This window comes from Ptychodera flava (genome assembly GCF_041260155.1).
Source record: "Ptychodera flava strain L36383 chromosome 3 unlocalized genomic scaffold, AS_Pfla_20210202 Scaffold_27__1_contigs__length_13241970_pilon, whole genome shotgun sequence".
In the NCBI taxonomy this organism is placed as follows: domain Eukaryota; kingdom Metazoa; phylum Hemichordata; class Enteropneusta; family Ptychoderidae; genus Ptychodera; species Ptychodera flava.
The window spans coordinates 2,307,266-2,451,444 of NW_027248281.1; the positions used below are offsets into that span (position 1 = coordinate 2,307,266).

Below are 144,179 nucleotides of genomic sequence, written 5' to 3' on the forward strand. Positions count from 1 at the left end.
TGGTTTATGTTGGTTGTCTCTTGGGAATGGTTTTATGAACGACTGGACCGAGGTTAAAGAGTCCATTCTGCTCAGTTTATAAATCAAGATATTCTGAACATTTTCTGGAGAGAAATACGCTTATTAAGTGTCATGGCAAACACCATAACGGCTGCCACAAGACAGAAACTCAGTCACTAGTCAGCAATTTTGTGATTTCTATATATTGTGTGGTCAAACGTCCATTTTCAGGAGAAAATATTCAGAGTTACCACTTTATTTGAGCAGTATGCTGTATGTATTTTTTAGAGATACACTCTTGTTGCTCCATTCAGTTTAAATTCCCACCATTATGAAAAGTCTCGCAAAATCTCGCCCTTTCATACGGGAGTTCTGCGTATATCACAGATGTTTCTGCCAATGGTACAAGGAAATAAAATGATTATCAGCCAGTGCCAATTGTTGTAATGCTTCAAAGTAATAAAATGACCGACACATTTTGTATTGCTCATTGCACAGTACGTCACTATTGACAAAAACTCAATAGTAAAAACATGACTCATATGATACGCGGTGTTTTAAGATTTTGGCCGTCCCACTTTGGTTAGCATTTTAACCCTCGATATGTTGCAATGTTGCTTTATTTGGACAATCTGACTTCCCATCGAAATATGTAGAACAATTTCAGAAGACTGCAATCGTGATTGTAATGTTATTTATTTGTGGAACTTCTGAAGCCATGTTTAAAGATTTTGAATAAACGAGTGAATTTGAGCTTTTAATTTTTCAGAATAGATCGCTTTGGTAAACTGCTGTCGACAAGTGACAGATGAGAGAGAGAGAGAGAGAGAGAGAGAGAGAGAGAGAGAGAGAGAGAGAGAGAGAGAGAGAGTCTATAATGGTACGCTGATTCATGGATTCTTGAAATGAGTATTTCGTAAAACCACGGTCATTTTGTTGTGATAAAAGAGGTCGCACATTAAATTCCAAATACAACAGTTCGTGAACGAGCCTATCATGTTGGTGGGCCCTTTGTTTTCCCTCATGCTGTCCCCAGACCAATTTCAGAGAGCGGAGTTCCTCTTTTTCGGAGTAACGTGATCAGACAGTTCAGTTGAAGCTTTCAGGGAGCGTCGTCTGCGGATAGTGAGTGGCACAGTCTGTGAATCTGTCGACATGACTGTTGATCTGTTCCGAGATATGTCACAAATATGGACCCTACCCGTGTTCTAATGATGGAACGGAGTTATCTAAGGAGCTTAGTTTTTATAAGTGAGTACAACTGCTGGCTTTTCTGTTGCCTTTGTTTAATTACAGTCGGTAAAGCATGCTTGATATTTTCATGAGCATGCATTGATTAGGCTGCATGGATCCGGTTCTGTATGAAGTTCAGAAATTCTCATTGTTTGTATTTTGTTACAATAGTTTGACTTGTTCAAAAACACTCTCGCAAGTGCTAGAGATTCTGTAAACATCAACTAATATCCGTAAAATGATACTTCAAACAACAGACTGTGTGTATTTAAGATGACCTTAATTTTACTAATCAATGCTGATTGAAGCAGTTCGTTGAGACAGCTTTATTATGTAGTTGGAAATGTAGACTGATACAAAATAGTGTTTGTTGTATGACATTTTGCATGCACGTTGTTTTAATATGACTAGTTTTTACAATAAATCTACCATACTCAATTCTTTTCCTACATTTTCCCGTTTTCCTGTAATATGATGTCTGCAAAGTCGCCAATCCGGGACCAAAGGTCACTTTTTTGTTTGCATTTAAAGTCGTGATGCATCAACATTGGCTTACGGAACAGCTGCCAGTAAATTTTCCGACACAAAACCTACTCTTTAATGGTCGTTAGAGTCATAACTGGAAAGCAGACATACTTAGGTATACCATGTAATGATGCACTCCGAATCGAGCTCAGTGCCGTGCACGTCTTTTGCATTATACTCGGAAATCCTGTTAAAACCTACCTCACACACGCGTACATTCCATGTACTGAGAGTAATGCGTTGATAGAGTTGACCACCGTGTGATTGCGATTTACGAGCTGGACAATAAAATATTTCAATTAAAGCGATGAAATCTATTGCTGCACAGTTGAAGTGTGAACAAGTGATTTTCTTCATGAACCTTAATGAAGACATCATTGCCACACTACATGTTGAGTGCTTCATTAAACACGAACGTGCCTGGTTAGAGGATAAAATGAAGTTCCTGTTAAAAGAAGGGTGATATGCTGGCAGTATTCTCTGAATTTCAATGCACATTTCACTTATGTAGACTGAAACCTCAAAGTGTTTGTGAATGTATTCATCGTAAGGTCACATTCAGAGAAAGAATTGCGTTTCGTGGAAACCAGGCACAACTACTACGAAAATAGCAAACCATGCATAAACAATGCATGCGCGTTGTATCCGTTTAAATGCCTTTGAAAGCTCTGTTCCGCGTCGGCACATTAGTGTGAACTTTACATACGAAAAACACCGATCAAATGCGTATTGAAATATCTAGATAATGTCAGCGAAAAAGAGTAAGAGGGAATAAAGATACATGAAATGTATCTGTGCAACACGCAATGTCATGTAATGCAATGAAATACAATGCATTGCAATGCAGTGTACTTAAATGCAATGCAATGCAGTGCAGTGTACTTAAATGCCATGCAATGCAGTGAAGTATGTCCTTGCAGTGTAGTCTACATGCACCCGTATGAGGAAGCAACTATGCATGCTTGCATGCACGTGTCGTGTATCCCGAGTGACCACGTGACTCGATTTACACGATTAACAACCTTGATTGTAGAAAAACCAGAACTATGTCGACACGGAAGTTTATTAACAAACCTCAACAGCGCAGAAGAGACATTCAGAAAAAAGTTCAGCTTTTTTCAAGTCGATGCTTCTAATCGAATCACTAACAAGAATTTTAAGTACGGAATTTACTCTAAGTTATGTCGAGTAGACACGACCGTAAGTCGTTCGAATTCCACAAATACTCGAAAGCTTTAGAAATCTGAATTGCATTCTATTTTAATCGACCCTCAAAGTGCTGTTATAGCCAAACCGAGATCCAAAAATCTGCTTCCAGTCCATTGTCGTTACAGACTGTTTTAAATGTATGATAATTAACTACTTGCACGGTTTATCAACATATTGAAGAGAAAAGCAGCATCAAATTAATTTTACCTTCGTGATTTACAATGACTTTCGCATAAAATTATCTTCTCTTGAGTTGATTATTAGCAATCTCGAGGACTTTGTGGAGCATGTTTGAGAAATGAATCCAAATTAAAATTTTATGTCATTCATTTATTTATTTATCCATCCATCCATCCATCCATTCATTAACACTTTTAATGAGTGGCTTAGTTACTCGCGAGAGCCATTTTCATCGGGGCTCAAACAGACAACAACTTCAGAGGAAATCACAAATGAGGTGGGAGGCCGTGTAACGCCGGTAACACACAGCCCTGCCATGCAGAGCTAAAATGAATACAAAAGTTAATTTCAATGCACAGTCATGATAATCTATACTTTGATTCTATTAATTTTATCTTTCATACTGTAAGTGTTGTTCGGTTATCTTCAAAGACTTCAGAGTTGACGGATTTTTAAGATATCGTGCCTTTTCCGGATAAAAGACTTCCTTATTAGAAAACCGCATGATGGGTAGCGTCAAGCTGTTGATGGCGTGCAACATGGCGGATGGATGAAAACCAGCATACGTATCTGTTATGATCAGCGGAAGACACGTTCAAGACTCCTTCTCGCTCCTTAATAAAAACCCAAAAGTATTGAGAATTAGTGTCTCAGTGTAGGAGTCAGATTACTGTAATTGTTTAGGTGGATGGATTCAACCACACTTTATCATTTCGACCAATGTCGTGATGATAAAACTAGTAACGGCAGAGTTTCATAATCTCAGTTATTGATAGAACCATAAAAATGATACACTGCTGTAGGAGAAGTGAATGAAAGACTATGAAAGAAGCAAACGATAGACGAAAGACAGAACTTTTTCGTTTCAAACCTTCAGGTCAGATTAAACATTGTGTTATTTAACGCAAACACAGTCACATGTGAACCGATACAAGACGGCCGCTTTGTGTTATTCCTAATTTTCTTGCACACCACACACAGCGGCTATCGTGTATCAAACTGTACGATCTCAAGTTGGAACCTCGCTTTCAGATTAATTGCCGAACATCTTGGACGACCGAGTAAAAACATTTTCAAACTGTAGAATCGTATGTCATAGTATATCTACAATGTTTACATACAATCTCCTAAGGGGCAATTTATCGTTCCTAGGTCAACAGAAAACACCCTGTAGACTACTCGTGATAAATAAGGATGGCACTCACTAATTTGAAATCGTTGATCTTCAAGCAAACCTTCTTTTGTGTCAACGTTGGAGGTACGTGCAAAATACAGACGACGGTTTGTGTACGAATGCAAAATACAGACGCTTTCTAACTGAAAACAAAATGCAGACAGGTTGTGTAAGATATGTTACTAAAGATACTACTCTGTCCACTCAATATTATAACTTACCGATCCGGCAGATGAGCTAACTTAAGTCTTCATTCTTCATCTGTATCACAAATGTAACTCGGAGGTATATGGTTTTTATATCTCTACAGTTGCCATGGTATATTGTTTACATGTTAGTCATGCTGATGTCGAACATCGTGACTTCGTGACTTTACCCTGTCACTACGAAGAACCAAATAGGCGTATCTCTACGACGTTCATTGACTGGAAAAAAATTACAGTTCAAGGATTCGGGGACACGCTGTTGTTATGTAAAGCAGACCCTACACCAGAGTCATCTGTTGGTGACTGTATTCAGACAGGCAAGGGGTCTAATCGATATGCTAACACACCAAAAGGAAATTTGATCATCTACAACGTTACGGAAGAAGACGCGGGAACTTATTTGTGCAACGTTCAATTCAAACTGACCAATCAATACAAGACGCAAAATTCTCTCTGTGAATTAGTCATAGGTAAATTTATGTATATTTTAAGAACAATTTATAATTGGCACTGATAGAATAGTAATGTTGGATTTGTTTAGGCATTGGTAAATTTCTTTGCATGCATTTTTTCTTTATTTTAAGGAGATTAAGCTCTCTGGTGGGTGCTTTGTCATCGATCTTTCGAGTTTTTGGCTAATTGGATACAACCTAGATATTGCTTACTTGTATCGCGGTCGGATACAGTTTGTCTCCACGTTTAGATGACCTTGTGGGGTATTTGTGACTTTATAAGTGGCTGTACCTTCAGTCGTCTCAATATGGAACGATCTCTTTAAGTGGCTGTGCCTACAGTCGTCTCAATATGGAACGATCTCTATAAGTGGCTGTGCCTACAGTCGTCTCAATATGGAACGATCTTTAAGCGTTTCTTTCCATCTAGTCTGCTTTTGTCAGGCCATCGACAGGAACTGCGCATGCCTGATAGCCAAACTAAAAGATACACGTTGTTGTTGTAGCGTTACAATGTTAGAAATCAACGAAAGATCGACATGTGTTCAAATGATAGGTTTTGGCAATCAAGAAAAATGTATCTAATTCGATTTAGAAACAGTACTAAGCTACACATATTGTGCTTTTAATTTGCGTGGACGATTTTGATTTCAAACTATGATCGAAAATGTTTTCAGAATGGATTATTCTAACGGCATTTAGGTGTCGTTAATGGAAATTCGAACACTTTTTTTTAAAACCCAAAGAAGATGTCTCTTTCAGTGGATAGTGTAATGCAGTAGTACTTTTACTTCTAGCAGATCACATTATTTAACCATTATAAATTATCTCAGTGTCAGCATGACTGACCTCGATGACCTGACAGTAACCATTGGGGAATTCATTAACTTTCTCTTTCGATATTCCATGATCAAAGCTTCAATACTCGCATCTATAATTTTGCCTCTTAGTTTGTTGGTTAGTAAAGATGGGTTACTTTGACATGGTGTTGTGTCTTTTTTACTGGAATGTACAGAAAGGTTTCATTTTCTGTGAATTTTTTGGTCAAGAACCCACGCTTCATTTTTGCTCGTAGCCAAAAATCATTTTCACGTATGAGTGGAATACCTATTATTTGCTCATCGGTAATTGATAATGATAACATTCGTTTGAAATGTGAACGAAAATACGCTATTATCACTGACAGATATTTTAGTCAGAGATTTGATTTTGTATTCGCTTTACTATGAAGATATAATGTTATCTGTTTCCGTAAATATAATTACGTTCATAAGAATGTTGTGTACACTCATGTGTCCAGTTGTCTTTGTTAACTAATTTCATTTCAACATTGATTTCAGTGCCACGTGGCAAAGTTGCTCAATTAGCAAATTCAAGTACTGCTGAAATTATCGTCAAGGAAATTAGCAATGATAATAACACTTATTTTATACACATCAAGGAATTACTGATCTTTGCTACAGTTGTCGTCGTTGGTATTGCCTTGATTGTTGTTATTCACTTTTTACTGAGAAGAAAGAGATCCAATCTACCGTAAGTAAAACTTATTTACATTATCTACCCTGTGTCATCAGTAAAGTATTGAAGTGTACTGTTTTGCTCGTGCCTTTTTCGCCTAAGGGAGCGTTCAGTTATTATGACCGGTGTTGGGCCGGCAAAATCCAGGGGGGGGGGGGTGGTTCATCTCAAATTTGAAAACTGAAAAGGGGGTGGGGGTCATGTGTTTTTCAAACAGCTCAGAGGGGGGGGGGGGGTCACTTAATTTTCATAAGTATCCGTCCCGTCCAAAAACAGTTTCAGTGTTCATAAATATTCTGGGAGATGTAAATGATTCGTTGCATGATTTCATTCTCTGAAGTTATTCACCTGTAAATCTGAACAAAAGTATAATTATCTGTCACATGAACATCTTGACTTGACAACTCTGAGGCTTGTCTTATTGTAAATCAAGCTCACTGAACTGAGGGCAATGAACAATTCCTATTACTTACATATTAGAGATATAGCAAGTTTTGTAAGGGAAATTATTTAACAGTTACCTGTACTGAGACTACTAGTACCATGAAAAGTTAAATAATACTTTTAGGTGAAATTCCAATATCATAATTGTTGTCCACATCTGAACTTTTAAATACCCTATTTTAATCAAGTACATTTGTATCAATTATCAAACACCTATAAAAGCACAAATTAATTTAGTTTAGCATTGTAAAAAAAATTATTCATAGTTTTTCTCATAGACTCCAATGTGTAGTGAATCAACATTTCGGTGAAATTCCAAAATCCAATTTCTTGCACACATATCGACCTTTAACCATCCTAGTCTAACTAAGTACTTTAAAATGAATTATCAAATGTCTCTAAATACACAGATTTTGATAGTTTTGTATTGGAAAAAAATAATTCATATTTTCCTCATAGACTCCTATGTACAGTGTGAATCTACATTTTGGTATAATTCCAAAATCCAATTTCTGGCAAACACATCCATTGTTATTACCCCCTAATCTAATCTAGTACATTTATATCAATAATCGAGAGTACATAAATACATCGGTTTACCTATTTTTGTATTGGAAAAAAATTATTCATACTTTCCTCATAGACTCCCATGTATAGTGGATGAAAATTTTCAGTGAAATTCCATAATCAGATTTCTTGTACACATAATATGCACATTTAACCATCATATTCTAATCAAGTACAATTATGTTAATTATTGAACGTCTGTATATGCACAAGTATACCAGGTTTTTCATGGGAAAAAAATTATTCACAATTTTATCATTGACTCCCATATACAGTGGATGAACTTTTTGTCCACATGCCAGTTGTAACAACCCTATTTCATTTAAGTACATTTATGTAAATTATCAAATATCTATAAATGCATAGATATAGTTTTGCATTGAAAAAGTACTACATAGATTTCTCATACATGTATGAGAAAATATATGTATACCATGTATAGTGAATAAACATTATCAGCAGCTGATTTTTAATTAAATCCAAATATCAAAATTTTGTACACACATGCTCGCGCAAAAATATTGCGTTCCATCAGTAACTTCTGCCCAACCCCTTTGAGGGGTCATTTCAAAATTATAAGCAAGTCAGAAGGGGAAATCTGAGCATCAACACCTTTTGAGTTTGTAAGGAAGGTCATTTGAAAAAATCTAAGCTCTTTTTGGGGGGATTCTATCGCTCCATACCCCGAGGTGTTTGTGTGTGCAACTTTACTCAAGCAATGTGGGGGGGGGGGGGGTGGGGGGGGTCATGAAATTTTTGTCATCTTGAAAGGGGGGGGGTCATCAATTTTTTGGTACAATGGGTAGCGGGGTTCACTTATTTTGACTGATGCGCAGGAAGAATTTGCCGGCCCACCCCGGCCATAATAACTGAACGCTCCCTAAAGTACTGACATAGCCAGTGCCATCGCCTAAAGTACTGACATATCCAGTGCCAGCGAGACGTTGGAGTAGCTCTAAGTTCTCACTGTTAGATCAGCAAAGCAAAGGCCACAACAGCACAAGTAGCTGTGGAAACGCAGCTACCTGTTGGCGGGGTAGCGTGGGTCGTTATGCGAGTCAAAGGTCAACTCCGCGTTGACCTTTGACTCGCATAACGACGCACGCTACCCCGCCAACAGATAGCTGCGTTTCCACAGCTACAGCACAAGCAGCTATCGACGGTCTGGGGTTTCAGTAACACTGTTCTCTTGCTGTTTCTAGTTTACATTTCATTAAGGGTAAAGATGGTCAAGATTTCATAAGTCATGCTGTACTTTCTACTAGCAGTCACGACATTGATTAAATCCAATAATATACTTGTTCATAGGGAAGTAAATATAGGCGTTTTCAACATTTTAAAGAGTTGACACAAGATTAGGGAACTGACTATTTGGTGAAACATGTGAACTGAATTCTTTCTCTCGGTCATTCACACTGGTAGCAAGTTGGAGACTTCCGCCCTTGTATTGCCTGCCACAGGCGCTTGGCACATTGCTGGGATAATAATCGTATTTAATATGTAGAATGTCTATATACGACTTGATTATTCAATAAAAGAATCACCATGCGTGATATTAGTGTAGGCCTACAGGCCTACATGTTGACTGGGGCGAATGGCTATGGCTGCCTGGCTCGGGCCCTGCGAACGCACTGCATAATCATCAATGTGTAGAATGTCTACATGACTTGATTATTTAATAAAGAATAACGGTACGTGATATTACTGTACATTGGCGGCTGTAGAGCTTTGCAGGGCTTGGACCCGGCTTGGGCCCGTTGTCCACTGCTGCACAGACAGAATGGAAAGGTAAGAAAGCTTTTCACCGCCCGATTTCATAAATCAGCGAAATTCACGAACTCTGAGCGTTTCCGGTGATAAAAACTGGTCAACGGTCAGATGGTTGCATAAACAATCGATCGACTGGCCTCTTTTGCCTAAAATCATACCTTACCCTATGCTACTGGTGAGAAATCGTCCTGAAATTGGCTGGGCACACCAACCCAGCGCCGGCCATTTTGAATCAGCTGTATACAATGATACAATGACGTTACTGCATACAACCCTTCGCAAATGACGTATTGTCTTTCAATATTGCTCATTGGACGCGTACATTGCATGCAGCTGATTCAAAATGGCCGGCGCTGGGTTGGTGTGCCCAGCCGATTTCAGGACGATTTCTCGCCAGTAGCATAGGGTAAGGTATGATTTTAGGCAAAAGAGGCCAGTCGATCGATTGTTTATGCAACCATCTGACCGTTGACCAGTTTTTATCACCGGAAACGCTCAGAGTTCGTGAATTTCGCTGATTTATGAAATCGGGCGCTGAAAAGCTTTCTTACCTTTCCATCCTGTCTGTGCAGCAGTGGACAACGGGCCCAAGCCCTGCAGAGCTCTACAGCCGCTCGGTTAAGCTAGCTCACATGTACAGTAATATCACGTACCGTTATTCTTTATTAAATAATCAAGTCATGTAGACATTCTACACATTGATAATTATGCAGTTATGCAGTGCGTTCGCCGGGCCGAGCCAGGCAGCCATAGCTCCATTCGCCCCAGTCAACATGTAGGCCTGTAGGCCTACACTAATATCACGTATGGTGATTCTTTTATTGAATAATCAAGTCGTATATAGACATTCTACATATTAAATACGATTATTATCCCAGCAATGTGCCAAGCGCCTGTGTTGCCTGCCGGGAGATCAGAGGCAACGCTTAAGGGACGGACCATTAGATCTTGGGAGGGGGTGGTCAAAAACAGAAAAAAAAAATTTTCAGAGCAGAAAGTTAGAAAAAAAAATCTTCAAACTAGTTTGCAAAATAAAAAAAAAATGAATAAGAAGACAAATGCGTAAAAAAAAAAATCTGCAAAAGTCTTTAAATTTTGAATTTTTTTTTGATTCTACCGACAGAAAGCAACTTTCTGTATTTTTTAGTACATCCTCCGGAACATTTTTAATTTTAATTTATACATTTAGAGTGACTGTATCCCTTATACTGGAAGTTGTGATTATCTTATCTTTTCAGGACTTTTGTATTCTGATCACTTGAAAATTATGAAATTATAGAACCTGTTTTCTACTTGTTTCCTGCGTACAAACCAAGCAGGTACACTAGGTAAAACATAGACTTGGTTCAAGTCGGTGAATTTTAAAAAAATAAAATCATTTATAATAGTTTCTCTTGTGTCTCTCCTATTTCGTACAAACCTATCCGGAATTTGGCAGCTCACGCCAGGTTTTCCCAGCGATTGAATGCGTCACGTTTGAGTCTGCGCAGTAGTGAGTTAGTTTCTGCCGGATTCACGACTTGGACTTCTTGCAAAGTACAGGTGGTGAGATGGACTGTGTACACAGTGACGTAGAGCAAATACAAAATGATTGACAGCCCCCGCCGTTATTCTGGCCAATAAGAAGAACGCTTGCTAATAAACCTCTGCATGCATTAAAAAGTTTGTTGTCATCTCCGTGCAAAGCTAGACATCGAGTACGTTTTATATCTGGGAGAATAATAGCATCAAGTTCGTACATCCACCGCGTTTTACAACTGATCGGTCAACCACCGCTAATCATGCGAGATTACCAAAGAAAGCTTGTTGAGAGTTACATTGAGGGAAAAGATGTGTTCGTCTGCACACCAACCGGCAGCGGAAAATCACTGACATACGAAGTCGCTCCACATTGTTTTGATTTCCATCGCTTCGGGCACGTAACGTAAGAGAACAGGCTCCAACTGTAAGGATGGTATCTTTTTCCATCCTTGAATAACCGGCCACGATTTTCGCATTTTGTAACATGGGCCCCACAAACAACACATATTTTCACGCGTTTTCGGTGATAGAACAGAGGTCGTGCTGACTTTTGTGGGAGTGATCGCACTCAACATTTTGTCAACAACGCCATGTGAGTTTTATGCACGTCTCGTTTGGGTCAATTGATAACTCCTCCCAATGTGTAAAATTTAGTGATGTCATCTTATGATAATATATGAGTAAAGAAAACGTCATCTCATGAATAATTTATAGCAACGCAAACCCTGCAAGAAAGCTAAGTCTGTGATTCCGGGTGAAACTCCGCTGTATAGCGTTCACCCTACTCATTGCGTCCACTCACGCGCGCGTTTCACATGAAAGCAAAATACAAATCATTACGTTCACTCCTCTCAAACATTCACAAATCACAGACTTGAACCAAGTCTAGGTAAAACATTGAAACTATGGTATGGTTGTCAAGACAGAAAGTTGTATTTGCCTTTTAAGATCAAGGTAAACAGATGCAGGCCACATCAGTTTCATTTTTTTCACAGCATTTTATTGCAATGATGAATGCAAGAATGGGTGAACAAGTAGAAACACGTCAATAATGATAAAACAACATATCAACTCATTATGTATTATTTTGCTTTTAAAAAGGCATTTTCAATTCTTTTTTCTCAAAAAACAGCCTAAAAAACAACAGCAACACATGTTTTAACATTCAACAATACACTACGTAGAATGCCATCTATCCAACAAATCCCAACACAAAAACACACAAAAGGGGTTGAACTTTGAAAGTTTCTCGATAGCAAATACTGAATAAATCTGCATGAATAATCGTTTTTGTGTAGCAAATTTCAAAGAAATTGGACAAGCCCTTTCAGAGAATACAGTTTTTTTGACCATGAATGGCATAAATTGCCCTAAAAAGACAAATATTGAAATCTCAACACATCTATACACATCCAATCAATTTGGACATGCTGCTACAGAGAAATAGATGTTTTGATCAAAAAAGGGCAACAATTGCTCTAAAAACACAAATATGCAAATTTAACTATATTATTTAGCTTATTTTAGCTTCTCAGCTTGTCAAAATCAATTGTAAATCATGAGATATGCATGATGTTTGGTGGGGTGAATGAAGCCATTTCACCACGCAGTAGGAAGGGAAGCCAGGAAACCAAAATAGTCAATTTTCAAACTATAGGAAGCTACTGAGGAGCAAGAAGACCATGTTTCAGAGGAAGATGTGTAATCCGAAAAAAAATGCTCCCAAAGTGCCACCAAATAACACCATTTTAATCTCTATTTCCAAAAGCTCCAATTGCAGGAGGGGTACACCCCTCCTGACCACCCCCCGCAAAAATACTCCCCAAGTGCCACCAAATAACACCATTTTAATCTCTATTTTTCAAAAGCTCCAACGGCAGGAGGGGGACACCCCTCTCCTGACCTCCCCCCGTGACCGCTTGCATGGCCGCTTGTGGTGTGCTTGGCACCACATCTTTGCCCTCTTTATCTTCAGACAGCGACGAACTAAAAAAAATTATAAATCTGAAAATTTACTCTGAAAAAAAAAATTTGCACAGCTAATCTCAATTGGAAAACAAAAATTTCAGAAATTTACAATCGTAAAAAATTTTCACAATTTCATTGTGACCACCCCCCCCTCCCAAGGTCTAATGGTCCATCCCTAAGCAAAACTCAGGTCACTGCCCGAAGTAGCTGTGGAAACGCAGCTATCTGTTGGCGGGGTAGCGGGAATCGCTAAGCGGGTCAAAGGTCAACCCCGCCACGGATATCCGTGGCGGGGTTGACCTTTGACCCGTATAGCGATCCCCGCTACCCGCCAACAGATAGCTGCGTTTCCACAGCTATGCCCGAAGCTGTCACGTGTATCATTTTCATTAAGAAATCTCATCCATGTCAGGCACAAGGTAAAAAGATATAAGGGTTGGTATCAGTGATAGAATTTATTTATTCAGTTTTTGTGCTTTTCCATGTGTGTGAAATGTGCATGGACTAAAGTTGAGTCAAGACGTCAGTCAATTTTGTCAATCAGTCCATATAAAGACGTCTTATCAGCGAGTGTCAATATTAGTCTTATGAAATGCAATGTTGGTGTATGTAATACATTTGAATGTTTGAATATATGCATTGTCTCTGTCTTTGTTCAGCTAAAGGACGAAGAAAGAAAAATAACAATGAGTACATCTAGTGCATCAACAGGAGAAACCGATGCAAGTCTACCGGACCAATCTGAGGTACGGTTGTCAATGACCATTCTCTATGATTATAGCTCCACTTTGCATGTTCATCGTCTATTTCTGATCAATTTATCAAAGACAAACGGAACACATTTCAATTTATTTTGACAGAACAGGCTTTTCTTCCTCGGTCAGATATAAATCATTGGTCAGATATAAATCATTGGTCAGATATAAACCATTGGCCAGCTTCTACTCAGAAATTTAATATTAATTTATTTGAAAACATCACAACAAGGTAAATCGTCAAATTTTCACAGTGACGTTTGATGATATCTTTCGTATTTTTAGTTCCCTTATTTACTTATTTATATCTTTATTCATTCATTTCAGAGACGGTCGAGTGAACTCTCGGATGAAGTTTTCCTTCCCGATAGTGCGCCGTCCCCGGCACCCATCAGTACACCCATTTCGATGGCATACTTCAACGAAAGGATGCGATCAGTGTCAACGACATTGTGTGCAGACAGAGCAGCTGGCGGTAGTGTTACCTTGAATGATGGACATGGCATTGCTGATGGAATGGCGACGTCTCCTCTACAACTTGCTGATCTCATTAATCTTGACTCGAGGTCCAGCTTGGGGTCACAACTGTCAGAAGATCTGAGTACTACAGGTGGCAGTTATCGTACACGATTCTCAAGTAGTTACGTACGGCATAGACCGGCCTGTTCCTTTGAAATTTCACGAAAAAACATCACTCTTTGTGGAAAAATTGGTACCGGACATTTTGGTGAGGTGCATCAGGCCATACTGCTAAATTCAGGGCAGAATCAGAGCGTTGCGGTCAAAACATTACGAGGTATAATATATCAAACCATATGATTCGTACTATTGTTAGTATTTATTGTTGATGACAACTTTTGTCTTTAAATCTTTCTTCAACAATTCATTCTTCTCCAAAGGGTTTTTCTCCCAGACATCATTCTCTTCCTGTTTTTTCTCTCTGTGATTTTTTTGCGTCTAAAATTGATTTTACTGAACGACGATGTCATTCATTATCTTATCTACCACGCAGCATCAATGAACTTGTTTTCCCTTAATACGACCATTGAAAATAATATCTGTAACATGGCAGAGATGACGACGAGTAATTGATTCAATTTTTCTCTTAGATTGGAAGATACGTTGCTCCGATGGACATTTCCGTCCTCCAGCAAGTGAGATGTACATCCAAGTTTATGTGCTAAATTGACCAAACAGAAGAAAATATATTTTAAAACTTTTTAAAGACTCTAAAACCTTAAAGCATGTCGGCATCAATATTTTGTTCTCGAACTTATCTCAGGGTTATAAACCGTAGTTTTGTTTTACCATCCACTTTACAGCGCCATCCACTCACGCTGAAAAACTCAACTTGGTTCGAGAGATGGAGATAATGAAGATGCTGGAGTCTCATCCGTTTGTGATTAAATTTATTGGCTGTTGTACACAACCCGGCCTCGGTATGAATATCAATTCATCAAAAACTTATCAGATCATATAATTGTTGGCCCCGGTTGCCAATTACGTTGTGCTTTTCTTTAGTTTTCTTAACACTTGGGAGATAATTAACGTCCACAGCTTGTAGAGTCTGCGAAAATTGTCAATTTCGTGATTTCAGGACGCGAATCGATTCGCCGATGGTTACAGAATAGTCATAAACAACTTTTTAAATCTCATTTAAAGACAAATATTTTGAACAAATAATTATAGAGCAGACGTAGAAATCATTTTGTAGATTATTTTGCAGATTTGGAGATGTTGCATTTCTGATGTTGCCTTTGCTAAAAGGTCATTTGTATTTACACTTGTAAACACGATTATACTAGTCTACTGTATCTATTTCACACATACAGATTCCCCTGTTTATCTGGTAATGGAACTCGCAACACATGGTAACCTCAGGGACTTACTCCGTACATACCGCCGCCATCATGAACAAGGAAGGGTTACGCACGATATCACAAAGATCTACCGAAACCTTATTCAGTTTGCATGGCAAATCGCAAATGGCATGGAATTTCTGCACAGGTCAAAGGTCAGAGTGGAGCAAAGTCAATATTTTTTATGATATAAATCTTGGAAAGTTGAAGCGCACTATTGACATGTGTTGTCGTGGTTGATTAGTTCCATGGCTTTATTGCTCTTCTCAACGTTTGTACTTCTTTCAATTCTTGAGACAGAAGATTTTTTTCCACAAATTCTTCTGCTGAAGTGTCACATACATCCATGTCAGCGATGACATCACAGAGTCCGACCAGCCTTTTAAATAATCGAGTCAAAAGTGTGTGTTTGCGGTAATCCGGCCTTCTCTCGATTTAGCCTGTAAACTCCAGACATTTTATTCATATAAATTCAAGCAAACACGGTGAGGTAGCATAGGAAATGTAGGGTGATTTTCAATTACATCGAATAATTGCTAAATCAAGCAATAAGTTTCATACTTTATCTATACACAAACAAACCTTGTTAGATGACATAAAAAAAGTTTCGTCTAATTTTTCAACAACTTTCCTTTCGTCGATTGAATTTATAAAATGATATCCAGTGTAATACTTCCCGATCAACTTATTCTGTCTCACAAAGGATACACACTATTTTAGGGACTTGTCTGAAATCAAACTATTCTCTCCTTATTGTACCAACAGTTCATTCATCGCGATTTAGCGGCTCGTAATATTCTAGTGTCTGCCGACATGACATGTCGCATCGCTGATTTCGGACTTGCTAAAGCTATTAATGAAGATGAGGTATATGAGAAGAAATCTGAGGTAAGCATCTGATGCCATGTTATTTAAGTATTCCACGATTTCAAGTACAAAGTATATGTTGGAAGTATAACAGCTATATTCTCGGGCATCTTGTCAAATGTATTGGAAAATGCTAGATAAGACTTATCTCTGGCAAACTCGTAATCTTTGACTGTCGGCACATTTTATTATGTGCTTTGAGGCAATCCTTAGGCAGCATTTGTCTTTATGTTTTCCTTTATTTCTAACTTTTTGTGTTAGACATTAAGAAAAACACGGCACTCGAACTGACCTACAATGTTCATTTTTGTTAAAATTTAACTCATTTCCGAGTATGTTATGGTTTCAAACTTATCGTCCACTCAAAGGCCATATTAGACAGATTCAAAATTTACCATAAGACAAAAAATGACCAAAATCACTCAAGGAAGGTGGGTCTACCCTTAAGCTTTCTGTATTGATTGGTTCACCGAAGGTATGACGTCACTTGAAACAAAACGTCAAATGTTACTTCAATGAACAAGCTTGATTATTTATCTTACAGGATCCATTACCAGTGAGATGGATGGCCCCAGAATCATTGGCCAGAAACGTCTACACATTCGCAAGTGATGTATGGTCCTACGGAATTCTGGTCTATGAGATAGTGACCTTGGGATCAACTCCATATCCACAATACTCTATGTCTGAAGTAAGGAACATGGTGCAAAATGGACAAGTGATGTCCAAGCCCAGGCACTGTACCCATGATATGTAAGTATGTCATTTGTATCAATTTAATCCATCTGGATCTGTCCCTTTGATGTATTCAGTCTAATCATCCAAAAAATGAAACGAACTTCATTCTTGCCGGTGTTCTGCTTATGACAAATTTCAAAATCTGGAGTTTGTGACACTCCCCTTATTAACGTTTTGGCCCACCGTTTAAAAGGTAGATAAGTTTACATAGAGTCAAGGTCATGATGAATGCTGCAAATAGATTTGCCGTAGTAGAATCAAAATCAATCAATAAACATTGCACACTTCAACGAGATGGTATTTACCCGTGGGCAAGTACACAACAAACTTCAAAGTCTGCAAAGACTGCTAGGTCTGAGTAAAATATTAAATTGAATCGATTTCATCAGAAAACTGATTCTTAATTATTATGTCAAGTGTTCAAAGGTAGTCCTGTACATGTGACGTCATTCAGACTGTACATCATACTCTGAAGCACAAACGTCACTCGTACACTTACTGTACAACTTGTGAAGTTTGACGTGGAATTTGTCTCCCAGAAAGCATGGAAGCCAGACCATCGAAAAGTTCAAGTGGATTTTGTAATTTTTCAGATATTCTGTAATGAAAAGATGCTGGCAAAAAGAAGCTGGAAAACGGCCTAGATTCTCTGACATTGCGATTCAATTGCAACGTATGACAACCAATCAAAAGGTAATTCTATCATCGTTGTGTTCAATCTATCGAGCTGCTTCATCATCACATTTGCTTCGCATATTACGTCGTATTGGACATTTAAATTTATAATATGTCACTAAACGCTTTATTCTCTGAAGTAACAGTGGAAAGAATGCTAAATCTCAAGAAGCTTAGTAAAATTTGCTGTAACGACACAGAAAAGGAACAATAGCGATGCAATTGTAAATGTGTGCAACAAAATAATAATTTTATTCATATAAATCCCTGGCAACACAATGGAAAGTAAACATTATTGCGACAATTATTGTTATTTATCAAGTGTGATCAGCTTGGTATGTTTCTTCGATATCTTTCAGCAATACATCAGGATATCAGAACTTGATCGGTCCTTTTATGTCAACTTAGACGACAACCAAAACCAAGGGGAACGATTATGAGCATGCGCACTCTGACTGTGACCAGTAGATGTGAGCTTTCGATTGTAAGCTGACAATGTCATCATCATAGACTATGATATGACATGTGACCAGTAGATGTGAACTTTCGATTGTAAGCTGACAATGTCACCATCATAGACTATGATATGACATCATACACCCTTGAGATCACATCGATTTATACAAATTTGAAAATTCTCAAGCATCGTTGTGAACCATCACAGACATGACTAGTTGACCTTAACATTGTTCTGAGAACTTGAACAATTAGGGATTAGTTTAAAAAATGAAGGTTACAAATGACGTTGAGAACTTCAACTACATCAGAATCTTTTTGCTACTCAGGAAGTGTAGTTTGACAACGTCACATCCAATGCAAGAATTCAGAAATGTTGACGCGTGTATAAATTGTGTTAGGATAAAATATTTTGTTCAGGCTACTTACTGCAGACGTTCGTCTGTTCCAAATTTCGATTTGATTAAGGTAAATAAACACTTTTGAGCGTCCATTACCAACAAGTATCATCATTGGCACAGTAGTAGACAATATCAAATCCCAACCACAATGCAATATGCAAGACTGTGCATGCCATAATGCGATGAGACTGGATTGAAAAGTTGCCATAGAAGCGAGTTACACTGCCAATAACCGAGTTACACTGCCACAAAGCGAGTTCCACTGCCGACAACTGTGTATTTCTAATGCTATACTTTTATATTTTTATACCCATATTCGGATATATTTTCTGCTGCTTGATTGTGTTTTTGTACTTAAATAGTACAATCTGATTAAAATCAGATGTAGAGTACGGCGACGTCTACTTACGCGTACGCGGTATTCTCTGAGAGACGACATCAAGAGAATACCGCGTAAGTACAGACGTCGCCGTACTCTATATCTGATTTTAATCAGATTGTTAAGTATTGTAAACAAGAAATGAATAATAAATCACAATAATATTACATAATTTTACGTCGTAAAACTAGCATTACTATTCTGCAATGACACTGTATAAAACGTATTTGATTTTGCTACAAGAATACTTGTGAAGAAGACAACATTGTACTAAGTTATCATTTTCGTACAAAGTTTAACAGACTTCCGAAATGACACAAAAAATAAATGTTGAGAACATTTCCGATTCATTCATCTTCAATCCAAATGGAATTATCCCAAGATAGTTTCAAGAGTACTAGTGTCATTCACCAATCATCCAAATAAAGTTGAGAAATCGTCGATTGTGTTGGACTGAAGGCGGAAAATCTATAGTGCAGAAAAATTATGATTTTTTCTGTGATCCTAAATTTGGCAAGGTAGCACTAGGGTTGTAATTTGACTGATCCATATCACAACAATCACTTGGTTGTTCTTCCAATGATACAGTACATGTCTACAGCTTTGATAAAGCACAGAAAAACTGTGTCGGCCCCGTGAAGAGGCACGTATAATTGGCATTTTGGATTCCTTTGAAAAACCCTCATCGTCCCTGAAACAACCCTCATCGTCTTTTGTAAAGCCCTTACCGTCCCCATTCCCCCTGAAACCTGCTTGAATAGGAAGTATCTGAAGCGAAGTGTGATATGTCTACAATATCTCTATCCTATTGACTGCTGTCTAAAAATAACTTTGAGTGACAATTATGCTATTTTGCTACTGCTTAGTAGTTTTTTTATATAAGACTATTTACATATTCAAAGATTAGCCAAAAAACGCGCGCAATGTGTTGAACATATGGCCGAATTCAAGGGTAAGTCTCTCATAAATTCAAACTTAATTTTGCTAGAAGTGTGCAATGCTAGATTTATTTGCCATCCCTAATCTATTGAATAAAAACATGGCCCCGAGGAAATAAAGCTTGGAATTATTACAAAAAATGTTATTCTTTGAGGGATTATGAAGTTGGCTGGCGTTCGCTTTTTTCGCATTTCGCACTCTGGCCACAGGAAATGACATAATTCCTGGAGCACAAAAGCTAAGGATCTGCATTGAAACGCACTGCTTCACGCTGGTGGAAAGATGTGTTGTCGATAGTTATGAAGTAGTACAAGCGATGGTTGTTTTAGTATGCATTGTTTTTGTATCATATATGTATGATAATAAGGTAAAGTGTGTCCATGTGTGATTAATAGAATCTCACACCCCCAAGGACCTGGGATCAGATTTCTCACACGAGTTGGGGATATTTTGTCTCACACGAGCCACAGGCGAGTGTGAGAAAAAATATCCCCAACGAGTGTGAGAAATCTAATCCAAGGTCCTTGGTGTGTGAGATTCTTTTTCTCACATGACCACAAAATGCGTTAAATTCACATTGGACATGTACAACATGTTCCAAAATCGTGACAAGTCTGTCATCTGCCACTGTACTTTGACCTGATTACTTTGTAGTTCTGGTCTGTGTGTTACTCGTCGTGCCATTGGATAACATTTTGCGCGTGGAACAAAACAGACTGTTTATCATCCAATCAGAGCTCGTGTAATATTTACTACAGAGTGTGGGACGGTTTCTGAAAGTGTGGGATCGATTTTTCCCACACTGTCGATCCCGCACTCCCAGCGGCCAGGAATGTGAGAAACTATTGTTCCATGAGATATATGTAGATCATCGTACCCCCGGGCATCGTACCCTGCACTGATAATTGATTCTTTCAGTCTTCCGGGAAAACAACTTGGCGCGACGTTTTAAATACTTAAGCCTTAAGGTAGAAGGCGCGTCGGGATAGAAATTCAGTCTTTGGGGGGGGGGGGCTTATAGATTGGGTCATGTCCGTCCGTGCGTCCGTCCGTGCGTCCGTGCGTGCGTCCGTTCACGCAGATATCTCAGACATGCCCTGGTCAATTTCTTTCAAACTTTGCACAAGGGATAGTACCCTACCCCATACAGATGCACGTCGATTTTCTTTCACAATGCGATCAAATTTGGCCGTGTTATAGAGTACTTTTTAGTTTACACCTCCACAGACTCCCATGTATAAGACAGTTCTCCATAGACTCCCATGTATAAGTCAGTGCTGCATAGAATCCGATGTATAAGACCAAGTAAAATAAAAATTTAGTTTCTAATCGTACTCATATTGCAAAAAGGATGCAGTGACACGGTTTTTAGCCCCACGGATGAAGTCCAGGGGGCTTACAGATTGGGTCATGTCCCTCCGTTCACGCAGATATCTAAGATATTTTGACAAAATGTCACGTGACCTCGGTGACCTTTGACTTCAAATATACATATTTGTCCATAACTCAGTAACCACAAGTGCTACACCCTTCATATTTGATATGATGGGACACCTTATGACGCCACATATTGTACCTCATTAATTATGCGCATATCTAATTTTGAGCGGGCCAATAGAGCTAGAGGTCTGATTTTTGGTATATAGGGATAACTTAGCAATACAATTTTTGACAAAATGTCACGTAACCTCGGTGACCTTTGACCTCAAATATACATATTTGTCCATAACTCAGTAACCACAAGTGCTACACCCTTCATGTATAGTAATATTATATAGGGCTCAGCCCTTGGTGTCGCGCCATGGGTTAAGATTGGCAATGTTATTTGTATTGATTCATGATGAAATGTAATTAATTGTTACTTCATAAACGTTTATATGACAACTATTCCCAGTTTCCCTCTGATGAAAGCAGTTCACGTACGTACACGACGTCAAACCCTGCAGCAGTGCAGGTATAGATTTTCTGTAACGTGTAAAAATTTTGGACAAAATTGGCAATTTTGACAATGATAACAGCCTATTGCATTGAAAAAGGGACGTATTATGCAATCATTATCATTGCAATGGTAACCGCACTGCCCACCTTCCACTTGCAAGCTGAAAACTATAGCGTTCCGTCTAAAAACTGGCAATTTTTGAATCTAATTATTGACGACAGTTTTCTCCCTTTATCTACATTAACGATATTTTGTATCAGCGACAAGGTGCATAATAACATTTACTGTCTAATAAAAGAGGTATATTTTATAAATGGCATGTTATATAATAGTAATTTGCACGTTTCGTGTTTGTTTATTTACAAATACTAAAAAAAAGAACATGGCGACGCCCATGAAAGTGCAGGCGGCAGAAGTTGCAACTGAAAAATGACCTTAGGGCAGCGCTGCCCTTAGGGCAGTTCAGAGCGGAGTAGACATATGCACAACATCCAATGACGTCACTGAGGAACCATATGTCTGCCCTGAGGGCAGCTCAGATATTGCTGCCCTCAGGGCAGATTGGCAGATAGGATATGAAATGTATGTCTGCCCTAAGGGCAGCTCAAATAAATTGCTGCCCTCAGGGCAGATCGGTAGATATGCATAATACTTTAAGGATACCAAATGTGTGTCTGCCCTAAGGGCAGCTCTAATATATATTGCTGCTCTTGGGGCAGATCGGTAGATATACACTATGCAAAACTTATTGCTGCTCTAAGTCCAGATTGGTAGATTACACTATGCAATACTTTAAGGATAGGATATATAAATATGTCTGCCCTGAGGGCAGCAATATGTCTGAGCTGCCCTCAGGGCAGACATACATTTCCTATGCTCACACATCATTGCATAATTGTATATCTATCAATCTGCCCTGAGGGCAGACATACATTTCCTATACTATCTACCAATCTGCCCCGAGGGCAGCAATATATCTGAGCTGCCCTCAGGGCAGACACACATTTGCTATGCTCACACATCATTGCATAATTGTATATCTATTAATCTGCCCTGAGGGCAGCAATATATCAGAGCTGCCCTCAGGGCAGATATACATTTGCTATGCTCACACACATCATTGCATAATTGTATATCTATTAATCTGCCCTGAGGGCAGCAATATATCAGAGCTGCCCTCAGGGCAGACATACATTTCCTATCCCATCTACCAATCTGCCCTGAGGGCAGCAACATATCTGAGCTGTCCTCAGGCAGACATACATTTCCTATCCTATCTGCCAATCTGCCCTGAGGGCAGCAATATATCTGAGCTGCCCTCAGGGCAGATATACTGTTCATCAATGACGTCATCGAATGTTGTGTACATGTTTCCTCCACTCTGAGCTGCCCTTGAGGCAGCACTGCCCTCAGGTCATTTTTCAGTTGCAACTTCTGCCGCCTGCCCATCGCAGTAGGGTACACTTCCGGTTACTCGCTTAGTATATTATGAATATGCGCATGCGTAGTCAGTAAGCCACTGGCGCGACTATGATGGGACACCTTTTGACGCCACATATTGTACCTCATTAATTATGTATATATCTAATTTTGAGCGAGCCAATAGAGATAGAGGTCTGATTTTTAGTATATAGGGATTACTTAGCAATACAATTTTTTTGAGAAAACGTCACGTGACCTCAATGACCTTTGACCTGAAATATACATATTTGTCCATAACTCAGTAACCACAAGTGGTACACCCTTCATATTTGGTATGATGGAATACCTTATGACACCACACACTGTATCTCATTAATTATGCGCATATCTAATTCTGAACAAGCCAATAGAGCTGGATGTCTGATTTTTGGTATATAGGGATAATTGTAGGATAGAAATTTTGTGACCAAATGTCATGTGACCTCGATGACCTTTTACCTAAAATATACGTTTATGTCAATAAATAAGTAACCACAAGTGCTATGTCCTTTATATTTAGTAGGATGGGAGACCTTATGACAACACACGCTTTACCTCATAGTTTATACACATGTCTAATTCTGGGCAAGCGAATAGAGCTAGAGGTCTGATTTTGGCATATAGGGATTAATTAGCAATACAATTTTTTTTTCAAAATGTCACGTAACCTCGATGACCTTTGACCTTGATTATACATATATATGCATAACTCAGTAACCACAAGTTCTATACCCTCCAATTTTGATAGGATATTAGACCTTAAGATGTCACATCTTGTACCTAATTTATTATGCGCATATGTATTTCTTGGCTGGCCAATACAGCTAGAGGTCTGATCTTTTTTCCCGATTAAGAACCATAACTTACACATGCCTCATGTGTTTCAAATTGGGAACAACGACATAGACCTATGTGCCCATAGATCTCAACATATACACTCCAGTGATACTTGTTAATGACCACATTTCCCTGCCCCATCAAGACTAATACTCCCATTACAAGTGGGGACTATGTCATTGTCAATGACTTGTTATTCTTGTTTTGGTAAGAGAATGGTCGAAAGTTTCATTGAGGAAAGTTTGAGCAAAAGTTTGTCTTTCATTTCGGACGCAAAATACCTTAATGTGATTGTGACTTGTGGCAAGTTTTTAAGTATTCTGCTTCTGTATATCAACTACCGTGTCTGACCCTAATCCGTTTGTCATGCTGAAATTTCGAGTATTCTTTTTTGTCAATTCAGCTTATATGTGTGTAGTGATAATTGTTTATTGTTTACAAATAAATTCTAGTCCGGACTTTAGTACAATTTTCAACAATTACAATGGAGATTATACTCATATAGGTTGTGTTGATATGCTAAATACTTGGCATTAAGTTACAGTTTAGGGATTAAATGCAGAAAATATAGGGAAACCACAGACAAAAGTTCTGAAAAAATAGCCAAAAGATACAGCTTATGGAGCTGTAAGAAAACCTTGTCGAATGTTGAGTAACTCTATTTCGACTGACCTATCCACCTCACATACGCTTGATGTGAGTCTCCCTCCAAAAACAAACTCAGGATGTTTGGGTTAATTTGCCACGGAATACTGAGGGAATTGTTGTCATAGATATACAAGCGACAAAACTCGATTGCGATGGCTACATGAGTGAAAAAAGTCTTGTAACGTCCGCTTTGGCCAAATCATTAAAATGAATGACGTCAAATGGTACAACTGGATAGTGCTTTTGACGCCTGTCTTGCTATATTGATAACGACGTTCACTGTTTTCTGGTGTGCAATAAAAACTCCAGCTAGTGGTTTAATGTAACGCGTGGATTTGTTTCATTAACTAAGATTATAACATACATGAATAGTCTTTTGGCATAAAATGTCTTTTAACTTTTATTAATATTTTCTTAACAATGGTGATGGTCACATTAGATACTTACCCCACATATCATTCTTTGTATCATTATAAATATTTAGTGGATTTCAAGTAATATTTACAGCCTTGTTGAGTATTTAATATTAAACATTCCTATCCATTCCATCAAATTGAACTAATTGTTCTATATTGTTATACTTGTTATACTTGTCCAGACTATTTGTTTCGCAGCTTTGTCGTTGTATATTTGCACAATCACTAGTAATTGCAAGGAAGTCTCAGATATCAAGATTACAAACAGTGAGCAACAAAATGATAGGCACTCCTCTTTGTGATTATTATCAGCGAGGAAGAAGAATACTGATGAAAGTTTTATTCATAAAAGTAATCCTTGTTGATTTTTGTCGAATAGTATGAGTTGTATCATCCACATAACCTGTGCTTGAAAGGCAATCTTAATTCCACTGACCAGTGCCGTTTGCTTGAACAAATTTAATTCTTCAAATTCCTCTCCAAACTTCGTGTCTCAAAGTGAAAAGTGTTCCATAACCCTAGATCACCGTTCGGACGACCAAAGGACACATGCAGCTATTGAGTAAATTATGGTCTCATGAGTTTTAGTCATCTTCATCACCCAGGCGGCGAAGCACAGACTAATAGCCGGTGCATTTCATCCTCGTCCGGGACGATTTAATCGTAGATATAGCCATCGTGATATGACTTAGTTAGTTCTGCCTCGTCGGTTGTATTTGTATCATAAATGTGATTCACAAAGTTAAACCTTGCCCCCGTATTTCAGCACAATTTCTGGGTTACAAGTCCGTCCTCTTCCGAAGCATGTAATCATAATTGCGATTCGTCAAGTTCATCCTCGTCCGTCGTGTCGCCTTTTTCTGTTCCTGTAACAGGATCATATTTTAAGACCACACGATCTCTTAAGGATAAAGTTTTATCTCCTCGCTTACGTTGTTTTTTCTGCCATATGACCAATCGACCCTGACGTCTCCTGTTAAAAGGAAAAGAATAACATTTACAATCCTTGTAGTAAATCAAATTGAACCCTACAAAAGATGGCTAGTGGTTTTATCGATTCCGGTTGTTAATAATTTTGTGTCTTGTCCCATACATTTTTCAAGCGAATATCCGATAAAAAGATCCATTACTCCAGAAGAAGAATCTCGTTTGCATAAAAGAAATGATACAATTGTAGCTTAAAAGTTAAAAGTTCAAGCCATCACTGCGACCAATATTATCAAGGATCGAATCGTAATAACAATTGATTCCCATTCATTTCCTCTTTAGATTTGAGACCTTGTGGATCGAAAACCTTAGAATTTAAAGAAACACTACACGTATAAAAGCCATCAAGAAGGCCTTCCTAACATATTACAGATGCCATAAATATTTTGTCACAAACCTTCACCACCTAACGGAAAACCGGCATTACAATTACAGAAAGCTTAACACTTAAATGAATTCTTACCAACATCGACACATGACGATCGCCACAACGATGATAAGAATTAACAAAGGGATTGATATAAATGTTAACAGGAATGGTATTTCTCCAAATATCTCTCGGTTTTTAACTTTCTCATTGGAATCTGAAAAAGAATGCAATCGTAAAGTGTTAAACTGAGGCCAAGAAAAATAAAGTTTGGTCCTGACATATATCAAACGTGATGTGGTGAAGCTATTTTCTATTTATTCTAAGCGCATTGATATAAAACCGTTACAGCGACGATTATAAATTATTTCCACGGTTTAAAATACTGTGTCTTCCCGTTGAGCACTGTGAAGGGACGACAGATTAAATTGCAAATAGAATCTCTCATCCATTGATGATATGGTCGTAGGAGTTGTGTCTCAGACAAGACATGTATATTTGGGGACGCTATTATGTTGAACAGCCTACGAAAGAAAACGTCATAAAAAGTAGGCTTCGAAATGATGCGAGACGACTTGAAATAAATTTTGTGATTTTCGCTAGAGGCAATAATCAATTGAATCATCGATGAATTTTGGTTGGTTCACTTGAACGATGTCTCATTATGACATGAATAGTATGATTCTTAATGATGATAATGACCTCTGGGGCAGGGCTGACATCGATGACATCAGCTTCTGTAATCTTGACAATAATATAATGACCCTCAAAGACATTACCTGATATATTGTTATTGGCGATGGTACTCAGATAAGGCGCTGCTGTGGTGATTTCTGTTAAATGTAGAACACAAAGTTCAAAATGAAAGGACATGTATTTACATGATACACGCTATCAGAAAGTACGTCCCCGATGATGATTGGGAGCGTTGTATCTATAGCAATCATTCCACAACCTACAAATAACTACTGCATTCAGCCACTGTTCGTTACTTTAAATTCCTTAAACTTTGATAATAAAAATAATCAACACTCATTTCACTGGAATAAATCCCCAGACAAAGCTGTAGCACTGAACTGTGACGCATTCTAGTTATCCTTGGCACATACCTTTTTTAAGCCAGACAATAATATTAATTTTTAGCAACAAAACTACCCTTAACGTTATTTAAACAAACGAGTATTGTAGTGAAGGTCAATTGCCAAACGTAGTAATATTATATAAGAATGACGTTTTCAGTATGATCACACTTACTGATACATTCATCGATGTTAGTTGCTCCCCCACCCTCTGTTGTGAGTTCATCCGGACACGGTATGCATACAAGTTGTCCCTCTTTGGCCTGATAATGACCTCTGGGGCATGGCTGACATTGACCTTGATAGTAGTAAGTACCTATCGCACATTTCACTGTTGAGAAAAGTAAAGGTTGTATTCTTTAAGAACATCAACATTGACAATTTAGATTGTCTCTTGACGACTTACATCTAACATCTGTCGGTATTAATCCACCATTTTTATCTCTGTCCCTTGATTTCCAGACTTTAAACCAAAATATTACATTATTATTTTAAGTATATTCAGAATTTTGTTGACTAACATAAACCATCAGGAGTAAAATGACACAAAGTCATACAGGACCATGCAAATTGTATAATATCTGACAAGTGGACTGAGATGAACTTATCAGCTAAATGGTAGGATAAGGATAAGCAATGACAAGGCAAGGCTACAAATAACGTGTGCAGTTGCGTCATTCATTTCACGTCTTCTGATGGTCTTTGTTTCTCAGTATACATAAGTATAGACTTTACAGCAATTGTAAAATCACAATAGCAATTGTTTTATGTGTTCAATAGTTTGAATGCCCAAGACATGTCATAAGTCGTCTCATGCACCTACCGCAGAAAACTTGGTTCCTGACCATACCACTTCGACACGTGACGAGTCCTTCGGGCTCTGATTGGTTGGAATCAACCGACATTATTCGTCCGTCGATGATGACATCAAAAGATTTGTCAAATGTTTTGTTGCGAATAGTTGCTGCTGCATTCTCTAATTCTACAATTGCAGATTTCAGGGAAAGTAGGTTTTGGTAGGCAATTTCTGAAACAAAGAGAATATTAGTGTTACAAATAAGTTTATTTAGGTTAGATACAGATTGAGCTTGCTTTCCCATTCCATCCAAATGGTAAAAATAAATTGAGTCAATGTTAAACTTAACACTGTCTTTATTACATCCCCAATCTAGAAACATGAAAAAACCCATATAAATACACATTTATGAACTTTCCTTCAGCCATCCCCAATAAATCAGGCTTTCCACATGTTTACAAGTTAACGTTGATCCTAAAGTCTAAAACCGATTATTCTCTTACAGAAGCAAGACTTTTGCCATGATATATATATATATATATATATAATATATATAATATATATATATATATATATATATATATAAAATGGTTGCTGGAGAATTGATTTTACAATTTCATCTCTACAACGTTGTTTCGTGAGTCGCGCGAGACTCACTCATCAGGAGACTAGACTGGAGTGAATCTACATGGGCTAAACATCGCTGGTTACGCAGGTGGTGGAATTTTGGTTGAGATTGACAGTTGTTGCATTACAATATATTACTGCTGCTATGAATATTCATGTTTACGGAGAGGACTGATTTACTTCGTTGGATATACCGGGAGTTACTAGTTATTGCATAACAATGTCTTGCTTCTGTGACGGCATGATGACACAAGTTCATTTCTTTTATTGAGTGTGGAACATTCTGGATGGCGGATGATAATAAATTTTTCTGTTCAAAGGTTGCACCGCTTGTTAGTACTGTCATATGGCTTGGCTTTGGCTAGGACCTTCCATGAGATAGTGTGCGTGATATTATTGTCCTTTAGCGTCCAAATGTGTTTACTGAGTTCGGTGGAGTTTCTGGAGCGTACATGTCGGAATGATGTAATGTGGTTTCTGTATCTTGTCTGGAAGTCGTTCAGTCGTTATATACATATATTGGTATTTTCTTTGCCCATTATTCTCTCAATCAGTTGGTTTATATAAGTTTATATTATCTTCCAAACACTGCATTTTCCCGAGATATTTTTCTAAAATTAGCGCTGAGAAACAATGTAACCGATTAGGTCTAGGTTCGTGAACTGCTAGTAAAAACTCATGAAACTCTTTCTGGAGCCGTGAAAGTAATTGGCTAGTTTCACGCAGAAATCTATGCCGACATGTCGCGCGCGGATTTTTAGAGTAGTGTGGTTACTCTTTCAGCATGGATACTAGGTTGATATCATCAGTCTTCTTGGAAGAAAGAAATTTGCTGGCTGTGTGGTGAGTGGTGGCTGTGTGAGGAGTGATGACTGCTGGCTGTGTGAGGAGTGGTGGCTGTGTGAGGAGTGATGACTGCTGGCTGTGTGAGGAGTGGTGGCTGTGTGAGAACTGCTGGCTGTGTGATAATCGGAAGTTTGGATCCATTATTCTCCATCCCTCTGTTAAATTCAATTGTTATTCCACAAATACTTGTTCAGTAGTCTGCAGCAGTCACAGTTTTCATCAAGAACCTAGAGTTTTACCACAGACTCTAACACACTAAGTTTTGGTCCGGTAGTTTTGGTTCCTGAACTTGAAACACTTAGATCTTACCTTGACAGGCTGACATATACAACAAACCAAAACACAGCGAGGCAATTCTAAAAAATTACACTCATATGGCACAATGAAGCCTTACCTGTTTTATTCTGATCTTCATTTGGTATAACTTTAATATCTTTTGAAATTTGAATGTCAACAACAATCTCATTGTTGTCATCGGTGTCTCTCTTTTGTCGACAGTTACCGATGTTCACGTTCATTAGTTTACATTCACTCTGCTGAACACATTTTATGTCGTTCACATTTTCCATGACAACGTTGTCAATAGTTTGCCATGTATCTGAATCCTCGTTTATACTTCCACAATCAACATCCGGGTACTTCAGCTGATAGTTAACGACCAACTCGTCAGGAATCTCTACTTCTGTAAAAATAAATCATTGCAATAGATCAATTAAATATATCGAAAATAGTAAATCTGAGAATAGAAATTGATTCCTTTGTAAAATATAAATAATGCGAAGGATTGTTGAAACACTCGCAACGTTACCACTTTTTTGCCAGTTGAGTTCTATTTAAATTTGTCACAGTATTTTCCGTTCATTGTATATCGTTATCAAACCAAGACGTTCACGTCATCCTTAACTCTTCCTTTGTTGTCAGTTTAAATCAATCTTCATATCGTTTACATTGCCCAGGTCTTACTTGTCTTCAGCAACTTTAGTTGTGTTCATACTAACAATACTATATCCCCGACTTTCAATCTAGTCGACTTAGTCTGGATTGGTTTTGGCTTACTACTTGACCTTGCCCCCACCCCGATTGCGCTCTTCGTAAACAACGGACAGGGTCACATGGTTGCAGTCCCTCGGCCATAGATAGCGGGTAAAACAGTTGATTGGCCCATTATGTAGTGTTTGCATTTGTGACTCTACGATTGGTCACCGTCACTTTTGCAAACGTTGTAACGTGCTACTGTGTCAGCAAAATAACAGCAAATGTACGTTTAACGTGTTTACACATTATGTGACATGATCAAGTTAATTCATCGACACTTACCTGTCGGCAGAATACATTCAAAGATTAAAACCAAATTTTATCTTTGCCTGACATTGCCATACTTCTGATCACTAGACAATATGACTACATAAACTGACAAACCTTGGCATGCTGGGAATGTGGCTCTCGGGTTCAAAGGTCCTTCATGACTCCATCGATATCCAGTGTTCGGTCCACAGAAATATTGCCTAGCAACAGGCGTACTGAATCTGTACCCTTCTCGACATGTTATGTTGCAATTGTATTCTTCGTTGTTGAGAGTTTCACAATTCAAAAAGCCTCGTAGAGGGCGACGTGGTGTCTTACAGGCTGAACGAAAAAAAAGTAGCTCAGTGAGTGAAAATTATGACAATAAATAAATTTGATTCGCTTAACAGACAGCTATGATTAGCAATCAATATTGATATTACAATCTGTCATGTGGACTTGGGTACGCCTTTGCCGCGTGGTCTGAAATGTTACCGAGTAAACTGTCAGACTCATCATATACAATAACTGATACCAGGCATTCCAACTGTCTTAAAGTTCTTTGAAAAAACATCTGAAGATATCAACATTTAAGTCAACAAATAGATTAATTTAATTAGAGCTGGAATGGTATACTATTTCTAATTATGGTTCTCCTCTCTTCAATTTTTCACTTTTCCACTCATATGCAATTAAAACAAACAGTGGATATTTAAATTTCATTCCTTCATCATATTTATCGGAAGATTTCTGCTAATATACCGGAAAGAATTTTCGCGTCAGTACTAATGTCAATGATGGCCAGTCCCATCATGAGTACATCAATCTGGTCCCGTTTTTCAAAGCCATTCACACTTCATTGGTTGAATGTCGTTTGATTCCCAGTTAGTAGAGCAGGAAAACTTATCATGATAAAATTGTTTCTTGCCTGGACATTCAAGCTCTCCACAATTAGCGAATGACACAATATCACCACTGCAGGGTTTCCCTTCCGGGTCAGGAGGAGGATTGTCACACAGGCGCCATCTTGATTTTTCACCATGTCCGCAAGTACGAGTACACGATGACCAAGCTGACCACTCACTCCACTGACCATCCTCTAATGTGAAAATTCGATTTATAATTGTATACAACAATACTGTCACTTACCACAGTTCTTGCAGGTACTTGTCTGAGAGAGGAAGGAGACTCTCACTAAATTTATTAGTTTCATAGTTTACGCAGGCTCCCTGTTGTTAGAGTAGTACATACCTTTGACACAATTAATCTTTCGGATGATTGACATTTGTTTAATTCAATTCGCGTCTCATATCAAAAGAAATAATGATTTGACTTACTGATTTGAATTTCACAAAGACTGCCTTTGAAGCCCCCTCGACACTGACATGTGTAATTGGCAATTCCGTCAACACAGGTGGCGCCATTTTGACATGCATTGTCCAAACAATCATCTATGTTGATTTCACATCGTCTTCCAGTAAGGCCTACTTTGCATTCACATTCAAAACCACCAATTCTATCAATACAGGTACTATCAAAAGCACAGGGTGAACTTTCACATTCATTGATATCTGTCAATCAAACAAAATTGCAATCATCAATGTCCACTCTTAATACTTCGTCTTGTCCATGGACTGTTGGCTGACTCATATCTCAAGGTAGTATACGCCTCAATAGTGAAAGACTTAAAACTTTTATTCAAACTTTCCTCAACGAAACTTCAACCATTTACCAAATTGAGAATAAAACTCAGGATTCAAGACGCAAAGTTTGGTACTAGAGAAACAAATGACCTAACTTTATCGATATTTGAAATTCAAAGCGGTAAAGGCTATTTTTGCACCAATTCTTTTCTCAGTGTTAATGTCAAGTTTCAAGTGTTAGAATCAAGATATTTAGTTCAAATTTTCAGGATAACTCCCTTAGTTAATACTTTCTCCAAATAATATAAAATTGTATATTTGTAGCCAAGATTTTGAATATGACACCAATCAATATTAAAATTTAATTTTTCATATTTTTTTTTACATATTTGAATTTAATAATAATTGGATAGTATTAATATTACCAAATTATTTATAAATATGTTGACACTATTAATTGTAAGATTTGTACGGCAGGATTTGTAAATAAAATTTGTTTTTATGATTTTACATGGGTTTACATATCAAAAAATTATTAACAATTCTTTCAAATTTCAAAATGTGATTTTTCAAAAAGTACTTCAAATACAGGAAAATTGTGCCGTACAAATCTTATCTGTAACCTTGTTAATAGGCTGTAAAAATTCCATGTCCATATCTCATTTCAAAGGTTGGATTAAATTGGTATAAAATTATGTAGGAAAACTGTTATTCTGTCAAAAATGTTGAAAACAAGCCATATTTGCACCCCTCTTTTGAAGTCACAGAGCAGTCTTTTTGGTTAATCTCACTTTTGACACCTCTTTGACACTCAAAGAATCTAAAAATGCATTTAACATAGCAGTCACGCATTCTGAATGCAAGCACTGCCTTGTCAAACTTTCCTGAAAAACAGTAAAAATGACTTTCCCTTTTCAAACATTTTTTTAAAAGCTAGGGGACCTCTACCATAGTTAATACACTAAGGACTCCCCAACTTCCCCTTATTTGGTCAGTTTTTCAGAAGTTTCAACGGGCTATAACTCTGCAATGCCTATGACCCCAGATGTCTAGTTTTTTTTATTCCACAGAGAATGTTGACTACTTTTATGTTTTAATAGTTTTATTGAAGTTTATAACTGACGCTCTAGCCTTTACCGCCACCTTAAGTCTATGGGAAAAACAAAATTTTCGATTTTCGGAAAACTAACACGGTGAAAACTGTTCTTACTCCAAGAGCTTTAGCGGCGGTAGATCGAAAAAGAATGATAAAACACTGAGAGCTCGAATATCTGTCCCCTAGGCGCATGCACAAGTTACTTTCAGTGAATTCAGAGTTTTCACTGTGTGAATCAGTGGAGTGATAGCATTGACAATGGTTCCGTTGAGGTGATAACGACTGATTGAGTCGACAATGGTGGACCATGGTGAGATGCAAGGTACATACGATATAGATAACGGCTGATTGAGTTGACAATGGTGGACCATGGTGAGATGCAAGGTACATACGATATAGAATTCAGTATTATTCCAAAAAGCGGTTCGTACACTTTGGTACAGAAACGACTGATATCAGTACGTGATCTACAGTAAAAAAAATATTGGCACTTGTATTACCCCTATTTGTAACAATCAACCCTATTTGTAACAAAATTTAATTTTCAAAAAAACTTTGCCGTATATGTTGAAATATTAATAAAATATGCATATTTGTATGTTTGAGGGCAATTTCTTTTTTTTTCCTTGTCAAAACTCATTTTTCCGAAACTGCTTTTGTTACAAATTGGGTTGATTGTTACAAATAGGGGTGACATGTGTCACCCTATTTGTAACAATCAACCCTATTTGTAAGAAAACCTAAATTTCAAAGAAACTTGGCCGTATTTGATGAAATCTTGATGAAATATACATATTAAGTATGTTCGGGGGCAATTTTCTTTGTTTTCCTTGTTGAAACTCATTTTTCCGAAAATGCTCGTGAGATTAAATTTCGTTGTGCAGGTTCCTAGGGATAAGAGCCCTACTCGTAAGATGTAATCAAGTCGTGCAGATACATGCCAAAGGTTTGTTTTGGGGCAATTTTCACCATTTTCGGTCAAAAATGTTAAAAATCTTGTTTTCTGACCGAAATCATACTAAACCTATATGGGGTTAACTTTTGTTACAAATTGGGTTGATTGTTACAAATAGGGTTGACGTGTCAACCCTATTTGTAACAATCAACCCTATTTGTAACAAAATTTAACCAACTTGAAACAAAACCTAATTTTCAAAAAAACTTGGCCGTATTTGATGAAATCTTGATGACATATACATATTAGTATGTTTTGGGCAATTTTTATGTTTTCCTCGTCGAAACTCATTTTTTCCGAAATGCTCGTTAGATTAACTTTCGTTGTGCAGGTTGCCTAGTATAAGAGGCCTACTCGTAAGATATAATCGAGTTGTGCAGATAGGTTTGTTTCGGGGCAATTTTCCCCAATTTCGGTCGAAAATGTTAAAAATCTTATTTTCTGACCGAAATCATACTAAACCTATATGGGGTTAACTTTTGTTACAAATTGGGTTGATTGTTACAAATAGGGTTGACGTGTCAACCCTATTTGTAACAATCAACCCTATTTGTAACAATCAACCCTATTTGTAACAAAATTTAACCAACTTGAAACAAAACCTAATTTTCAAAAAAACTTGGCCGTATTTGATGAAATCTTGATGAAATATACATATTAGTATGTTCGGGGGCAATTTTCCTTGTTTTTTTTTCCTTGTCGAAACTCATTTTTTTAAAACTACTCATTAGATAAAATTTCGGCGTGCAGGTTTCTAGGGATAAAAGGCCTCCATCTAAGAGGTAATCATGTTTTTCAGATACATGCCAAAATTTGGTGGGGGCATCAGTCACCAATTTTGGTCTAAAATGCAAAACAAACCTTCTTTTCTGACAGAAGTCATACTAACCCTATTTGTATCAAAAGTTAACGCTATTTGTAACACTTAAAACATAAATTTTGCTCTTCCAATAACATGGTTTCAAATAGGGCAGTTAGGTCGGCTGGTTTTCTTTCCCCAATATTTTTTTTTAAATATGCACTTTTCAGGGGTTCAGGGCGATCTAACACTTACCACAACATTTCCAGAAAAAGCGTATCATACATATTAAAGGACTAATTACATAAAAGACGTCGACGTCCCAAGCAAAAATCAAATATCAGGTGACGAACACGTGATTTTACGGGGGTTTTATGTCTTTTTGTTTCTTCCGTGTTTACGTTGCTAAAAAGTTTAGGGTCGCAGTCTAAAAAATAGGGTAGGTCGGGTTATCGGAACAGGACAACTTATTTCTTTTGCCTATCCTATCCATCTGCAGGCCACCGAGACTTTGGTCGGCCTCTGTAAAGGATGCTTCATAGTAACTTAAATCATCATCAAACTTTAAATTTTAAAAACTTTCAATAACGTCGCCCTCGAGTTCTATATTTTTTTCCTCCTTCAGTCGTATTTTTCTCTGTATTACTCCACTAATAATGCCGTACAGCAATGACAATGCCGTAAAATCGATAATTTTATCAAGCTTCAGCAGCCGAAAACCATATGGAATTAAGGCAGAAAGGACCCATCATGTAGTTACTCATAACCCAAGCCAGGCACAGATAGGTGAGACACTACACATATGGTGTCCAAAGTTAGAGAGTGGAGTCGTTTATGTTCCAGATACCTTCGATCTGGTATTTGACCTTATAGTATCGGTCACCCAAATAACCGAGTAGTTCAGAATATCATAAAAATATAATCAAGTGCATTGTTTTAGAATTCGAGGGACAGATACTTCTCGATCTTAGTAATCATAATGTTATTGAATGTTATCGTGATCCCTATGAACATAAAAAGTAGAGATGAAACGTGATTCGGAAGAGTATTCAGAATGAAAATCTCCGAATCTAAGAAGTGGTGCGGCCGATGCAGATAATAACATCGTTTATGATAGTCTACCTCTTGAGGTTTATGATACGAAATATGCCATGCACTTGACTCATCCCTTCATCAAAGGTCATAGGGTTACTTATCCATCAGCGCTCGGCAGCAACATCGAGTGGGAAATTACCCTTGTGTCTCTGTCTCCTAGTTAATTGTCAGTGAAAATCTCCCTTCAGCAGGTTATACAAACTGACGAATATTCAATTTGAATATTAAAATGGTTGTAGACTTCATGACACTACTGACACTGGAAATGCATTCAACATTTGAATTTACAGTTGAGAAATACCTAAAAAAACAACATTTTCCGACGTTGAAATATTTCAGGGCTAAAAGCAAACTAAGAAATCATTCTTGATATTAAAACAATTGCAAACCAACTGGAACGTTCCAATGCCTGCTCAGAGGATCAACCAAAACCAACCTTTAAGGGACCCATCAAAGGCAAAATTCTTAGATACTCGCCTACATGCAATACCCAATCGATTTCAAGAAAAAATGTAGCATTCTTCACAAGCAAATTAATAGACAGAGAATGCACGGCAACATAAACCAAACAGAAACCATACTCAAAACCGTAAATAGAAAAAACAAACAAACAAACATTCACAACATAAAATGACTTGATCTTCACAACAACATTTAGGCTCAACACATATCAAAACAAAGGATAAAAAGAAAGCCCGTCAAAATATTTGGAAGAACTTGATAAGTGGGAAGCAATAAAAACCCTTTTGCCGAAACAACCAACAAGAGCCTACAATAAACAACAAGTGTATAATTAAAGCAGCGGCATTGAGGGTTCAATGAATCCAAACAAATGCCAAGGCCGTATCTGTGATGAATTATCTGAAAATTAGGTAAAACGTCACCACAAGGAACCTTCATACAAAATGTCAAAGCAATAGGACGAGTAGATTCTAAGAAGAAGATTTTTGACCTGTTTTTTTTTAGCAAAAATGGCGAAATTGCCAAAAAAGAGTCGTGCATAGATCAGCACAATTCAACACGTCTTGGAGGAATTATCTCCAGAAACCTGTATACCAAATTTCAAAACAAACCACCTCGCAATTTTAGAAAACATATTTTTTTGAAAACGACATATTTCCCCAAAATATAGACCTAAATACGCATATTTCATCAAGATTTCATCAAATACGGCCAAGTTTTTTGAAAATTAGGTTTTTTTTACAAAATTATTAAATTTTGTTACAAATAGGGTTGACTTTTGTTACAAATTGGGTTGATTGTTACAAATAGGTTGACACTTCAACCCTATTTGTAACAATCAACCCAATTTGTAACAAAGTTAACCCCGTATAGGTTTAGTGTGATTTTGGTCAGAAAACAAGATTTTTAACATTTTTGACCGAAATGGTGAAAATTGCCCCGAAACAAACCTTTGGCATGTATCTGCACAACTCGATTATATCTTACGAGTAAGCCTCTTATACTAGGCAACCTGCACAACGAAAGTTAATCAAACGAGCATTTTCGGAAAAATAAGTTTCGACAAGTAAAAAATAAAAATTGCCACTAAAAATACTAATATGTATATTTCATCAAGATTTCATCAAATACGGCCAAGTTTTTTTGAAAATTAGGTTTTTGTTTCAAGTTGGTTAATTTTGTTACAAATAGGCTTGATTGTTACAAATAGGGTTGATTGTTACAAATAGGGTTGACCCTATTTGTGTCAACCCAATTTGTAACAAAAGTTAACCCCATATAGGTTTAGTATGATTTCGGTCAGAAAACAAGATTTTTAACATTTTTGACCGAAATTGGTGAAAATTGCCCCGAAACAAACCTATCTGCACAACTCGATTATATCTTACGAGTAGGCCTCTTATACTAGGCAACCTGCACAACGAAAGTTAATCTAAGGAGCATTTTCGGAAAAAATAAGTTTCGACAAGGAAAAATAAAAATTGCCCAAAACATACTAATATGTACATTTCATCAAGATTTCATCAAATACGGCCAAGTTTTTTTGAAAATTAGGTTTAGTTTCAAGTTGGTTAAATTTTGTTACAAATAGGGTTGATTGTTACAAATAGGGTTGACACGTCAACCCTATTTGTAACAATCAACCCAATTTGTAACAAAAGTTAACCCCATATAGGTTTAGTATGATTTCGGTCACAAAACAAGATTTTTAACATTTTTGACCGAAAATGGTGAAAATTGCCCCGAAACAAACCTTTGGCATGTATCTGCACGACTTGATTATATCTTACGAGTAGGGCTCTTATCCCTAGGAACCTGCACAACGAAATTAAATCTCACGAGCATTTTCGGAAAAATGAGTTTCAACAAGGAAAACAAAGAAAATTGCCCCCGAACATACTAATATGTATATTTCATCAAGATTTCATCAAATACGGCCAAGTTTCTTTGAAATTTAGGTTTTGTTACAAATAGGGTTGTTTGTTACAAATAGGGTTGACACATGTCACCCCTATTTGTAACAATCAACCCAATTTGTAACAAAAGCAGTTTCGGAAAAATGAATTTTGACAAGGAAAAAAAAGAAATTGCCCTCAAACATACAAATATGCATATTTTATTAATATTTCAACATATACGGCAAAGTTTTTTTGAAAATTAAATTTTGTTACAAATAGGGTTGATTGTTACAAATAGGGGTAATACAGCGCTGAGCGACTAGTTTGCTCGTCTGTGAAGACTTTTACATATACTTTTGATAATGCACATATAATGAAGAAATTGTATCAATCTTAGTCTTCTTTAGATTCGCATGAATAAATATCATCATATCTCTGTGGCAATATTAGACGACATGGAATGTTATCATCCACAAATGGAATCACATTGCAATACATACCGTCACACATAGATGGCGCTCTAACAGCTGCCTCTTCTTCGACAGTCCGTACAAAATCTGACCAAACTACGGACGGTGGGGGCAGGTCTGCGTTAAAACCACAACTTCCTGAAAGTTGCCATATTTCTGCCGGCGTGACTAGCATATCCCAAATATACAGGTTTGTGACGTCACCAACAAAAGATGGTCCACCTAAAGCCACGGATCTGCTTGAGTACATTCCTGCAATAAAACACACCCTACAATGGTTTACTGGTGACATATAGCATTGGCTGAAATGTTCGACATATCAAGCGTAATTCGCTAACATTTTAGAAAGCCGATGTACGTTCACGCTATTGTGAAAGAGAAGGTGATCTGTGATTCAGAACCCATCAGCTAGTATTTATCAGACCCCGTGCGATTATGTAAAGCGTTCTGCCTTCCGCTTTGAGAGATGCAAAGCGTCGTAGTAGCTCTTTAATTCGTTATATCTGGTCTTTGCTGTCCCTCGTTCGTGCCGAAGTAGCAGACATGTCTGCCGTGACACACACCAACCAAGTAACCCACAGTACCACATGATATACCCAGTCACGCCAAAATCAATGACATTACGCAAAGCATAATTGCATACACTGACGTACACTTGGTTCATGTCGGTGTTTTTTTAAATAACATCAATGCAACAGTTTCTCTTATGTCTCGTCTATTTCATACAAACCTACTTGATATTTCGCAGCCCAGGCCAGGTTTTCCTTTGAGTCTGCGTAGTGAGTAGTGAGTAACTTTCTGCCGGATTAGGTTGAAACTCCCCGTATCGCGCTCACCCCACTGACACATTTCATATCACAGGGAACTTAGTAATCTTGTTGTTGTTGTTGTTGTTGTTGTTGTTGTTGTGTTGTTGTTGTTGATGGTGGTGATGATGATGATGATATGACGATAATAAAAAATATTAAAAAACAATGTATCATTCCTCGCTGTTGTTTGTCGATGTTGTAGATAATTGTAAAAGAAAACCGTAATCGTGACCAAAAAACGACGTAGGTCGCCCAACGTCACTCCTGTCCTACTATATAGTAGGACAGGAGTGACGTTGGGCGACCTACGTCGTTTTTTGGTCACGATTACGGTTTTCTTTTACAATTATCTACAACATCGACAAACAACAGCGAGGAATGACACATTGTTTTTTAATATTTTTTATTATCGTCATCATCATCATCATCATCATCACCACCATCAACAACAACAACAACAACAACAACAACAACAACAAGATTACTAAGTTCCCTGTGGGCAGACTTCATTCAACTCTCGCTCAGTGCGACCCAACTGTGGCCACCTTCATTCGGCTCTCGCTCGATGCGATTCAACTCTCGCTCAGTGCGACCCAACTGTGGCCGACTTCATTCAACTCTCGCTCAGTGCGACCCAACTGTGGCCACCTTCATTCAACTCTCGCTCAGTGCGACCCAACTGTGGCCACCTTCATTCGGCTCTCGCTCAGTGCGACCAACTGTGGCCACCTTCATTCGGCTCTCGCTCAGTGCGACCCAACTCTGGCCGACTTCATTCGGCTCTCGCTTAATGCGACCTAACTCTGGCCGACTTCATTCGGCTCTCGCCGAATCGGCAAATAGGGCCCTTGGTGCAGTTATGTCGAAATTAAGATTTTTAAGTAATATGGGATTTAATACGTACACAAAAATATATAATGTCTGTGTGGTGCCGATCTTAGACTATTGCTCAGGAGCTTGGGGTTACAATACGTATAAAGTGTGTGAAACGGTGCAGAACAGGGCTTTGAGATTTTTCCTAGGGGTTAATAAATTTGCACCAATATTAGCAGTAAATGGCGACACAGGTTGGAATACATGTATCACAAGGCACTGGGTAAACAAAGCCCGGTTATGGAATCGTCTGTGCTGCTTAGATGAAAGTAGATTGACAAAGAAAATTTTTTTGTGGGACCACTCATTGAATATTAATAATTGGTCATCTGAAATGTACAATATATTTGAGTTCTTGGACATAGATGATATTTTCCCTTGCAACATTCACAATATAGAATTAAAAAAACAAACAGACTGTACTAAAAATTGGTCTGACTTTGTAAAAAACAAGCCAAAATTGCGTACATATGCCAAATTTAAGTTTAATTTTGGAACAGAAAAATATTTATTATTAGATTTATCAAGAGCCGAAAGATCTTTACTTGCTCAATTACGGTTCGGTATTCTTCCACTCCGTATCGAAACTGGCCGATATAGAGGCGAATGTGTAGAAAGACGTACCTGTCAGCTGTGTTCTTCAAATGAAATTGAAGATGAAATACATTTTATGTTTCACTGTTCCTTGTACAATGACCTTCGTGACCACTTATATAGTACATAAGACTTTCAAACCAAGATTTTGTTTTATATGACGACACTCGAAAACGTGCATTCCTAATGGAAAATAATACTAGAATTACAGCGAAGTATATAGTCAAGGCATTTCATAGGCGACGTAGCACTTTATTTCAGAAATGATATTAAATAGATTTTTGTTGTACTTTTATTTGAGTGCCAAATGTATTTCAATGGTTCCAATACTATAGTGACTTATAGCCCGTTGGGCTGGGTGACCACTCACTCTATAGATGTATATGATTTTAGTGATGTCACATGTCACTTTAATAAATAATACTACTACTACTACTACTACACAACCATAGACTTGTAACCACTGTAGTCTGATCAAGAAAATTAATATCAATAATCAAGAGTACAGAAATGCAAAGATTTACCTATTTTTGTATTGGAAAAAACTATTCATAATTTCATCATAAACACCATGGATAGTGAACCAACTTTTTAGATGAAATTCAGAAATCAATTTCTTGTACACAAATGTTCATTTTACTTCCCTATTCAAGCAAAGTACATTTAAATACATTATCAAACATGTATAAAATACAGATATAGCATGTTTTGTGGGGGCAAATTGTCAATAATTTGCCTGATAGACTCCATGTATTATGATTTGATATTTTTGGATGAAGCACTAAATCAGCTACATCTTGCCTTCTTATAGTTGCACAAAATATGGTGACCCTCCCTAAACTGTATGAAATACCATATCTCTTGAAAAATTCTTGCGTGATAAATTGCGACTGTCCCTCCAAAAACACCAGCCCTCCCCTCTGTAATTTGTCCCTAACATAACAATTGAACCAATTGTTATGTAAATTAGCTGATACTGTTTTATTTATTCCCGGGGAGAATACCGCAGTGGTTGGGGGGGGGGAGGGTCAAGTTTTAGAATGTCGGACAAGGGGGAGGGTCACATTTTAGACAGGAGGAGTGGGGGGAGGGTCACATTTTACGGTACAGGTGTTCGCGAAATTCCCCCGGCCACCCCCCTGTAATTACTGAAGGCTCCCTTACTGTGTCATGGGTATGCTGTGTCGTACTGACAGTCGAATCTGTACCGTATAAATTAATGGAGATCGACAAGTTTTGAAATTTAGCGTATTTGCCATACCCTCTTTTGCTAAAAAATACGATAGCAATAAATCTTCGTATTTTGTATATAGATAATCACCACGATGCTTCGTTGCAACAAGTACGCTCCAGCAGTAGCTAGCTCCCCATAGCAATGCATAGCACGGCCGCAAAGGTCAGACAAGGAGTAAAGGGAAAGTCCCTAAAGTTCCGCTGGCTGTGATTGGTCAATTCACGCAATAGGTCAAAGGTGTCAGTGCATGAGGTCAGAGTAAAATTCTGTTCAGCACATGCATACAGTGTGGTGCACCACAGTTGCGAGTGTAGTGATACGTACCGGCCGCCGCGTATAAAGTGTTGAAGCATCGGCGGGCTGGCCGAGACGAAAGATTGCTACGCCAATATGCTTACAATTTGATGAATTGAATTTTTGGCAATAAAACTTTGAAGTTTTTTTTTATTTGTATCGATGAACGAAATGTCTCTTGATGTGGAATTCAGTCATCTATGATCATCTGTTCGGAATGGTACGAACATGCACGTTTTTGAAGTTGGGTATTTTCCCTCGCAAGACTTTCGAAAGCATGCATAATCTTGAAAATTTGTTACACTATCGCCCACTCATTGCCGGGACTAGTTCAGGAAAAGGACACACTCAAGCAAGACATGCCGTTCAAACAATAAATACATTTATAACATGAGAAAAAAATGTACAAAATTGATAAAACATAAAGAAAGAAATTCAAAGTATTTTCAGTTCATGCGCGGAAGAAACTTCGGATGTCGCGTTTGTCAATACAATTGCCCTCTTCATCGAAGTCAAACCCATCGAAGTCTATATCGTCATCTTCCCCCTCGTCATCAAACACGAGTCCCAGGGCTTCATTTGATAAGTCGTCATCGAGTACCGGAATCTCCTCGGAAATCATGTTGTCTTCAGTTCCGTCGAGCGCATTCGCGATACCCGTGGAAAGGAACGATTTTTTCACCACGTGAAATGAGCAAATCGTACTTGATCGACACGTTCAAAAACCCGACTATCGTAATGTTCATGTTATGGTAGCCAAATGGCATCGAAATATTCGATTCGTACTTGATCAAGATGTTCAAAAATCTGCATATTTTGACGTTAGCAAAATGACAGTGACGAAAAGACTAGAATCGAGACGCTCAAAAATCCAACTCTTTTAATGTTCATTTACGTAGCGAAATCCAAGTGGAATTGTATCACCAGGAACGATAGAACCGTTCCCGATTGACATGTTCCAACACCAAACGATAGTGTGCTTGTTTGAGGTTTGATACTTCACTTTAGCACTTGTTTGTGACTTTGATTAGCGACGTAGGTGTCGCAGATATCCTTTTCTCATTACATGACAAGTTGAGTGACGTGTTCATCACAGAAACAAAATGCATTTAACTGTGACAACAACCATGGAGGTAGAGAGAAATTGTTCGAATTGTAAATCCGCAACAGACTTTCGGTTAAATTTTTGGATCCCCCAGGACAATGACAGAAAACACCTGAATATATTAATGACGTCATGTGACGTCGCTATGATGCGCTGTGACGTCTTCGTGTTGTATGGCAAAGTTGGTCACTTTAATGATGGGTTGGCTACCATGAACCACATTCTGGCACGGTCAATTGGAAGTAAAATCAGAGTCGATAACATAACATAGAATCAGCTTCACATAAGTAAAGTAAATGCAATGGACTCTAAATCACGTGTGGTATGTTTCAACTCAAAAGTGTCTTCATTTGAATCGGATGCTGCATGCTGTGGGCCCATTTCAAAAATGGTTCGCCCCAACCAAGCCCCCCAAAACACGGAATATCCCCCGACACGAATGCGTTCAGCTCAAAAAGCAAGACGAATGCAGAGTCATCAAATGAGTTGAGCTTCAAAGGTAATCTAGGGAGCATGATTCAAACGAGTCGCGGCGCAAAGCGAATGCATTTCACAAGTCGCATTGAGTTTCATGAAAGTTGGATAGGTTGGCGACAATATTGGATGGAATTTGGCGAGAGCCGAATGAAGTCGGCCAGAGTTGGGTCGCATTGGGCGAGAGCCGAATGAAGTCGGCCAGAGTTGAGTCGCATTAAGCGAGAGCCGAATGAAGTCGGCCAGAGTTGGGTCGCATTGAGCGAGAGCCGAATGAAGTCGGCCAGAGTTGAGTCGCATTGAGCGAGAGTCGAATGAAGTCGGCCAGAGTTGGGTCGCATTAAGCGAGAGTCGAATGAAGTCGGCCAGAGTTGGGTCGCATTGAGCGAGAGCCGAATGAAGTCGGCCAGAGTTGGGTCGCATTGAGCGAGAGCCGAATGAAGTCGGCCAGAGTTGGGGTCGCATCGAGCGAGAGCCGAATGAAGTTTGGCTCAAAATGTAAGGTGTTAATTTTGGCATGGATCACGCGCCATATTTCACCAGTTGCATTGAGTTTCGTGAGAGTTGCATGCAGGTTCGCGAGTTGCATGTAGCTTCGTGAGTTGCATGCAAGTTCGTGAGTTGCATGCACGTTCGTTAGAGTTGCATGTAGCTTGGTTAGTTGCATGCACGTTCGTGAGAGTTGCATGTAGCTTGGTGAGTCGCATGCAGCTTCGTGAGAGTTGCATGTATGTTGGCTCAAATGCAAGTTCGTGAGTTGCATGCACGTTCGCGAGAGTTGCGTGTAGCTTTGTGAATCGCATGCAGTTTCGTGAGAGTTGCATGTACCTTCGTGAGAGTTGCATGTAGGTTGGCTCAAAATGTAAGGTGTTAATTTTGGCATGGATTACACGCCATAGTGTATGCGTGCGTGAGTGCTTCACGAACTCAACAACGTGTTGAGCGGTCTCAGTCAGAAAAATGTAACAACTTAGCCGGCTATTGAACCACTCTTTTTTGGGAGTGGAGATTTAGCCGAGTGGTTCTGTCTGTGGCCTATCAGCTAGGCGACTGATGCCGTATGTTGTGGGTTCGAATCCGATTGAAAACTATCCGTATATTTTACAACAGATTCATTAATAGTAGTACGCTTCACTGAACAATGAGAGATATGTTATGACTATATGTAGCAGGGTTTTTTTAAACTTCGCACAGTACTCTCAGAGTTTAATCACTAATAACAAAACTTTATTTAAAGGGAAACCTAAGTCCAGCGACATTGACCGTTTATCCCTTCCAAAATCACCCTTGAATTAAATGCAGCTCAAATTTGCAACATAATTGCACGCGCCGACGACTACGGAGCGACGAAAAGAGACGTTGAAGTAGACGACATTTATGGAAATGAGCTCGGAATCCCGTGGGCGCGAAAGGGCTCATGGGAGAAGCGTGCGTGACGTCATCGGTGATACAAATGAGCTGTCAATTAACTTGACACTGCTCAGTGCTTTATGGGACAATGAGATATCCATCAGATCAACATTTGTAGCACGTTTTATTTAATTTAATGCTGTAATTTTAGAGTAATGTCACTTATTACAAAATTCATTAAATATGCAAATAAACCCTACATTAACTTGATACTGTTCAATGATTCATAGCACAATTAAATATTTATCAAGTCAATATCTGTAGCACGTTTCACCAAATTTTAGTGCCGAAATTTCAGAGTTATATACCTAATTACAAAGTTTATTAAATATGCAAATGAACCCTTAATTAACTTTATACTACTAAATGCTTTACAACACAGTTAGATATCTGTCGTATCAGTATGTGCAGCAGTGTTCATCACATTTGATGTAGTTATGTCAGAGTTTTATGACTAATTATAAGAGTTCATGGAATATGCAAATGAGCTAATTATTAACTTGACACTGCTCAATGCTTCTCAGTACAATTGGATATTTATCAGATCAACATCTGTAGCAAGTTTCATCAAATTTAATGCTTTAATTTTGGAGTAAAATCACTAATTACAAAGTTCATTAAATATGCAAATGAACCCTTAATTAACTTCACACAACTAAATGCTCTACACCACAATTAGATATCTGTCGGATCAGTATCTTCAGCAGATTTCAGCACATTTGGTGCAGTTATTTTGGAGTTATATCACTAATTACTAAACTTCATAAAATATGCAAATGACCTATTTGTTAACTTGACACTGCCAAATGCTTCTCAGTACAATTAGATATTTATCAAAACAATATCTGTACCCAATTTCACTGACTTTGGTGCTGTAATTTCAGAGTTATATACCTAATTACAAAGTTCATTAAATATGCAAATGAACCCTTAATTAATTTCACACTACTAAATGCTTTACACTACAGTTAGATATCAGTCGGATCAGTATCTGCAGCAGATTTCATCAGATTTGGTGAAGTTATATAGGAGTTATATGACTAATTACAAACCTTCATAAAATATGCAAATAAGCTATTTATTAACGTGACACTGCCTAATGCTTCTAACTGTAATTAGATATATATTAGATCAATATTTGTTGCAAGTATCATCAAGTTTGGTGCAGGAATTTCAGAGTTATCTCACTAATAACAAAAGTTCATTAAATATGCAAATGAGAAGATAATTGACATGACACTCACAGTATCATCATAATGTTCTTAGATTGTCATCTGTGAAAAGTTTCATGAAATTTTGTGCAGTATTTCTTGATATATGTCTACACTGTCATTACCGTCTCCATAGGGAAACCATTGTATGGAAAAAAACGATATTGCATAACTTCATTAATATGCAAGCCACACTAACCAAAATCTAATCAGTTCTTGCAAGTAACACATGGTACCTGTGTACCAAATCTGACTTGAATCCGTTCGGGCGTTTTTGAGTTATCGTGTAAACAGACAGACAGACACACACACACACACACACACACACACACTAACACACACACACACACACACACGGACAGACAGACAGACATCGCTATGACAATAGCCCACGTGTTTACACACGTGAGCTAAAAACAGAACACAAATCATCGCGTTAACCCCACTTCACACCTTCACAATTCACAGGCTTGAACCAATTATAATACTGACGGCGCTGAGCTGTTCTAATGTTGTCTATACCAAACTGTCCGAAGCTGACATTGAGTCTTAACCAGCGTCGAGCTGTTTCAGATTATGTCCTGATATTGACCAAAAATTAATACAAGGCTTACCATTCACGCTGTCGCTGTATGTTCTGCCAATCAAATAAAAGTCATTCCCTGCTGACCTTGCATGAGTTGATGACGTTCCATCACTTGAAGGAGGAAGAAAATTGCTGGTAACAAGGATTCCATCTTTATAGATCCACCATTTGCCAATCACGCCATCCCATAATATCATCATATGATGCCATTGTCGATACTCCAATAGGATGTTCGTTAGAATGGTGTACCTGTTGATACGTTTATTCTATTTATTCGCCGGTCAGTAAATTTCTGAGAAGTCATGATGAAATGAGTGAGCTCATTCCGCTACATTAAAAAATCTGATTGCAAGACCGGATTACTGAGTGAGTACACTTAAAATAATCTGGGTTTGAGAATCTTTGTGTTTTCCTGTACAAAAATGCGGGACTAGTATAGACAAGATATGTATAAGTACTATAGTATCGCTATTTGATAATGGTGACTAGAAATTACGAATACCTATTTCTATGAACTTCATTTGTGAAAATGGAGAATATTTATATATATATAGGTCCATGGTCAGGACTGAGTGTCCAAGTAGTGAGTGACAAGAACAGAAGATGCACAGACATCTTTGAACTTTTCAAAGAACTATGAGTTGCATATAATATTCCGTAGTTTTCTAGTCTTCGAGATTAATGTTACTAAATATTTACTTTATACCTTTTCTCGAAGCGACAGACAATCTGAAGAGATCATTAATCTTACATGAACGATGACTTACTTTCCTGTCTTTATCTCCAAGTTGATAGGATTTCGAAATAAAAGCAATGCACTGTCTGTACCATTCCTTATGTCATGGACACTGGCTATAACCACAGTGTTTTCACTAGCGTTAACGACTTGCATCCAGAATGACATGCTGAACTGTATGAGGCGTATGTCACCGCTGAGGGCGTCCGTTAGCAGAGGGAACGTCTCAGCGTCGGTTGCAGAAAAAGATAGATCAAAACCTACAAGAAATGGTCAATGACTTTCAAATATTTGACATGATAAAAATCTTAGAGTTTAGTACCTTATGCAAGGAGAAATATTTGATGTCAGAGTTTTAGTAAATGATGAGTATAAAGCATAAAATGAATCAATTTTATGATAATCTACGTATAAACAATAATCTAAACATAATGTTGAAGGGTATTGCTTACCCGTGCATGCGACTTGTGACGTCATTCCCATCTGAAGTGTGGTTTTATCATAAGGACAGGATTCACAGCTACGTTGGCCTTTGCGACTTTGATAAAAACCTCTGTCACACATTGAACATGGTTCAAGGCCATTGGTAGAATAGTAGCCGGCTTTACACATAGCTGATTTAAAACAGAAAGAGAAACTGGCCAACTTTTACATCTAAACATTTTGTTCAACGTTTTATATATTTGATGACATGCATACCAATAGCTGTGATCTTCAAAATAGTATAGATATCAGCAGTGATATGTAATAGGAATAAGAATTATCTGGAAATGATTGTACATCTAGACGAACACGATTCTTTGTTAATGTCGACATTTGTAAGAATGTCATTGACCGAAACATGATGCATTTACTATGAAACGACCAATTACACTCATGGTCTCACAAACCTAATCTAGTTTCATATGCATAATTGCTTTTGAATAAATTTACCAATTTTGATGTCTTTTCAGAATAAATCTAAGATAACTGAATTAAGCGGTATTTCGAGTCAATCTTTTGAAGTGGTCGGCTGTACAAGTGCTGAGCGATGAAATACAAGTCAATTCCCAATTTCCATATTTTGTCGATAGCTGCCGGGGGCAATCTGATACCATAATTGACTCTCTAGACATTTCGCTCTAATAAAAACATGAACATTTAGGTCGAGCGATTCTGAAATCGATACTAACCCTGACAATGTGAAGCATTCTTTGATCCGTGACTGGTCGTTGAGGTGCCAGCTGGACACGCTGTACAGCTAAAACGACCTGCCTTGTCTTGATAATATCCGACGGGACATCGAACGCACGTGTCCAGAGTAGCGTTAAAATAGGAACCAGTACCACACGACGCTAAAAGAAGATTAGAAACATTGTAAATTCAAATACCTTACTCGGAAAATAAATTTTCAGTCTGGCATATGCCTTACCTTACTCGGTGTCAAACTGCAAGTTAGGAGAGCAGTATACAAGTCTTATATACATGTATCATTCAATATTGTGTATATACATGTATCATTCATATTGGTGTACATACATCAATTCCATTCTCAACAATTCTTTACATTTGCATTCAACTGAATACATTCCATCTATTTAAGAGGTAAAATTAAATTTTGATGAAAAGATTCTAACGTTGACACTGTAGATAGTACGATCAGCTTTATGTGCGATGTAAATCGCAAAGAAGATTTCTTTCAAATGTAAAGTAAAGAGAACTAACCACAGGAATAACTTCCAGAACGAGGCAAAAGTCCTTGGTCACATGATATCTGCGTATTGCCATATGTAAATGATTCCTTCTCTAATTCTGTCGTCACACCTCTCCATATTGGCAAGGTTAAATTTCCCGCCATTACCAAACCTTCTACCACCTTTGCCACTTGGTGTAAAGTGTCGTCCAGAACACCACCGATCGTTACATCCGGCGTCTGTGTGTCGTCTGACGGTGGTTCGGCTTTGATATTGAATTCAATCACCAATAGATTCCAGTAAGTATCGTCCATCGCTACCATCCTGACGTTTTGTAACGGAGAGGGTAACAATCCACGTTTATTTGACCTTAGATTCATGAAACGACGAATTAACCTACTGACATGTCTTAAAGGCTCACATTTAATTTGAACATCTTCGAAGTAACAATCCACTTTATCCTCACAAACGCTAGACTTTAATGACGTCATATCTAGTTTGCTGATAAACAGATCTCCAACTTCTCTCTGGAAATTTGGATCCGAACAGTTTCTGGAGTAGTAATAGAGTTCACTTGGCAGAGAACCTGACCTTGGTTCTTTACTTTCTGTGAATAAATACAAAGACGCGCGTTAACAGTGTTTTGTCGAGACATGCATGCCGGTAAAGTCACCTTGGTGCCCTAACTATTGAACTGTGGTTGACCTTTCTATATCAGGTCAGGTGCATTTGTATTAGGAGAGAAGAGAAATGTTATCGATTTTTTTAATGTTTTGACCATGTTTCCTTATTATTGCAGAAAAGCCTAAAATAGCCTAATGAAAGTGATCTATAATTTAGTTTATGTGCAAAATGTGTTTTTTCTCAGTAGTAATTTATATGAGACATTACTTTTCACAACGTGTCCTTCCATCACGTGAGAGAGGGGATGTGTTGTCATTTTAAGGTTAATTTTATCATCACTCTACTCTCTGGTAATCGGATATAATTAATCAAAAATGTATTCAGTTTTATTCTCTGTGTATTCCTGAGTGTGCTAATGAACAATGACCATGATTGCTAGGCATACCTATGCAGTCTGGTACGTCTGCGTTTGGCGTCCATTTCCCAGCCGGGGAACATACGAACTGCATGACGGGATAGTCATAGTCACGTGGTACTTGGTAACCTTCGTCACAATCAACTCTGCAAAGTCTCTTGTGACCCCAAAGGTCACAGAGGAGTCTACCGTTCATTGGCGATCGTAACTGTGGACATAATATGGCTTGTAATGTGAAAACAATAAATGTATAAGAATAAGGTACATGAAGTCTTGCTTACAAACGAATATTCAATATTTTCCAAAGCATTCATTTTAAACCCGTCATTGCATTGTTAACGAAAGAGTTCACGCTGGGAATAAATTTTACTTTGGAATGAATTGTCCTTGCCAGGTAAATAAATATAAACCACGTCATGATTGGACATTTTCTAGAAGATTGCCACCACAATCTTCTACCTTGCACAGGTAATGAGTAAAAAGGACTCCTTGCATGGCAAGCTATCTTGCAAAACACGTCTGTAGATTTTAACAAGTGACTTTCGCAATCCAGGACGTTATTTTTGGTAGAAAAGCAATGAAATAACATAAAAGAGATTGGTGTGCTACCCCTTATACAAATGATTTCTGACTCAGAAAGGAGCTTTTCGTTACTAATGCAGACTACATACTTCAAAATGTTTTAACTCAATCTTCATACCTGCTTTATTACGGGCTCATAAAATGTCAATTCAATGATAGAAATAGTGTGCGGATAGAGGTTTGATACAAAAGTCTCCAAAATTGAGCAGATTACCGAATATGAAACTATTGAAGGCAGTGGAAACAAGAGTTGCAGTGACTGACACAGCCATTCAAAGCTAAGTTATCTTTGGATTCAAAGATGAGTCATTTACATCGAGAAAATTGGTAGAGGACGTGCCAATCCATGGCGTATTTGGCAAATTTTATCGTTGACAGACGGAACGTACTTTTCAAGAGTTTCATACTTGTTGCAATTTGCAGTCATGTAAGTATTGTGTTTTCATTTTAATATAAACAGCGTTGTTCAATGATTTTCGCTACCCTGCAGATCTCCTTCCCTTTGACCCCTGCTTAGGTCCATTCCACACTTTTGCAAGTGTCAGTATGACGTCATCGGAAATGATACAAAAGGAAAAGGGCGTTCATTAATGACACAGAAACAAGGCCAAGTTCAATAGGGTTAGAATGATACATACGGGTACATGGTGGTTGTTCCCCATGCCAATCCCAGAATCCATTGACTGTGTTTTGCTCTTTCTCACATTTCACCGTCGAGCGACCTTCTAATTTGTAACCATAACGACAACCGAGCGTACATATTGCACCCGCTCGATATCCATTTGGACAGTCAACTCGTTGCTGTGACAACGGTTTGATGGGCGGGCATGTGGACTCTGCTAAAAGCGTTAGAATACTAGTATAAATAAACAGGCAACATTCCTCGATAAATGACCGACGGGTGTTTTCTCCTCGTTATGATCATCACTGAATAAAAGGACAATCCCTTGCGAACTGTCTTGTTGTTTTTTGATTTGTTGTTATTGTTATTGCTATCAAACTTATTTGTTTACTTAGATAGTTGACATACAATTATCGCTACCATAAATAGCTTTTCCCTGTGCTTAGGTGCAAAGCTGCTCAATGTTGAAATGCACTGTGGGTAAAAAAGTCGACTTCTCGCCTTAGCAAGAGTTTTAGAAAGTGGTCTGATGAATAAGGGACTGGACGTAATTAGCAGGGGGAGGGCCGGGGGGATTTCGCAAGACAGCGGCCAAAAAATCATGACCCTCCCCCAAAATTTAGTCCAAAAATTTATGACCCTCCCCCAAAGCAAGGCTGAAAAATTTGTGACCCTCCCCCAGTTTCAAAAAAATATAATTTTACAAATTGATCGAATCTTCGACGTTAATTGAGGTGGGGATTTACGACACTGGGCAATATAGATGGACACCAGCAAAGGATGCCTGCAAAAGTTTTATTTGCTTCTGCTTGTGACAAGAACAAGTCTAGATATGGATGTCAGCCTTACCCAAGAATACTTTCACTGACTCTGTGTCAGTCACATTTGACCAGCATGGGTAAAACTATTAAATCTATTAAACAAAATTCTGGATATTCTACTGGTATGCTACAGATTTTTCAGTACTTTTAATAGAAGGGAACCCCCTGATTTCTCTGCCTACATAATATGCATTTCAATTGTTATGATAATGGTTTTAATATACTGTTTAAACTTAGTAAACCAATCACCAGATAAAGGAGTCTGGTATTCTTGTTTCCAGTGTGGTATGGGTGGATTGTTCTGGGGAACACCATAGGATAAACTCTATGATTAAATTCATTCATTGTTTGATTTTATGCACAAGTTTGATGAAATGCTCAATTTTCCATTTTGTCAGCACACTTGTAAATTTGGAACAAACCACAAAAAACAGTTTTAAGACTTCACTGGACACAAAAAATGACACCACTGCTCAAGTGTTATCAGGCTTATATGCTGACAAACTGAATCAATACTGAGCATATCATGCTAAAATACAGCAGCTAATACTGAACAATTCTGAAAATAATATTCAGCTCCTGTCCTCTTTTACTGCATATAACTTCCTCGCCAGGTCTTTTGCAGTCCCTTTAACAAACTTGTGGTACACGCACATTTGTTTCAGCAAACTCAGACAATTGCAAGGTCAGAGTTGTGACAGCAAGTCTGAACACATTTAGAGTACTCTACAGTGTTGGGTCTGATATCCTTGTTAAATAATACATCTCAATTAATTTTACCTTTTTATAAATTTTCAATAGTAAAAATAAAACCTTGTGAATTCTGAAATCTTATGAATTTATGTAACTCTGACTTGCAGAGTAAACAATAACAAAACTAACAACACCTTGTCCATACACTATTGTTTCAAATTACAGTGACTGACAGGCAAAAATAACAAAACAGCAAACATGGAATTTAGCCATTTTCATTGGCCATTAAAGGGACAAAGTCACTCATTTTTGACAAAATTTTGGTCATTTTAATTTCTGTTGAATATATGCTTTTCTGCTGCTCACTGAAATGGACTCAATTGCAATCTCTGGTTGTCACAGCTCAACTCATGTGCATGCATGGATATAACATGTGATCACTTAAGCTTAATAATTTAATTTAAGGTATGTACCAAGCATTGTAACATAGTAAATTTCACATGTTAATGTGTCTTATAAAAGGGTGAGAATTGAATTGCAATTGCAATAACCAGAGAGTGAGCATATTTCAGTGAGAATGATCTATCAAAAGAAATATAAATGGCAAAATATTGTCAAAAATGAGCAACTTTGTCCCTTAATAACTTGGTACATATCTAGTACAGATTCTTTCAAGTGTCACTGTGTCAAGCAGCATGACCATTGCACTGTTGAAGTATTAAAATGGTGGCAATGAATACTTTTATAATTGGTGCATTGACAAGATAGTACTGTAAAATGTTGACAAAAGTAGCTTTGTTCAAATTATCATAATATTAACCATTTCTGAAAAGGATGTAAGATTACATCACCATGTGAACTCACAAATATTTCCAATATGAAAGTGCAGTCCTCTGCAGAGTGCCGAATCATGTATGTTGTACACCACGGAAGTATAGACACCAAAGCATAGCATCATGTGAAAAAGTTAAACTCTTCGTACTAGATGACCGCTGACCGCTTAACAAGTTCGGCCGTCCGCTTGTTTCAAAGGTACTTAAAAACTTTCTTCTGGGCCTATTTCATATCATATTTGACCCCCTGGACTCGACCTGCAAGCTTGGTACGTACATTGTACATTATTGTATTCGACTGGAAAATGACAGTGACTTTAACGTCATTTTAAGTTAAAGATTCGTCATATTAGTCCAATTTCACTCAATTATTTCTGTCCGTTTTCCTGACTGTCAAAATTGATTGAGGTCTAAGTATTGAAAGTACTTAATTGAATGATGATTTTCATAAATATGTTTCACTTACAACTGAACTAAATTGTCACTACTTCCAAGTGTGACTGTGAACACCATTCTAAAAATATTCAAATAACTTGCACGCATTCAACGTTCACCATGAAGTTCTCTGGACGTACACTGTACATTTTAGCCTATCGTTTTCAGGAAATAAAGGTCTGTATGTTTAAATGATTGACTTATTGGTCTATGAAAATATGTTAAGGATCAGAAGGATGTTGATATTACAATTCACAAGTCTCGGTGTTGTTTTCCCAAGCGGGAGTGTATCAGTATCACCATGGAGTTACCTAGCCCTGCGTACAGGTCTGTGTGTTCCCGGCGTTATACGGCCTCCACCACAGGCCGTATAACGCCGGGAACACACAGACCTGTACGCAGAGCTAAGGAGCTGCCACACTCTTTTGGTAGTTCCATGGTATCACTCCTTGGTTTATGTAGCTGCAGTTCTGAAGCTGAAGGTTTTGCCTTTTTAGAGTTTTAATTAGCTTCAAGTTGACGTCCTACCTAAACACCAGTACAGAAATTGAGGTACAACGGCAATATTGCCCTACTCTACGCTAGGAGGATATATGTACCACTGTCGCTATGCGAAGGCCTACTGTATGCACCCGTTAGAGAGAGCTCTTCCGGGTGCATAGGCCTTCGCGTAGCGATCGACTGTGGTTGCACCTGTGTGTGAAGAGTATGCCATTGTTGGAGGCAATCAGAGCAGCCAATAGCTGAATACTCTAACCATGCTCGTAGGGCTTAGACTGCTACACCAAGTCAATGGCATATATCATGTAAAGTAGGCAGTAAATATGTACCCTTTCACTTTGGCTTTGAACTGCACATGTGGAATGTTATGATTCAACAGGCTGTCCAATAATTCCAATAATGAATGCCCAAATTGGCTTATAATGGACTAGAGCACACTTATACTCCATTAAGAGTGATTGTAATAAATAATGCTCTTCAAATGTTTTTTTTTATATTAATGCACATGTGCCTGCCATTTTTTCTTAGGAATTATAATTTAACATTTATCAAAATATCAGTGAAATTCATAATTTTGGAATGTATCACATACTGGAAACACATGTGACAATGATCTCCATAACAATGTTATATGGTCATGTACAATGTATTGAGCGGTTCAATCTCTACATGGGGAGGAAATGTGGGAAAGTATGTTTTAAATGTGTTCCTTGTACAGAATAGAACTACATGTGTGTGCATGACCCCTATTCACTGAATTTTACAATATTCCCGATAGACTTGTGTAGTTAGAGAACTGAAAATACCTGTATATGTGCTCACTGCACTCATAGCAAATCCAGTTTTACAAAATGTACTACGGTGTGTGTTCCAGTAGACAATGAGAAGTTTTGGTCGTTGCCCTGTTTTGGAGGAAAGGTTGCCTATTCGATCAATAATTTAAGCAAACAATTCAAAGTGCGGTCATAGATTGAATGCTATAGTGTGAAATTATGGTGTTTTAACATTGACAGTACTTTGTAAATTTGCAGAGGGGATATGTTTCTTTGCATTTTGAACATATCACAGAAAGCAGCCTAGATAATAGGGAATAGACTGATCCTGATTTGACACAGAAGTGGCAAACACTATTTCAATCAAGTCTTCATATTCTGAAATGATATTGGGTAGGGTATATTGCTTTTTAGTACATAACGTTGCATCAAGATTCTCAGAAAAGAGATTTCATATTTAATCAAGTTCAATTTGAATATGTGATCAATATGGCTAATGCAAGAATTTTCAATTTTACTTGGTTTTTCAGACTGGATATTATCTTTGGAATGGATGTGGCATATTTTTTTAAGTTTGTGTCGTGAAATTATGACCTAAAGATTTTATTTGTCTAGTTTATGCACAGATTATACCAAAAAAGACAATAATTTGTAAGACTTTAAAAATTTTTCAATACTTTTGTTAATTCACTGTATAAATTACCCACATTAAATTTCAACAAATGTTATATATTCTGCCATCACAACACAAATGAACGCTATCCATTCCAAAGATAGTACCCACGTGGTAAAGCCAATGTAAACTTGAAAAATGACTGTACAGAAATATTTCAGTATACTAAAATCACTTTTCTGGAATCAAAATTATTAATTATCACACCAAAGCTAGCTCTTAATTTCAAACAATAGTACATGTATCTCTAAAAACTAAAATTCATGACCCTAAAAAGGGACTGATGCAGGGTGTAGCTTATAGCCTTAAACTTTAAAGGAAGTGGCTTATGTAAGAGAGGGAACTTTTGTTCATCAACAAGAAGTGGAATGAGAAATAATATCGTCAAATGATTAGGTTTCAACATTGACTACATCAGTAGAACAATGTAAGATATTGTGGTAATATCCAGCAGTGTTTTTGTTAAGGGCGGTACCTAGGTAAATGTTACCAGGGTTCCCCGGTCATTTTACCAGGGTTAGCCTTGGTATATCAGTGCAGTCATACTAGCGGACAACAGAAATTTTACCAGGTTCCCAATGTTCCCCAACCTTAGCAAAAACACTGTCCAGTGTTTATTAACCACGAGTCATTCCCTTTAATATGTTGGGTTAGCTGAGAAACAATAGATTGGATTGGCTATAAACTTAAGGCGATAAGAATAGCGACAAGAGAGACAATCCTGTTTAAGATAATGGTGGGGAAGAGATACACAGAGAGTTGGAATGAGCGTTTAATAGAAAGTAAGAGGCGTGTGTGCGAGTGATGCATGCGATGTCATGTGAGCATATTGTCTTACAAACAATTTGTTTTCTACTTTTAGTGCACCAACAACAAGCCCAAAAATTTGTTACCCTCCCCTTAGCGGAGCTCAAAAATTGTGACCCTCCCCAAACAGAGGCTCCAAAATTTGTCACCCTCCCCCAAATCCCCCCGCCCCCCCCCTGCTAATTTACGTCCGTCCCTAATTTGTCCCTATTTTCACGCAATGCAATCGTTTTAATGGCAAAAAGTTATATGTGTTTATTAAACTAGCTAAACTCATGTATCTTTTCATCTATTTAGGTATTTCTGCTGTGAAATTCCTGTATAACCTAAAATTTTTTTTTGCTCCTACAGTCGTTTGTGTTTTACCTGTAGAAATCAGCCATGTTGAAAATATGGTCGACCGTCTGAGACTTTTATGACATGGCAACATCGTATCTAAGGTACCGTGATTTCTATTAATAGAAAATACCACCCCTTTAAAAGTCGGATCTACCTTGAATATTCACAGTAGACCACCTTTAAAATAATTAGGTTTGCCGTCCTATCGTCTATCGTCTGTTGAGAACTGGAAGCTCACTCAGAAAGTTTCAAGATTTTTTTGCGACATCGATAGTGGAAGGTACAGGCGGTTTATTCTTGTTATCGCTGTACCCATTCATGTACACTGTTATCGCCGTACTCTTTCATGTACCCTGTTATCTGTTGAATGGATTATCAAACCACTACAAGTGCATTAACATTCAAATTGCGGTGACATCTTAAATATTCCGTCATATCAACAACTTCTGCGTTTTAGCAGACTATTAATATTTCAATATTAATTTTTAAGATTACTTTTGGGGTCATACTTAATTAATTTTTTTCTTTTCAATTTAACATCATCAATTGAGAGAAATTAAAAGCTGATTAAATTTGTGACAAAGTCATCACCTTGAGAGCAGTTCGAAGGTTTTTCAGGAAATGTGGGTCATTTAATTATAAGAGTGTAGAGGCAATCGCGTTATTACATTTTGTCAAACGAGACGACCACGTGATATACTTACCGATGATTCGGACTGTGAATTGACAGTAAGCGCTATTGGCAGCGCTATCAGTGGCTTGATACTTGATCACGTGATGTCCGACTTCGAATAGGGAGTCAGATCCTTTTCCTTGTATGATGCGTGCCTTGATGACGTCATGAGAATTGTCGCTCACTAATAAATTTTCCCATTGTACTCTACTAGCTGTCGTTCCTTCAGCCACCAATGTTGTGACGTCATTGGGACAATTCTCAAAAGAAGGGGGCATGACATCTGCAACGTAAAGTTATGGCAAGTATGATCCGGTGTCTTGAATAAACACTCTACTGCGTTAAAAAATCAATCATCTTTCTTCAAATTTTAAACTATCCTCTTAAAAGGATACAGTCGTCGGAACTGCGCTCAAAGATCGTATGGGACCCATACGACCAATGTAAACACTGTATCCAAGGTACGATGGTGATTGATGAAAGTTAAAACATGTCTGTCATAATGTACATCGTATAATTTAAATGTTGCAGCTATGATGATGAGGTGCATCTAGATATCCTGCACGAAATACATTGTTTGTAAACAAGAAACTCGCACAGGCGCAGTTCCGACGACTGTTTCCCTTTAACGAACATTTAAGGGAGCATGCGCCTCGGGGACAGATATTCGGACTCTCAAACTTTTACAATTCTTTTCTTATCTATCCCTTGGGGGGAGCTCAGTTTATAGCTCTTGGTGTAAGAAAAATTTTCACAGTCTTGCGTTTTCGAAAATCGAAAATGTATTTTTCCCCATAGAGTTAACACATAGATGGCGGCCATTTTGAATTTCAAATATCGGTAAATCTTTAAGTAATTTGCTTCTCTATTACCAAAATTTGCACGGTGACCCCCGATTTTTATTCTTGATTTTGAAAAAGAAATGTTGAAGAGTTCCTTGAGAAGAGTTTGAGCAAAAGCGTAAGTCTTTCACTTTCGAGGCGTATACTACATCAAGGGTGGTTTTATATTTTGAAAGCTTCGATACCCTGATATCCCGTCAGACCTAGCCAGCAGGGATATCCTGTCGGGACGAAATATTTGTAATGGCGACACATATCCACAATATACTGATGAGATATGCAAATGCTGATTTTCATTGTGTTGAAATCGAATTCCTCTCAACAACTGTATAAGACAACACATGCATTGGTATCAATTTACGGCGATACCATTGAACTTTAGATTCGCTTCAATTGAGTATTGAGAATAATGACAGTCTGAGAATGATTGCAAATGATATCTTTCCAGTGAAATTGTACATCCTCTGTATTTATCCTAGACTGAAAGATTCCGTCGCGTGCGGGCGCTCCGGCGCACTGCGACCTACGACCCTTTACCACGACTGAAGGCACACTGTTGAAATCCTGTTCTCCAACAAAATTTGTTGGAACCAATCGTATTACAGAAACGAGTTAATTGACAGTATGTAGGGTAACAAGACCGCCACATCGCTCACTACAGCGTGTTCATTATGCCCGTAAACAGCCCACGTGAGCAATATTCAAATTACACAACCATGATTTACATATTTGAAAAGTCTATGAAGTCAGTTGTGGGCGGTACTTTTTTCTCTCTGAGTTTGCCGCGGCCAAGTACAGTGTGCCTTCAGTCGTGGTAAAGGGTCGTAGGTCGCAGTGCGCCGGAGCGCCCGCACGCGACGGAATCTTTCAGTCTATATTTATCCAAAGGGTGTCGATTATGGCATATATTTTACATCTTGATATTAGTCACAGCATAGGAGACCAGTCATATCATAGTGTGACGTCACAATCGTCTATCCTTTTTATTACAGTGTGGGTTCTCTATCATCATTGTCATTGATGAGTAGTAAAGACCATTTTCTATTCCAAACCACAGAATAATGAATGATGTAACTTTCGATGACATCATAGAAATATCACAAAGCTGTTTCTTTTATTTTTTCAAGAACACTGTTATCGTCGACAACGTTTCCGTTTAAAGTTAACGCTGTTAAATGTCAGTGTTTCTCTGCTTTTGTGTCTTTTATATCAAAAGGTCTGCAGCAATAATTCATAACGCCACGCTACATTAACTACTTGAAATACTTCGTTTGCTTGTAAAAAAGCGCTACAATGCCGCCTCTTGAAATATATTATGTATCATTGAGAAATCGGAAGTTACAGACTGATAAATTCTCTTCAAAGTTGAACGAATCCTACAGGAAGTACAATCGTTTATTTTGTTGTTATAGTAACAGTTGCTGTAACTTAATGCATACCGACGCAGTAAGGAGTTCCTCCATCCCATTGGCCGTTCTCTTTACATAACACCACACGATTATAACCCGATGGTACATCAAATCCTTGGTAACACGTCAGAGTGCATTGGCTTTGGTACTGGCTGCCAGATGTACAGGAAAAGATTCCCCATTGTGGATTGACCAATGATTTACATTTACTGGCTGTTTGGCCGAAAAACAACATTAACATCATCAAATGATTGATCAACCTTCAAAGCACACTTATCATGTACAGATAAACTTTAGCGTTTGCTGTCAATCAACAGAGCAGTAACTGTTGCCTAGCGACCGAATCATTGAACATTTAGTTCCTGGCACAAATAACGGATAACACACTTAAATCATGTAGGTAGTGCCACTTGACACGAAAAAGCTTAAAGGATATTAAAAATCTTCATGCATGAGTAATGTTACTGTGCCCTTTGAAATACTGGACACAATTTTGTGACAACAACCACGACAATACCAGCAGCAACAACAACAAGAACATCAACAACAACAACAACAACAACAACAACGACGACGACGACATTGATGACAACAACAACAACGTACGTGACAAGTGGGTGTTAAAGAAATCAATACGTGCGACAGTTAGGATGTCGCATTTGTACTTTACAACAACAGAACGTTTTGTTAGAACGAGTGATGAATAGAGACGTAAACGTTTATTGAGGTGACAGGAATTGAAAGTAATGAGCAAAACTCTGGATGACCTACCAATACACTTTGGTGTCTTTCCACTCCAATTAACTTTACCGTCTTTGTTTTGACAACGGCGATGTCGATCACCATGGAGACTGTAACCATTGTAACACATGTATTCTACACTAGAGCCGAGAAGTGGAAAACCGGAACTCTGCTGTAAAAAGGCGTTTCTTGGCGGTGTCAGCCTGTCACATTCGGATACTAAAAACAGCAATGAAAACGTTATTGGTTAGTGAAATACAAAATAGAGATGGATATTGTTCAGCATAATACCAGTGTTTACCATTTTAGTGTTTGATAGTAATTATTTGATAAATTATTACATGTATAATCTGTTAGTGTATCCTGACGAAATTCCTATAGGCAGCTTACATAAAACGGATAGTGTAAAATTCGGAAAAAAAGCTATCCAGTTATATCGTTTGTATTCTGAGGGTATACCGTCTTTGGAGTGATACCGTTAAGATGCAACATTCGTACAATACCGGGGGATTATTCGAAAGTGTTCTGGGCAACATTGAAACGAATCAAGATAAATAGCTCCGATAACAAAGTCTTATCATATCAGCGACATTGTGGAGCCCTTTATCTGTTCAAATAGTGTTAGCGTCTTCGCGATATTAATCTAGATCCCCGTGCTTTATGACCGCGCCATCTATAGTATGTATGTATGTATGTATGTATGTATGTATGTATGTATGTATGTATGTATGTATGTATGTATGTATGTATGTATGTATACAGTCATAGATATGTGTGTAACGATGCAATAATAGACGCAATAATTTGTGGAAATGCCAGTTTATGTATGTTTGACAAACTTATAACATGGTGAGGCGACAATTTTTTTCACTGACAACAATATGACTTGTCCATTTTATTTCTAACCTGGTATGCTAGGAGGCGGTGTGTGATCGATTGTCTCTCATATTCTGCATTATTGCGTGAACGAATATGTGTTTGTACGACAAATGTTTCGAGGTCATTGCCCTTCACTGCACCTCGTGCATAAGTAATATTTGACGAATGGGATGTCATGAAGTGTAAATCAAGAGCTACAGCCGGGTAGACGACACCGAACAAAGGGAAACTGTTTTGTAGATCGACGATTATGGTTACGGTTGCCCACTGATACACGAAATAGGAACCGATTTTTATGTTGGTGTGGCTGCTTGCATTATCCATCTGAGCATTTTATGCTCACTACGTTGAGAATAATTCAGATAAAAACTGTGAATATTGGACTTTTATCAGAATAGATGTACGCTTTATGTTGATAAATGTAAATGGAAGAGTCTCATTTTTTTACGCGGAATGATAGAAATCAAAGAATGGCCCTTCATCGTAAAGGCGTTTGCACATCTCGACACGGTAGATTCTATTTCTGAGAGTATTGAATGCATACCAGAAAACATTTGGCAAACCGGTTGGTTAAAGTGTAGTCCAAATATTAGTCAGGACATTTCTGTCTCACACAAACAAAACGCAAACGTCTGATCATGATAGCACTTCCCAATGTCGTTTGACAGAAATCCCCAAATGTGTATCATTATCAGATATATAATAGACTTTCCATGTCAGCCAATTTGAGCGTGGGATTCTATTAATCATCAAATTTTTGTGAGCCCATTCATTCACAGAGTGGTGACATACGGATTTAAATATCGCACAGCAATTGCTTTTACAATTCAAAATTTACTGTCCTACATGTAACAAAAACAGAGAGAGAGAGAGAGAGAGAGAGAGAGAGGAGAGAGAGAGAGAGAGAGAGAGAGAGAGAGAGAGAGAGAGACTGACAGACAGACACACAAAGAGAGAAGGATGAGATGGGGAAAGTTTATCAATTTCGGCCTTTGCCTTTGAAATTATTTATTATTGATTAGTTACTATCTCTCTGCTCAAGATAAATTTTATCACAATGATTAGGTTATGAGGTTTATCTCCGTAAATTTCAGTTATAATCGCTAATGATTTTAATACTTATCATATCGATATTTGCATTTCTATCATATAATGCCCGGGGTTTGCTCGTTGCTACTGCAAAAATACATTTTTCCATTAGTAAATGAACGAGCCCCTTTGTACGTAAATAACGTTGGATAATATTTGCAGTTAGCTTTCTTTTCCTGGGATTTCTCATAAGGAAGTTGTATGTCTGATATCAGATATTACATCACACCATTATATGGATGGCGAACATACAGCGATCTGATTGGTCGAGACGTTGAAAAAACGTACTATGTTTGCGATATAGCACGGTTGGCACACGCGCAAGCTCTCGGCAATAGCAAATGGCCTTTTGACGTTCCATTCCAGAATTTCAATATACTGTTATGATATAATAGAAATAAACCACAACGAGCGACTGTATACCGCTCGGTTTTGACTAGTTCACTTCACATATCACTCGTGCATATATGTCGTGAACTGGTCAAAATCTCGTGGTAAACTGTAGCTCGGTGTGGTTTATACCATTTACATTAGTCGATTACCATTGACATTGTATATTCTAACATTCAAAACATGGAGTGGTAATTTCATCGCTGAATTTCCCTAAGATGGCGCCACAACAAAATTGGTGATATAATCATTTTATAGAAAAGGTACTTGATTTCATTATTAGGATATTGGTATACATTGACACGTATCGGCCATATTTCAAAATGCTACATTACTTCTACGATGATTCCGAAAGAACTGATCCCCGTACTGTTGAAAGCAAGATGGCACAGCACAGTGGATAGTGCAATGACGCCGTGTCATGTAGAAATCAGAACAAAAGAAGATTTCCCTGGCGGGTAGGCGATTACATCTTTGAAAAAACGGGAAGACTATCAAGGAAAGTAGACCCAATCCTCAGTAGTCGAATTACTTCGTGAGGTTACTCAATGCCTTGCTTTACATGCTAGTCACGTGACAAAGTTGACTCTTTGTCGTACATAGTTTGTGAGTGTCTACTTACATGACAAAAAATAAAATGCTCGTCTGTGACTTGGTTACAGACGTGTGGGAAAGGCCAGCTTTATCAGCGATTCTATTGGTTGAAAATGTTCTTTTCAATACTTAAGTACAAGGATTGTCTGACCTAACTGACCTTAACAACCGTAGAATTATGTTTATGACATAATATAATCCCTCTGTGCCTCAAACTTCAGGTCGAGATTTCTGTATGGATTTAAATATTGTTATAAGTTTTACTTTGGAAAAAAACATCAGCAGTGTTGGGTTACATATTAATGCATATTAATGACCGTCTGCAGTAAATTTGTCATTTTTGGCCATGGCTTGAAAGCTTGGCTTATTGCTAAATTTGATTATAATATATTTCTAAATACATTATACAACGTGTCCTTTGACACCTAATATAGACTGTCACTACTAACGCTAACCATGAACGCTGTGCCTCTCTGAACAATGCCAAAATATTAATGAGATTCGCCCTGGCAAAATACATCATTGAGTATTTGTTTTGATTGTATAACCCCCTTCCAAAGTTCAACTGTTCTGTTTTCCCGACACAACACACAATTTGTATTTTGTCAAAAGTTTACCAGTGATATCCTATTTCAAACAACGTAGACGTCCCCATCACAATAAAGTTTACCGTACCACCCACTCTTGATAATAGATAACGGGTAGATACCAATAATAAGCTCTGCCCGTATCGACCAAAGCTCTATCATGGCGCCGAATGTTGAAAAATTCAATAAAATCGATCAACAACCTGTAAAACTGATTTCATGCGTGCAATGTTGGAATGTGGAGTTCCGGATTTCGATTGATCAATAAGAGGACTGTAGCAACGATTCAGTGAATGATACATTTTTTATTTTAAAGTTTAAACTTTCTTCTAAGCTTATAGTGACTTACGTTGACATAAGAGAATATGTATGGAAAACGAAAACCTTGCATTTTTCTGCCAACTTTTCGCATTAATTCCCTGGCATCGTATACAGGCATGTAAATTTTACTTAATGAACAAGCATAGATGCCTTGTGTTTTCTGCGATTTGAATGTCACGTTTAGCTGTGCTGTATATATACATAATCGTCACACTAGGTTTTCTTTGCGATCATTTCTATAGAAACAAAGTCAACGGAAAGAGCAATTTTTCTCACATCCGTTTAATACTATGCAAATATGGCAATATTGCATTTGATTGTCGAAAACACGGTTGTCATAAATGACTTTAGTTATACATGTATATCATTCTAATTCTAAAAAATATATTCCTCATTATTTTCATCAATTCCTGTGTGAAACTTTCTTAAACGAATAAATAGTTTCGTCTCACTGCCATACCTCTAAGTATATTGTGTATTAATTACTTGCGAGTGAAAATAACCATGCCAAACCTTGCTTTGGTCTATTTTTACATATCTTTCCCCGACGGGGACTGCACAAAAGTAGTTCACTTTGAAGTGTGATGTTTGCTCGCACTATAGTTCTGGCGTCACAGTACGCGACCTCACTTTCGTCAAATAAAATGCACGCATTAATTACTCAAACGTAAAAAAAAAAATTCACTCGCTCGACAATATAAAGAGTTGGAACAAATCAATGTCATGCTGGTGATCTGTTCTCACACTCACAGCGTACTAGGAAATAGTATTCCTACTTAAAATTCCGGTCCATATCTAGTGTGGGTTCAAATGGCTATGATGGAAAATTTAGCATACACTATCTGATTTCATTACCAAGCAACGTCTTGGACGGGAATAAATCTTGCATTGCCATGCGATTTTTGCAATCGTAACATCAAATTAAATCTCATCTAAAGCGTATGAACTGGTCGAATAAAATGAGATTAATGCCGGTAACCATAGAAACTGAAAGATAAATGTGGACACTGTTAACCAAAGTCGCCATACATGAAACAAATTCATTGAAATAAATGAATACTTTTTCTTAAATAAAGTTTCAGAGGGCCAAGTGTCGGTCAGACGTATAAAAGAGTAAGGTGAAGTCATATTTTGTGGAACCATAAACTCGAGAAACACTCCAGAAAAGACCATTACATGGATTAGCTTTCGAATGTTTTATTTTATTTATTATTTTATTAAACCTTGTTTAACGAGGGTAGCCTGGTAAGCTTCAGTAAAGATGCTTATCTTCCCAGGGCCAATTTTATGTTGTGTGTCACAACGATCCAAAGACGTTGCTTTCATATCGTAGACTCATTTCAGTTTAGTAAGTGATGACATTGACTTTGTGTGATACAGTAGAGGGGGCTGTCGATGCACAATGTGTGATACAGTAGAGGGGGCTGTCGATGCACAATGTGTGATACAGTAGAGAGGGCTGTCGATGCACAATGTGTGATACAGAAGGGGGGGGGCTGTCGATGCACAATGTGTGTACAGTAGAGGGGGGCTGTTGATGCACAATGTGTGATACAGTAGAGGGGGCTGTCGATGCACAATGTGTGATACAGAAGGGGGGGGGCTGTCGATGCACAATGTGTGATACAGTAGAGGGGGGCTGTCGATGCACAATGTGTGATACAGTAGAGGGGGCTGTCGATGCACAATGTGTGATACAGTAGAGGGGGGAGGGGCTGTCGATGCACAAATATCTCAGTGTTACTTCTCTCATTCGTCTTTATTCTAAAGTTTCCGAATACGAGATAAACATGTCTCTCTTTGTAAAGATAAAAGTGAATCTTTGAACTTTTACGTTTAAACAAATAAACAAAGAAACAGACAGACAAAGACACGAAAGGCAAACAGACACAGACAAACAGACAAAAAGACAAACAAACAAACAACAAACAAACAAACAAACAAAACAAAGACGCTCGTTTGTAACCCATTCAACCGATATTAACACAAAGTGCGCCTAGGGGGAAGTTTTTTGGACACTCAAACTTTCTGGTAAGCTACTTGTGATGACCCTGTGGAGTAAATGAATATTTCACCTTATATTGTTTTTTTGAAAATCGAAAATGTAATTTTCCGTATCGAGTGACATAGGGATAACAGCCACTTTGACTTTCAATGAAACGGATAATTTTAGGAATTTTTTCTCAAATTCCAAACATTGTAAGGTGACCTGATGTTCATCCTTGAATACGAAAGAGAATAATTTAAATTTGCTTGGGGACATTTTTAAAACATTTCGATTTACCTTAAAAAAGCGGAATCTCGCCACGCAGTCCACAATTAGGTACAGTGTATGTATCAAAGTGTATGTATCAAAGTGTATGTATCGAAGTGTATGTATCGAAGTGTATGTATCAAAGTGTCAGCGATAGAGAATACCTTTAGCTACGGAAATGTGACTGCTTAACTCCCTCAGAATAAGTTGCTGTTTTTAAATTTTAATTACTAATGGAGTCATGGACAATCAGATATCAATAACTCATTCATCCGAAACCGACGAAATTTGCAGACAATTTATGGAAAGAAAGGATATAATTAACGTTGTATAAATTAGGATTAATTAATAATAATTAATAAGGCTGGCGACATGATGACTAAGATGGTTAATCTACATCACACGTTTTTTTTAACAAATATACTAACAAAGGTTTATATAAAGTAGAAAACATCACGATTGGTTTCGTATAAACTACATATCGCAAACCAGATGAAACGTGTAACAAACTCATTGATCAGCCAATGGAATAAACTGATAAAGTCGGGCTTGCAATGTGTTTCCTATACGCGAATTATTTTATATTACTCGCGAATACATATTTAAACCTTTGGGGATCTGCAATGAAGTGGTATAGAATATTATTTAAAGTTATTAATATACTGTTATGTTTAATTTTGTAACGAATGGGTGTCTTTTGATAAGTAGGGATTCGATCAACTCAAAAACTTTAAGCCGTTGTGATATTGACGGACATTGCAGTGTTTAGTTTGAGATCATTACAGCCAGTATGGCGGTCCGGCACATCATAGCAGAGTAACAGCAGACTTACCGAGTACGCTAACAGTGAAGCTACACGTCGCTACGTTACCATATTTGTCAACAGCGATGTAGTGAATTGTTGAGCGACCGATAATTTGTGAACCAGGGGATGAACCTCCATTTTTCCTAAAAGGAAGAAGAAATTATTGATATGTGAATTATGCAAATTATGGTATGTGTCGACAAAGGTTTGGTTAAAAAGTGCTCTCGCATTTAACGATTTTTTTCCTGGTATTGCAGGAAAAGTTTGTAAATGCCATTAAATTGTCATAAAATACACACTTATTTTCATCAAAGTCGCTTTGATAAGTTCGAATTGCTAAAATTTTAAGGCACGTCATTTATAAGTATTGAATAAATGATAAAAGTAAGTTAGGATTATTAAAGAAATAATATCAGAATTAGTGTTTTACCGCTAAGGGGAGCTTGCACTCTCAGATTAAATTTAATCGAAAAACCAGACGTACAAAGCTCTGATATCTTCATTCGTATACTTTTAGATTGTAACATTTCAAGAGATTTACCATTGACTTGTTTGAAGAGATGACTAGAAATGGTTCTGTGACGTAATGCTGCAGTGAAACACAGCACTACGAATATTAAATAGTTACATCTAAGAGAAAGAATAATTCTGTTATGTAATTAAACCGCTGTGCCACCCCCGACACACACAAAATGCACAATAATTAGACTGGCCTTGAGTATGATCCTATTTCATTGACTAATTATGAGCTGACCATGAATTAATAGGAATTAATACACAATGAATTAAATAAGTTGAAAATATCTATCAACGTAAGAAATGTCTACACAGGAGTTGATTTTAATCTGTGTACTTACAAATTCAGTTCAGCACCTGTACTGTCATATGCAGACGGGGTTTCCCAATTGACAATTGCCGATCTCCCTAAAGGCCTTGACGTCACCGTAATGTTAGTTGGACAGTTTTCTATGACAGGTTTGGCGATGACTTGACATGAAATATAAGACAATAAAGAAGTATTTAGTCGTCTATGCTGATAATGTTAGACATTTACTGCATTGCATATTCCATATGATCACATATCTACAAATGCACGAGTATGTTCTGGTCGTTCACAACTTACCACCAGATTTGACCTTTCTGTAAATATAACTATGGATCGTTACTTAAACATTAAACACTCTGATATCAGGATGATGGTCAAGTACTCAGGCAAGATAAGTCCTTGATCTTACAAGATAACGCCTGTATTGATTCTTCAAGTACAAGCTTTAAAGTGTAATGACACTCTTGGGCAAAGGCTGTTTTAAAGCGCTGTGCTGCATGTAAATGTCAAGTTGTCTGGTTAAAGGGTTCCAACAAACGTCTGTGAACTCAGAGGTACACGTTGAAAACTACTCAAAGCTGAAGTAAGAGAGATAGGTTTGGTCTCCTTTTCTAAATTAAACAGTCACATTTTTAGCACAACTACTACCGGTGATATTGTTCATACGTCAACAAATTTTTACAAGGCTAACAAATGCTAAAACTATTTCCCCGAAGTTAGGCAAGTAATGAAAGTGAAAGTGTGGCGATATCTTTCCGTCGGATATACCCAAACTGTTATCACAAAGTCATATTATTTTGGATTTTAGAAATATGGAAATATAAAGGACGGCAGCGGAGTTGTCCATCTGATGTACATTGGAGTTTTGTTAATGAAACTGAAAGGGACAGATGATCTTTGAGTCTACTAGATGCTCTGCTTAACTATGAAAACATTGACCAAAAAATACTCCAATGAAACATTACGAGCAAAACCATCTTTATTTCTCTAGGGACTCTGTATGTATTTTACTATATCACTGATGTTAGGAGGTCAATTGATAATCTGACGTCACGTGTCAAATGGCTTTATGGCAACAAAGGCAACTATTGACGTAAAAACTAGAAAATTGCAGTAATTCTTCCCTGTCCAAATCAAATTTATCGACAAATTGTTACAAATACTGTACAAATTAAATAGAGTGTCATACAAATGACATGACCAAGGAAATCACAAACACAGTGTAATGCAAAGTGAAGCAAGACGTACGGACATAGATGATACCAGCCTTCTCATATCTTTCCTTTCAAAAATCATTGAAACCAATTACGGATCAATCTTAAGAACTCCCACGACAGTGTTAATCATAATGCAATGTTCTTACTGCAGTAGGCATTCTTAGATAATGGAAATAAAGCGTTTGCTTTTAAACGTTCAACATTCCATATTCCTATATTTCAGCAAATTCGTCAAGGAGAAAACTAAATTCGAGGAAAATATTGCAATATATGTTTGACAGTGAATGCTTTGCCTACGCTCTCTTTGATAAACACATTTCTTAAAATCAAGAAAACAGTTACTATATTACAGCCAGAATAAGGCCAATCACTTGGCCGTCCAAGTGACACCTACTGTGTGAAAATAATAAATTCTTGTGAATAAGTCACTTTACTTCCATTGATGATACTCCAATGCATGTTTTACTGTCCCCTTGTGAACTACGAACTGGATTTTTCTCTGTGCCGCCAATTAAGATCATGAAATAAGATAACCTTTCCCAAAGGTTGCGATGTTCACGGTAATCTTGAAGGTCGCCACCTAAATCATCCTTTATTTAGGAAAGTGCTTTATCACCACTGATATGTAAGCACTCTCTTATTTTGGTCGTACATTTAGCAAACAGATAACATTCAACTGTGTCAATATGCAGCTCTCCAGTGATTACTTCTTCCGGTGATTCACCCTCTGAATTTGGGTGCATCCAGTACGTGTACCGATAGAAATCCGTCCACTGAGCTACCATCACATGGCAACTATTTCTCATTGAGGGATTGTGACCATCGCTTTAATACGCAATGTTAGTATCGTTCTCGAGAATAGAAACAGTGAATTTAGTATTCAAATATTTCAATGGGTTGACGAACGGTCATAAAATGTCCTTAATCTGTGTCTTGTTTGTGACACGGTTAGTGGAGTGGAACATTACCTACCGATTTCTTGTGAAGCTGGTCTGCAAAATATATGACACGCCGCCAGGACCAGCAAAATGGCCAAATTACGTATATTCGCTCCGGCTCGTTTCGGTCTCGACAATGTTCCAATATTCTTATCTGGATTTTCTTAGATTATGCAACAAAAATGAAACATATTACTTTCCTAGTTCAATTTTTCACATCTGACATAGTTTTTGATAATTCTTGAAATCAGATTATCAGTGTTTAGAAAAGACAATTCTTCATGTCTTTGACAGACTTTGGCAGTGCTTAAAAAATTAAAAATCAATATAATAATATCCGAGGAAAGTTGTACATTTCAGTATGCAGGACGATGAATATGCACGACGATGGATATTGAATGCTAACAAAGACATTCTCGTCGTCTGCTCTCGACATTAAAATGACTATCAACAATGCCAATGAACAGTAATAACCACAATTATAAAAAAAAGTAAGTCACAGTGAAATTAAAAGAGGAAGCTTATTCGACGTTGTTGGTCTGACTTTGAACTCGTGAGACAATGATCCACTTCCATCCACATGGATAAAAGTGTGGAGATAATGTGTTAAGATGCTTATATCGACAATGTCAAATCGCTAAAAGAGCTTTGGTTTACATGAGAGAGAAACACAAACAGACACAGAGACAGACCGGGGGTAACAGCACTTATGCATTACTTTAAATAATGACATGGAAGGGGATTCACTGTTCTAACTCTGCGTCCCTCAACTTACAGTTGTACAGCAAAAAGCGAAATGGTTTGACTCAGACGGCTACACGTGAATTCTCTTGATTCATTCTAACTTGAAAAAATCCATCACAAACACGTACACTTCTTTTGCGATAATGTAGTAGATTTGATGTCAGTCAGGAAGAACGTTAACTGTTGATGCTATCTAAATAATTTAATAGTTCCAACATGAAAACAATGACCGTAGATCAAATTCAGTAGAATCATGAAAATCTTTTCATTTGATTTCAGTTTCCAATTTACCTATTGAGTACAGTCAGTTCACACGGGGCGGTGTGGTCTTTTTGGAATTACTGATTAAGATGTCAAATTTACATTTACAAAAATTGAACTTTAGTCACCTGGTAAGTTAGTGTTTATTGCAATCAAAAAATGACTTTTCAATGACAGAAAACGCCTGGTGGAGAAAATTGTTGTGAAATAGTTGATGAACACTCAGTAGTCAGATTAATACTAACCTACCATACACTTTGGAGGAATTTTACGGTAATAAATCGAGAACTGAAATCCTTCTCCGCTGCAATTGTCTTCAATTAAATATAAAAAACACGACTTTCCAGTAACCACACTGATAACACCTGACTTGTTGCTATTCTGTCATTCAGGATTCAGTCTTTACTTTCATCCAATCGCGTAGATTTGAGCGACGGTGATTTGCAATTATCTAGTTGACAATGATGGCGATTTTAAATCAAGTGAATGCACTTTTACTATGTCTAATTCTAATAGCATTAAATATCAATAGCTAAAATGTGAACTTACCCCGTACAGTACATTGTAGTCGAGGTCCTATCCATTCACCATCAGAATCACATGCATACACTTTAATAACGTGTCCGCATGTAACTCTGCAAACCTTTATCGCTGTAATTGGCGGGAAATGGTTCTCATTTTTGAAGTTAGCCATTTTATCTTCGTTGCACTTCAAACGGGACACGTCAGCACAATCAACTGACAGAGGCTTGCACTGATTTCCTGTCGCCATGGACACTTTGACTTCCGGTTGAGAGTACAGCTGCCAATCATCACTTTGAAAATCGATATCGCTACATTCAATGTCAGCCACGGTGCCTTCGTCAATGTATGGTACAGTGAATGTCGTCTGCTGCTGATTTTGCAATCGTTCTATACCCTGTTGACAAAGCGGAGATTTTTTTCAGTTCTGCATTTCCTTATTAACAGTGCTAGGTATGAACACCTGATCTCTCAAACCAACACGTATATATAAATTATTTGGTTGATTTCCATGAAAGGTAACACAAAGTATATTTCTCTGACACAGTATGCAATTACTATCAAAGTTCACTCATTCCCAATTTCTGTCTTTCTGACCCAATAATGTCCTCCCAATTCGTACAATCAAATTTAAGGTTTCGTTGCTTTTTCGAGGCAAAATTTACGTTTCATTTTAATGTTCTGATTACCTTTAGCTGCACTTTTGTCACTAGTTCAGTGACGTCAAATCCCACAAGGTATGCTGTTATAAATTCAAAGAATTGGTTTTTGATGTGGATCCAAAAAAATACAAATTAATTTTATTCAGATGAAGGAACCTGAGGAAACTTCTAATTTTAAAAGCAGTTTGGTTGTAACGTTGAGTTTCAAGCCAATAATTCAGTTCCTAGCTCAAAATAGAATGATCGTTGTGAATGCGCCAATGTTCAGCTGTAAGTCTTGATATATTGATATGAATTTTATTTCTGTACATGTAATTAATCAATATATACGGATAACTACGTCGATTGACAAATAACGATAACAAATGACGCACTCGACATTTCAATAAAAATATGTAAGTTTTTGAGTCGTTTAGTTCCAAATCATTCAACTTGGACATCAAAGTTTCAGAATTGTCTGAAAGCTTGGAATCTAAAATTATTTTCTGCTTGAATAAAATGACTTGTGACTTTGAGAGCTGACGTGACGTACCGATCAAACTGTTCATTGATACAATTGTTACTGAGATTCAGAGTCCAGTGTTGTCCTTAGGAGCCGGTGCCGGGTAAATAACCCGGCTGTTTTGCATTTTTCCCGGCTACTTTTAACATCAATAGATTATTTTTATAGACCTGTAATTTCGGGATTGCACTGCCAGCTGTTACACGGCACACGTACGATAAGCAGTTTCGCGACCCCTTTCCCCGCATGGAACTGTACAAACATAAAAGTTTCTAAATACCCGTTTGTGGCTTTGTGAGCCCGATCTTTTATTTGTTAAATAGTGTGATTGGCTGATGGACGCGCCTATGGTGTTGTCTTTGTTACGAGCAGTGTAATTGGTTTGATTAGTATGGAGGTCATCTAGATGCAATCTCCAATACACCTTGCGTTTACAAGTATATGTCACGTAAATCAATTCTAATCTGCATACAATCAGAGCAGCACCTGTCCATCTTCACATTCACGATCTGCGCATCAAATAGCAAGCAGCATGTAATCCAATACAAACAAATGTGAACTTATTTACACAAGGGATCTGCTCGCAACCCTTTCTATGTTTGCTGTGATTTGTCCGCTCAGTAAATGTCATTATTAGACCAATCTGTGAATTTACTGGACAAGTGTATATGGTATTGCATCTTCCAACGAGCTGCGGGTCAGGCTGAGTGACAACAAAATGCTTTTACTGTCGCTTTTGCCTCTTGCCTTGTCAATGTCATACGTGAAATAACAGTAATCTTTGCTGTACCAACATCACCACCGAGCAATGTTAGCGCTAATAGTAACAAATCTACAGTCAATTGAACTTTTGATCTCAACACGCTAGATTTTAGTCACTGAAATTTTCGGTTGCAGCACTGCAACCTTCGTCAGCAGAATAACCCGATCTCAATGTCGTGACCTTTCGGACACGTGACATCAAAATCGGGTCATAGACTTTTGGTAATTTATACCTTCCACTGTCTCTATTAAGGGATGGCTGGTTGACTCGGATATATATCGCCTCCTTGACACCCCTTTCGAAGTATCGTGGATCCCTATCAAGAATTTCTACATTTTCCAAGTTCACAAAATGGTCTGGTGATTCAATGTGGATATGTTGGGAAACTTCCGATGTTGTAGAGCTGGGACGCCGGTGTTCAAGAAATCTGGTTTTTATTCTGCTGACGAAGGTTGTAGTGCTGCAACCGAAAATTTCAGTGACTAAAATCTAGCGTGTTGAGATCAAAAGTTCAATTGACTGTAATTTGGCTACCAACACAGATGAATTTCCATGCAAAAATCAAACATGATTATGGCAATGATTGCTTAAACAACATCAGACTTTTGGAAAGAAATGGGAAAAAGATCGCCCGGTATCGCAACCATCTACGTTTCACGTTACACTGCAAACACAATGACGTCGTGCCGGTAAGTTTACGTCTCTCAAGTACTGTTCATGGCACCAAACAAGAAATATCCTGAGGAAAGCTGAAAGAACTTTATTAAATGTGCGGGTTGGTCAAATTGTACACAAAATAGACACCTTAAACCAGGAAAATCAACGCTTGGAAAATTTGATACGTGGCAAAAACGGTCTACCGAATGACATCATGGTCGAAGTTACGTCACGTACAGAGAGGTCGCAACTGAAAGAACACGAGTTGTCAAAGAAACGTCAACAGACAAAATTTTCTCGCCTGTTGGACAAAAAAGAGCGATTGGTTGCAGGGAAGTCGGATAGCATTTCATCGGACTGTATCAACAAGTGGGCGAAAAAACTGTTCAAATTCTATGGTTTACCTAAGGTGCGTAAACAAAATACTCCACTTAGACCGATTGTGAGCAGTGTTGGTACCATAACATACAATTGTGCCAAACTTGTAGCGGACGTTTTGTCTCCCTTGGTTGGAAAAACAGATCATATGTTGTCAACTCTCAGCATTTTGCCGAATGTATGCAAAATAGACGGGTGGAGGAAGATGAAGAATTACGATCCTATGACGTCACTGCACTATTTACATCGGTTCCAGTAGACAAAGCCCTAGGAATCATTCATAATAAACTGGAGAAAGACATTACTCTTGACAAAAGAACTCGCCTGTCAGTAACTCAAGTCGTCAAACTATTGGATGTCTCTTACGTTGCACATATTTTGTATACAACGGAGTATATTACTTACAAATTCATGGAGCAACAATGGGTTCACCTGTGTCGCCTATGTTTGCAATTTGTATATGGAACATCTGGAACAGATAGCTATCGCCACTGCGCTTCATCCCCCATTGTGGTGGTTTAGGTATGTGGATGATACGCACACAAAACTCAAGAAGTGTCATGCTCAGGAATTCACAGACCATCTGAATACTCTTGACCCTGATATTAAATTCACAACTGAAGGTGAAGAGAAGAGGTCTCTTGCTTTCTTGGATACCTTATTGGTAGTCCAAGAAGACTGCTCCATAAATCTTAAAATCTACCTCAAATCTGCTAATACAGATCAGTATTTGAATTTCACGTCTAATCACCCGTTACAACATAAACTTAGAGTGATAAAAACCTCTTCCATCGGACAGAGTACGTTATTACTGATGTGACTGATTGTGTAGAAGAAAAGCTACTCATCACGCAGGCTCTCGTGAAATGTGAGTATCCATCATGGACGTTCAATTGTGTCAGTAAACAGAGTAAACCGAAAGCTACCACCTTTAAAGCACGAAAAGACTTCGTTCGCAAAGGACAGATTGTTCTTCCGTATGTGAAGGGTATTTCAGAGGCCCTAAAACGGACTTTCAACTCCTACGGCATATGGTCTGTTTCAAACCTACTCAAACACTACGCCAGTTACTGGTTGCACCCAAGGACAAAACTGCCAAGAAAGACATCACTGGTCCTGTTTACATGATTCCGTGTCAAGGTCAGACCGATAAGGGCCCCTGCACACAATTTTACATCGGTGAAACGGAGAGTCTTTAAAAACCAGATTTCTTGAACACCGGCGTCCCAGTCTACAACATCGGAAGTTTCCCAACATATCCACATTGAATCACCAGACCATTTTGTGAACTTGGAAAATGTAGAAATTCTTGATTGGGATCCACGATACTTCGAAGGGGTGTCAAGGAGGCGATATATATCCGAGTCAACCAGCCATCCCTTAATAGAGACAGTGGAAGGTATAAATTACCAAAAGTCTATGACCCGATTTTGATGTCACGTGTCCGAAAGGTCACGACATTGAGATCGGGTTATTCTGCTGACGAAGGTTGAAGTGCTGCAACCGAAAATTTCAGTGACTAAAATCTTGCGTGTGAGATCAAATGTTCAATTGACTGTAATTTTGCTACCAACACAGATGAATTTCCATGCAAAAAAAAGTAACAAATCTACAGAAACTGTCATCTTTGCTGTACCAACATCACCACCGAGCAATGTCAGCGCTAATAGTAACAAATCTACAGAAACTGTCATCTTTGCTGTACCAACATCACCACCGAGCAATGTCACCGCTGTTAGTAACAAATCTACAGAAACTGTCATCTTCGCTGTACCAACATCACCACCGAGCAATGTCACCGCTGTTAGTAACAAATCTACAGAAACTGTCATCTTCGCTGTACCAACATCACCACCGAGCAATGTCACCGCTGTTAGTAACAAATCTACAGAAACTGTCATCTTTGATGTACCAACATCACCACCGAGCAATGTCACCGCTGTTAGTAACAAATCTACAGAAACTGTCATCTTCGCTGTACCAACATCACCACCGAGCAATGTCACCGCTATTAGTAACAAATCTACAGAAACTGTCATCTTTGATGTACCAACATCACCACCGAGCAATGTCACCGCTGTTAGTAACAAATCTACAGAACTGTCATCTTCGCTGTACCAACATCACCACCGAGCAATGTCACCGCTGTTAGTAACAAATCTACAGAAACTGTCATCTTCGCTGTACCAACATCACCACCGAGCAATGTCACCGCTGTTAGTAACAAATCTACAGAAACTGTCATCTTCGCTGTACCAACATCATCACCGAGCAATGTTAGCGCTAATAGTAACAAATCTACAGAAACTGTCATCTTTGCTGTACCAACATCACCATCGAGCAATGTCAGCGCTGTTAGTAACAAATCTACAGAAACTGTCATCTTCGCTGTACCAACATCACCACCGAGCAATGTCACCGCTGTTAGTAACAAATCTACAGAAACTGTCATCTTCGCTGTACCAACATCACCACCGAGCAATGTCAGCGCTGTTAGTAACAAATCTACAGAAACTGTCATCTTCGCTGTACCAACATCACCACCGAGCAATGTTAGCGCTATTAGTAACAAATCTACAGAAACTGTCATCTTTGCTGTACCAACATCACCACCGAGCAATGTCAGCGCTGTTAGTAACAAATCTACAGAAACTGTCATCTTGCTGTACCAACATCACCACCGAGCAATGTCAGCGCTAATAGTAAAAATTCTACAGAAACTGTCATCTTCGCTGTACCAACATCATCACCGCAATGTTAGCGCTAATAGTAACAAATCTACAGAAACTGTCATCTTTGCTGTACCAACATCACCATCGAGCAATGTCAGCGCTGTTAGTAACAAATCTACAGAAACTGTCATCTTTGCTGTACCAACATCACCACCGAGCAATGTCAGCGCTGTTAGTAACAAATCTACAGAAACTGTCATCTTTGCTGTACCAACATCACCACCGAGCAATGTCAGCGCTGTTAGTAACAAATCTACAGAAACTGTCATCTTCGCTGTACCAACATCACCACCGAGCAATGTCAGCGCTAATAGTAACAAATCTACAGAAACTGTCATCTTTGCTGTACCAACATCACCACCGAGCAATGTCAGCGCTGTTAGTAACAAATCTACAGAAACTGTCATCTTTGCTGTACCAACATCACCACCGAGCAATGTCAGCGCTGTTAGTAACAAATCTACAGAAACTGTCATCTTTGCTGTACCAACATCACCACCGAGCAATGTCAGCGCTGATAGTAACAAATCTACAGAAACTGTCATCTTTGCTGTACCAACATCACCACCGAGCAATGTCAGCGCTGTTAGTAACAAATCTACAGAAACTGTCATCTTTGCTGTACCAACATCACCACCGAGCAATGTCAGCGCTGTTAGTAACAAATCTACAGAAACTGTCATCTTTGCTGTACCAACATCACCACCGAGCAATGTCAGCGCTGTTAGTAACAAATCTACAGAAACTGTCATCTTTGCTGTACCAACATCACCACCGAGCAATGTCAGCGCTGTTAGTAACAAATCTACAGAAACTGTCATCTTTGCTGTACCAACATCACCACCGAGCAATGTCAGCGCTAATAGTAACAAATCTACAGAAACTGTCATCTTTGCTGTACCAACATCACCACCGAGCAATGTCAGCGCTAATAGTAACAAATCTACAGAAACTGTCATCTTTGCTGTACCAACATCACCACCGAGCAATGTCAGCGCTGTTAGTAACAAATCTACAGAAACTGTCATCTTTGCTGTACCAACATCACCACCGAGCAATGTCAGCGCTGTTAGTAACAAATCTACAGAAACTGTCATCTTTGCTGTACCAACATCACCACCGAGCAATGTCACCGCCGTTAGTAACAAATCTACAGAAACTGTCATCTTTGCTGTACCAACATCACCACCGAGCAATGTCAGCGCTGTTAGTAACAAATCTACAGAAACTGTCATCTTTGCTGTACCAACATCACCACCGAGCAATGTCAGCGCTGTTAGTAACAAATCTACAGAAACTGTCATCTTCGCTGTACCAACTCATCACCGAGCAATGTTAGCGCTAATAGTAACAAATCTACAGAAACTGTCATCTTCGCTGTACCAACATCACCAGTCACCACCGAGCAATGTCAGCGCTGTTAGTAACAAATCTACAGAAACTGTCATCTTTGCTGTACCAACATCACCACCGAGCAATGTCAGCGCTGTTAGTAACAAATCTACAGAAACTGTCATCTTTGCTGTACCAACATCACCACCGAGCAATGTCAGCGCTAATAGTAACAAATCTACAGAAACTGTGCTGAATTTTGCTTGCTATTGCTCCCGGTCTGCGCATTACAGTCGATTTACAGCTGCAACATGCAACAGCTAGAGAGGTGTCTCTCTACAACAAAGTCCATAGTCAACATAAACGTACGGGTCATACGTACAATACAAACGAACGTAACATACTAACCTTTTTTTTAAAGCTCAAATTGTCGTCACCAGCCCTACTGCATTGCGATATTTGTAGAAGGTATATTTACAGATGGCAAGAGTTCCTTTGGCCCCCACCCCCTAAATCACTTTAATTGCGGACGTTTCTTGGAAGAATCACATCAAATACAACTTTTGGAGGGGTTTAGAATTAGGGTTAGGGTTAGTTTTAGGGTTAGCATAGTTAAAGTGTTATATATCCTACCTAAGAAAAAAAAATTGCGGTAGGGGCCTAAAGGAATTATTTTCTTACAGATAATATCCATCATAATATTTCAATTTGTTTTTGTGCCCCATAGCACAGCTATAAAACACAGCTATAGTCTCTGTATGTTTTGCACCTTGTTATGATACTCAAGCTTCATGACGACACTACCTGGATATTTCGGTGAAATCTACTTCTTGATTAACTTGTGACGGAAATGCCATAGAGACACACTTGTGATGATCTGATGCAAAATGTATACATCGTGAAATTGTGACATTGTCACTATCCGGTTTTCAAAGGAAAGCTTTTAGGAATATCGAACAAAGACCACAAATTATCCAGTCTCAGTAGTAACATTACTTTTATGGCTGTGAGGTCATCAGCAAGGCATCGGGTACTGAAATATTTACGTCTGTCGTTATTGACAAATCAAATTAGGCTGGCCACTAATACACAATGAAATTATCTGGAATCACTTCAAAACTGAGGGGATTCAATCACATTTAGTCCAGGACAATTGTTGATTAATCTTGGAATGAATTAGCTGCTACTAACAGTTGAAAGAAGTCTTAGAAACATTGTGAGTCCGTGTTGTCATGGAAATGGGTAAATTTTGCCAAGATAAAAGCCATCACACATATGAACAGTTTAACATATACACACACGTTACTAAAATCTATTTAAAGATGATATAAAGTTGGCTCAATAAACTTCTATTTCATCGGAAAACTAGTCTAAGATTACAATTTTGTTGTACAAACTTTGCATCAGTGTCACAATTCAGATTCGGGTTCAAGCGTGCTGGGTTTCTATTTTCTAAATTGATCCAGAAATCGCTACTACGTGTGAACAAGTTTGATATTAAGACTTGTTTCCAAAAACATGGAAAATGTCACGTACGTTTAATGCTCGCTTCAGTTCCAATGTACTATTTCATATTTAAAAAAGTGCATATGCCTGTAAGCAAGGTATTAAGGCATATGGAGTGTTTTTAAGTGTGTCGATCACGAATTTCACGGTCGCAGACATCATACATAAACGATGTCAATGAAACTTATTGCTGCTTTGTAAGTGGAATGAAATATGAAATAGATCAAACCTCTTCATTACACAAAATGGAGTGTCTTTGGGTCCGCGCTGATCTACAAGGCTATGCGTCACACACAAGTATTGTGTTCCTCAATGCCTTGGAGACTCAGAAAGTCTGTGTTACGCCGACAGGCATGTCCTTTTCTAGATACTTGACATCTGGAAATTACAGGCGATTTCTTAAGACCGAGTGATAGAAGAAAGAATGTTGAGGTTGTTCACTAGTTGTGTGTTTCAACTCTGCAGTCTTAATAATACAACAAATACAAGTAAATTTAGAATCTTTTGAACACTGTGCAGAGTAAAACGGCGGACGTCAGGAAGAGACGATTTCGCTAAATTGTCTGACTGGAATCAATCAAGTTTACATTTTAATATGCCTCATTCGGTGATGCCATGGCACCAACAAATAATCATGGATATAGCCAGTTTAAATTAAAGTATTCAATATGACGCCATTGCATTGCCGAATCACTTGTACTTCACAAGATGTAATAACTATCGTCCGACTGATGCACTCGTGACACAACATAGGAAAGGTCAACGAACTCAACTTCCATGTTGATGATTCTTTTCTGACTCATCTAAGCTTATAAATGGAAATACAGACGCCATCTTACAAAGTCCATCTATCAAGTACAAGATCGAATTCTAAAGTGTCTGTTTTCACAACCATCCACTTGTCAGCTGTGTGGCATTCTCAACGAGTGATTTCCACTTTGCGGAAATGATTTGCTGAATAACGTCAATAATTACGCAGCCCCTCAAAGATTTGTCTGAACAATTCATCGTAGGCGATCGATTGAAGACTTAAAGAACAAATCGTTTTATGCGGCATCTAATCGCATTGTAGGTTTAGACATGGCGTAGGATGAATGCAAATTTCCCAATGTTCTTAACAGATGAGATCGACAATAAACCATTAATTTTGAGTTCAGGAAGGATGGAGAGAATGTTCCCTTTATTAATTTCCTGTTTTTAAGGAGAAACCAATTTCCTACTTGAAGCAGTGAATCTTAAAGTTAATGTAGCTAACCCTTAGCAATTAATTGTAGAATAGCAGCTACATATCATGCACAACTCTTCAAATGTTTTTAGAGTCTTGGGATATTCTGCAATGGAGACGGGAAAACACTTGACATATTTCTGGCTGAGATTCCAGACATTGAAAGAATGCAACTCACATACTTACCCTGCACAACGAGAGATAGTTGAGAACGAGAAATGAGCATAGAGCCCTAGTCAACGACATCTTGTTGTGATAAAGCGCCAGTGTTGGAAGGACGAAGTATCTTGTGTGTTGCTCTTCAACAGCTACCATCAACTATATACCATCAACAATACACCATCAACAATATACCATCAACAATACACCATCAACAACACGCCATCCAATGCAGTATTTTCCATGTCTTGGCGAGTACACTGCGCCTTCGATTAATATTCTCGACCTGACGGCATGGATAGAGAAACCGTATTAGATTTAAGATCAACGGACGTCTCAGCTGTCAGAGCTTGGCAATTTTCAATGTCGACATTAAGTGGTAGTCTTGCTGTAAACTATGCTGCTTTAGTCTGTAGACAGGGATTAGTCCATCGCTCAGCATGAGCTGATGGTCTTACCAGGAATATGAATCAGACAGTTGAGCTGTTGCGAATCACTGGCTTAGAACGATAACGTACACTACGCAGGCAGAGATGCTGTGACTAATTAGACCAGGAATTGCGAAATGGCAAGCTGTTTACCTCGCGTAGCCAGTCAAGTTATAGCCAGCCTTACGAAATACAGTGAGTGATAATCTATCTGATAACAGCAATCAGGGGTAAATTATAATGATTTATTTTCTGACAAGGAAAGATGTAATAGTAAGTATTAACTAACCTGACATATATACAAATACGCAATGGCAACATAGACAGACAAACAGACTCAAATAAACAAAAACATCGTAAACAACAATATGAAAGATGAAATTATAATAAAAATTATTATTGCGAGTTCAGGTCATGATGTGGTCTTAATGATGTCAAGGTGATAGAAGTCATATCAGCAACACATGTTTTCTCATTTGGATTTTAAATCGTATGTCGTTGTAAACACAATGACATCTCGTTACTCTCACCGCTGTCACGTGAATTGTAATTAAATACTCTTAATGCTGACATTTCTATGACGTACGATAGGTGAGTTCAGAGTTCAAAGGTTGAGAGGATACATGCGTCCAGGAAAGTAATTAAGACGGAGTAGATAGCCTGAAGCGCGAAAGTTGTCACAGCATTAGAAGTCAAATTCCACAAGCTAATTACGCTGTTGCCTTCGATAAGTCATGTGTCAAATGAGAACAGCGCTGCAGTCGTTGCAAAAACACGCCCCGTCTACACTTTGCCGACAACTTGATTGCAACGATGTACACTGAATTTTACCATTAATCATCTTCCGAATCGCCACTGTGAGATAGAACGCGTCTCGGTGACAGGTATTCAGACTTTCAAATGTTTACAATTCTTTCTAATCTACCACGTGTTGGGGCTCATTTTAAAGCTCTCAGAGTAAGAAAAATATTCAAAGTCTTTTTCGAAAATCGATTTTTTTCTTATAGAGTTAACACATGGATAACGGCCATTTTGAATTTCAAGTATCGGTAAATGTTTGGCAATTTGTTTGTCTAGTTCCAAAATTGACCCTGATTTTTATTTTTGATTTGGTGAGAGATTAAGGTTTCATCGAGGAAAGTTTGAGCAAACTTTCAGTGTTTAAATCTCGAGGAGCATGCTACTTTAATGAAAATGTGAGATATCTTGTGTATAACACTATCACCCCTGAAATGTGAGATATCTTGTGTATAACACTATCACCCCTGAAATGTGAGATATCTTGTGTATAACACTATCACCCCTGAAATGTGAGATATCTTGTGTATAACACTATCACCCTGAAATATGAGATATCTTGTGTATAACACTATCACCCCTGAAATGTGAGATATCTTGTGTATAACACTATCACCCCTGAAATGTGAGATATCTTGTGTATAACACTATCAGCCCTGAAATGTGAGATATCTTGTGTATAACACTATCACCCCTGAAATGTGAGATATCTTGTGTATAACACTATCACCCCTGAAATGTGAGATATCTTGTGTATAACACTATCAGCCCTGAAATGTGAGATATCTTGTGTATAACACTATCACCCCTGAAATGTGAGATATCTTGTGTATAACACTATCACCCCTGAAATGTGAGATATCTTGTGTATAACACTATCAGCCCTGAAATGTGAGATATCTTGTGTATAACACTATCACCCCTGAAATGTGAGATATCTTGTGTATAACATATCAGCCCTGAAATGTGAGATATCTTGTGTATAACACTATCAGCCCTGAAATGTGAGATATCTTGTGTATAACACTATCACCCCTGAAATGTGAGATATCTTGTGTATAACACTATCACTCCTGAAATGTGAGATATCTTGTGTATAACACTATCACCCCTGAAATGTCCTAAATCTACGACTTATCCGACAAATCGACATGATATTAGTTTGTTCACTGACCTTCGCAGAAATCAAAGAAAACAATCCAAGCGATGATATGAATCAGCTATGTACCATCAAATGCACCATTTTTACCCATGCAACCATTGTGCGCAGAATTTAGAAATCTAAAATTTAGCGTCTAAACCACAATTTCGACTGAAAATCAATAATTACAACACTGGGACAATATTGATGCAAAACGATTAATCAATATAACGATAACAGCAATGTGTTATCTTGAAATGAAAACCACATGACTGTTCCATTGACCGTGGAGCAGTAGTGATAGTGAACTTATTAAAGACAAGCTGACAAAACATTTCACGATAAAACAATACTTGTATGTTCGGAAATGGGGTTGTAGCAGCGTGTACATATTACAAAGAGTTATCCATTCGCCCAAAATATTTCGTTGTTGGATATCTTGAAGTGGACAACCATAATTACCAACGCGAAGTTAGTGATAAAATTCAACTGAATACATCATATGTTCCGGCCTACAGTCCCCAAACAACATTTTATACATCGGCTGCTCATCGATAAATGACAATGCGGGTCTACTTCTCTATTTGAAATTCTAAAGTGTTTTACATTGTGAATTGAGCTACTTTGAATCCCCAACGGAATAGACTGGAAGTGGCAGAATTGCTATTCAAATGAGAACATCTATCTTCTGTCTTCCAAATATCGATATTTATCTCACGTGGACAGTATCCAAGACTTCGATATTAACATTCGAACACGATATGTAACAGTAGTTGATTGTACTCAAGTCTAACACTCATATCGGAGTCTGAAATACTCAGGATTATTGAATTGGAAAATTAATGCAGTGAAGCGGATTAAGGTTAATAAATTATTGATTACATGCATAAAACCATCATGAGGATCAACTATTAGAAGCAGACGTTTCGATATTGCTCTGAGCATAGCTAGCATACAACTTGTCATTTCAGCTGTATTCTTGACTACACTTTTCATTTGACCAGCAAAGTGAACACGTATTCCTGACTCGTTGTTTGACAACCACGGGTATTAATTCATAAATTAAGTTCTGGGAGAGCCACACAGGTTATTTTGTTTACACTATGACGTGTATATCCATTCAGCTAAAGTAACATTTGGGGCAGTACGGTAGCACATCATATCCACAAAAACACCTCAGTACCAGCAAGGATATCATGTTGAAGCTGAGCCTTAAGAAAAGTTGACATTTAATGATATACTGTCCAAAGTTTTGAAATTCAACAAATTCAATCACATAAACGTCATAATAATTCTGGTCTGTTGAGTTATTATACCCCGATTTAAGTTTTCTGTTTCTATCATAAAAGAAACCTATATTGATTTTAAAGGTACTTGATTTCATTACATTGCTATTGTATACTATGACTACCACTTGCTTGTTTTTACCGCAATCAAAATGAAGATATTTTCTAAAACAGCTCCATTTTAATTTATGAAGCGTAAAATCCACAGATTTGTTCCAAATAATCATGGAATGATTGGCGAATTTACAAAACCAGAAATTGCAAGGCAAGATTATTTCCGTTGCAAATCGATACAGTTGCCCCTTAATAGAGTTTCCTGGCTTCTCGAGTTACACTGATTGCGATAACGCTAGTAGCACACTGACGGGTTCTTAGCGATCATCCTGCTTTACTCACTGACATCATCTCTGCTTCAAGTCTAGAGTGCTCTCTTAAACTTTCATTGATTTTTTCAAAATGTCCGACTAGGCCCCAGAAGACACGGTAGCTGTGACGTATAAATTATTAATGACAAGAGATGATGGATAACTGTCAAATCATCCCGTTTGAAGGAGCAGTCTGGGATGTAGAAATGAAGTTGCCATGGTGTCGAACTAGACATATCGCAGACAAGCTAATAGACTTTTCAATTGAAGAACGGAAACTATAAAAAATCAATAAATGTTAATGATATATAGATGGTGTGGATGAAACGCCAGTGAAAGAGATTCAGTTACTTTGTTCACAATTCCTAATATGTAGATTATTCAATTCAAATATTTCCCTAGGCCTCCCTAGAACTGTTGAAACGCTATCCGATGATTGATGTGGTAATTTACCTCATGAATACTTGATTTGCATAAGGTACATACGTCGAGACGAAAAGACACTAAGATTGATGGTGATTGCTTTAATGAAATACTCGCTTCACATGAATGTATAGCGTCACATCACAGGGTTTTCTCTGTTCTGTAGCTATGAAAACACGCGATGAAAGATTGCTTTGTGAGAGATTTTGCTGTTTGTAATACCATATACTCCAATACTGTTCTACCTCAGTGATTAGCCTTCATGAAGTGAATCTAGAAGATTTATCTACCAACTAAAACAAATAGTAGGTCCGTGTCTATATATTTTTGACGAAAAAAGGACAAAATCAAGTTTCCATTAAAGAAAATGAAGACCCAATGTTATTTAATCCTTGCGTTTAAATTTTAATTTCTATTGTACCATATATAAAATATCTCACGCACTAAGTCAAGACGTGGTTGTACACGAATATTGGTGTGCTCTTGATATTTTTTGTCGCGAGATGATTTCTTAAGAGGAGTTATTTTTATTTCGAAGTTAAAAATGGTACTTTTCCGCCATGAATTAGGTCACAAAATCCTGTTTGCATCGGCAGACTACTTTGAAATTTTCCACTCACGATTTAGTGCGACATCAGCATTCTGATTCCCTCACTCCGGTTATCTTCACTTAATTGAAGTGCCCGGATGTATGTCTCTGATATGAATTTAGTCAAGGAGTAATATATTCATTAGCGTCACAGTATTGAAACAAAACAGAATACATGTCCAACAAGGTGGTTTTTTGGTCGATCAGTTAATAGTGATGCAGGGCATAGCAGATTGCTTTTGACATCGAAATTTGAATTTTCAGCTGATTAGCTGTAAATGGCGTATTGTATTTACCTCTGAGGCAAATAAGTTATGGCCGTTATAGAGCAATATGTTTTACGATAGATGATCACAACTACTAATTTCCAAAATTATTCATGTTTATTGGTCAAAATTTACGGCTTCCGGCAAGTTGTCACACTATGTGTGTGGTCGGCTGATATATATGTACTTACGGAATATTAAAAGGTAAAAAACATATTTCACAATTTTTATATAATAAACGCGATTGTGAAGGAGTGGATCGATTGCATAGAATACAGACCCTGGTCAAGGACGGTTAGGCATTTTCGAAACGTGGATATCTTTAGCAAATGAAAGTCTACACGCGTATCGTTATTTTGTAGAAAGACGAGACCTAGATTTTGAATGGCTCGGGGCAACACGACCTCAACACGGCCATTCACTGTAATACCATGGCTTACCTTTTGTACTGAGCTAATAGTAATTGGCTCCGTAATCAATTCAATTTTAGTTATAAAAAGGTGAAGCGACATGACATAAAGTTGAAAGTGGATATTCGTAAATTTAAAGTTTAGAGATTTGAGTATGAACCCGAAAGTAGCATATTGAATAACACTTGAAAATGTTAATGTTACACTAACGTAATCATGGAAGGCAGTAACGTCACGAGGAAACATGTGATTGAGTACAAAAAATGTAATGAACAGCTTCATTTGTGGTTTCTATATCGAGGTGTTATACCCTAACCTGAGATAACAACCTAGCCTTAAATAACATACTAGCCCCAGATAACACCCTAGCCCTAGATAACACCCTTGCAGTTAATCGCCAACAAGTCGCATCACAACAAGAAACGGTCGTTTCATGATTCAAAGGAAATTTTACAATCGTTGCATTGAAGAGTCGACTGATCTTTCAAAATGCAAATCTCATTTCAAAGCTTGAGTCTGCAGAGGAATTACTCTGTTCTCATTTCTACTTCTTCACCTTTCCAAGCAAACAAGACGGACGGTGTCAAAAATCATTAGGAATTCGAGCACTTTCCATTGAAATCATTGGAAATGGTTGACCCAATCACACGATAGCTAGTTAATCAAATACAGAGATGGTTAGCTATGCGTGCCAGCAATTGCGTTGTATAAATATTTCATTTCCTTAATGGACCTTGTCTTTATAGGACTTCAGCTAGACATCTCCGATAGTTCAATTAACTGACTTCACCTGCCGACCTTCTTTAATATGCATGAATTTCAAGTAGTTTATCCACTCATAATTCAACAGAACCCATTGCTTGTCAATACTGCTTCACGAAAGCTGAGTCTGTATCACTGATAGGAAACACCGCTGTACATGTAATGTCGGCATTCGTGTATTACTCCTCGAAGAAAATTGTAAAATTTAAAAGCTGCTGTACAGTCTTTGCGAATGCGTCGTGATCAAATAATCAAAATGACGCGTTGAAGATCATGCCGAAATTCATATGAGTTCATACGACTGAGTTTGATATTCATAAAATTACTAACGAACCAATACAACTACAGGCAGTCACTTGGACGTCAATATCATTTGATTTTTTATCTCCGTGGTTTATCATTTGATATGAACGATTCGTATTTTAATACAACAGAGCGACTTGAGGGAACACATTTTAATAAAAAGTAATCATTTTTTACACTTAATGGTAAGCCGTTCAATGCGACAAGTCAGATGACAATTCTAAGTAGACTGAAATGTTAATTTCTTTGATATTTTAATTTGACCTGTCACATTAAGACGTCAAACAGAACTGATGACGATGGACTTTCAAATGAATCTAGATTAAAAAATCAAGAAAATTCACTAACGGGGAGCTTTTGTCGCGTTTATCTATACATATAAATAAAATATATCAAATCTTGAAAATAAAGATAGTTAAAATTCAATATTTTTCGTCAATGTGCTTAATATCTATTCTAGTTCTTGTCTTTTAATTTTTAAAAAATTAGTTTGATGTTGTAACGGTTAACAGTTAATAAGACATTGTAACAGTTAATGAGACATTGTATTTGTGCACAACATGACGCATACAAGTGTTTAACACAACAACCGCCTTCTGAACTTTAGCAAATTCAATCTCAGGGATTATTCTACCAGGCTTTAAAACAGACAATAAATTGACTTCAGTGAATTCCTTCTGCGTTTATGTGTGAATAAGAACAGCTGTAGCGTTTTCATGGCATTGAACACTGGAGACATTGAAGAGCGAGAATTATACTGTACTCGAGTGAGTATCACTGGCAGTAAATTTAGCAGAAATGAATGGACTAAAGGAGTCTATAGACTAAGAGTAACTAGATTTGGCGACTTGAGAATGTCATCTTTTTATACGATTTGAGCCATACAACACATGATTCTTGGCCTACTATTCAAATTATTCACAAAGAGATATGTATCTGAAAGTCGTGGAAATCGTGATTGCAGTGAATAAGCATCTTGCAAATTGACTTGGAAAAATGCCAGGAGCGTTCAATTTTGGTGTACTGCATCGGGGATTTTATCGAGAAAAGAATAAAATGCAGACGCCAATTTCTTGATAGGGTTAATTTTATCGTACTTGGAATTGCAGAATTTTAAAGGCCTTTACATGCATGGCAGACTATACACAACTGGTCGGCCACGCTCCATTTTAACAATTCAGTTTATGAGAATGTTGGTTCCATTAGCACCCCTTCACAACGCCCAAAGCATCTACTTCGTTTGATAGATTCTATTCACTGAGACACATCTTACAACGGTAAATGTGTTCTTCTCACAAAGTGATCGTCTCTCAAAAACTACCATTGAATGTTTGCTATTCTGCACCCAAGAAAATGAGGACGTATCTGAAACTGTAGTACTCATACGAATATCAAATATAAACAAATCCACTCGGATATCACATGAAAACATGTTTTAAATTTGTATTTGCAGTTTCAATTTTACCGATAGTCAGTTTGAATGTTAGTTCCTATATTTAGCAATGTTTCATCGATAAATTCTCTAGAATTAGAATACTTCTTTGTTGTCACTCTTGTATTAACGAATCGTTTTATATCGTTTGGAATAAAATGTCGGTAGCATCTGTAATTTTAAAAACTAGTTTGATTATATATGTTCAGCAAACAAGGTTAAATTTGTGTAAGCTTACAGATAGGCGAGGGTGATCACGTGATACTTGGGTTACTTTCTCTTTGTCGGATAATTTTATCGGCGATTTGTTACTTTCGCATCACGACATCTTCTGTTTTTGAGACGTAAAACAATTAAAACTTGATAAAACATCGCTCACTTAATAACGGTATCTTACGTTGACTTACACACATAGGCAGCCAACTAAATCGTTGTTTAAATTAAATACTTGTGGTTTATGGTGTACATCACACCATAGTAAAGAATGCTTCACTGTTTTTGTCACATAAACGAACGTAAGACTCAACTTTACGCATGAAAACTGGCTGGCATGTTAAGCCCGCAAGAAAAATATGGAAACTTCAGTGACATATTTTGACGCGTCTAGGCGGGATATTATTCAAATTATTGCAAGCGCTCGGCTTACTATATTCCCCTCCCATTTTACAATCTAGACATATCAAAGTCTTAGGATCGTTGCCAAACTGTGAAAATGTTAGAATATTTAGAGCAGATGTGAATAAACGCATTTATAGAGGTTGAACTGCAGAACTAGCAGTTTAAGACGGAGGAAATATCTGTACAAGAAAACAGCACACATATTCATTACATGTACACTTACAAAGATTCCTCTCAGATTCAGGAGCACGCAACGACCGGTCGTTCTCTTTAATCTTAAATGTACGGAGAAAATTCATAATTTCAGCTGTCAAGCATACTTTCACGATCAGAAAATAGCATTTTGCAAGTAGTCGTGATCCTTGGCATGAAATCAATGTTCATCGATCCGTTGCTATGGTAACATCTACTGATTTCATTGAATTGTCTGATGTATACTTGAAGTGTTTTTTCAATTAAATTTGATCTCAACTGGTTTATTTCTAAACTTATACATGTAGTATGGCCCACACTTCATGCTTTGTTGTAGCTACCAGTCGCATGACAATGTGCCCATGACAGCCATGACAAGGTGCAATGCTTCAACTATTAAGACAGCACTGGCAAAAAGAAAAAACCTGAACACCAGCGATATCTACCGCTGAACCCACCATTGCATTTACAGAGTACAGTTCCACACCAGATGATCACGTGTTTCATTTCAATTTGTTGCCATTTGTCGCATCATTGCCGTGGGCGTTCTACCGTACAAATTCTCCATTTCCGCTTAGAATTACTCGTCACTGAAGTCTCATTTTTATCGAGGCGAGTGTCAGCTCATCTTCACCAGAATGCTTTCAATGCGATCTTGACAAGTAGCGGTCACTATTACCGGTTGGTCTGTTCAAACGCAACCTCGAACGAATGAATACAGTCCATAAGGAAACAATTGCAATCAGTTACAAGGTTTAACACTGTGTGAGTCTGGTACAATGTTATCTTAATCTCTTCCTTTAGTAGCTTAATTATATATTATAAACACGTAGGTAAGATATATGTTTGTAGTAACATAAGTATAGGAAAATGTTATATATGTGTATGTACACATAATGTGAGTGTATTGTTGTCTCTATTTATATGTTTATTTGGCCGTTTACGTATAAGCTGATTAACAGTGCTTTATGTCTTTATCCTAATAATTCTGGATACCTGTCTTAATGTACATAATAGATTACATATATATATATATATATATATATATATATATATATATATATATATATATATATATATATACACGCACACACACACACACACATGGACATTAAAAATAGTTAAATCATTGCGAACTATTCTTTTAAACAAAATCTGTACTTACTTGGCAGAATTACGGTGATGCATAAACAAGAGGCCTGATATACATTTTCCACTTGACAAGCTTCACTACCACTCATTGCATATCCATTCTGATTCATGAGTGTCAACCATCGTCAACGACGATAAGCACCCGTGCAATCCTGAGAACAATTATCTATCCCATGATTCATTGCCTTTAACTTATAAATTATGCATGTTTAATGTCACTACAGAAATTTGTTCACATGTACGTCATATTGACAACACAGAGGTCTCCAAGCTTTCACACAGTAAATTTGAGAATAATGTATGATTATAATAAACAGAGCTAACGACTCTTGCAGTATCATTTTCATTTAATTGCCATGAATTGCTCCAGAGATGATGAGATGCAAATTACAGTTAGAGTATGTTGGTTTTCAAACGTGTAGTGAAACACAGTAATGACTAATCTCTAGCAAGTTTTGTTATAAAGTGTATTGAGAATGAAAGCCAAATATTTCCATTTCACTGTGTTTATCGCCCATTATGTGCTTGAATGAGTTTACACTTCGCATATTATTTTCCTAAGGGACTGGTTTAAATATCTCATGCATATAGAAGTGTGCCTTGTAATTTTCTTAAGTCAAGCAAATTGCGTTGCCTGTGACAGTACCGATTCTTTGAAGATGAGCGTTAATCAGAACTAAGTGTCTGTCTATTCGGAGGAAAATATTCACTAATAAGACCTAATGCTTATCCAGAAAAATAGGTTTCTACCTGAATTTACATTCAATAGCAATATAATCGCCTATCTATTGGTGATGTGAAGTTGTCAACAAAAGTCGTAGGTTCTCTTGCTTTGCTGAAAGAGTGACATACTGTCTGTCAAACTGCCCTTTCAATGATTCCTAAATGTCGTAAGGCAATTCCTTGATAGGTTGGTAGCTAAAAGACAAGTTTGTTGATATTGTTAACATTTCAGGGTTAAACCTATCACTCGTTCCTTTGTAGAGATGCAGCAATAATTGATCTCGAGATAACTAACGATCAATCAAGAGGTAGCCATGGAGACAGGAGACTATCGATGGTAATCTCCTTTTGTTAAAATCGACCAAAATGACATGCTTGTGAGCTTCGCTAAGATTGTCAACTGAAAAACTGTGTAAAACATTTGTATTTTCCCTTCGTCTTCAGCTACTATCACTTCTCTACATCCAATATATACAGTGTCCCAGAATACAATGTTATGGCGAACATCTACTCTGTCCCTATCTATAGACCGAGCAAACAAAATTTCTTATCTCTTGCACAAGCCTGGGGCTCTCTCGTTGCTGAAAAATAGTTACCTAGCAACGCCTTTTCATTATTTTCACGGTATTCCATATTTGTGAATATCGATGACGTCATTGTCAATGTAGAGTATACTCTTCCGATTCCATTGGCAAAAACAAGTCTTCACAGATGAAGTGAAAAGGAAAATAAAAAGATGTCAAATTAAACCATTATTGCTTATTATTTTTAACACGAAATTGGTCTTCTATTCACTGCAAAGTTTGTGTTGATGTTAAAAATTATGATCTGGAACTGGAAATCCAACACTTTTGTGTAAATGTTAATTATAAATGAGGCTCCTATACTGCCAGATGTCTTCTTTTGCATTCCATTGTAGTAAACGTTTTCAGTTGTATGACCATAGCTTTGTGTAAAACACAAGCATGGCCCAGTGAGGGGAAATAACGTCTTGCTTAGCTAATCATGATACTCCCTAGAGATTTTCTAAAATTCAAATGAAATCAATATTCATCATACCTTAATATCCTAATGTTTGTATTTCTCGAAAAGAATTATACAGAAATCTATCAACAGGCAGAGGCACAAGAATCCAAGACTGTCAGGCTTTCTGCTTCAGCAATTTTGGTGAGTCTCACTTTACATCAAATGGCAAGGTAGTTCTTTCACAAAGTCCAGCTTCTGCTTCGAAGCAATAGTATACAGTTTATGATCAAACGACCTACTAGACATATATCAGCTGAGCATAGATACAATCAGTGACTCACTAAACACTTAGAGTTTCTCTGATTGTTAAATGATAAATTAGAAAACACCTTGCAATGCAGGATTATAGAACACAATCACCTGAACTGTTAAGTAATTATCCTTTAATGAGCGAACGTGTTACTTAATGATAGCGTTCATGATCAGACTACCTTCTCCGTGTTCACTTCCTGTCTGGCATTTCAGTCGTCGTTGCTCTCGTCAGATATGTGATGATCGGGGTGATGATCTCTCATGTGTCGACAAAAAACTTTGCATTGACTTCAAATCCATGCACACTAATATTTTAGAAAATCAAACGCCTTATAACCATGAACTACATGCGTGTACGACTATCCATAGCTTTGGATATGTATTTTTTCTAATCGCGTATTTTGTAGAGACAAATATACGTCAGTGGGTTGGCTTGATTTGCTAATATGACAAGGCATCTAATAGTTCACCAAATTCATTTGTACCATCGAAGTCACAAATAGTAGTGTTACGATCGTATCAGGGTGACCGTGGAGGGGGCGGTCAAATCAATGTTATATTTCACTGTGATAAATTAACCGCTGTGTTATTTGTATTATCCGAAACCGAAAACGAGGCTGATAGCCTTTCGTGACTGGAAAATTGCAGGTACGGGTAACGTCACGCTCTCATAGTTTTCCAGTTAATTCATGTGTCATCTGATACAGTCTCCAATCTAGTAAAGTAAACTAAGCCGTCAGTTTCGTAGCATGACAAATAATACGAGTCCCAAGCGATTCGTGGAAGTCAACAATTAACATTAGCAATACTCAACCCTTGTTTGTCTTCAAGCGAATTCATACAACAACAAATGGAGAAACGTTACATCAGCTTCTCATTAGATGACGCAAAAGTCAATGACCTTGGTAATGCAGAAAATAATATTGAAATTGTTGAAATTTAACAGTTTAAATAAAAGATATCAGCAATGTGGAGGATCAGAATTCAAAATTGACGGAGAGTAACACTCTCACCTTATTGGCATATTTCTATGACAAGCCATGCGCGACAAACAGTGACTCGCCCTAATTTCATGCACGGAATGCAGTGATCTACTACCAGCGTGTCTCGGTCCATATCAATAATATCTTAATGAAATAATTTCTCATTTGACCTTTGACCTTTCAAAGAATATTTTTACAAATAATTACTTTTGTGCGAGGTGTAATGTTTACTTTTATGTATAGTTTGGTTTATAGTTGTACAGAAAGCAATACTATTGTTTGTCATGAAACTTATCAAGCCAAAGTCAATATTTAACAGTATATACATATAAATGCACAGTTTTAGTAAGTTTTGTAGGGGAATAATTGTTAATAGTGTACTATTAGACTAACCATGTACAACAAATGTACATTTTTTGGTGAAATTCCAATACCATTTTGTTGTTCACGTCTGCACTTTCAAACACCCTATTCTAACCAAGTACATTTATACCAATTGTAAAACAATTATAAATGTACAGAAATTGCTAGTTTTGCATTGTTCACAGTTTTATCATATGCTGTCATGTATGGTAAATCAACATTTTTGGCAAAAAGCCAAATCAAATTTATTGTACAAATATGCACTTCTGACCTTCACATGCACACACATGCTCATTAAGTAAAGTGCATAGCAATTGTCATATCTGTAAACGCACAGATATTGCAAGTTTTGTATTGTGAAGAAAATTGTTCTTAGTCATGCCTTCCTATAGTTACACAAAAAATGGTGACCTCCCCCTCCCAAAGTTTTGCGTGAAATTTCATTTCATACAGAAATGCTTGCGCGAAAAATAGCGACCGACACCCCCCAAAAACACCTGCCCTACCCATCTCTGTTCTGTCCTGTCCTTTACATTAATGCTGCAGTAGCACACAAATTAACTGAGTACAAAACCCAGTGGCTAAACTTGCCGTTAAAGTTTCACAATCAGTGCAATATCGATGAATTCCACAATACTGGCAAGAAGTCCTATCTTTGGTGTTATTAAATAAAATCTGATTAGATACAGAACCACTCATTCATTTATACGATTTCGTCTTATCATTATTGGATTTCATTTGCTTTCTAAGTGACCAAACCCATCACTCCATATTACCTGGAACATTTCAGTTGCACACTTTATTCAGAGTGATATCAAAGGATACCGCTTCACTGTCACTGACATCAATTTTATGTCATAAGTAGCAGAGGAAATGAAATCTATTGCCTAACAACCACCACACGTTAAGTACCCGTCGTTGAATAAAAAAGCTGCGGAGAAAAATGTTGGTTGAGTCGCCAAGATACTTATTTGGCTTCTGTTCACGTCCCTGCTCTCTCAATATTGCTACAATCAACTGTGAAAACACCTTTTAGATTCGATTAATTTTATCTGTGATATTATTGCATTAGTAAGGGGCTGTTTGGAGATCCACGGCGGATATTAAGGTAACGGTCTAAATGTAACTGATAGCTGTGTATCATGAATCAGATTCTGTTCGTGATGGTGACTGAGATAGTCTTACGACTTTAAAGGCTCGATCTCTTGTCACTGCAAAACAATGGGTAAATGCCGGCCTCTACTAGGTTAGTGTTAGAATACAATCCATCATCTTGTGACAAACAAACAAACAAGCAAACAAATAAAGATAAATAAATAAATAAATAAATAAATAAATAAATTAATAAATAAATTAATAAATAAATAAATAAATAAATAAATCTATGTATACCACCATGCGACGACCATACTACAAGGTAAAATATCGATAATTTATTCTAATTGTACAAATATGATGTGATTCTGAGTTTATATTTTGACAACTTTAACCTTGATGTTGTTATGATGTTGTTACGTATGCTTGGTTTCCTAAGTGATAGTTCCATATTCTTTGCAGGAACCTTGAATAGAGTCGGTGATTCATTCAGCTTCATCATCAAATAGAATCCATAAACTTAAGTGATTTTTTTTAATGTTTGGCCCGGCGAAACGACTGTAAAAACACCAATGGCAAGAGATACGTTTTCTTGAAACACAGATACACGGAAATGATTTGTCAAAGATTCTAATCCATCTGCTTATCAAGTGACAGGTGTAGTTACGTGACCCCTTGAAAATTTCATTTTACTCTGACACCCTACGGACCCTGTGGAAGATTTATTTACTGATGAAAATTCACCTCTCAAGCCTGCTGCTTGAATTTATGCAAACATTTTATTTATTCACGAGGTTTACCATCGGAAATGCCATGACATCAATTTGCTTTAAATCATTACGTCATAAAAAGCGACGGAATTTCCCAGAGAAAGCATTGTCGATTCCGCGAAAAATAACTCACGTCAGGATTCCCGATTACTTTCACTCAAAATGTTAAAACATAATTTTTGTTGGCGACATCAAAATAATTCACTTTCATTTCTTCAAAAGAGACTGCCATTCTGTCGATGATGCAGCCAATATTATCGTTCGTCTTCATTATCATCAAATTTGTTCCTGCTAAAAGTATACACTATAGAATTACCATTTAGCAGTCTCAGCCATGTCAGTTGTGAATTTGAATGTAGGTTGCATTGAAGAGTTACTTTGAAGTTACATCAGTCCCATCATCAACTTCTGCTTTATTTCGTCTATCCCGTCTTAGTTTCATTTTCAACAAGAAAGATGAGTGTCAGAAATGCTGACGATATCATCTGTTATGGTACTTGCGTTGAAAGCTGTATGGAAACGTGCAAAGTCAGTGAGTCGTCCAGGATACCTTGGCAAATGGGGAATTGTACCCCGCAGCAATTACGGGGGGGGGTGATTGAAAATTTTTCGAGTTGTTGAAAAATATGGAAGTTCTTAACGGCTTCATCGTGACCATTTTGGTATTTTCAATGAAAACGAACCTGGCGAACTGAGTACTAAGAATATTGTAGTGAATCTGAAACTTCCCACGACGATAATTAGCGTTAATCACATTCAAAATGATAAAACGCACTTTAAGCAGGGACAAACCAGTTTGAAAGGAATATCATAACATAAAATCAAGGAACGCGTCAAAATAGTTATATTTGCCTTGTTTTCAACAGGCAAGCAGCAAGTGTACATGATCCGAAATTACTATGATTCAATGTCATCCAAATACAAGACTAACTGCTTCTTGTCGGTTTAACTAGAGGCGAGACATGGATTCTCACATTTCGGTAATCCTGCAATACATTTACTCAGATGAAACATTAGCAAAGTCTGGTTGTTATTGTGTTTGGTTTGTCTGTCTGTTTCAGTTTGTCAGATGCCATTTGTATTTCAAGAACCATTATTTTTTAGATAGTCTGTGTCAATAGTACAGCTGGCTAGCATTTGAGGACATGCTTTCTTCAATTTATTCTTATTTCTATAATTTCTGATTTTTTTCAAACTCAAGCATCTCAAGCAGCACTCATTACACTGAACAAAAACTTGCACTGTTATAAATAGCTCAGCAATTTCTTGGAACAAGTTTATTCTCCTGATTAATTATTTTGCTAATGCCCAAAGAACTTGTCTAAATGACAAAGGTGAGGTTTGTAGTGAAATGTATTACTTGAGACGAACGGTTATAAAGATATTGTTATGAAGAGCCATTTGCAACCATGAGATAATATATTCGGAAATACAAGACCAAATATCATTATATCAAATTGATACAGAGATAGCTCAGCTTGAAATTACATCTACTCCGGTGCATTGCATGATTCGTTACGCCCCAATCAGTATCTCATCCTATTACATAGACTGATGTACATCAACAGACAAACATCGCAAGACTCAAGTATCTTTTCCGGAAAGAAGAATCCAGCTCGATTTTTTGAGTACCATTGTAAGGGGGTATTGGCCCTCTTTCTTCTGAACTTTCAACTTCAAACTCTACTATATGTTTTAGGCCGATTCGGCTGTATAAAAACTTAGACATGCGCAGGTCATGAATTATACCAACAAATTCAACTCATGAATTCTTGCGACTGTATTCATTTATGTCGATGAGAAACTGTCATAGATATTACTATAAAATATAAATTAATTAAGAAGCAAATTGAATGGTTAGTTCATGCTGTTGGAAAATAATCTGAAATTTTCCAACTTGGTTCCGTCACAATGATAGACTTAAGATTCCTTTCAAATTTTCTTTCACAAAGACAATTACATTGTATTTTTATTCTTGATTGATCATGGTTCATTCATTTCGAGTACCGGAGATCTGTAAAAGTGAGTTGTAGTAATCAGCGTCAGTAAAGCCGGGTTTTCAATCAACCATGACACAAACAGAATATACAAAACATGACCTGCTCGCACTGCTTAGCCGCAGATGACATTTTTCTCACCTTTGACCTTGACAATGCACACTGTAACCGAGGTCAAAGACACAGACACAGGTGATGATGAACACGGGAAAGAGTGCGACTAACAAACCTGCATTATAATAAATTATAAGCGATTGGAAACCATCACATTGATGCATGAGAAACACTATGAATACGTTCATAATGTAGAGATTCGGTCGCCACTGAGTCGGCCACGGTTTAAAAAACGCATATGGAAGCGTTATGTATGCTCTCGGTCGGCCTAATTTACGTTTGGTCTAAGGGGCGGGTTCAGAGTTAGACACGCATTTAGACCAGACCAGAACTGTATCTGAATGGTTTAGGTGGGCTCTGGAATGAGGTCGATGAGTGACTTATGATCAGAGGCAGAAGATTCAACGCGAACAAAATTTAAACTTTGGTCAGGCCCAGAGGCGGTCTAGGCCTGAGTGTGAACATGGCGTTAATCTCAATCTCAATAAAAATGAAAACGCCGAACAAACAAACAAATAAATAAATAAACAGAAAGATAGATGGCTAGATAGATAGATAAATAGGTAGATAGATAAATAATAATTAGACAAATAAGTAAATAAATACATAAATGAATAAAACAAATAAACAGTTTTTCTGATACGTGATCCGTCGTTCGACCTGAAAAGAAAACTGTTCAGCGAAGAAAAATCGAGATTAATTTATTGGCATTGAGCAAATGATGGTGCGGTGTGAGTTTCTTTTTTACTAACCACTGCCTTTCGAAATGAAAAGATAACAACAGTTATTTTTTCATTGAGAGTAAAATAATTTATCATCCATTGTCGCTATCGTAGTTAGGGAGAGAAGACAGCTTCTCAAATAGAATCCATTCATTTAGGTTGTATATCAATCATTTGTTTTGGAATAAAGCATTAATGCTTTGTTGAAAAAGGGGAAAGGGAGAAATATGAATTGCCGGCGACGATCAGAAATCAATCTATTTTTTACCTTATATTACAAAATCGTTTTCATAGAGCATTTGATATTCGACATGATGTTGCAAATTGCAAGTACTTCGAGCAGTTTTATTCAATTACGTCATCAGTAATACAGTATCTATAATTGTTGTTTTTTATTCGTTGTTTATTCGTCTATCATCGGCATACAGTCGGCAAATAAAGACCGTCGGGATAAGTAAAATAACTGAAGGAACTTCCAAACACTGAGAAGGAACGTTTCACTTAAAAGTTCTGTAGTCTTGTCTGCAACGATGGACGACAGCTTTGCACGTCGCAGCAGAATTTAATCGATAAAGCTCAGTTTAGTGTATTGGTATAGCAAGCAATACAGAGTTTTATCAATTCCTCCTGAAACCGAATTTACATCCAATTATTTCAAGGATCGGTAAGAAGCAACTTTCGTCTTCACATATTTCATGTATTTACCTCTTGTGAAATACTACAGCTGACACTGTGTGTTCGGTTCGGGCTTGAATCTTCAGCTTTTCAGATCTGATGTGTAGAGGACCATCATACCATAATTACCAAAAGTCTCATTGCTTTATTAGTAAATTTCGTACTGCCCTCTGGGAAAATGTGAATGCGATTTTTTTTCAATGTAATAATACTTCTTGTTCATCAAAACATATATTGAATCATGGTATTCTGATAGATAATAGGTGAGTGAGAGATCTATCGAACAGCTACTCCGTACCATGGCGTGTTGTTTGTTTTGAGTCACTGACAAGAGGTCGCCCAAACTTGAAGGGCAGTCTTCAGTTCCTTGGAGACGGTGTCGAAAAAACCAAAGCAATGTGCACTTCCATAGCCATGATTAAATATGCAGAATGTCAGACGAAAAGAAAACGAAATTAAAACTAAATATGAAACTCTTTAATGTTTAACAGTGAAATAAATTTTATCGTCATGCATCGTACGACTGTCAACTCTCATCGGCAATTGATTTTCAGTGTTACATCAAACGGAAATTTATCGACAAGTTTTGCTATCGTTCTCACACTATATTGCGGCAAAGTGATTATTCGTTACCAAGGCAACTTCAAAGCCTTGTTTCAGCTTATTTATAAGCTATATCTTAAAAGCATTCGTGACATTTTGAAATCCCCGTCATAGTGATATCACACCAATCCTCGTCTCAGCGAGGTCATTAAAACCCGTCTCCTAATAACAATCTATGTATGGCTACAAATAAAGCCTTCTCGCGTGTAGTCGTCCTTTACACAACTGTACTTTCCTACCATGAGGTAAAATGATAACTCCGCCCAACACTGGGACTACTCGATCGTTACAACAACAGCACTGTTGTAATCCGCTGCACATGTTGCCCAGATGTTAGAGTCAATGTTTAGTTTTAAGACATTCCTTCAGAAATGTATCGTTTTGCGAGTAACTGTCAATTTCAAGGTTAATACTCACTCATCTAACATCACACTTACACTTTCCTTTTGGCTTTTACACAGAGAAAAAGTGCTATCTTACGACCTATGATGAGTGACCGTGTCCTGTACTTTGAATGATGGACACACCTGTGTAGTAATTTTCTTTACTTTAAAGTCACTGACCATGCAGAAGATTATCATAGTGCTAGGACTGTCAACCGCTACATGAAATGAATGACACAAACTTGCGAGAGACATGATCACTATGGCGATGAAAAACTGTATGATTAATGAATTCTTGGATGGGAATGGCAAACTCACCTCTATCCTCGGGAGTAATTTTACAAGTCCCAGGGAAATGTACAGTTGCTGGTTACTGATACAAGTAATGCTTGCGTTGACATTTCAAGGTGTACAGTCCCTGGATTGGTTATGTATTCTGTGCACTGTCGGATATTTACTTACTGAAAAGCTGCCGCAACTCACGTCTGTGGATTTCAACCTGACGCATAACAACGCGAGATTTAGCTTGAGAGTTCACATAAATTTAGTGTACACGATAAGCTTAGGTTTATCATTGTAAGGCTAACAGGATGCGTGATGTAAGTCTAATGGAGGGATTGAAATACACCTAATGTATCCGTCCTGCACCATGTCGTCGTGAAAGCTAATCACGTGACTGGAGCTCGTGTATTTAGCTGGATGAAAGAGACACCGCGTTCCATTTTATTAATTGGCATCAAGTGATTGACAGCGGATGCAGTAACCTTGATATCTATGTAAATAGTCCTACATAGTATATTTAACATAGACGAAATATGGTTCTACGGCAGATACGCACAATATATACATCGTTTTAAAATGAAGCAATATTTATTTAACCTATTTCCCCTGTGTCATTTTGCAGCCTTGATGGCAACACTAAACCCCATTCAAGGATTAACGTAAATCGCAAATATTCATCTCTCTGTCTCTGTCTGTCTGTCTGTCTGTCTTTCTCGTTCATTTGAGAGGTTTGTCTAGGGTATGCCATTTCATTGATAAATTTCTAGCTCAAACCTGCCGCATTTAGATAGGTGTCCCAGTGAATACGTCGTTATTTTAAACGGCTCTGGCAGGGAGTTCTTACTCTTTCGGAATATGTTACAGTTCAGAGTGAGTTTGCATAGAATTTGCTCTGCTCCTAACACCAGACTGCGATTCAGCGGTAATGGCAACTGTAGTTTCTAATGAATTTCGTTTTAATGATCACGTGAGGGCGCTTCACATGACAGTACAGAACAAAAGAGCTCCTACAGAAAAGTCCGTGACGGGAATGAAAAGCACAATCTTTGGCGGATAGGACAACGGGTCGTCCTCCTCTATGACACAAGAGGGCTAACCAGTATCATATTCCGATATAACTACGAGACAAATGTAATCAGGAAGCCTATATTGGAAAAGAGTTTGAATCTTTCAACAATGAAGTTGTTGACTTGGTTTCATTGGTAATGTCAGTAACACTAGCTAATATGTTCCTGAAGAAAGAACCACAAAATGGCATAAATTGAGTTCATGTTTATAGTTATTTCAATATCGTATCTCACTGAAGGACATCGCAGTCAATAAAGTGGATTGGATATTGACATAAGTTATGTTAATGTGGCTTTAATATAGATTTTATCTACTTGACCATGGTTACCTTTCATCGCACACATAAAAAGGCATCGTGAGTTTCAAGAACTTACTGTCTTGCACCCCAAGTTGCCACACAGACATACTTCCATAGAGCACAGTCCCACTACAGAGTGACTGTGCTTAGAGTCTTAGGTAAGGTAGTGCCGTTGACATCATCATGGTAAATAAATACTAAACCCAAATGTAAGTCGAACTCTAGGGAGATGAAATTGACATGTCACCGGTGTTGATTGACATTATACTTGATAAAATCAATATTACTGTCTAAAGACTTTAATAAAGACCGCGTTGGTAACAAGTCCAAGACTCGTTTTCCCTTATCTCAAAAGTTTAGACTTTTTATATTGTACCCGATATTGTCTAGAAGAATGATGTTGGATACATGATTTGATCCGATGTGATCAAGAGTCTCCTGGTATGCTAGTTTACGCCGTGTAATTATTGAAATCAAAGTTGACGGCATCAGGAAATTAATCTCAATTGTTCAATACAGAGAGTTAATCGCGAAACTTGTGCAGAGCACAGTCCCTCCGCAGAGATTGTGTGTACTTCAAGAGTAAGTTCTTCGTAAAATTCTTGCCAAAAATCTTGTTGAATACTTTTGAATTCAAAACACATCTACTCGCTTTTTATTTCGTGGTCATTGGAAAAACGCAATTAACATGACAATGTCTGCAGTCAAATGTTTGAAGACTACAATGCTATACAGGTTAAATGGTCAGATTTCAATGAACACAGAGTCCGCCCTCCATACAAAATACGCGACATGGCTTCGTGATCGAAGCCATTACGTAATACCTTTTGTTAGTGGTGAGTAGCTTTGTTAATCTGAAGCTGACAGGAAGTTGTACCAAGTGAATTCCTCAACTGTTACTCTCAGTCTTGTGTCTGCACATATCTGCCACGTGTCACTGTCAAAACCAAGTCGTTTTTTGGTCGGAGTAGCTTTAAGAATTCTTCGAAGGTTGCCAGTGTAATGTCATAAACCTGACCAATACTCCATTCGGTGTCCATGTGGGGACGTATGCCGACGTGATACCAGTCGAACTGCAGTAGCCAGTTTGTCATAGTTCGTCGTCGAGTCTGCTAATCTACAGACAAGGAAAAAAACTGTGGCTAATCTTACCGTTGGTAATATATACAAGGTAAGACCTTCAGGACAGTAACTCTTTGTCGTTATTCAGACAACCACTACCTACCGAGGTAAATAAGCAACGCATGTGCTGACATTTACTCACTATTGTCATGGAGCACATAGGCCACAAACATGGGGAAGGCATGATGCCTGATCGTGGGTTGAGCATGGGGTAGCAGAGTACCTCCATTGGTAGAGCATAGAGGTACCACAGGTGGTTCCTCCATGGGTAGAGTTACCGTGACTTTGGTGCACTTTGTTTTCTGAACGACCGTGCGTTTGGGTAATTTGTACCGCATCGTCTCGCTAGTTCACCTCTAAAGTGTTTGTTTGACGTCTCAGTCTATTTTTACTGAAAACACTCCCATCTCTAGACGTGTTCCAAGTCTGTGGGCATATAGATATCAAAACATATATAATAAATTGAAGGACATCACATCAGCGCACGGTCTTGCTAAGTGGCAGGCTGTTACGTAGATCGTGGGGTGAACGCCTTGGCCAGCCAGTAACTCAGCTGCCGAGAAAAGCCAGGCGACTAGGGGCAAGTCTATCCCATCTCTAAAACAACACCTACGTACTTTGAAATTTTTATCGACCATTATGCCGAGTTGTTTTCGAATTTTGGATCAAACAGAGGGCCTGGTTGTTGGAAATTCAGACAAATGGCCAAAGTTTGTCCCCTAATTTCGGTCCAACTAGCTGATTTGGGCATCAAACACCCATCATAATGGGGATACATAGTCACTAATAAGGTGAACTGATTACGTACTGTAAATAACGGAAGATCAGAATCAAAGAGTGCAACTGAGGTGAGAGAGGTGCTCTGATAGCATGTCACAATGTCGTCGCAAGAGGGCGTTTATGCTAGCCAGAAGGGGATTTCACATCTGTCTTTTTCAACAATATCACCGTGACATCGCGAAAATGAATTAATGGTCATGACCATTAATTCATTTTCGCTGAGGTTTCGTTTATCGTGTCTAAAACTGGAGGTCGAGTATATGCATGGTCACCCATTCATTCAGTATCTTTCAACATGTCAAACAATATAAGTAGTATCTCGTATCAAACAAAATTCATAAAAAAATGGTGGCCGACTTTGTCCCTTTAAAATTACGAACCGATACTTGCATTGCTACTTAACTTGCACTAAATGGCACAAGATCACTAATTCACTTCCGAAGATAGTTCGGCAGAAAAATAGTGCAGACCTTGAAGTTTTGATATCTGCAGTGCATGGATGCTTGTTTAGTTTGAACTTTAACGTCAAGAAGTTTTGTAAAGATATTTTTCTGCCTGAATCAAAATGCAGACTGTTGTGAATAATGGCTGAAGCATTTGGTGGTAATATGAGGAGTTCTAGGGCTAATAGAAATCATAACAATAAGCCTGAATTTTGTCAAAAACACCACTGAGGGCGCTATTTTCATCGCTATCTCAAAATTTCCGTGGACTTGCCCACACGAAAAATTAATCAGTAGTCAAGCTGACATTGACCTAACACCTGTTAAGAGGATTCGTGCCGCTGAATGTTTTAAAATAGGAAAATCGAGCTCAGCGCTACTGTGGTGGCCTATGGGAAATGAATTAGTGGTCTTGTGCCAAATGGATAACGGATGGATAAACATCAAATCACAAGTTGGTTTTACTACAGAGTAACCCTGTAACCCTGGTTTCGATATTACAAAAAGTTAATGAAGTCTGAGGCTAAATCGCAAATTCCAAAGTTAACATTTCAAGGGTTAGGTTTATACAAAGTACAGCTCTGAACAAATGCAGCAACTGGACATAAGTTTCAGATGAGAAAAAACGATTAACATCACTTGAATAGTTCATATTAACAATCACTAATGCGAGAACCAGTGATTTAGGAATGCAGCTTCAAAAGAGAAAGAAACAAGAAGGAGAGAGAGTCTGTTTAGTCGCTTATTATTATGAAAGGAGGATGAATTCTGTCTCCTCATCGGCATAATATGTATACACTTGCACAAACTACGAATTTCAACATAACTTCTGATCGCCCTGACGCATATCAAGATTGTAGCCTTTTTTCGCTACTGTAACAGAGCTCTGCAAATGAACTCTATTATGGGATGGCCTACATCTCTGATCTTCAACTTTATGAATTTTGCATTTATTGTTTTCTTATCTATCTTGCACATTGTTAGAATATCAAACTTTGTTATCCACTTTACGGAATACGGAATACCTCGGCATATTTCCGTGAAATCGCCCTGAACCTGCACGTCATAATATTGATTAAATGTGTCTCTTTGAAGAACAAACTGTCGAAGCTGGAGATTGGAAATTCAGAAAAACTTGTGCGCACACACATGTACGATTTGTTGAGTTTGGTAATCGGCATACTATAACCAAATGCAACTTCTCAGTCGAAAAAAATCTTGCTGGAATACATAACTAGATCAGGTGCAACTTGTCGAAAGCATTTTATCTGCTGTCGACAAATTCTCGAGTCTGTTCACGTCACTTTGTACAGATGTCACATGATTAAATCGTTGATAAACAGTACTAGTTTTCATTCCGTCTACAGGTACCTTGTGAACGATATCCGAGGGTAATTAACAGTGAAATACTTTCTCTGAGAAATAATTTCAATGAAATACTGAGAAGTTGAGGACCATGCTGAGACAAAGACCTCGTCAGAAGATAAGGAGATCTTATTTCATATTTCTTGTGATATTTTTTATCGTTTATATTCTAATTAACTCCATAATGACCGGCAGCATGCTGAAGGGTAGCTTGCAGCAGATTGTGTGTGATGACGTCACGAAAGTACGTCGGGACACCTACGGAACTGATCTTGACATGACGTCACATCAGCATCAAACCAATGCTTCCGTCCACAAAGATGTGAAGGTAAGTTTAGAGAAAAATGACAAATGTATCGCTGTACTTGTCGTGCATATTAAAACTCTCAATCAGAGTAATTCCATATTGAATTTGACGATACGTAGCTGGATCAAATGAAATTATTTACCAAGAGAATTCGAACGAAAAATATATTTTCCTTATAGAACATTAAAAAGTCCCCACGGACGAAGTCCGGAATGGACACATGGATTTGGTTCCTTCCGTGCGTCCGTCCGGAACCGTTTGTGGGACTTGACTTGACCAATCTATTTCAAACTCTGTATGAAGGACGGCACACTGTGACATACATATGGCGGTCGATTTATTCCATTATCCATTAAGTGAAGAGCTATAATTTACACACGTCCTGACTGATTTCACTTCAATCAAACTTGACAGAAGATATAGTACCATGACGTCGACCGGATGCACGTCAATAAACTTCACAATACAATTCAATGTGGCAACCTTGTGGCCATTTTATTCTTAATATTTGTCCCTCCAGAGTCATTACTCAGATATTACTGGACCGATTTCATTCAAACTTTGGGCTAAGACATGTTAGTACTGTGATATACAGCTACTAGTCAACATGTTTCACTGTCACGATATAATCGAATATGTATACCTGGTGGCAATTTTATTTTAGTATTTGTCGGTCCCGAGCCATTGCCAAGTCATGCCTAGATAGATTTCAGTCATTTGTTACACTTGTATATTTAGGTAATGTGAGTTGAGGTGTCAGTCTAGATCGTATTGCTTTCAGTAACTGCAGCTGACTGACAAGTTGTTGGTTGTAAGCACCATTTTAGATCTTTATTACAACTTACACGATGGCAGTGTCGTGCAGTTCATGGTTCTCGTTCTACTCTTGGCCCTAAATTATAGGTGGGGACTATGTCATTTACAATGACTTGTTTAATAGTAATATAAGCAGTTCTAGCAGTACACTTAAACACTATTGGGTCGAAGTGGCTTCTTATACATTAATATCGTCACGATAACTGCGAAAGCACACTGTTATTTTACATGGCCAATAGTAACGAACCAAGACAGCTCATCAGCATAACCATTGCATGATTTACATGTCTACGTATTTCATCAGACAAACTGTGCTCACTAACGCAATACACAGCTATAAAACTACTGAAACGCGAGTGTATGTACAGCGTCTACAGGGCCTGTTGAAGGGTCTAAAAATTCGCCAAATTTCAGGTCTGTATAAACTGGCCAAAATTAGGTCAAACATTTTATGGTACACAGTCCTAATATCAAATGTGGTTGAACTGACTGAAATTTCAAACCTTGTCACATCACTGCGTCCACATCTCTGTATGCAGTCTTGAATATACTACAGGCGCTGAGAACAAGTACAAATTTCAGACTTTCACTGTGATAACAGGACTGTAGATAGTCATGTCCTCGCAGTGCTGAATGCAGATCTGTATACCAGCCCTGTCACAGTCATGTGACGTCTTTGCTCACACAGATCTGTAATGTAAAGGTTGTGTGTCAGAGCCTGCACAGGGCCTGTCACAGGCGTGGATTTGTTTCTGTGTTATTGTGTCACTCTATATCGCTTCACATACGATGATAAAACACTGTTCAACATTTTTCAATACCGTTCTCAACAGACGTCCGGCCATCAAGGTGTCAATGTAGACGATAATAACAACAAAAAGCCGAGTGTAGACGACAGGCGGCGCTATCTAGCCCCACTACATACTTATTTCGACGGCGGACCTAACTGGGCATTTTCTACGTTTCGAATGGAATTGCGTTTAGCATTGCTACAAAACAGAACAATAGTGGCAACTCCATTCCGAGTCCATGACCGTTTACAAATGGATATCTTACACTCCATGAGAACACTGGAAGATACGTTTGACGTAGACAAAATCAGAGAAATTGTACCAGTTGTGTCTATAGAAGAGTTTTACCAAGATTGTAAAGAAGAAATAGAACCAGAAATGAAATGGAAACCGTTTAAATTAATTCAAAACAAAACTATTACAAATCGTGAAAGATTTCTTAAAATGCAACAAGCTGTCGGTGAAATAAGAAAGAACTATCCATTCAAGTCACGTGTCAATGAAGATTCACCTTCGGATGCAAACAGGATTTTCCTTGAAAACACGTGGAATACACGTTGTCTGGCGTTTTACTTCGATGAAGATATCAGGTGGCTAAAAACGTGGAAAGATGACCAGCTATTCGCTCAGGTGAATAAACATTTAGCGTGGGCACCCTACATACGTCATATGGTAGATGAAGTGTATGGAACGATTTGTGATGGCAAAGAGTTTCCCGTCATACATTGGAGAAATAGAACAGGAGAGGGGTAAGTCACGCGAGATCTCACTTGATAGTTTGATTCTACGTAGCATTATTTCACAGTACATAGTCTATTGTTACAAATCCCTAAAAATAAAATATTCTTGACTTTCGATCCTGTGATATTAACAGTTTCATTCAAGAAACTGACTAAAACTCTCCAGAAAAGGCTCTTTGTTTACTGTACGATACTTCCCAAGGTGCATCACATAATGATCTCTGACTCCGTTTCAACCAGACATGGGCTGTCAAATACGACATTTTGTTACGTCTCCTTAACGTCTGCAATTATTTGGATATGTTCCCCTTCAAAATTTTATTGGACAACTGAAAACGCTTGACTCGCTATCTTTTAGCTTGGGTCACTTCCTAGTATAAGTACAGCATAGGCAACTATTTGGATCAGTCGTGCACACGCGTACATGTCTGCATATATATTCTTCAATAGAAACAACAGTATGTATCACCTGATGATGTGCAGACGTGTTATTGGTTGTAATGCTGTCAATTTGGTGGAATACACAAATGTACACAGTAATGGCGAAAATTGTCAACAATCCAAATTCAGGAGCCGCAGAAGAAAAGTCTTGATATTTTTCGCATGTCTCTTCGGGTTCCTTTACTCACGTTTGTTCAAAATAGAGTAACACTTGCATATGTAAGATTTTCCAGATCTGTTTTATCATTTGTTCACCAAAGATGTCAGAAATCTCCGCTAAATTGGCTCGTGATGTAGCTTTGAAAACATCGATTTTAGATATGTATTATATCGGAGTTCAAATAGGGATCAATTTGCCGATGTAATATTTTACAGTCAATATTTCAACTTTTGGTCAAACATTTTTTCTCTAGAAAAACTTTCTTCTCAAAACTGTAATCCATCAGTTCCTGCAGATCATTCAATGCTGATTTCTCCAAATGATGACAGAATTTTCATATGTAAATTATTTGGGACGACTGTGTCATTGTACGTAGATCAAGATTATCTTGTTCTCTGAACCTATTTGTCCGATAGCTTAACGACGCTTTTTTTAATGTCTCTAGCTGCCTGTTTTAGTTCAGATTGGAACCAAAATGGGTAGGAAACGCATCGACTGTGGCCTCAATGAATAGTTGATCGTAGTAGCCAGCTGTTATATGAATATATTCTTGTTTTTCGCAAATGTCAGATGTCTTCTCGGAACTCCTTGGCAGAAGAAAGTATGCAAAGCCGAAGATTCGATGAATCTGAAAATCATGTCAGAACTGGTGACTTTGATGGTTGATAGTTTGGTTGAGTACATGCATAGCTCTAATTATCAGTGCGTTTATATCGCGTATCCTCCATATGAACAGGTAAGACACTGCAATGATTTGAATGTCATCAAGAGTGCATTTATGATCTTATTAGAAATAAAACGTGTGACAAAAAATATATTGTGTTGTAAATTTTCCCAGCTAAACTTTAGTGCAATATTTTACCAATTTATATGAATTTTTGTGTGACTTTTTGTCAAGATTTTTGGGAAAATCTGAAAACAAATTGTCGTGATCTAAAAAAATTGTCTGTGTTATATTTTGTGAAGGCGACAAAAATTTACTTTTGACGCTGAAAGGGTTAATAATAGATGATAACAGCAATTTAAAACTTTTAGCTGCTACGTAATAATCAATTACATCGCAATGACACCAATTTTGATTGGTAACAAATGATTTAGAAGCAGCGAAAGTATTGAAATTTTAACAATTCAATATCGACCAGTCACTCAAAGGGAACTATTTAGGCCACCATTTTACAAGTTGTCTAGCCACAAACTGATGACGTCAAATCGCCGTACACAAAACACAGACGCCTTGTAATTATAGCACTGTGTATAGTGCACGGTGATTTGACGTCATCAGTTTGTGGCTATACCACTTGTAAAATGATGCCCCAGTCACTATTCAAATTGCAAAATAATGCTTTCAAGTTAATCATGAATTTCGACGTTTGTAATCCTCTCAGTTCTAAATATCAAACGTGAAAAATGTAAAAAGCAAAGAGGAATGAAATACTGTTAGTTTGACATGATTAGGCCATTTTAAATTCTTGTTTGCCGTCCTTGGAAATACAAACACAGACAAAAAACGTAAGTGTATTAACATAAGCTCATTTTGTATTTGGTTTCATTTGGAAAAATAATATTTTTATTTCGAATAGTGTTAACATTGTGTTTGTTTTCTTTATTAGTCCCCACGGACACCGTCCGGGGGGACTTACAGGTTTGGTCATGTCCGTGCGTGCGTGCGTGCGTGCGTGCGTCCGTGTGTGCGGCCGTGCGTGTGTCCGTCCGTCCGTTCACGCAGATATCTCAGAGACGCCTGGAGCGATTTCATTCAAACTTAGTACGAGGATTATCACCTATGCCATACATATGCACATCGATTTGTTTTACGATCTGATTCAATATGGCCGTCTGGCAGCCATTTTGTTTCCTGTATTTGATGTCAGTGCGTATGTTCACGCAAATTTCTCAGTGATGTTAGGAGCGATTCCATTCAAACTTGGTACATAGATTACTCTATATGTTACACATATGCTCATTGATTTTTGTTTTGATCTGGTCTAAAATGGCTACGTGGCGGCCATTTTGTTTCCTATATTTTACGACTGTGCGGGCGTTCACGTAAATTTCTCAGCGATGCCAGGCGGGATTGCATTGAAAGTTGATACCTATATTAATCTCTATCACATATATATGCACGCTGATTTTTGTAATGATTAGATCATAAATGGCTGTGTGACGGCCATTTTCTTTCCTGTCTTTTATATCCATCCACAGGGTCCCCAGGTATGATCCACGGGGTCCCCAGGATGAAATTAATATTAATGCTGTGTCCATGCACAGGGGCTTATGAATGCAGATATCTGAGATATTCCTGTGCCAATTCTTTTTAGTCCCCACTGACACCGTCCGGGGGGGACTTACAGGTTTAGTCATGTCCGTGCGTGTGTGCGTGCGTCCGTGCGTCCGTTCACGCAGATATCTCAGAGACGCCTGGAGCGATTTCGTTCAAACTTGGTACAAGGATAGTACCCTACCTCATACAGATGCACGTCGATTTGTTTCACGATGCGATCAAATTTGGTCGCGTTAGAGGACTTTTTAGTTTACGCCTCCATAGACTCCCATGTATAAGGCTGTTCTCCATAGACTCCCATGTACGGGTATAAGATAAGGCCAAGAAAAATAAAATTTAGTTTCTCATCGTATTAATATTGCAAAAAGGATGCAGTGACACAGTTTTTAGTCCCCGCAGATAAAGTTCAGGGGGCTTATAGATTGGGTCATGTCTGTCCGTGAGTCCATCCGTTCACGCAGATATCTCAGACACTTTGACAAAATGTCACGTGACCTTGGTGACCTTTGACCTCAAATATATATATTTGTCCATAACTCAGTCACCACAAGTGCTAAACCTTTCATATATAGTATGATGGGACACCTTATGACGCCACATATTGTACCTCATTAATTATGTGCATATCTAATTTTGAGCGAGCCAATAGAGCTAGAGGCCTGATTTTTGGTATATAGGGATAACTGTGCAATACAATTTTTTTGACAAAATGTCACATGACCTCAATGACCTTTGACCTCAAATATACATATTTGTCCATAACTCAGTAACCACAAGTGCTACACTCTTCATATTTGGTATGATGGGACACCTTATGATGCCACATATTGTACCTTATTAATTATGTGCATATCTAATTTTGAGCGAGCCAATAGAGCTAGAGGTCTGATTTTTGGTATATAGGGATAACTTAGTGATACAATTTTTTTGAGAAAATGTTACGTGACCTCAATGACCTTTGACCTCAAATATACATATTTGTCCATAACTCAGTAACCAAAAGTGCTACACCCTTCATATTTGGTATGATGGGACACCTTATGACGCCACATATTGTACCTCATTAATTATGCACATATCTAACTTTGAGCGAGCCAATAGAGCTAGATGTCTGATTTTTGGTATATAGGGATAACTATAGGATAGAAATTTTTTGACAAAATTTCATGTGACCTCGATAACCTTTTACCTAAAATACATGTTTATGTCAATAAATAAGTAACCACAAGTGCTATGTCCTTTATATTTAGTAGGATGGGAGACCTTATGACAACACATGGTTTACCTCATTAATTATGCACATATATAATTCTGGGCAAGCCAATAGAGCTAGAGGTCTGGATTTTTGCATATAGGGATTAATTAGCAATACAATTTTTTTTTTCAAAATGTCACATGACCTTGATGACCTTTGACCTTGATTATACTTATATATGCATAACTCAGTAACCACAAGTTCTTTATGCTTCAATTTTGATAGGATAATAGACCTTAAGATGTCACATCTTGTACCTTATTTATTATGCGCATATGTATTTCTTGGCTAGCCAATACAGCTGGAGGTCTGATCTTTTTTCCTGATTTAGAACCATAACTTAGACATGCCTCTTGTTTCAAATTGGGAACAATGATATAGACCTATGTGTCCATAGATCTGAACGCCACATTCCAGTGATACTTCTTAATGACCACATTTCCCTGCCCCATCAAGACTAATACTCCTATTACAAGTGGGGACTATGTCATTGTCAATGACTTGTTTTCTCTGAAAACCTACCAGCACGCGGACGGCAAACAAAAAAAATATTTAAAGCGCCTTAGTACTATAACAAGATATGTGAATCATCTATTCTTAACTGTTTTCACATTTGTTCCCGATTTGTCATTTCCATTATCCCTACATAATTGTGGCATTTGGGGTTCCAAGGATTCAAATTTCAGTGCTTTGCTTTGTAAAATGAAACATTTTGCAGCGAGGCAATTTACAGTGGCAGTTGAGGGAGAATCAGTGGATATGGTGAGTTGAGTAACGACAAACTTGTTTATTCAAATCAATGAAAATACTATAGTATATCATTGTGAAAATTGTTAATCAAATATTAACATAAATCGTATCTCTCAAAACAGGAATTTGTGAACAAACTGAAGGACAAGTCACTTGGGATATTTTCATTACGTGATATCATGTCATCTGAGATATCCAGATACAAAGACGATAATTATGTGCTTTCCATCATTGAACAAGAAATAGCTGTCAGTAAGTTACCTTGACAACTTGTCACATGTCAGTCATGTAACTAACAGTGCTAAACCATTTAATACTGTGTCTTAGGGCAAAACTTTATGAATTCAGTTTTTCATATATTCCCAGTGTCTTGCCCGTAATATCTGTCTCTGTGCGTGTTTCATTGCCCCGATATCAGATCACAGAAATTAGTAGAAGATGGATAGACCAATATGTCAAGCATGTTTGCCAAGATCAAGACATGTTTTAAAATGAAGTGGAACTATTGCATCATCATGACCGGAGAAAATGAGAATAAGTCAATGCCAATGATGCCCACTAGAATTATGGCAAGAGAAGACGAAAAAATGAAAACTAATCGTCTCGACAACAAAGTTTGAAGATTTAAATCTAACAACCAAAAAGACCTTGTTTCGCATGACGTACACCGCTTTTAGAAGCCATACGAGTCTTTGTTTTTCGCGCATTTAGATTAGAAATCGGGTCAGATTTACCTTTTTGTGTTTACAATTTATTAAAAGAATAGTTATTTCGTCACGTCATCGGGTCAACTGTACTGTTTAGTAGTTTTAATTTATCGAATAAAATACTTGATGATATAAATATTGATGCTGTTGGACATGAAAATGAACTAAACACACAGATAAACATGAGATACAGGTAAAAGAGATTGAGTGTAAATGGAGGGCGAACAGTACGATGGGAAAATCCACGCCTCAGTCGAGTATACAACCAAGACTGTGACGAAGTATTTCAATTCGAACTTGACCGCCTTATTTATTATCAACTCTGCATATAAAATTATTGTTGTGACTTGATATGGTTGTAACAACTTCAAAACCTCATTATCATTATTATCTGATTATTTCACAGGAGCAAAATTATTCATTGGTTGGAGAGAGTCAAGTTGGACCCGGATTGTCTACAATATACGATACCCATTAAATCGCCCTAATTTACCATTGCCACGTGTACCTAATATGCCAAAAGTATTACAAGTTATATGGTAGCTATGACAACAACTCGTGTATCAACAATGATGAGATTTACATGTCAACAACAAAGTTGCTGGCAATTTATGAAAACATTAAAGTATTCCTGAGATTTATTTTCTACATTTCATTTTTATTGTGATCTGAACTTATACTCCGCATAATCTGCCTTTGAAGGGTGTGTGTTGGATAAGAGTTGATAAAGATTGTTTTTGTAGACGAAACAGTTCTAATGAAGTGGTCGACTCATATCTTGCGGAAGAAAGTACCGCTTTATCGTTATTGAATGTCATTCTGAATTCTGTCAAAATAATTTACAATTGAAATAATCATAACGCCGTCAAATCGTTTATGTACATGGGTTACTTGTCTATCAACAAGAAGGTTTTATTGAATCGGTAAAGAGACTGTTGTTGTCCGTCGTGTTGAATAACAAGTTTTGGTTTTATTCCATTATCGTTCAGATGTGTTCAAAGTCTCTTAAAATCGACTGCGTTGTCTTTTGAAGGATAGATTAATCCATTTTATCCAAATTTGGCAGTTCTTAATTCACATTTCTCTGTGAATGCTTCATCTAATTCAAGAAGCGAGGTGGGAAGTTGTATGCAAATGAGAACAAGTGTAGCGAAGTGTAGCGAAGCTAAATTAACACTACAGATCTGCTGAAACCATGGATGTCTTTTTTTGTACATCCGTGGTAGAAAGATTCTCTGCTATGCATATTGCTAAAGTTGACCTTCAGTATCTAAAGTTTCAGACCTTATTTACTTTTGTCATTCTTAATTTTCTGGTTTAAATATTTCTTGTTGTTTTTCTGGTTGTACTATGCAGAAATTGTCATAACATCAACGTATAATTTTCCTGCACTGAACAGATAGAAATAACACTTATTGTTGATCTTTGGTATGTACCAATTCTGATCAAATTTGAGCGACACCGTATAATTGCGGTATTTTTGTAAGATAGTTTAAGACATTTCCTCTTGTATAGAAAATTGCAAACTTGGAAAAAAGTTAGTCAAGGCTTCTCTGATGCACATGGTACATAGTTGTCTACACTAAAGTAAACACAACATGTCAAGTTATCACAAAGTGTCACATTAAGACACAACATGCAGAAAGTGGGTAAAGGGGTCCTTGGAGGTGTGAAACCCATTTCCTTGTCCAACAAAGTCCTTCATGAACGAAAAGATTTGTTTGTTTGCAATACCTTTAAATAAACCCTGAAATAAATCAGTGACATTTCAAAACTCTACTTCTCAGAAATTAAAAACACATTAACTAATTTTGACTTCGCTTCATAAGTTTTGTTCTGTATGTCAATGCTGTTGAACCTGGAAATTTCAGTCCTTACTAAAATTCACTTGTAAAAGGAAACTGCAGTCTAAAACCAATGGCAACAACCTAAATGTTAGCCATTTCAACACCAATATAGCAATACAACAAGCGACTTAGACGTCGAAAGAGCTCGCAGTGTTATGTAAAGGATCTCTGACAGCTCACTTCGGGATGGCCTCACCAAAAATGGGACAATAGCTGCAAAAAATACACATTTGGAGATTTCACCATGATTTGGACATATCAAATTGAGATCATCCCAAAAAACGTGTGTAGCAAATATCAAAGCTATCAGACGGGTAATTTTTAAGATACAAATTTTTTGACCGAAAATGGTAAAAATTGGCCCCAAAATAAAAACTTGCAGATTTCATCATAACTCGAATATATCACATTATGATAATTCCCTATGTCTTAAAAATGTCTGAAATGTCTTTTATGTCTCAAAAATACAAATTTGCATATTTCTGCGTCATTTGAACAATCTGAAAAAGCTATCCGCAGAGCCTTATGTCAAAAATATCGAAGCTGTTCATTAAGTAGTTTTGAAGAAGATTTTTAAAGATTTTTTGACCAAAAACGAAAACAATTGCCATGAAAAATAAAGATTTGAATATTTCATCACAACTAGCACAAATTTTTTCTTTCAGTGGCTGGTATACCATACACTAGCTGTGAATACGCAGCGGTGTTTTTGGCCATGGCGTATCGATCGCACTTGGGTCAAGGGTCATCACCGCAAAACTGTGGCGATGACCCTTGACCCGAGCGCGATCCATATGCCACACACCGCTGCGTAATCACAGCTAGCACATGTCTTTCAGTAATCACAATCGCATATAAAACATTAGTCAAACATCGCAGAGTGTACACTATATTGTTTCAGCATATGAGAGTTGGCCTTTCTTTTACTTTTCACAAGTTGATGACAAGAAGAAGCCAATATTTTGTAGCAGTATCGAAAAGAGGCACTGTATACCAAAGTCACCTCTTTTCCTTAACCTAATGCGGCCACCTTGTCTTTCATTTAAAGTCTCACGTCGCCATATTACCTATTGTTGCATTATTTTCAGGATGTGAAAAGTTGGATTTACCTGGTAATCGAAGAGTTATTACAGAAACTGATGGGACAGAAATTGAAGAAGATGAGTGTACAAGTAACTGTCTGGCAAGTTTGAAAACCTCAGTTCATCTCTAATGTAGATTTAAACTTCCGAGGGTCAGTTACTGAATTTTGATCAGTTTCTGTATTTTTGTTCTGAATTTATCTAAGCTTTGGTAGCACGTTATGATCAACTAAATGTTACATGAGAATGAGCTTTCAAATACGTGTAGTCTCCCTTATCAGATGCAATGGTGGAATGAAGAATTAAAGCAGAAAGCGACAGAAAATTCAGAGTGAAAAATGTACACTCTGAATTTCTGAATTTTCTGAAATTTTCACTCTGAATTTTATGTCGCTTTCTGCTTCAATTCTTCATTCCACCCTTGCATCTGATGAAGGAGACTTCACGTCTTTGAAGGCTTATGCTCCAGTAACATTTAGTTGATCAAAGCCTGCTACCAAATCTTAGATTATTTTGTATTGTAGATCAACACGTCTTTTGTTCTCGATTTGTTACTTCTTTTTAGCTTTGCTTTTGGCGACGCAGAGCTTATCTAATAGGTGAATGTGAGGCATCGTCCTCAAATTTTTACATCCCAAGCTTTTTCTTCAAAAAGGCCGGCCTTTGTCAAATTTGTGCTAGTTGTGATGAAATATTCAAATTTTGATATTTCATGGCAAATTTGTCATTTTTTGGTCAAAAAATCTTTAAAAAATCTCTTTCAACACTGCTAATCGAACAGTTTTGATATTTAGGACATAGATCTCTACTGATAGTCGTTTTCAAATTGTTCAAATTATGCAGAAATTTGCAACTTTGTAATTTTAGGACATTAAAGATATTTCAGACATTTTTAAGACATAAAGGGATTACCAGAATGTGATATATTCAAATTATGATGAAATGTACATTTTTTCATTTTAAAGGTGATTTTTACCATTTTTGGTAAAAAAATTGTATAAAAATTAATAGCAGGAGACACCAGAATTTGAAGGTCTTTATGAATATGTTTTAAATTTCTGAGAAGTATATTTTTTAAATGTCACCCATTTATTTCAGGGTTTATTTAAAGATATTACAAACAAACAAACCTTTTTGTTTATGAAGGACTTTGTTGGACTAGGAAATAGGTTTTACCCTGCCAAGGACCCACTTTCCCCACTTTCTGCATGTTTGTGCGTTACTGTGACACTTTGACAACTTGACATGTTGTGTTTACTTTAGTGTGGACAACTATATACCATGTGCAGCAGAGAAGCCTTGACTAACTTCTTTTTTCTTCAAAATTTACAATTGTCTATACAAGAGGAAATGTCTGTAAATAACCATCTTACAAAAATGGAGTATGCATTTCATACATATACTTTTCAACACAATAAGTATGCCAAATTTTGAGCTTTTTCAGATTATTTTTGTACATTTTAAACAAGTATGAACATAAAACGTCATCCACAATATGGTGATTTTTATTGCTTATGTTTTTGATAGGAAGGTGTTAACACTGTTGGTTTTTTCCTCTGACAAACTTTACATACAAAGTTGCAATGTTTATTTGCCCATTTTACAGTAAATTATTGTATTTTACTCTAGAAATGTTTCGCGTATTTTTAGAATAAAATAATTTTACTGGATATCAATGGTTTGTAATGTTCCTCGTGAACGCCAAAAATTAAAGGTGTTCAACAAGCGCGCATCATGTGTTCTAGCCTTTAACACACTTATCGTTGAACGGCGTCCATGCGTTCAAAAAGTGTTACAGCCCTTTGAACGCGTAAAAGCGTTCAATTTTTTGAACACATTTCCTGTGCAACGTGTGTTCAGATATGGAACACCATGGTGTTCAATATAATGTCTGATGAACACGTAGCGTTCAAAATCTGCACACGTATGTTCAAAAATTGAACGTTGGTTGAACACGTAGTGTTAGATTTCTGAACGTCTAGAGGCGTTCAAAAAGTGTTACAAAAAGGCGTTTAATTGGTGTTCTATCCTTAAACACTTAACTTTACAGTGCACGCTGATGGAGTCTTTTTCGCTTCAGGTAATGCCGGCAACAACCCAGCTGCATAAGTAAAAGATGAATGCCATGCCATCTGGGGTTCGGGGAACGCAAGAATACGTGATGTTACATTTGTAGTGATTCGAATTACGAAACTTTTGAGCCTATGCATATCGAAGTTTATTGTGTAAAACGTTTTTGTGAATATTTCAAACCCATAGTCACCGTTTCTCCGTCCTTAACCTATGTTTTTAAAGAGCGGATAAGTTTTATGTGAGAGGAAAAATCGATGATCTATCAGGTTTCAAAGTATAGCAATACTCTGAAGGTTACCACAGACCACGGCGAACAGGCTAATAGTGTGTGGAAATTATACATCACTTCTATTATCACCCAGGCAAGAAACACACCGCCATATACTTGAAGATATTGGAAACGTGTCTTCTTATGTCACTGAATAAATGACATTTTTGTGAATTCAAATAAAACTGACCAGATACGTTGGTAAAATTGCACATTGACGTATTATATTACAAAACACTTCAAAGCTGTAAGGAAGCTGGTTTTCATGATGAATATTGAACTCGATGAAGTAAACAAATAGTACATCCACTGACTAATTCCATTAACAACATTCATGTTCTATCACAGCCATTTGAATTTTCCCCGCAATTGGATTTTATGAAAGATAAGTGATATATTTCCATCAACTAACAAGGGGTTCGTTTTCTTTGGCATTCGAAATTAATCAATGTTAACGCATTGAATCAATAAAAATTACAGACGTATAAGCTATATTCCAGAAGCTTGACCATCGACATGCCAGAATAAGTTCGTGCTTTTGAATATTTTTGTTTGTGACAATAAGCAGTGTAAGCAAGACATGAAGCTGAAGAGCCACGACAAAGTGCAGCATGAAGCGTCCACTGATTTCCCCTTCATCACACAGTAACGATATGTCACACGTAATTATGATAGCCAGTGACTGTTTCATTGATTTTCGGAGGACAGATGGTCCATTACGACAAGGAAACGTATCCAAATGTACTCAGGCTCTTATTGCATTTATTATAAATGCCTCAACGAAGAGAATAAATGAGAAATGTTTTCAGTTTGTACATTGGAGACGAAATGAATATCGTTTCTTAATTAAGCAGTAAAATCAAACACAGTTACACCACTAGGCTTACTAGCACGTTTTGCGTACGGACTTATTAATGTGTCAGCAAAATTTGCAACAGATAATATTATGTGTCAAAATAACAGTAACTATTGACACATATCTATGCACATATATGTTGCTCCGGTTGCATTTCACTTAATGCAATGCAAACGTGTTTTATAATATTCATTTTATCAACCTCAACACAGAAGTTTAGAATAGGTGAATTTAAAGAAGTTCTAGACATTGCCTATTTCGCATTTTTGTTTTGTAAACTGTGTGAGACAATCGTTCAAAGTTCTATATACCAAACCGACAAGTTTGTGTAGTTACTTGTCAGATTTAGCGCCATCTATCTGCGGGTACACGTTCCGTCCGACCTGATGTCCGAAGCTGTCAAATGTGTACTAAGTTGTTCTAGAAATAGCATAATGATTTTATCAAGGACGTTCATATGTATGCCTGTTTGTTAGCGATAAAATCAAATTTGTGACAAGAAACGCGATTTGAACTAATTTTGTTAAAGTTTCTCAATAGTGTTAGCTGCCCCGTAGCTTAAAGTTGCAATATTACGAATAACACATCGAGACAAGAGTATTGCAAGAAAGGAAAAGCAGATGCGCTTGCATTTGCAGATTAAACTATAACTGCATTATTCAATTATGCCAAATTAGTTCTAATCGTGTTAAGAGTCATTATGCTGAGCTGTAAAAAGTGATCTTATTCAAATTATTCTGTAATAAAGTGTCGTACTATAAATGGTAATCGGTAATAGACCTTCAGTAATTCAATAATTATATATAAAATGAAACAAAGGCCGACACATTCTACAAACAGTTGACCGATCAGGGACTGGCGAACGGATGGTCCATCAGTGACCATGTTATCTGCGATTACTTGTTACATCTAGTTTCAATTAAAATCGGCGTAGTAAGATAAATTTGTAATAAAATAAATGACACGTACAGATATATTTGCCAGCTGCACATAAAGATTCCTCACTTTTTGGGTTTTTTGGCCGATAATACCGTTTGATTGAATATAATACGCATTCGTTTCCAGAAATATTTCTCACAGCAAGGCACCAGCTCCTTAATCTAATCAGAAGAGCGAGAAGGTATTTCTGTCTCTTAATTTCAGTATGCTGGTAACCCTGGCAACTGTTCAATCAGTTACCAATCAAACAGAGTCCCAAGATGCCGTGTTCTAGTTGTGATTATCTTTTCATAGATTGGCCATTTAGCTGCAAAATATCAGCGCGACCACCTGCTCGAGTCATTCAGAAATGTTTTGACTAGATTCGATCTTGCAGCCTTTTCAACTCACTTGGCAAAGTCGTCGACGAAAGAGATCGTGATGAAAAACTGGTTTTGGTCACCGTTTCATCGATGTATGCAAGTTGTTGCAGTCATGATAATTACGGAAATACTCATGACCGGTAATGCGTAAATTTGATTGGTTATTTTCGTTTCCTCTAATGAACATCTTCGTGAATGCAGAAGACAAATCAATGTTGTATTTTGCATTTGTGTCACAATATTATTTCGAATTTCAGTAAACATATTCCACACTATGTCAGATTTATGTACTTGGTAGATGCTTCACAGTTTAAGAGTGTGCAAGTAAATATGCAACAAAAGACAAATTACAATGACCGGACATAATTCGTGGGACTGTATACTTCTGGTATACCTTTAAGAGCAGTGGGATACTTTGTTACTGTTCCTGTCGGTCTGGTTAAATTATGAAATGGTGTTTCTTCATTGTTGAATCAATGTATGCATATTATTCAAAAAAACGAACTCTTTTAACGTTGTCGAAAACATTATAGCTTAAACAAAGTGCTATGTAAATACACGTGTGATGTACATATTATAATTGCGTGAGAGGATTGTGTTAAAATGCATGAATCAGCAAACCGTCGTAGAGATGAAACCAAGTTGTATGAACAAGGAAGCCTATTTTTGCAAGGTATGCTAACGGTCAAGTATCCGGTCAAAACATCAAAAACATCAAAATTCATCTACTAAAAAGGAAAGGCAACTTCAAACCCATGTCGCACAAATGTCTAATTAGCGCCTCTGGTTTTCATGAAAGGTCATTCTCATAGGATACAATTGTAGCGTTAAGCAATATTGTTTTGCAGGACACATTGTTGCAAATGGCAGCACCACATCACCCTTCAAGGGTAAGTCTGGTACAGCGACGTGGATGCAAGCCAAACAGATATGTGAACAAGACAATGGACACTTACCAAGATTTCATGCCCCAGAGACTTTCATGGCGTTTACTACAAGAATCGCACTATTGTATTCTGAAACTGGTAAATTCATCAAAATCTACTTGAGTATTTTAACATTTTATTGGTACCCTGCTTGGTTGCCACAACAGCAAAAACCGAAATTTTCATCATACATATTGTCGCCCAGCCTTTCAGCCATGTTGAATGCCTTCTCTGGAAATGTATTTACAAATATGTTATTAAGTTGCTTTGGATGGCGTTCTGACAGAACAAGATTACCGACCAGTTGGTGTGGTATGCATAATTCAGCCACTTTGAAACCAAACTGTTTTATCCACTCCTATTTGCTAGTACTTTAGAAAAAAATCAGCATAGTAATTGATGATTGTCTGCAGTGATTGTCATAAGTGAATTCCTGTTGTACAAGCACACAATTCATAAGTACATTTTTAGTACATGATTCTAGTATAACAACTTAAATTTTATGATACGTATTAATTGCTAATGTGACTCAACAGCCTTCTCAAACAAACAAACAAACAAACAAACAAACAGGTTTTTCTTAGCACTAGATTTCGACACATTTATGCACGATTAAGTAGCAAAATCTCCTGACAGTCGAAACTCTCTTTTCAATATCGGCATAGATTGGTAATAAATTGATTTCCCTGTTCAGATGGTTACAACTTAAGGCAATCAAGTGAGTGGGATCTGGAAAGACAACTTTCAACAAGTGAGAATTAAGGACCACAATTTAATAAGAACTGATGAAAGAAATAAATTGAATTTTACGCATCTTTTCCAGACATCGTATTAGAGACTTTTGCCACTTTATTCAATGCACTCACTTGATATATACAATATATTATACAAACAAAAGTTGACGGGCTCTCAGGTAATGGTTCATTGGAACACGAAGAAAATACGTATCCTAAGCTCTTCCAAGAGCTTATGTTCCCCCTGTTCGTTTTCGCATGAGCTTAATTCTTCGAAGTACCAAATGTCACTGATGAGTAGGAAAATATCAAAATATTCTATTTCATTCAATGTACACACTAATAAAAGAAGTTTTGGTTTACCTGATGATGGTAGGATCTATCAAATTACCAGAGCTACTTTGTACCCCTTTCGACGTGCAGCCAATTTGTAATGGAATGTTTTATGGTATATGTATTGATTCAGAAGTGAGTATGTGTTTGCGAAAACTCTATGAATTCCACAGTTAGTGGAGGAGTCGCGATCAGATAAATTGTCATTCCGTTGTTGAACCACTCTCTATTAAGCGTTGGGATTTAGTCCTTGTTCATTTTCAACGTAACGCTCTCTCTAGATATAAGTACCGTACGTTGCAAGTTCAAAGCTGATAGAAAATATACTGAATTATCTTATTTGACACATCAGCTTTCATATGGATGGATGCCAGTGACAGAGAAACAGAAGGTCAATTCAAATATTCTGATGGTTCTGATGTGTGTTTTATTGCTTGGGCACCGGGGGAGCCAAATGACGCTAACGGGGAAGATTGTGGCGTACTATGGTAGGCAGCTTTTCATGATTCTTGGTTTGTTATGCCGTAAATGTGGATAATTGGACGTACACGTTACAATATAAAATCACCTTGTCGATATAATGCATACATTTCTTATCTAATCTCTTTGAATCATTATTATGAAGAGTATTTCACCTAAACGGGGAACTCTTGAATGGTAGTTTGCTAACTGTATGCCTTTCTTTTCATGTAATTGGGCGACGGATATCAGTTGGTCTATTTTAATATTAAAATCGTTATGAACGTATTTCACTCGTTTTATGTGTAAGCCTAGAAATGATTTTGTGATCCGAGGAACGCTTAGCTGTTGAGATTGGTGTGCTACGATAGAGATTTATTATTATGAACGTTCAAGGAAAATCACTGGGCTTTTGCAAACGATGAATTCTTTTGAAAAATCTGATATCTTAATCCCATTTTAGTATATATCTTTCCGGACCTCTTTCTGAAATGAATCGTTTAAATACTAGAAGTGTTAGCGTTGGTGACCTTTAACCACCAAAGTCAGGACTACCATGGGTCAAAGGTCGTTTGCTTTTCGAGCTACGAAAATTTGGAATTATATTTCTGTGTCTATTCGTAATTGTGAAAGTTTGTTGTCATTTGAATCTGCTTCGCACATTTATTTCTTCATGAAATTTTGTAACGAAGGTTCTAATCTGGATTAGACTATTTAAATTTGCATTTATTGTTTATATGAACTGTTCTTTTCTCACATCTCCTTGAGCTTTTGTACAGCTCTGGAGGGCTCTGATGTAAATTACAATATATATATATATATATATATATATATATATATATATATATATATATATATATATATATATATATATATATATATATATCTATTGTAATCAGATTACCCTCTTGAAATAAAGTGTAATTGTAATACTAATGTATTTTCTGAAAGCCTAGATATCGGAAAATGTATTTTGTAATCATTGTTCACAATAGAATCATGTAACAGTAACCCGACAACCATCTTTGAAATCAAAGAATACCTAGATATAATGCCGTGTTACCATACATGTTACATTGACACATTTCTCTAACATTATTGCCTAAGTTTGTAACATCAGTGACATTGTTGTGTTCAACACCATGAGCAATATTCTTGTGTGAATGCTTCAATTAAGAAAAACAACGCATACAAAGAAGTAATTAGACATATAAAATTGCAAAATAACTGCATTTAATGTTATATCATATTGTCTTCAATGTAAATCGTAGCTTTGGTCGTATATCCGGATTATATTAATTTCATATCTGTGTATGTGTGTATGTATGTATGTGTGTGTGTGTTCCTTAATGAGGAATGAGAAAAGTTCATTAAATTATAAATTAGTAAATTGCATAGTTCATCAAATATTCTCTATACTCTCGCGCCATACATCTCTAATCAAGAATATTCGTAAAACATGTAAATTGTCAATTAGCTGATCTAAATGTCGAACAACTATATCATCATATCTTCAAAAGACATAGCAAATGTCTTCTTACATTAATTTTGTCGATAAAACTTGTCATCTTGCTACTTTATTTCAACATAGGTTGAGTCAATCACGATATATTTATCCTTAATTAGGAGGTGAATCCTGATAATCAGAATAGGTCAACGTCCTGATTTACCGCATTCACAAAAACACGATGAAATGTTTAACTAGTCTGAGAGCTTCAAAGTGAACCAACAAAAACGATAAAACAGATAGGAAAACGTTAAGAGTCTTAGTATCCGTCCTAAGGCGTATTCTTTCTTGGATAAGGAAAGAGTTTAAACCAAGATGCTGCCCTGGGTCATTGGGTGCTTGACTGATATTTTTTGGTTCATTTTAGGTCACGTATTCACACATGTGGGCTAATGTCGCAGTGATGTCTGTCTGTCTGTCTGTCTGTGAGCCCGATATCTAAAACATAGGGCCAAAGTCCCTGAAGCTACCATAGACATGGATACAAAATTTAAGTATTTCCTGACTGTATGAAATTATCTCACTAAGGTCATCCTAGGGACTTGTAAACCAGTAAGTTCTGTTGAATAAGTTGAGACTGTACGTACTCAGAGAAAGCACACTGAAGACAAATGTTTTGAAACTTAAGAAGTTCAAGGTCATCAAAAGCATTATAAGGAATCATGTTACACTTTCATTGCACTGTTTACACAGATTGCATAATTGCTATAAATAGCACATGGGAATCTTACAGCCAAGCTTTACCATAAAAACCATATCACTTTGACCACTCTTTTAATTGACCACTCTATTTTTTTCCTGAAAAAGTAATCTTATTTTATCCTTACCAAGTCAACCATAAATGGAAATTAGAACTTTCTCTATCTCTATTTATTTGACCACCCTATCATGACAAACTATTATGAGCAATTTCTTTTAGATAACATAAATGGTGGTTCAGAATATCAAAGTTGGGATTCAGGAAAGTTGCCTTTACATGTTTTAATCCTCCAAGATGGTAAGCATTTCACTATGAACTGTCAAAAAAAGTTGAACTTTCTGATAATTCCACACTAAAATTATTTTGGCTTTGATGATTTCCTAATTAATTCAATTATTTAAAATCATATTAATTATTTTTTTCTGGGTGAATTGATAGGGTTTATACAGTACAAGAATTACATACATGTAAGTCAAATTTTGACCAAAAATGACAAAAAAATTCCTTAAAAATACACATTTGCATATTTCATCACAATTTGAACAAATCTAAGTTGGGTTATCCCTAGGGACCTGTATACCAAATAACAAAGCTGTCTGACCAGCGGTTATGAAGAAGAAGATTTTTTACCAAAAACACCTTTTTTGGCATTAATTTGCCTATTTTCAACAATATCAAAAAATTAAAAATAATAGTTTCTCAAAATCATATTTTTCATCTACACAACAAATATCGAATCAGTAAGTACTGCGGTTCTCAAGATATTTGAGTGGACGGACGCCTCACAAACGGACATACATACATACATACATACATACATACATACATACATACATACATACATACATACATACATACATACATACATACAGACTGACGACGGACGCCGGACGGATACCCATCCCAATAGCTTCTATAGACTATAGTCTATAGTAGCTAAAAACGGCTATTTAGATCAGAGTCAAATCTGCTATATATATTCAGTTTGTAAATGGGAAGAACTGTTTAGTATTTGGTGGATGGGGCCTGCTTATTTTTGCCCATTTGCATAATTAATGATTTTAAAATAAACGGATACACATTGAGAACGACTGCACACAATTTGATGAGATTTGCTACAAATATTGATCGCACCAAGATATATCAGCCATGAAAGATATCAAGGGGTGACATGAAGATAATTTCTAAATTGCATGTTAAATAAACTTTCCAAATTAAGGATATATATCTGAATAGAGTCAATCCAAATTTGAGGGAACTTGGTATGTACATTGATGACACTATGACTTAACATTACTGAAAGTCATAAAGCATATTTGCTTCAGCCAATTGCTAATTTGCATATTTAATTGACTTTCCTAATTAGGGATATATAACTGGATTAACTTGACAAAAGTTGACGAAACTTGCTTTGTACATTGAAGAAATTTTGATACAACATTATTGAAAGTTAGTAAGCATTTTTTCTTCAGCCGACTCCTAATTTGCATATTTAATGAACTTTCTTGTTAAGGATATATTTTGTTGACTCCAACAAAGTTGACGAAATTATGTACATTGACGACACTCGAATATAACATTATTCAAAGTCGTCGGGCATTTGTATATTAGCCAATTCCTAATTTGCGTATTTAATGAACTTTCCTAATTAGGGACATGTACCAGAATTTACTTGATTTAATACAGTAATGAAAGTCTTTTCGCATATTTATGTCAGGTAATTTATAACTTGCAGATCTAATAAGCTTTCACAGTTTGGCATATTTAGCTTAAAGTAATTGACCAAAGGCAATAACACTTGCCATATAAAAAGTGGTGATAGAATGACAGGAGTAGCTAAGTACATATTTGTATAATTAGTGACCTTTATAATTAATGTTTGGTGAATATTATTCATGATGTTGATCATAACACTTTCAATGAAGTTGCAAAAATTTGGTAACAGTTTGAATTTACACACAGCTGCAATGTATAATAAAGCACGTGAGCATATTTAGTTTAAACCTGGTTGTTTCAGGTGGTCATACTTGCTAAATGACTTGGATTGCGATGACAGAATGGACTTCATATGTCAGTATACAGAAAGCGTCGCTGGTGAAGGTATCTGTATATCCTTTTTGTAATGAAGGGTTTGACATTTTCGGGAAGCTTTGCAAACGACCGACTGCAGAATGATAGTTATAAAACCAGCTGTCATATAGCATGTTTTAACACATGCAGGACTAGAAATAATGCTCTCCTTTGTAAACATGCACTATGAGCATGTCGAGATACCAGCTTCCAAACACATGAAAAGTAACTGTGTGATAGTGTTTCTACATTATATAGAAAGTTATCATCATTAATGGCACTGTCAATGCATATCCGTCAAACAGAGTTTAAACATTCATATTTGTGTCGATGGACAAATGCTCTAAATTCAAACAGTATTATTTTATTTTTTTTAACGTTGTTACGTGAGACAATTTTCTTACCAAAGTGTGTTGACATGTAAAGTATTGTTGCTTGACAGGACAATGTATTATGTATTGAGTACAATGGTACTGTTAACAAATAAGCTTGACTGGGAAATAATTTAGGAAATATTTTCGGATGATGAACAAGAATAATTTTGCAAACAGAACAAATACACTGAAGACAGCTTCAATAAATGCAGCCCATGCAGTATTAATGTAAATTTTACTGTCATTAGTAGAGAGGGATAACAGGGCAGATAAAGTAACATTGTAATTGATTTGCCCTCAATCACAGAATTGAAACGAAATTTTATTTGCTATCAAGTATAAGTAGTACATGATGAAGTCGAGGTTAATAGCTATACTTTCATTCTACAGTGAACTTCATGGAAAGCGTCGGGTACAATTTGAAATTGTCACGTTATGGCGCAACTTCTCAATATGCATATGAGTATTGCTTGAAGGACGGAGGGGCTTTATTGAGAATAAATAATTACGAAGATATGCAGTTCATATTAGCGCAATACGAAAGCTATGATCCAAACTCCCAACTTTCAGAGGGTAAGTATATGTTCCCAAACATCCCAAACAAATAGAATAGATAAATGACGTTTGGTAATCGTTAGGTTACACATTATTACAGGAAATTTAAAAATGAAATAATTAAGCGAAAAATGATAAAATTGAATGAACAACCTTATGATTATGGTCTAAGAGGGTATTATGAAATGTACACCTTGAGTGCAAAAAAGAGAAGATTTCCGGCAATATCAATGCAGGTCAGACATTTTGATATTTTTCTTTTATCACAGTGTTAAACCACCACTAGCTGTATATCTTTTCCTGTTTTTAATGTTTTTACTTTCAAGCTTGAAAAAAGTTCGTGAGAATGTACTAATTTAGGCGTGTGTATATACTTATCATTATCTACCCGCTGGGACTGTATATGCTATTCTAAACCAGATAAAGATTACACTGCCATTAAATATTTGCTCAAACTTTCAATCGCACCCCCATGAGGAAGAGCAATAACTTAACTGTGGATACTGTGAATATGCACTGAAATTTTTGCATAAACTGCACAGAGTAGTCCAATTTGATGCATAGGGGTGAATGTTTCAACTTTGACATTGTATATTCTGTTTCCTTGTAATATTACCTATTTTATCAAAATGTCGGGAAATCCAATGACCGTCGAAATTTGAATTTCCTTTCAAATGTTTCACAAAGGAATTGTTTCCTTATGCAGTTATAGCCCATTTATCTTCAAAAGCATAGAATTCAGAGAAAACTAGGAGAGAACAGCAAGATATTGAGGTCCACAAATATCAAGAGTTACAGCTAGTGGGGCTTTAATTACAGCTTTATCAAGAGCGTTCGAAGTAAAGATGATTGATCTACATTGTAGCAAAGTTCAGAACATGCATTGTGAAATGTTCCAATCACGACGTTCTGGAAAAAGGTTTCAGTGGTTGCATTATCGGAAATAAGTCAAACATTCCCTGGGGAGAAAAATATTGAACGTAATTACTTCACTTACAGCAAGAGTACTTATTGATGTAAACAGTATGTTCCCCTTAAACCTTCGACATTAATGTGCTAGTTAACATGCACTTAAGGTTGTTTCCCCGAGTCGGAGAACACTCTATATTTTTTCTGTATACCGTGCAAGCATTTGTAATAATGTTCTCATACATGGTCAGCAATTGAATCGATTTCCTGTTTGTCGCATTTCAAATAAAGTTAAACTTTTATCAACAGTATGGATTGATGGCATCGAGCCTTATCAAGGAAATGGTTGGACTCACTACGACGGGACACCTTTGAGTTACCAACAATGGGGCAACGGTCGACCCTCCTCTAATGCGCCAACTCAGCGTTGCATTAGAATTACCTTGTAAGTTGCTTTGTCTCTTTTAATTTAATATCATGTATCTTAACACAGCAATTTTGCAACCCATTATGCCTTACATGTTGTCAGTGAAAGGTATTTACAATTCATTACTAGTGTAAGAGGGGCCGAACTTTATATAATCAGAAGCTTACAACGGTATTGGCTCCGAAGTTTGCACTTTTTTCATAAATAAAGAGGTTTGCATTAAAGAGGTAACTGTATTTCGTGCAATTTTTTGCTCACGTGTTCACACACGTGAGCATATGTCGCAGCGATGTCTGTCTGTCTGTCTGTCTGTGTGTCTGTCTGTCTGTCTGTCTGTTGGTCCGATATCTCAAAAACGGCTGATCAGATCAGAATCAAATCTGGTACATAGATTCAATTAGCAAATGGCAAGAACTGATTAGTTTTTGGTGGGTGTGGCTTGCATACTTTTTGCTCATTTGCATAATTAATGATTTTAGAAAAAACGGATATACATTAAAACGACTGCACACAATTTGATGAGATTTGCTACAAATGTTGATCACACCAAGATATATCAGCCATGGGAACCATTACGGGGTGTCAAGAAAGATAGTTGCTAATTTGCATATTTAATGAACTTTCCTAATTAGGGATATATATCTGATTTGACACGATCAAAATTGACCAAACTAGCTACATGTATTGAAGATACTATGATACAATATTATTGAAAGTCATTTAGCATTTTCTCTTCAGCCAATTCCTAATTTACATATGTAATGAACTTTGCTAATTAGGGATATATATCTGATTTGACTGGACCAAAATTGATGAAACTTGCTATATATATTAAAGATACTATGATACAACATTATTGAAAGTCATTTAGCAGTTTTACTTCAGCCAATTCCGAATATGCATATTTAATGAACTTTCCTAATTAGGGATATATATCTGAATTAACCTGATTGTAGTGGTTGAAACTTGCTGTATACATCAAAGATACTGTGATATAACATTATTGAAAGTCAAAAGACATTTTTACTTCGGCCAATTCCTAATTTGCATATTAAATGAATTTTCATAATTAGGGATATATATCTGAATTGAGTTGATCAAAATTGATGAAACTTGCTATGTACATTAAAGACACTATAATACAATATCATTGAAAGTCATTTAGCATTTTCTCTTCAGCCAATTCCCAATTCCTAATTTGCATATTCAATGAACTTTCCTAATTAGGGATATACATCTGAATTGACTTGATCAAAGTTGACAAAACTTGCTACATGTATTGGAGATACTATGATACAACATTACTGAAAATCATTAAGCATTTTTTCTTCAGCCAATTCCTAATTTACATATTTAATGAACTTTGCTTATTAGGGATATATATTTGAATTTACTGGACCAAAGTTGACAAAACTTGCTACATGTATTGGAGATACTATGATACAACATTATTGAAAATCATTAATCATTTTTACTTCAGCCAATTCCTAATTTACATATTTAATGAACTTTGCTTATTAGGGATATATATCTGAATTTGCTAGACCAAAGTTGATGAAACTTGCTATATACATTAAAGATACTATGATACAACATTATTGAAAGTCATTAAGCATTTTTCCTTCAGCCAATTCCTAATTTGCATTTTCAATGATCTTTTCTAATTAGGGATATATACTGGGATTTACTTGATCAAAGTTGGCAAAACATGCTGTTTACATTGATGATTATACCAGGTTAAAACAATATTGAAAGTCATTTCACATTTTCATGTCAGCTAATTTATAATTTGCATATCTAATGAGCTTTCACAGTTTGGCATATATAGCTTGAAGGACTTGGCTAAAGGTAATTACACTTGCTATATTAAGTGGTGGTACAATGACAGCAGTCAAAGAAGGTATTTTTATTCTAGCTAATTACGTATTTGTATACTTCATGATCTTTTAGAGTTAATCGGCGGTGATATTGTTCATTATGTTGATCATAATACTTTCAATGAAGTTGCAAACATGTGGCAAAGGTTCAAATGTACACATAACTGCAATAATAATGAAACACGTGAGCATTTTCAGTTCATATCTGGTTATTCAATATCTAACTGTAGCGCCAGCAATTTTGAATTGCCGTTTGATCAGGCATAAAATAGCCAATATCAGGAAGACTGGTTTTTGTTCTTATTCAAACAATTATAGGGAGTAGTAAAGACATAGTGTACGACAACCCTGAACCATGTGATATGCATGCCTATTATTTTATTAACACTTCTAAATGCGCTAGCTCATTTACAATAGTACCGATGAAAAAAGTTCGACCAATTAACTTCAGAGTCACTTGGCTGTTCACTCTTGGCACTGGTATTATATTAGCACTCTCCATGTGCTAAATTCAGAGCGACAATTACACTTGGAACTCTGCTATTAACAATGAGGTCGAAAGCAATACCAATTTTGCTGAAAATTTAACCGATGGTTTGATAAATTTCTTGCAATAACAGAGGCAAATATTGATCTCGGATATAGAAATAATATGTGTGAAAGACAATGACATTTTCAGGAAATTTTGCAATGGCAATGGGCAATGGCAATGCCATTTTAAGTAACATGCATAAATATATTATTAAACAGCTGTTCAGTCGAAGAAAAACCTCTGTATACCAAATATTTTACCTTAAAATTATATTGCAGCGTCCCCTAGATAACTACCGATAATGTATCCGATTATCTAAAATTGTGGCACATATTTAGAAATTTTCTACATCTACAGATTCCCTGGCATTCACAGGTACTTTGCACTCCATTATGCAAACGGCTTTGCCTCGTACGTTATGTTTTGCCTAGTTTGCTTTCGTCCATTATTGACCGTGAAGGAATTCGTTATTGCGTGTATATACTATGGGTATCGTTTGTACCTTGCAGATACGCTCCACATGTGTTCTTGGATGTCTATTGTGGACACTTGTCAAGGTTCGCGTGTCAGTACAGTAAGTATCATTCGTTTCCGTTACCTGGTCAGAAAAATGAACCAAACATATGCAATATTAAGGTTTCACGTGAACTGTCACTGTTTATTTTCCAAGGATAAATCATTGTTTAAGTGTTACTGTCATTGACATCACATTCATCTAAATATGCTTTACATGGTGAGGCGGGTGAAGCATTTTCTATCGACGTAGATCCCTTAGGTCAGTACACTCTTTTTACTCTTACCAAATAAAACATACTCATCAACTGAATTATATATAAAAATAATAGGAAAGTAACGTTTCAACTCCTATTGAACAGAGTTGTCTTTCACCTTATAACGCCTATTTCATTTGGGTTCTAGTTTTTTAATATTGTCATTGACTACAACTGTCGTGGAATTTTCATTATGAAATCTGAAAAAAATTAATAATTGTCTCGTTTTGCAAGCAAACTGCGCATCCCTCTTCTAGAATCTATTTAGTTACACAAGAAAAGGTGCCATGTTTTAAACACTTTTGAAATGGAACTTTAGCAGAAGCCCCTTTTCTTCAGCAGTCAGTTGTTGAATAAATGCTGACTACAAGTGCCTCCAAGTATACAATAGTCTATTTAAATATCGACTCTGAAATGTATGTTTAAGGTATAGTTTATCCATATGATAGAAAAGTAATAATGTATCTTCATGTTCTCCGTATCTCTTTCACAAGGCTTACTTTACCATATTCTTCCATAGATATTCGAGGTGCATACCTTTTACGTCCATGTGAATTTACCATGTGCTCTATTGTATATATTAGATGTGTCCTATCAGCCGAAAATGCCTCAAAATACGTCACTTTGGCACGATTCCGTGTACTACTCTGATACTCCGAGATGTAAGAACGCTGACCAAACACTGTCCCCGGCAATTCTGCGAGGGATGAGTACTATAAGACCGACTGATGCTGTCAAATCTAGAAATTATTCAACAGACAGCAAACAGCAGACAGTATTTCAGGAAGATACTACTAACACTGTTGATGATGTAACCCACGGTGTGCCTGATGAAAATATGACAGGCCAGCCAATTTCTTCGAAAGGTAGACAGAAGACATCATTTTTAGCGGTAGGCATATACAATGATTCTAATGATACCGTTACCAACCAGCCTTACACATCGTCAGGAATGTGGTATACGATGAATCAAGAAGAAAGCAGAGGAATGGAAAACACAATTTATAACAATGTAACAACGAAAAAAGCTAGCACCAAATACAGAAATCAAGCTTATGTAAGCAAGGTCGATGTAAAGATGTTATACTCGCAGCGTGGGGTTAGTAGATACAAGTCCTGTAAGTATGGTTCATAATTACATAAAGAAAATTATCAACATTTAAAGTAAAATAAAGATGAGTATCCCCATTAAGACACTCCCTAAGAATATTGCCGTGCTGTGGAATAAGATTTTTCTTGAATCATGGAAAAGATGTATGTACAAAAACTAACCGCAAACAAATTATTCCAGTGTCTTAGCATTACTGCTTTTGATGCAAAGATTTGATGACATTCAATGGCTATGCAAAATGTCTCTGCCTTTGCTATCTTTTGAAAGCACCTTTAGCGAAACAGCATAGTTAATATAATAGTTTATTGCTCTGTACGATTGCAAACACCTGACAAGGAAAGACGTGTTCTTAAGATTAAATTAAGTTATATTTAGACTTTTGTCTATGAGGTTGCACAGTGGTAGAGTCTACAATTAATTTAATAATCGATGTCCTAAAATCGATATCCCCGTCTCTCAGACAGCAAGCTAGTTGCACATATTACAAAAATATTGTTCCTGTTAGGTTAAACCCTTAGGTTTTCGGTTTATTGTCGTCTTGCTGGAGTAAACGTATCCACTTCTGTGTTGTCAGCAGGCCTTAAACTTCTTGGTCTAATCTCTATTTTGTTTATTTCTTGACAGGTAATGAAGACAGTGTCATTATTTATCTGTCCACTGCCATCATCCTGGCAATTTTGGTTGGACACTTGACAATTATACTCATAAATTTATATTTTATAAATCGTACTAATGATTGTGGCATATCTAAGAAATGAAGGCAATTTCAAAAATCAAGGCTACCTTTGTCAATGTGTACCAAGTTGCATATTTTACAAAAATGTTGCTTAATACTGCTATGATAAGCTGGCAGTCTTATTTGAAAATTAAAAGTGCTACTAGGCACGTAACTATATTAAGTTATAAGAATTTCCTGTACATATTTCTATTCGTACTTAGAAATTTTCAGCAATCGTTTAATCAGTCTAAACCTAGTGCTCTGTGTTCGTAGCAAATTTCGAAGTCAACGAAATAAATATCGGGACACGAGAAGCAATTTGCTAGCCTTTCATAGACTGTAAGAGATCCGTCACTGTTTTCAGACTTGGAATCAAAGGAATTTCATCGAAAACTCTGAAATTCTAGTACATCTTGCCGACGGGTTTGGGTAACTCACCACTCTAAAACAGAAATATAGAAAAGTTAAATATCAAAACAATACAATGTATAATTTACATATACAGACCTTTCAAATCCTGGTGTACCCTGCTAGTATCATCTGTTATTACATGACAGTATATATATATATATATATATATATATATATATATATATATATATATATATATATATATATATATATATATATATATATATATATATATATATATATATATATGGGTATCATGACATGGTTTTCACTCGGATATCGGGCAGGGAAGAATTTGAAAGAGAGAAAAGCATGAGCCCGAAAGTGCCACAGGGGGTTACCTCTCTTGCATGGGAAATTTTAAGAAATTGATGTGTGCAATGGTGCTGTCTAGTCAAAACTGAGAGATGTTCAATTGTATTTTTCAAGTAAAACTGCCAGAACAACCCTAGGGGAGACCACGCGAAAGGGGATGTCCCCATCTTGCATCGACAATTTCGAGAAATTTATTTTGCAACAAAAATGAGCAACCCTCTTCCTTCTCTCCACATTTTGAGGAACTCCCTTGTAGCTTTGAATTTTTGGAGTGACGCCCCTCAGATTCCTTCCACCCCAGGCCGTAAATAATGACGGCTCACTAAGTGTTTTGGCCTAAGGAGAAGAAAAATGTTCCTCGACTTAAATTCACTGCGTTCTGGATTAGCCAACATTTGGTCTTTACAGTTCTGGCTAGAAAGTAATAAGTCGAAAAGACAAACATGTTTTCCCACCAAAACAGTGGTTTTCACAAAGTCGATAGCGAGTGACACGACCCTGAGACAAGTGATGCTGATTTCACTGCAAGAAGATATTGAATAAAGTTTATGGAAGTTCATTAAGGGTATTTCTGAAAATACAATAAAAGCTGCAGTTCATGTATCATGTGTTCCCGGTGTAAAAAAGATGAGCCAAATGTCGATAGGGAGGATGAAATATTTCAGGCTTCATCACACAGCTCCAAGGTGATAATTAGAACTAAGGCCGCGTTCAAAAAATATGGTGGGGGGGGGGGGCTGGAGGAATCGCGATTGGAATTTTTTTTTCAGATCCCCCCTCAATACCCTCAAAATGTTCAAGCCCCCCTCAATACCCTTAAAAATTTTCAAGTCCCACATATTACCATATAGCCGCATATTTATTAGAAATGCACGCGGGGTAAAAAGAAACATGTAATGTGTCGTTCTGCAAGCAGATGTTCAACACTACCTCTTAAATTGATTCATTTTTAAATGCATCAGTGGACTTTTTGGACTTCTCAGTCTAAGCCTACTTGAGTTTATCCAACTCTGGCCAGTTCAATGGCGCCAGCTGAAAAGCACAGAAAACGACAATCATGAGAGAGTATGGAAATTGTGTATTCCTAGCTATGTTTAACCAAATTGTGACAAAATGAGCATAGTGACCTACCAAATATTTTTTTCAAAAGTACAAGACATATACAACTTAGATGCCACTTATGTTTTACAAAGTTGACAATACTGGAAGGTTAAAATATTCCATGAAATTAATGTTTTAATCTCAGAAATTTGGGTGTAATAATGGCAAATGTGATAAAAAATAAATGATTCCATTTAGTCACACATTTTTCCATTTAAATTAGAGTACTTTACTGTTCAAAGTTTTACTTTTGTGTTATTGGTACAATGAGATGTGAAAATTTCATTCACTGCTTGAACTTGAAATGAATGGTTTTATATATTGATTTTAAGTGATTTTAGAAAAATTGACTTTTCATCATACATTTGCATAAGATCTAGTAAAGTGACCCCCATCTTTTTAGCTCACGTGTGTAAACACGTGGGCTAATGTCATAGCGATGTCTGTCTGTCTGTCCGTGGTGTGTGTGTATGTTAGTGTGTGTGTGTGTGTGTGTGTCTGTTTACACGATAACTCAAAAACGCCTGAACGGATTCAAGTCAGATTTGGTACACAGGTACCATAGGCTACTCGCAAGAACTGATTAGATTTTGGATAGTGTGGCTAGCATATTAATGAAGTTATGCAATATTGTTTTTTTCGTACAATGGTTTCCCTATGAAGACTGTAATGACAGTGTAGACATATATCAAGAAATACTGCACAAAATTTCATGAAACTTTTCAAGATGACAATCTCAGAACATTATGATGATACTGTGAGTGTCATGTCAATTATCTTCTCATTTGCATATTTAATGAACTTTTGTTATTAGTGAGACTCTGAAATTCCTGCACGAAACTTGATGATACTTGCAACAATTGATCTCATATGTATCCAATTATACTTAGAAGCATTTGGCAGTAGTGTCAAGTTAAAGAATAGCTCATTTGCATATTTTATGAAGTTTTGTAATTCGTGATATAACTCCGATACAACTTCACCAAATGTGATAAAATCTGCTGCAGATACGGATCTGACTGATATCTAACTGTAGTGTAAAGCATTTAGTGGTGTGAAGTTAATTAACGGTTCATTTGCATATTTAATGAACTTTGTAATTAGTGATATTACTCTAAAATTACAGCGTTAAATTTGATGAAACTTGCTACAGATGTTGATCTGATAAATATCCAAGTGTACTGAGGAGCATTGAGCAGTGTCAAGTTAATAATTAGCTCATTTGCATATTTCATTAAGTTTTATAATTAGTCATATAACTCCGAAATAACTGCATCAAATGTCATGAAAACTGCTGCATATACTGATCTGGCAGATATCTAACTGTGTTGTAAAGCATTTAGTTGTGTAAAGTTAATTAAGGGTTCATTTGCATATTTAATAAACTTTGTAATTAGGTATAGGCCTATAACTCTGAAATTACGGCACCAAATTTTGTGAAACGTGCTACAGAAATTGATTTGATAAATATTTAATTGTATTATGAATCATTGAACAGTGTCAAGTTAATTAAGCAATAACCCCTGCCGCAGGTGGGTATACTCGAGATTTTGGTACAATGCGCGACATATAGCACGAGCCGATAGGCGAGTGCTATATTGAGCGAATTGTACCAAAATCGAGTGTATACCCGACTGCGAATTCGAAGGGGGTTATTGCTATTATATTATATCAACTTGCGTGTATTTGTTGTCTTACTTGGGTATTTTCATCATTCTAAGCGCCAAATGCAGAAATTAGATGTCTGAGAGATCGAACGTCGGAAATTCTGCGCCCGAGACCGAGCATTTTTATAAGTTGGGATTCCGTACAGGCACACAGTATCCTACGATAAATACGCATTACGTCGACATTGCATTTTATTCGCATGCAACACGAACGATACTTGTCAAAAAATACCTGCTGCACGCACAGAGAAAATGGGTCAAGAGTTCAAATCAAAAGAAAAAAGTTACAATTTTTTTTTCGTAAATTTACATAAGAACAATAGTCCTGGCTTTTTTGGCATACTAAAAATAGATTTGTCTCATTCTGTACCGCATACCGTCGCGACATTCAGTGGTGGCACAGTGAAGTTACAGGATCTATTTTTGATGGATAATTCGGACGTTAATTGTACCAGAAAACAAGCAGTTTTAAAATAATCCAGACTTGCGAGGACTGCAACTGTGATGAACAGTTGTGCAGATTCTGAGTGTGTTGCCCGATGCAGGGAGAGCTGGACGCTGACACTGCTCGTTGCATTTGATGTCAAATATCGTAGCAGTCGCCAGGTGTCATCCCATTGTTATTTGAACTTCTTCGTCTACATCGTTAGGACATCCCGATCTGTTATAGCCCAAACTTTGGTAAATAATATCTGACATACCGTTACTGTGAGGAAGTGTCAATTTATTTGTGTATGAACGAATACTATCTTCCTTTTAAAGAGCGGTACTAGGATATATCGCGTCTTGACTCCCGCAAAGTGCACGCGCACGGTGCGCTGTCGCCCTAATATTTGTGTGCATCATACCCCAAACGTGCTGCTTCAGAGATGTCTTTCATCATCGATCCCAACTTATTTACACCAAGAGGTGAGTTACTGACCCACACTTTATCTGTGTATCAAAATTCGGTCTTCAGTCTTTGAAACAAAGTGGACTGTTTCGGTCTTTCTCGAGGGTCTATGGTTTAGATAGGTACGTTCAAATGCACCGACCGGGAAATTTTCGAAAATGCTGGTTTAGGGGCCCGTTTCAGCACTGCTATCAGTGCTAAAACAGTATTTTAGCATCGGTGGAATGAGCTCTCGTCCAATCAGAATGGCGCATGGTAGCATGATATAATATAATTTAGGGTTTATTAGTCCCCACGGACACCGTCCTGGGGGACTTATAGGTTTGGTCTTGTCCGTGCGTCCGTGCGTGTGTGCGTGCGTCCGTGCGTCTGTCCGTTCACGCAGATATCTCAGACATGCCCTGGTCAATTTCTTTCAAACTTAGCACAAGAATAGTACCCTACCCCATACCGATGCACGTCGATTTGTTTCACAATGCGATCAAATTTGGCCGTGTTAGAGGACTTTTTAGTTTACACCGCCATAGACTCCCATGTATAAGTCACTTCTCCATAGACTCCCATGTATAAGCCCAAGAAAAATAAAAATTAGTTTCTCATCGTATTCATATTGCAATAAGATGCAGTGACACAATTTTTAGTCCCTACGGATGAAGTCCAGGGGGCTTATAGATTGGGACATGTCCGTCCGTTCGTCCATCCGTTCGTCCATAAGTTCATGCAGATATCTCAGATATTTTGACAATATGTCATGTGACGTCAGTGACCTTTGACATCAAATATACATATTTGTCCATAACTCAGTAACCACAAGTGCTAAACCCTTCATATATGGTATGATTGGACACCTTATGACGCCACATATTGTACCTCATTAATTATGTGCATATCTAATTTTGAGCAAGCCAATAGAGCTAGAGGTCTGATTTTCAGTATATAGGGATAACTTAGCAATACAATTTGTTTGACAAAATGTCGCGTGACCTTGGTGACCTTTGACCTGAAATATACATATTTGTCCCTTACTCAGTAACCACAAGTGCTACAACCTTCATGTATGGTATGATGGGACACCCTATGAAGCCACATATTGTACCTCATTAATTATGCACATATCTAATTTTTATCGAGCCAATAGAGCTAGAGCTCTGATCTTTGGTATATAGCAATATATTTTTTTTACAAAATGTCACGTGACCTTGATGACCTTTGACCTGAAAT

General features: G+C 37.2%; 3 protein-coding genes across 4 annotated transcripts; 2 read left to right on the forward strand and 1 right to left on the reverse strand.

Moving 5' to 3' along the window:
* Positions 1-1,113: 1,113 nt before the first annotated feature.
* On the forward strand, positions 1,114-19,069 carry LOC139126553 (tyrosine kinase receptor Cad96Ca-like). The gene is made up of 11 exons (XM_070692625.1): positions 1,114-1,251; positions 4,632-4,997; positions 6,320-6,512; positions 13,427-13,513; positions 13,850-14,318; positions 14,845-14,961; positions 15,355-15,536; positions 16,147-16,269; positions 16,793-17,001; positions 17,580-17,679; positions 18,021-19,069. The coding sequence occupies exons 4-11, from the start codon at positions 13,454-13,456 to the stop codon at positions 18,099-18,101; spliced, it is 1,341 nt and encodes a 446-aa protein (XP_070548726.1). The 5' UTR covers positions 1,114-1,251; positions 4,632-4,997; positions 6,320-6,512; positions 13,427-13,453; the 3' UTR covers positions 18,102-19,069.
* A 6,039-nt stretch (positions 19,070-25,108) lies between these two features.
* On the reverse strand, positions 25,109-104,188 carry LOC139126522 (sushi, von Willebrand factor type A, EGF and pentraxin domain-containing protein 1-like). 2 transcript variants are annotated; one of them, XM_070692574.1, is made up of 26 exons: positions 103,856-104,188; positions 83,694-83,952; positions 73,778-74,147; positions 72,258-72,386; positions 70,100-70,229; positions 69,270-69,385; positions 62,354-62,542; positions 61,613-61,795; positions 59,363-59,614; positions 52,800-52,997; positions 51,610-51,804; positions 50,572-51,147; positions 50,040-50,201; positions 49,320-49,481; positions 48,899-49,127; positions 48,160-48,380; positions 39,572-39,793; positions 32,461-32,694; positions 32,052-32,222; positions 31,259-31,465; positions 30,234-30,521; positions 28,394-28,597; positions 27,746-27,901; positions 27,271-27,324; positions 26,588-26,708; positions 25,109-26,110 (listed from the first exon to the last, which is right to left on the reverse strand). In XM_070692574.1, exons 2-26 carry the CDS (start codon positions 83,820-83,822, stop codon positions 25,948-25,950), a joined length of 5,061 nt encoding a protein of 1,686 aa, XP_070548675.1. In that variant the 5' UTR covers positions 83,823-83,952; positions 103,856-104,188; the 3' UTR covers positions 25,109-25,947. The 2 variants fall into 2 exon arrangements, with proteins under 2 accessions (XP_070548675.1, XP_070548676.1); XM_070692575.1 differs by lacking the exon at positions 103,856-104,188 and adding an exon at positions 93,845-93,976.
* A 1,856-nt stretch (positions 104,189-106,044) lies between these two features.
* Positions 106,045-120,363, forward strand: LOC139126450 (uncharacterized). Its single transcript, XM_070692504.1, has 7 exons — positions 106,045-106,356; positions 108,898-109,223; positions 110,852-111,558; positions 112,721-112,886; positions 116,559-116,688; positions 117,550-117,682; positions 120,079-120,363. Exons 2-7 carry the CDS (start codon positions 108,987-108,989, stop codon positions 120,083-120,085), a joined length of 1,380 nt encoding a protein of 459 aa, XP_070548605.1. The 5' UTR covers positions 106,045-106,356; positions 108,898-108,986; the 3' UTR covers positions 120,086-120,363.
* Positions 120,364-144,179: the final 23,816 nt, after the last annotated feature.

Bases quoted from the DNA above. Each gene is read 5' to 3' on its own strand.
- LOC139126553 (XM_070692625.1), top strand. From the start codon at position 13,454: ATGAGTACATCTAGTGCATCAACAGGAGAAACCGATGCAAGTCTACCG. The intron at 13,514-13,849 runs GTACGGTTGTCA...CATTCATTTCAG, and splicing joins GTCTACCGGACCAATCTGAG to AGACGGTCGAGTGAACTCTC. The intron at 17,002-17,579 runs GTAAGTATGTCA...GTAATTTTTCAG, and splicing joins AGGCACTGTACCCATGATAT to ATATTCTGTAATGAAAAGAT.
- LOC139126522 (XM_070692574.1), bottom strand. From the start codon at position 83,822: ATGGTAGCTGTTGAAGAGCAACACACAAGATACTTCGTCCTTCCAACA. The intron at 51,148-51,609 runs GTATGCCTAGCA...ATTTATTCACAG, and splicing joins AGACGTACCAGACTGCATAG to AAAGTAAAGAACCAAGGTCA. The intron at 50,202-50,571 runs GTTAGTTCTCTT...ATCTTCTTTTAG, and splicing joins TTCTGGAAGTTATTCCTGTG to CGTCGTGTGGTACTGGTTCC.
- LOC139126450 (XM_070692504.1), top strand. From the start codon at position 108,987: ATGCTGAGACAAAGACCTCGTCAGAAGATAAGGAGATCTTATTTCATA. The intron at 111,559-112,720 runs GTAAGTCACGCG...CGCAAATGTCAG, and splicing joins AGAAATAGAACAGGAGAGGG to ATGTCTTCTCGGAACTCCTT. The intron at 112,887-116,558 runs GTAAGACACTGC...CTCTCAAAACAG, and splicing joins CGTATCCTCCATATGAACAG to GAATTTGTGAACAAACTGAA.